General features: G+C 42.7%; 2 protein-coding genes across 2 annotated transcripts; one reads left to right on the top strand and one right to left on the bottom strand.

Annotated features, from left to right (window-relative positions):
• Positions 1-40,607: 40,607 nt before the first annotated feature.
• LOC126235171 (ankyrin repeat and protein kinase domain-containing protein 1-like) lies at positions 40,608-69,691 on the bottom strand. The gene is made up of 2 exons (XM_049943903.1): positions 69,566-69,691; positions 40,608-41,819 (listed from the first exon to the last, which is right to left on the bottom strand). Exon 2 carries the CDS (start codon positions 41,802-41,804, stop codon positions 40,608-40,610), a length of 1,197 nt encoding a protein of 398 aa, XP_049799860.1. The 5' UTR covers positions 41,805-41,819; positions 69,566-69,691.
• LOC126235170 (uncharacterized) lies at positions 47,246-121,116 on the top strand. Its single transcript, XM_049943902.1, has 5 exons — positions 47,246-47,251; positions 56,882-57,056; positions 57,426-57,562; positions 60,990-61,484; positions 121,075-121,116. The coding sequence occupies exons 1-5, from the start codon at positions 47,246-47,248 to the stop codon at positions 121,114-121,116; spliced, it is 855 nt and encodes a 284-aa protein (XP_049799859.1).
• The last annotated feature ends 23,063 nt before the right edge of the window (positions 121,117-144,179 follow it).

Below are 144,179 nucleotides of genomic sequence, written 5' to 3'. Positions count from 1 at the left end.
GCTGCTGCGGCGGGGATGGAGCCTCTCCGTCGTTTTTAGGCATTCGGCTAACATACAATACAATACAATACCATTTAGGTTCCTTTCAGAGTATACTGATATAATAGCTCCATTGAATTGTATTGTATTGTATGTTAACTGGGGACCTAGAAACGATGGAGAGGCTCCGTCCCCGCCGCAGCCGCAGTGGTCCACAACCCCACGACGACTATCGCAGTCCACTTCACCCCTCCGCCGCCCCACACCGAACCCAGGGTTATTGTGCGGTTCGGCCCCCGTTGGACCCCCCAGGAACGTCTCACACCAGACGACTGTAACCAGTATGTTTGCGTGGTAGAGTAATGGTGGTGTACGCGTACGTGGAGAACTTGTTTGCCCAGCAATCGCCGACATAGTGTAACTGAGGCGGAATTAGGAGAACCATCCCGCATTCGCCGAGGAAGATGAAAAACCGCCTAAAAACCACCCACAGACTGGCCGGTTCACCGGACCTCGACACAAATCCGCCGGGCGGATTCGTGCCGGGGACCAGGAGCTCCTTCCTACCCGGAAAGCCGTGCGTTAGATCGCCACGGCCAACCTAATAGCACCATAATTAACAATCATATACAACCGTTCGTTCAACGAAAGATCCCCACCCAAAGATTGGAAAATTGCACACGTCAGACCAATATTCTAGAAAGGTAGTAGGAGCAACCCACTAAATTATAGTCCAATATCATTAACGTCGATATTCAGCGAGATTCTGGAACATATATTGTGTTCGAACATTGTGAATTACCTCGAAGAAAACGGTCTATTGAAACACAGTCAACACGGATTTAGATACATCGTTCTTGTGAAACACAGCTAGCTCATTACTCACACAGTGTTGAGTGCTATTGACAAGAGATTTCAAATTGATTCGGTATATCTAGATTTCCAGAAGTCATTTGACACTGTACCACACAAGCGGCTTGTGGTGAAATTGCATGCTTATGGAATATCGCCTCAGTTATGTGAGTGGATTCATAATTTCCTGTCAGGGAGGTCACAGTTGGTAGTAACTGACAAAGTCATCGAGTAAAACAGAAGTCATTTCTGGCGTTCACCAAGGTAGCGTTGCAGACCCTTTGCTGTTCCTTACCTACACTCATGCTCCTAAATTATGGATAATGGTGATACATGGTGAAACAACGCTCTGGTGGGCGGTTTACGGGTTTAAATCGCCTTGGAGTATGACCAAGCGGTGCATTTGACCTGCGGTCGTTGCACGGTGGCGCTGGGAGCAGTAAACATACGCAGAGGTGTGTTGGTGCATGTCAGAGTACGGTGCAGGGAGTAAGTGTGCACACGTTTTCAGACGTGCTAATGGTGACTGTGTGTTGAAAATGGCTCAAAAAACACATATTGATGACGTTATGAGTGTTAGAATACTAGGGTGACAGGAGGCCGGTCAAACACAGCAGGTCGTAGCACGGGCCTTCCGTGTGCCACAAAGTGTGATCTCAAGATTATGGCAACGACTCCAGTAGACAGGAAACGTGTCCAGGCGCTACAGTACGGGACGTCAACAGTGTACAACACCACAAGAAGACCGATATCTCACCATCAGTTATCGCAGACGGCCATGGAGTACTGCAGGTAGCCTTGCTCGGGACCTTACTGCAGCCACTGGAACAGTTGTCTCCAGAGACACAGTCTACAGACGACTGAACAGACATGGTTTATTCTCCCGGAGACCTGCAAGGCGCATTCCACTGACCCCTGGTCACATGAGAGCCTGTAAAGCCTGGTGTCAAAAAAACAGTACATGGTCATTGGAACAGTGGTCCCAGGTTATGTTCGCAGACGAGTCCAGGTATAGTCTGAACAGTGATTCTCGCCAAGTTTTCATCTGGCGTGAACCAAGAACCAGATACCAACCCCTTAATGTCCTTGAAAGGGACCCGTATGGAGGTCGTGGTTTGATGGTTTGGGGTGGGATAGTGATTGGTGCACGTACAGCCTGCATGTCTTTGACAGAGGAACTGTAACAGGTCAGGTGTATCGGGACGTCATTTTGCACCAATATTCCGCCTTTTCAGGGGTGCAGTGGGTCCCACCTTCATCCTGATGGATGGCAGCGCACGGCCCCACCGAGCTGCCATCGTGGAGGAGTACCTTGAAACAGAAGATAACAAGCGAATGCAGTGGTCTGCCTTTTCTCCAGACCTAAACCCCATAAAGCACGTCTGGGATACTCTCAGTCTACGTATCGCTGCACGTCTTCAAACCCCTACGGCACTTCAGGATCTCCGATAGGCACTGGTGCAAGAATGGGAGGCTATACCCCAGTAGCTGCTCGACCACCTGATTCAGAGTATGCCAACCCATTGTGCGGACTATGTACGTGTGTATGGTGATCATATCCCATAAAGATGTGGGGTACATGCACAGGGAACAGTGGAGTTTTCTAGCACATGTGTTCCGGTACGGTTTTCTCAACTTATCACCAATATCGCGGACTTACAGATCTGTGTCGTGTGTGTTCTCTATGTGCCCATGCTATTAGCGCCGGTATTGTGTAGTGCCACGTTGTGTGGCATCACATTCTGCGGTTATTCTTAATTTACAAGCATGAGTGTATATAAACGATTTAGGAGGCAATTTGAGCAACCGTCTAAGGTTGTTTGCAGATGATGCTGTCGTTTATCTACTGGTATAGTCATCAGAAGATCGAAACAAATTGCAAAACGATTTAGAAAAGATATTAGTATGGTGTAAAAATTGGCAATTGACCTTAAATAACGAAAAGTGTGAGGTTATCCACACGAGTTCTTAAAGAAATCGGTTAAACTTCGGTTACGCGATAAATCAGTCGAATCTAAAGGCTGTAAATTCAACTAAATACCCAGGAATTACAATTACGAACAACTTAATTTGGAAGCATGACATAGAAAATGTTCTGCTTTTTATTGGCAGAAGACTTATAACATGTAACAGATCTACTAAAGAGACTGCCTAAACGACGATTGTCAGTCCTCTTTTAGAATGCTGGTGCGCGCTGTGGGATCCTTAGCAGATAGAATTGACGGAGTACATCGATAAAGTTTAAAGAAATGCAGCACGTTTTGTATTATCGCAAAATAGGGGAGAATTCGCCACTGAAATGATACAGAATAAGGGGTGGACATCATTGAAACAAAGGCGTTTTTCGTAGCGGAGGAATCTTCTCACGAAATTTCAATCACCAACATTCCCCCCGAATCCGAAAATATTTTGTGGACGTCGACCTGCATAGGGAGAAACGGCCACATGATAAAATAAGGGAAGTCAGAGCTCGTACGGAAAGGTATGTGTGTTCGTTTTTTCCGCGCGATGTACGAGATTGGGATAATAGAGAAGTATTCTCGAGGTGCTTCGATGGACCCTCTGCCCACTTGAATGTGAGTAGAGGAGTATCCATAAAGATACAGATAACGAAAGCACCTCCGACTTGGACCCTTACGACGATTGTTGCGGGGTGTTTGCTGTCAGTCTGATGGAGGATAAAACGTGATTAATCTGGAAAGACCACCTATCGCCACTCAGTGGACGTCCTGCTGTGGTACTGGCGTGCGGATTCCAGCCTTCGTCGTCGAAGAACAGCAGCCATCATGGTTGCATGAACCAGGCGCCTGCTGCGCTAGCTCACACGCAGCAACTTCCGCTGAACGGCCGTTGAGGAGACATTGTGGCAGCCTCTTGGTTAATCTGGGCGGTCAATTGCTCAACAGTTGCACGTCTATTCGCCCGTTCACATTTCTGCAGTTGTTTGTCACCCCTGTCATCTACTGCCCGTGGTGCACCACGGTTGCCTTCTCGCCAATTTTCGATAGCGTCATTCTGCCACGCACGGCATACTTTAACCATGGTAGCACACAAACAGTTTACCGACTTAGCCGTTGTGGAAATGCTTCCACCCTTGGCCCAAAAGCCAGTGATCATGTCCTTTTGGATGTCAGATAAATCGCTCCGATTCCCCAAGATTACAACTATTGCACTGTTTTCCGCGTCCCCCGAATCGTTTTCACACCCTCCATTGCTAGTGCTGCCACCTGCCGTCTGTGAATTATTGTTGCACACTGGCGCCGAACATAGGCGGTTGCCATTTTAATGTGACCGGTCCGTGTTTGAAATATTTCACTGAATGAATGTATGTGGTTTTTCTATACAATACAACAGACATACTACAGTCGACTCATACTTCTTATTTTATACTTCTCTTTTTGGAAAATTAATATGTATTAGCCTTAATAGAGGGACCAACATCAGCAGCTGCTCCGTATACAGCTCCAATGCAATCTACTGAAGGACCATCTACAGTTCTTCCAGAGAAACTGCAATGTCTTCAGATTTTCCACTACATTTACGAAGCACGAAAGCGCGTAGGGCTCTGTCATAGCTGAAGGTCAACGGCAATGTTTCTTGCCTGGGACTCCAATGATGACATCAAACTTCACTGACACCTCCCCCCTCCTGTTACGACTGTCCATCTGACAAAGGCACGATGCCTGCCACGGCGGCGGGCAGGATATTACTCAGAATAGTCACTGTTGCCTGCGATATTTCGATAACTGCAGCTTTATTGGGACACGAATGTCTAAGCATTTCAGCAAAGTGCCTTCCAGGTACCAATGACTGTCGCTTGGTTTCCGAGGCCTAAGTTCATTATTTGTAGCATCGTACCCACTGTCGACCCTGATCATCTGGCTTGGAGCAGAAGGGAAGGAGTAAACCAGAGGTTCAGACGATTCTTCGTTGATATCAGATGCAAATTTCTCGACCTCCGGTACAGGATGGAGAATTATAGGGCTCTCTTTAAAGTGGATACTTGGTTAGCGAGTTACGTGTAGTGTGCAGGTCAGAGGAAACCCCCTTGGGATCAGAGACGAACTGCCTGCCAATATCGATGATACATAAGCCACAATGTTCCCAGAAAAAGCTCGTCCTCGCAGATGGGATGCTGAAAAGATTAATATTAGTAAACTGCAGGAGCGTCCAAGGAAAGGTCCCAGAACTAGTATACCTTATTGAACGTTGTAGCAGCCATGTATTATTAGGAACACAAATTTGGTTGAAACCGGAAGTGAACAGCAACGAAATTCTAAGTTCGGATTAGAATATTTGCCGTAAGGATAAGTTAGTCGCCAGTAGTGACGATGTAGTTATTTCAGAAAAGAATTCGATTATATTTAACGGTGTTATCACGGATTCCGAGTATGAATTAATCTGGGTGAAGTTAAGCATCAAAGGTCGGTCAAAAATGGTAATCGAAGCTTTTATAGACCGCGTGTTTCAAGAGCTGCAGTTTTAGAGCGCTTCAGAGAAAACCTTCGGAGTACCGTTAGTAACTTTCCTCCTCATGCCGTTGCAATAGGGGCAGTCTTCAACGTGCTTAGGCGTAGACTGAGAGAATCATGCTATCAAAACTGGTACCAGAGACAGGGATTCGCGTGACATTATTCTGAATGTCGTGTCCGAAAATTACTTCGAGAAGGTAATTAGAGGACCAGCCCGAGAAGGTAACGTCTTAGATCTCCTAGCAAAAAACAGACCCGAAATTATCGAAACAGTTATCATAGAAGAGGATATCAGTGATCATAAGGCTGCATCAGCAACAGCGACTACGGGTATTACAAGGAATGTTAAGAAACGTAGCAAAATATTTTTGCTTAGCAAGAGTGACACGACACAAATAATCAGTGCTGAGGACAAAGATGTGAAGCTCAAATGGAAAAAAAAAACTTCAAAAGCATTTTTCAATATGACTTAGACTAGTATGTTCCGAGAAAGGTCTTACGGAATATGGAAGACCCACCGTGGTTTAACAGCCATTTTAGAAAAGTACGACGTACACAAAGAGAGTGTAGTCACAGATTCAGGAGAAGTTAAAAACTAGCAAACAAACAGAAAACTGAACAAAGCGAAAATGAGTGTATGGAGAACAATGAGAGAAGCGTTCAATGACTTTGAAAGTAAAATCTTCTCAACTGAACTAAAAACTCTAAATAGTTTTGGTCTTCGTTAAATTAGAAGCTGTTCGAAATGATCTATTTAGTCAATCAGTAATCATACAGGCACCGAAACGGAAGATAACACAGGGAAGGCCGAAATACTGAATTCGGTCTTCGAAACCGTTTCACTGAGGAAGGTAGTAATACGGTTCCTCCTTTCAATCATATTCCGATCGTCGAAGTGGCAGATATTGAGAAACCGATCACAGAATAGAAAAGCAACTACAATCGTTTAATAGCGGAAAGGCATCAGGACCAGTTGAGATACCCGTAGGAATCTACAGAGATTATGCGAAAGAACTAGTCCACTTTCTAGCAGCACGTTATCGTAGTTCCCTGGAGCAACGATAGGTACCTAATGACTGCAAAAAAGCGCAGGTAATTCCCTTTTCAAGAACGGACATAGGACAGATACACATAATTATAGGCCTCTATGGCTGGCGTCAATCTGTTATAGAATTATGGAACATGTTTTACGCTCGAGAATTATGGAATTTTTGGAGAACGAAGATCTCATCCATAAAAATCAACATAGATTCCGCGAAGAGAGATCTTAGCTCGCTCTGTTCCTCCGTGAGATCCATAGTGCTGTAGTCAACTGTGCTCAGTTTCATACCGTGTTCCTTGCCTTCAGGAAGACATTTGATACAGTCCCACACTGCCGTTTAGTGAAAAAAAATTAGATCTTTGGGATTATCGGACCAGATTTGCGACTGGAATCAAGACTTCCTTGCAGATAGAATCAATACGTCGCTCTTCATAGAACAAAACCGACAGATGTAAAGATAATTTCGGGAGTCCCCAAAGGAAGTGTGATACGACCGTTACTGTTCGTAGTGCATACAAATGATCTAGTTAAACACGTCGAAAGCTCTTCAAGGCTGTTCGCAGATGATGCAATTATTTATAAGAAAGTAGCAACGCAAGGATACACTATCGATTGGCAAAATAACCTACTGACGATTGACCAATGGTGCAGGCTTTGGCAGTTGACCCTGAACGTAAGTAACTGTAGCACATAGGAAGAGAAATACACTACTGTACAACTACACTATTAACGGCAAATTACTGGAAACGGTATCTACAATAAAAATCTACGTGTAACAATGCAGAGCGGCCTTACGTGGAATGACCACATTAAACCAATAGTAGGAATAACAAATGCCACACTGATTCACAGGAAGCATCTTAAGGAAATGTGGCTCACCCACGAATAAAGTGGCTTAAAGAAGCATGTTTGGCCGATTCTTTAGTATTGCTCATCAATCTGGGACCCTTAACAGGTAGGACTATTAGAAGAGATAGAGAAGATCCAGCGAAGAACGCGTGTTTCGGCAAAGAATCGTTTGGGCGGCACAAGAGCGTTACAGAGATGCTCAACAGACTTCAGGGGGACATCGTACAAAAGAGGCGTTGTACATCACGGAAAGGTTTACTATCGAAGTGTCGATAGAGGACTTTCCGCGAAGAGTCGGAGAACATGTTACTTCCCCCTCCCCGCATCCCCCACCCCCCATGTACATCTAGCGAAATAACCACGAGGAGAAAATTCAAGAAGTTGGAGCTGATACAGAGGCTTACCGACAATCTTCCATCCCATGCACCATTCGCGAGTCAAACATTGAAGGGGGTAAGAGTTAGTGGCACCAGAAGTGCCCTCCGCCACACACCATCAGGTGACTTGCAGAGTAATCATGTAGATGTTGATGTAGTTGTAGCCGTAGCGGTACAACCCAAAACGTTATTCGGGTATTATTATACGAACTGATTGAGACCGTTCGTTTCTCATTACTCTCTAGCAACAGCACAAAAACACTACGCACTATGAAGGAATTATGTGAATGGGACGCAAATTGGTTGATGTGATGTATATGTACAGATAAACAAATGATTACGATTTCACATAAATTGCATCATTTATTCAAGAGGAAGACCCGAGCTGGCCCTGTCCACAACGCTCCACACATTCACAGTCGGGGAGACATTTGGTGACCATGCTGACCAACATATGATTTGACAAGGACGAGGACAAACTGGATGAATTCCCGGCGTGTGGGGGCGATCATTATAGTGCTGAAAAGTAAGCCCAGGATAGTTGTCACGAAGGGCAACAAAATTGAGCGTAGAATATCGTCGATGTACGGCTGTGCTGAAATGGTGCCGCGGATGACTAACAAAGGGGTTCCGCTACCAAAAAAAAAAAAAAAAAAAAAAAAAAAAAAAAAATTGTCGGTTGATTATTCCTGGTTGTCGGGCCAAATGGTAGGCGACAGGCAGGATGGTAACCCGCCACTGTCCGGGGTGTCTCCAGACACGTATTTCGTGGCCACTGGGCACAATCTGCATCCCTGCAGACAATTCCACTCCAGTCAATGAGATTCCAGGCCCAAGACGTATCTGGAGACGTTCCAGACAGCAATGGGATATCAACCTGTCTGGCGCCCGCCATACGGCCCGACAACCAGGAATGATGGTCTAGGGTGCTATTTCTTTCCATAGTATTGGTTGTCATCTGCAGGACCCTCGTAGCACAACGGTACGTCGACGATATTCTACGTTCCGTTTTCTTGCCCTCTATGGGGTGCCACATTGGACTTACATTTCAACAAGGTAATGCGATCCCACACACAACGAGAGTTACTACTGCTTGAGTCCGTGCTTGCCAAACCCTACCTTGGCCACCAAGGTCACTCGAGCTCTCCCCAACTGAGAATGTCTGAGGCATTAACAACACGGCCCTCCAGCCATTTTGGGATTTTGACGATCTAACACGCCAATTGGACAGAATTCTGCAAAACATCCCTCAGGAGGACATCCAACAACTCTGTCAATCATTTCCTAGCCGAATAACTGCTTGGATAAGGGCAAGAGGTGGACCAACACATTATTGACTTGATGAATTTGTGAAGCTCTTTCTCCCGAATAAATCACAAAATTTTTCTTAAATTGTAATCATTTGTTTATCTGTACCTGTACATGGCATTTTCCGGTTTCCGTCCCCTATAAATAATTCCTTCGTGGTGAGACTTTGACTGTCTTAGATTCTACACATATCAAAAAAAGTTTTGCATCACCTCGGTTCCGAGAGTTACGCAACCTGTACAGAAAATTGGAATAAAGATCAACATAAACATCATTTACGCCCTTTTTATTGCTCATGAAAACCCAACATTGCATGTTGTACAGCGAGACCTTCGGAAGCCTTGGTCCAGGCTGCTGTACACACCGGTACCTCCAATATCTAGTAGCACATCCTCTTGCACTGATGCACGCCTGTATTCGCCGCAGCATACTATCCACAAGTTCATCAACGCACTGTTGGCTAGATTGTCCCATTCCTCAACGGCGATTCGGTGTAGATCTCTCAGAGGGATTGGTGGGTCGCATCGTCCATAAAAAGCCCTTTTCAGTCCATCCCAGGCATGTTCGATAAGGTACATGTCTGGAAAACATGCTGGCCATTCTAGTCGAGTGTTGTCGTTATCCTGAAGCAAGTCATTCACAAGATGTGCACGATGAGGGCACGAATTGTCGTCCACGAAGGTGAATGCCTCGCCAGTATGCTGCCGATATGGTTGCACTGTCGGTCGGAAGATGACAGTCTCGTATCGTACAGCCGGTAAGGCGCCTACCATGACCACCAGCGGCGTTCGTCGGCCGCACATAATGCCACCCCAAAACAGCAGGGAACTTCCACCTTGCTGCACTCGCTGGACAGTGTGTCTAAAGCGTTCAGCCTGACTAGGTTGCTTCCAAACACGTCTCTGACGATTGTCTGGTTGGAGGCATATGCCATACTCATCGATGAAGAGAGCGTGATGTCAATACTGAGCGGTCCACTCGGCATGTTGTAGGGCCCATCTGTGCCGCGCTGCATGGTGTCGTGGTTGCAAAGATGGGCCTCGCCATGGACGTCGGGAGTGAGGTTGCGCATCATGTAGCCTACTGCGCACAGTTTGAGTCATAACACGACGTTCTGTGTCTTCACGAAAAGCAATATGGTAGCGTTGCTGTCAGTGTTCCTCCGAGCCATAATCCCTAGGTAGCGGTCAACCACTGCAGTAGTAGCCATTGGATGGCCTGAGTGAGGCATGTCATCGACAGTTCCTGTCTCTCTGTATCTCCTTCATGTCCGAACAACATCGCTTTTTTTTGCCATTGGATGGCCTGAGCGAGGCATGTCATCGACAGTTCCTGTCTCTCTGTATCTCCTTCATGTCCGAACAACATCGCTTTTTTTTTTGCCATTGGATGGCCTGAGCGAGGCATGTCATCGACAGTTCCTGTCTCTCTGTATCTCCTTCATGTCCGAACAACATCGCTTTGTTTCACTCAGAGACGCCTGGACACTTCCCTTGTTGAGAGCCCTTCCTGGTACAAAGAAACAATACGGACGCCATCGAATAGCGGCATTGACCGTCTAGACATGGTTGAACTACAGACAACACGAGCCGTGTACCTCCTTCCTGGTGGAATGACTGGAACTGATCGGCTGTCGGGCGCCCTCCGTCTAATAGGCGCTACTCATGCATGGTTGTTAACGTATTTGGGCGGGCTTAGTGACATCTCTGGAAAGTCAAAGTGGCTGTGTCTGTGGTACAATATCCACAGTCAACGTCAATCTTCAGTTCTGGGAACCGGGGTGATGCAAAACTTTTTTTGATGTGTGTGTATATTCTCTAATAAACGGCAAGATATTTTTCCTCTTTTATTGGCGTCTCGTGAGAGTAAGCAATTTTGAGTCGACTAGAATGAAGCGTGTTTCATTTGACTTTATCTGGAAAGGAAATTACGTATTTTAGATTAAAATAAGCCACCAATAAACATTTTTAAAATGTAGAAATGTTTATTACCCTTCTAGTATAGGAAGAAGTGCTGCAATCATGTATTTGAAACATGATGAGATGGCATGATTGCACGCTACTTGCTCCAGGTCAAATGTCACATTACAATGTAGTGGGTCCTATCTGTCTGTTTGCAGTAATACTGACTGATCTGCATTGTATATTGTTCTAACCGCCTGTACAGTCACTTTGCTGTGACGCTTTGTCATTAGTCTACATTACCCAAATATTTAGATGCTACTAAATCGCTTCGATGTCCCTAATGATGTCTTTAATATTATGGTTGTGAAAAAAATATACCTGTCGTTGCGCAATTTTTTGAACTGCATAATCATTTTGACTGCGTAATTTTTGTGACTTTTTGTATAGACTTCCTGATGTTAACAGAATGAGAGTTACAATTTGTCTTCCTGACAAATAACTTTTTATAGCATCATTATAGAGTATGGACATCGTATTTATTAAACAATTTCGCTTTCGCAGCTATTATTGTACATGATGATCTCTATTAAATCCAAAAATTTTCTTGCTCATGGGCCCGCACCGCGTGAGAATCGTAGAATGGCGTATTACATAAATTCTCCCAAGTTTCTGCTGCTTTTTTATTGACACTTTGTTATTTCGTTATTTGTGTGTCACGAGCTCGCTTAGGAATTTCTGACATTTTCAGGTGATTCTGCAATGAAGATGTAATTTCTCGTAAATATGTACAGTAAAAGCATTTTCCTTATGTCTATAGCCAAATATGTTATATGGTTTACTTGTTTCACGCGATTTGACGTTATTACATATTGCACCCTGCAGCGTCTTTTGCAGTCCTACTGGTCACCTTTATAATAAAGTTGACGTAGCACTTACGTATGTTTGATAGTTTTCTCCGGTGATGTTTCTATGTTAACAATTAATTTTACTCGCGGAGAATCAGTGCTAATAAGTACATTACAAAGATAGTAGAGCTATAATTTTTCGTTTCATGTACAACGATATTTGTGTTGAGTATTCTATTGTCTTTTACCTGTCGTGAAGTGTTGAAAAATTATATTTTTCCATTAAGGGTGTCAATAAAGTTTCCTAGATTTTCTTCATTCTTCGGACTCCTCCTCCCCCCCGTGAACCATGGACCTTGCCATTGGTGGGCAGACTTGCGTACCTCAGCGATGCAGATAGCCGTACCGTAGGTGCAACCCAAAACAGAGGGGTGTCTCTAGAGGGGCCAGACAAATGTGTGGTTCCGGAAGAGGGGCAGCAGCCTTTTCAGTAGTTGCAAGTGCAAGAATCTGGAAGACCGACTGAACTAGCCCTGTAACATCAACCAAAAACGCATTGCTGTGCTGGCACTACGAACGGCTGAAAGCAACGGGAAATTACAGCCAAAAATTTTTCCCGAGAGTTTCCAGCTTTACTGAATGGTTAAATGATGAGGGCGTCCTCTTGGGTAAAATATTACGGACGTACAATGGTACCCAATTCGGATCTCCGGGTGGGGACTACTCAAAAAATGGTTCAAATGGCTCTGAGCACTATGGGACTTAACATCTGAGGTCATCAGTCCCCTATAACTTGGAACTACTAGGGACAACACACACATCCATGCCCGAGGCAAGATTCGAACCTACGACCGTAGCAGTCGCGCGGTTCCGAACCGAAGCGCCTAGAACCGCTCGGCCACCGCGGCCGGCAGGGAGTACTCAGGAGGACGTCGTTATAGGACGGCCGAAGCAGAGAGAATACAAAATGTAGACTAGCGATGGCCAGGAAAGTGTTTCTGAAGAAGAGAAATTTATTAAAATCAAGTATAGATTTGTCAGGAAGTCTGTTCTGAAAGTACAGCATTTGTATGGAGGGTAGCCATGTATGGATGTGAAACATGGACGATACACAGTTTAGACAAGAAGAAAATAGAAAGTTTTGAAGTGTGGTGCTGCAGAAGAAGACTGAAGATTAGATCGGTAGATTGCTTAGCAAATGAAGTGGTACTGAATAGAATTGGGGACAAGAGGAATTTGTGGCACAACTTGACTAGAAGAAGGGATCGGTTGATAGGACACGTTGTGTGGCATCAAGGGATCACCAATTTAGTACTGGAGGGAAGCATGGAGGGTAAAAATCATTGAGGGAGACCAAGAGATGAACACAAAAAGCAGATTCAGTAGGATGTAGGATTCAGTAGTTAATTGGAGATTAAGAGGCTTGCACAGGATAGAGTAGCATGGAGAGCTGCATCAAACCAGTCTTTGGACTGAATACCATAACAACGACGACTTCGGGGTAATCTGTCATCATATTTTGTTTACTTGATGACAGACGTTTAACTCCGAAATTTGTTACGTAAAGAAGTAAACAGTGACTGGTAAGATTAAACGCGTTGTTATATTCGTTATTAATAGTCACGGTAAAGCATAAACAAAAATTTTCGCATTTCAAATGAAGTCCGTAAGCAAGGAGCTGTTTAGCTGATACCAAGTAGTGATATTATTTTGAGAAAATTGACCAATGAATTTCATTACGAAATCGTTGCTGAAGACTGAGGCAACTGCTTTTTTACTGACGCACGCGATACGCATCAGTGTTACTGCAGGTTGCAAGTTTTTTTTCTGTGATAATGGCTTGTTTAGCTATTTTAACGCTCCTTGAATCATGTTACGTGACATCTCACTATGCTGTACGCGTATTAAGTTCAACAAGTTTTCTGCTTTCAGTTGGAAAGAATGCTCATACGAAGTATATCACTTTGTACCTATGTAATGATTACTGGTTAGTAATAATGAATACTTGGATACGTACAAGTACGTTGGTGGGAAATGTATGATTACACTTACTTCTACGGCCATGGTTTGAAAACGACGTGATGGTCCGAAACTAATCACCACGAAGAAATGACTTATAGCAACTGTGACGGATATTAAATGAAAGAAAAGGAAATATCTAACATGATGTTTTCAAATAGACACATTTTCTTAGTGAAAATTGGTCTACACGCTGACAATTTGCTCCATGTGCTTTCGGTAACGAATAGTTTGAGATAGGAAACCAATGGAGGGAGAAACTGTATGTTACATGATTTGAACTGAGAACAAGATAGGCAATACAGTCACTATGGCATATCCAGAGCCTCGAAAAAATATATCGTCATCAACATAGCTGAGAAAAATATACTTATTATTTGCTACTTTTACATGGTACAGAAGACGCGCATCTTTTCGTATCACCTGAACACAAATTCACACTGGCATGAGTAGCGTTGGACTTCACAGATACCAACAATAATTCTCCGACTCAAAATTTCCGAATATTCTGAACGAAGAAGTAGTAGAACAGCGACTGCTAGTCTGCAGTATGGTTCTGTAAGAGACACTGAACTCAGATTGCATTCCTCCTGACTGCTTCGTATTTTTACAAATAATTAGTGTACTCACATCGTTGCAGTCGTGTTGCTGTTCTGAAACTAATGTCGTACCGTAAATCGTGCATCTTTGTGAGAGATACTTTTCGATAAGATACCACAGCTTAAGATAGCAGTCATTGAGCTGTTTTATCACTACCTGGAAGTAAACTGCTGTGGCAGCTAGATGTTTGGCTCTACTTTAAAGAAGATTATAACCAATGCAATGCCTCTTTCAAAGCAATACGTTATAACCCTTTTTTTTAAATTATATGCAGCATGACAAAAAATGGTTCAAATGGCTCTGAGCACTAAGGGACTTAACTGCTGAGGTCATCAGTCCCCTAGAACTTAGAACTACTTGAACCTGACTAACCTAAGGACATCACACACATCCATGCCCGAGGCAGGGTTCGAACCTGCGACCGTAGCGATCGCGCGGTTTCAGACTGTAGCGCCTAGAACCGCTCGGCCACTCCAGCCGGCACCACACCTGTGAGATTGAACTCGTATTCGTAAAGGTCGGAGATCAAATACCCGTAAAGCCATCAAGACTTAGATTCCGCGGCTTCTTAATGAGCGCAACACACACGTGAAGTCATCACTGAATGCTTCAACTTCACAAGCTGTTGATATCTCTTCAGTCAATCCAATAAATCAGCCATGACTACTCTGTACGTATCACACTCTCGGAAGTCAATACCGGAACATTCTCCTAATACCAGGGATATTCTTAGCTGTAACATTAACTCTGCTCTCTGTACTGGAATACGAGGGTAGTTTGAAAAGTGTGAGAAATGTGATAGAAAGAAACGACTTACCTCAGCGCAACTTTTATTTTTCAGTGCAGTTCCCTATACACTAGTGCACTCGCTCCAGCGATGTTCCAATGCCAAAATTACATTCGTCCAGACTTGCAAAATATCTGTCAACTTCGGCTGTCAGTTCGTCGTTTGAAGAAGTCTATCCACCGATCAATATTTTGAGACAGGGGAAGGAATGGAAGTTAATATAGACAAATCAGGAAAATAAGGCGGGTGTAACAATAAATCATGTTTTAGTTAATTTACTTTTGCGATGGCAACGACGTTTGTGTATGGACTCGTGTTGTCTCGATGACAGATGAGTTTCCTCCTTATCACACCTGGCCTGTTTTGCAAATATTTTGCTGCTGTTGGTCAATGAAATTAGCACAGTATTGTCCCATAGCTTTGTGACCAGTGGGAAGACAATCTAACAGCAAAGTCTCTTTCCCATTCTAAAAAACTGACGCCAAGACGTTTCGGCAGACCGTTCAAATGGTTCAAATGGCTCTGAGCACTATGCGACTTAACTTCTGAGGTCATCAGTCGCCTAGAACTTAGAACTACTTAAACCTAACTAACCTAAGGACATTACACACATCCATGCCCGAGGCAGGATTCAAACCTGCGACCGTAGCAGGCACGCGGTTCCAGACTGAAGCGCCTAGAACCGCACGGCCACACCGGCCGGCCTCGGCCGACCGTAGTGCCTCCTCTTTCTTTAGCGGTAGTAAATCAACAATTTTCCACAGCTTTGATTGTTGATTTAGCTCTGTAGTAAAGTAGTGGGCTCCAGCTTTCATCTGTGGTCACAAACCGCCACAAAAAACATTATGTTGGTTGCTCTGAAAACGGATCAAGCATTTTCATTGTGATGCGTTTCTGATCCTGCGTTAAAGGTATGGGGCCCTAGGCTAGTAGATAATTTTCTCATATCCAGTTCCACTGTCGAAATAAGATGTGCCCGTTCAGATGACATCCGTACGGATTCAGTAATTTCTCGTACTTTCAATCAGCAATCCTCCATAGCCGTTCTATGCACTTCCGCTGTAATTTCTGGGGTAGTGGCACAATTTGGCCGACCACTACGCTGATCATCATTTAAACTCGCTTCTCCAAATGGCTCTGAGCACTATGGGACTCAACTGCTGTGGTCATAAGTCCCCTAGAACTTAGAACTACTTAAACCTAACTAACCTAAGGACAGCACACAACACCCAGCCATCACGAGGCAGAGAAAATCCCTGACCCCGCCGGGAATCGAACCCGGGAACCCGGGCGCGGGAAGCGAGAACGCTACCGCACGACCACGAGATGCGGGCTTCGCTTCTCCACTCGGCTACAGTTGAATATGAAGGAGCAAGTCCCCCTCCCCAGTGTTTTCTGAAAATCAGTATGAATTTCTTTTGCTTTCATACCTTTCTTTACGAAGTACTTAATCACTGCTCGAATCCTGTTTTTTTTTTTTTTTTTTTTTCATCTTCACAAATCACTACACGGGAACAACAACAGAGAAAGCTCAGTACCAGAGTTCTCTACCCAGAGCACTGACTTTTAAACTGTTTATACATAAAGGATAACCTATTATCATGTGAGAATCTCGTTGCAATAAAACTGACATCTGGTGATGATTCCATGAACTTTTAAAACTACTCTTGTTAGTCATAAGTTGTTCAAAAGTATGGTGTGTAGCTGTACAGACAGAGGCAACAAACCATCGAATATTGGAGTGACATTAATTGTGTAGAAAATAATTCCGTCACTGGAACACCAGACTTACTTCCGTCATAAGTTGAACAACAGTATTTGTAACACTGCTGTCTCCTGTGGCTGCATAAAAATCAACAAACAGTTGGAGGCTCTGCAGCTCGTTCGCAGTTAGACTTAACTTCCAGTGATATGTGGCGAAAGTGAGACGCTAGTTTCCTTTTCTCTGGATGCTTACACATTAGTTCGTCCCTACGTATCCGAATAAGCTCTTATTGGACAAGAATGAGGAATAAAATACAAGGTGGCCTTTTCAAAGCGACCATCCCGGCATTTGCCTTCAGCAATTTTATGATACGGCAGGACCTCTCCATCCGATCGGCTGGAGGTTGTGTTCAAGTACGCTCCACACTAAATGCGAGTCTACTGTCATTACGACAGCCACCTGTCGGTGCTTCATCTGAACTGCCGAGATGGCGGGCGATGCTGTTACTGTGATCAGTCACCCATTTACATTTTCAATAAGCACACGCTCACAGAATTGACAGTGACAAAACCTTACCACGTCGTACAACACTTCGTCACAGTTAGAATTAGAGATATGCTACTAATTTCTTATAGTTTTTCCCTTGTTTATGTTTTTCTCAAGATATCTTGTAGTTTAATTACATTAACATGTGACATAGTGCAACACTTATAAGATGTCAGCACATTTGAGCCCTTTATAGGCTTATTCCTTTATTACAGAGTACCATTTCCTGCACAGCGGTCACTGTTTTCTCTCTTCCGAAAGATGTTTTGCATTTGACATGAAATTGAAATGCAAAATTCATTTGCCATCAGGAGATGGGATGCGTTGCCTCAGTAAATCATTTCCATGTTACATACAGTACATCAGTTTCAGTTATTTCAAGTCTGATTTTTAAAGAAAAGTGACACTGGATCAGGGGATTCATATGAGGATTTATTATAATAAATACGGTTAAACCTTTCTTGTTTTTGCTAGTCTCTTGAACCTCTAATATTAGCGACAATTTCATGTATAATTTTCAGGAGAATAAGGATGGATGATGTTCCGTGTTCTCTATTAATTCCAACACGATTATAAAGATTTACTATTTACAAACATTTACTCTTAAAGTCTCTATTTATGTTTTTGTCCCTCATTCCACAGTAATATCTAAAAACATAACATCAAAATAATTGAAATAACTCCTGACTTAATTCTACCACCTACAATACCAATATGTAAAGGCGCTGCAGTCTGGAACCGCAAGACCGCTACGGTCGCAGGTTCGAATCCTGCCTCGGGCATGGATGTTTGTGATGTCCTTAGGTTAGTTAGGTTTAACTAGTTCTAAGTTCTAGGGGACTAATGACCTCAGCAGTTGAGTCCCGTAGTGCTCAGAGCCATTTGAACCAATATGACATCCGATTTATCAGAAAGATAGACTTATGTTTCTGAATTTTGTAATTTTCATCCTTCTTCGAGGAAATGTTTCACCTGAGGACAATGAGAAGTGTGTTTGGTTCTTATCCCAAATATTGTTAGTGTTCCCGACTCACGATATCCAGCACGGAGAGGAAAAACAATTCTTGGTGTTGTGTACGAGGTTCCTACAATATCAGTTCTATTTTTATAATTATTATAATGTTTTACGTAATACATAAATAAATGTAAATAGATCACAGGCACAATTTGCACTCGGCCAAAAATATCACGGTCGGAGATCCCTTAGTTACTTTCTTACTTTCTTCTCATTCTATTACAGATTTGCATACCACAAGACTTTCATCACAAGAGCTGACTCCCTGCTGATGATGAATGAATCACTCGTTCCTTTTTTGACCTAGCCATCCAATATTTTGCCGAAAAGTTTAGAAACATTGTGGCAAAGCTATATCTGAATTCTTCAATTGTTCGCTTAGGTAGACTGGCCGCACCATGGGTCTGTATAAGGGCATGGAAGTAGGAGAAACGTATTGACGAGGATACAAAAACTACCGTCGAAGGGACGGGGAACGGAATGGACAACTATAAAGCTGACAACAATCAATCTCCGAGAGCGCTATCAGTGTCACTAACAACACACATGATTAGAAATGTCAGAATGCACCTATGGACTTGCAAAAACAGAGATACTAGAGATTCTGAAAATAGAAAACAAATGCGTTGACGGGTACTGAACTGACGAAGGCACCATCCGGGAAAAATTCGTAGAAAATGGATGCAGTACAAAACCACTTCTACACTATTTCGCACTTCAAAATTATCATTGCCAAAGTACAAAACGACAAAAGTGCCTTCTTAGAAACCAAAATGACAAGCAGCAATGGATATGAGGATTGAAATGCAAAAGTCTGTTCCGAAAATATAAAAATCGTGCCAAACCAGTGTTGTATGTCAAAGAATTTCATGAGCTGCAAAAGCGGCTGGATAGCAAAACATTGCATCCTGGGCAGACGACCCACCTGATCCATCGATCTCGGCCTAACTTCGATTGTACAGTTATAAGTTATAATTTGACGCAGAATGATACAGACGATGAAGAAACCTGTGTAACAGAAAGAAGTGCTAAACGACCATTGATACAAACTGGAATTAAGCGCTAGAAATTTAGATCTTGACTGACAAATCGTTTCTTATACGAACGTCGGACACTCAATATTTTTTTATTATCACCTCGTCCAAATTTGCGGATATTCTCAAAAACTAATGACGTCGCTGTTGCATTTCTACAGGAAGTACACTGGTGTGCAGAACTTACGGACGAAAGTAACTTTCGCAAGACATGTCCATGCCAAGTAACAGAGTTCAATGAAAGTTGGACCAAACATAGAAAAAGGCGAGAGATGGGAACACATAATGCGTACAGGAATATTGTCGAACTTGATTGTTTTGGTGGTCCATGTGTTACGAAGAGGGGCGGCATAATGTTGCATGGGCGTAACGACTTCCAAATCTTTAAAAACGATACACCCGCCAGTCAACGTTATTCTGCACCGTGCTCCTTCCCCACGTGCGTCTTTTCAGGGCTGCATTCGGCCCTGACCTCATTTTGACGGATGACTATGCGCACTGCGCAGGTGGAGGAGCTCTTGGAACCTGACCATATTCGCTGAATGGACTGGCCTGCCCACTCTATCCGCTTATATCCTATCGGGCACGAGTCTTGTGTGTTGGGGAGACGTATGTCAGAAAGTCCAGATGCATCAACGATGATCCAGTAGTTGTCAACAGCGTTGGTGGAGAAATGGAACGCCCTACCGCAACAGATCCTTACCAACCTCACGGCCAGCACGGGGACACGTTGTAGAGCATGCTTTGCGGTATATTGTGATCACCCACCCTATTCCAAATCATGTCCCATCTTTTGGAATGTCCAGGGGACCACTGAGTTCAGTGCAATTATTGTCTTTGAATAAAAGTCTCATTTCTATTCGTGTCACTGCACACTTCTTTCTGTTATTATCGATGGCTGCAATTCTTTCTATGTATGGTCCGTGTTTCATCGAGGTATCTTACTTGACAGAAACAAATCATACAAAAGTTACTCTTGTCCACATTTCCCTTACAGTCGCATGTAACATTTATAATAATGTGGGAGAAAATGGACCCGACTGTGCAGCCTTAACGAAGAGAGGACTGACAATGAGTCAACTAGAATTTCACCCACGCGGTCTGGTGATAAAAGAAGTCATCAATGATGTTACTCTAGTAAACGTGTACGTCCCTTCAGGATCGAACAAGAAGAAAGAGACTTCACAAACTTTTTTTTGAAAGCTCTCACATACTATTTAAGAAATTCCCATAATCGACTGACACTTAGGGCGACTTTAATTGTGTGCAATGAAGCTGGATGTTAAGATTTTCGTATATATATATATATATATATATATATATATATATATATATATATATATATATATATATATAAAGATGATGAGACTTACCAAACAAAAGCGCTGGCAGGTCGATAGACACACAAACAAACACAAACATACACACAAAATTCTAGCTTTCGCAACCAACGGTTGCCTCGTCAGGAAAGAGGGAAGGAGAGGGAAAGACGAAAGGATTTGGGTTTTAGGGAGAGGGTAAGGAGTCATTCCAATCCCGGGAGCGGAAAGACTTACCTTAGGGGGAAAAAAGGACGGGTATACACTCGCACACACACACATATCCATCCGCATATACACAGACACAAGCAGACATTTGTAAAGGCAAAACCCAAATCCTTTCGTCTTTCCCTCTCCTTCCCTCTTTCCTGACGAGGCAACCGTTGGTTGCGAAAGCTAGAATTTTGTGTGTGTGTTTGTGTTTGTTTGTGTGTCTATCGACCTGCCAGCGCTTTTGTTTGGTAAGTCTCATCATCTTTCTTTTTAGATATATTTTTCCACGTGGAATGTTTCCCTCTGTTATATATATATATATATATATATATATATATATATATATATATATATATATATATATATATACGAAAATCTTAACATCCAGCATCCAGACGACTCATCACACCTATATAAGCTCAAATGCAACATTCCGGCCGGATAGGTTAAATATTTCGAAGAAAATATCTCGATCATATTCTTAAGCCCATTTATTAAAAGGGCATCCTCGCAGTCAGCGATAGTCCAGCAATGCAGCACTGCTAGTGCTACCGTTCCGATAAAACAACTTTATCAGAATTGCACGGTGTTTCTCAGCAGTAGCAACTGCGTTTCGTACAGAAAACTTCAGTGTTCTTAACCCTTTACGCTAACAGTCATTTTACAAAAGAAATCACCACAATTCACCAAGTGACAAACAACATATAGACGTCAAAATGGGAAACATTTCACATTCTGACTGCTTACAGAGCGATATTTTCATATGGTGACAGAAAGTGGAACTATTATTTTTTCAGCACACTCTGCAAGTGAATCGATTAATGAACATACCTATGATGTTTCGGCGTACTGCGATGTATACGATCCGCACTGCAGGACTCGGAACATAATCACTGAAGTATAACCATCCAGTACATACATGACGCTCACCTAATCACAAAAAGCATTATCGGTTAACAATATAAAACCACAAAAAGTTTGCATTCTTCTAATGTTTATTGTAATAGAAGTAAGTGTTCTAACGAAAAATTTAATTTCCAAACTCCACTCATCAAGAGGATGTTAACATTACATTTTATTTCTTTTTAAATTTTTTCCACTTTGCAAGGTATTATTAGCCTTTGTGGAAGAGAAAAACATTTTAATTTATTCGCTATGAAGAAGTGTAACTATATTTTATTTCAAGACACAGTTGTATATTTATCAAGAAGGATTTTAACTTTATCTGGATATGTCACATTTAACTTAATTAACGAAAAAGTACTCCTTTTCCCTAATAATCCCATATATAAAGGCAAACAGATACTTAAAAAGAAAAGAAGTGACAGTACACAATAGATACTTTTTCTTTTTGGAAAATACACTCCTGGAAATTGAAATAAGAACACCGTGAATTCATTGTCCCAGGAAGGGGAAACTTTATTGACACATTCCTGGGGTCAGATACATCACATGATCACACTGACAGAACCACAGGCAAATAGACACAGGCAACAGAGCATGCACAATGTCGGCACTAGTACAGTGTATATCCATCTTTCGCAGCAATGCAGGCTGCTATTCTCCCATGGAGACGATCGTAGAGATGCTGGATGTAGTCCTGTGGAACAGCTTGCCATGCCATTTCCACCTGGCGCCTCAGTTGGACCAGCGTTCGTGCTGGACGTGCAGACCGCGTGAGACGACGCTTCATCCAGTCCCAAACATGCTCAATGGGGGACAGATCCGGAGATCTTGCTGGCCAGGGTAGTTGACTTACACCTTCTAGAGCACGTTGGGTGGCACGGGATACATGCGGACGTGCATTGTCCTGTTGGAACAGCAAGTTCCCTTGCCGGTCTAGGAATGGTAGAACGATGGGTTCGATGACGGTTTGGATGTACCGTGCACTATTCAGTGTCCCCTCGACGATCACCAGTGGTGTACGGCCAGTGTAGGAGATCGCTCCCCACACCATGATGCCGGGTGTTGGCCCTGTGTGCCTCGGTCGTATGCAGTCCTGATTGTGGCGCTCACCTGCACGGCGCCAAACACGCATACGACCATCATTGGCACCCAGGCAGAAGCGACTCTCATCGCTGAAGACGACACGTCTCCATTCGTCCCTCCATTCACGCCTGTCGCGACACCACTGGAGGCGGGCTGCACGATGTTGGGGCGTGAGCGGAAGACGGCCTAACGGTGTGCGGGACCGTAGCCCAGCTTCATGGAGACGGTTGCGAATGGTCCTCGCCGATACCCCAGGAGCAACAGTGTCCCTAATTTGCTGGGAAGTGGCGGTGCGGTCCCCTACGGCACTGCGTAGGATCCTACGGTCTTGGCGTGCATCCGTGCGTCGCTGCGGTCCGGTCCCAGGTCGACGGGCACGTGCACCTTCCGCCGACCACTGGCGACAACATCGATGTACTGTGGAGACCTCACGCCCCACGTGTTGAGCAATTCGGCGGTACGTCCACCCGGCCTCCCGCATGCCCACTATACGCCCTCGCTCAAAGTCCGTCAACTGCACATACGGTTCACGTCCACGCTGTCGCGGCATGCTACCAGTGTTAAAGACTGCGATGGAGCTCCGTATGCCACGGCAAACTGGCTGACACTGACGGCGGCGGTGCACAAATACTGCGCAGCTAGCGCCATTCGACGGCCAACACCGCGGTTCCTGGTGTGTCCGCTGTGCCGTGCGTGTGATCATTGCTTGTACAGCCCTCTCGCAGTGTCCGGAGCAAGTATGGTGGGTCTGACACACCGGTGTCAATGTGTTCTTTTTTCCATTTCCAGGAGTGTATCTCTGAGATTTTTTCCGATGAAGGCACAACTATAAAGTGAAGGGAAAGCCTAGAGGGGGTGACACACAGCCCCGAACGAAAATAAAAAAACAGCTCAACACGTAGCACGGTAGCTTTCAAAACCGCGGTATGGTTCTGACCTGGATATAATCTGCGTCGCCGATTCATGAAAGCTGACCTGTACACTGGTTAAAGAGTGTGTGTTTTGTAGGCAGTTTTCCAAGCTCAGTTTGACAAATACTAGGCTCTTTCCCGGTCTCGCAAGGGAAATAAGAAACGCAAATAATTGAAATACGATAACGCGCAGAACAAAGTATAAAAGATTGGCAGACGGATGGTGTACATGACTTCTATATTTTAGTTTAATTGATGACTCGGACGACAAGGAGATATCCCTCCAAAAATAGAAAAGAGAAATTCGTCAAATAAAACAAACTGCAGAACCAGTGCAAAACATAAACGCAAGGAAAGAAAGGCAATCGTAGCGTTGTGGGATTAATAGCTACTTGTAACAAGGTTGATATGAGAGTGATAGTAACACCTTTCCATTCTGTCTCCTGGTGGTGGTGGTGGTGGTGGTGGTATGCATAGGACGCTCAACAGTGAAGTATTCAACTGATGGGAAACGAATGTGGTTTTATTTATTAAAAGTATGCAAGGAATGGTAAAACATGAAAACTAATCCTAAGCCACCCTGGTACAATCTCTCCCATTCACGCTCACTCTTTTACGCAGAAAAACGAAATATGTTCGCTTCAAGGCACTTTGTGATCGAAATACACTGACCATAACTACACAGCATCTAAAATGATTTATCAGGGAATTGTGCCTGCTTGAGCAATTGGAATACATAGGATAAAGCAACCACTCTGGAAATTCTTTAAACTCTCCTACCTAAGACACCACTGGGAACACCAGACACGACAATGAATCTTAAAACACGGACTACATTCGATTCATCGTCTACTCTACTTAAACAGCGGGCGGATCAGTTGATAAGCTGGTTGAAGCTCTCACGGCTTGGTAAAAAAACACAGTCTGTTAAAATGATGTGTACACATACCTGTATACAACAAGCATTGCATACTGCCGGAGGAGGGATCCGCGCGACAGAGGACAGTGGCCTGTCTGGAAGCGCGTGAAGTGTACTTCCTCCAGTCGCAGCGGGATGAAGGAGGAACGCCACGGCCATGTCGCTGGTTTCACAGACCGCACCTCCTCCCACAGACGAATGATCCTCTCCCTCAACAGTGAGGAAACTGCATGTACGTGGGCAGCACATTCAAAAATCGTATTTTCGAAGCAGGCCCTGTTAGCTCCATCATCCGCCACTTCGCTGCACTGGAAGCCCACGTGCCCTGTCCCCCCAGAAAATGACAACTCTTTGTCTCTGTAAGTGGAAAAGGGTGTCGTGCATCGGCTGCGGATACCTTTCTGCTGGATGCAAGTGAAGGATAGCCTGAAGGGCAGTCACTGCCAACGAGGACTTGGGTAGCAGAAAAAGACCACATGTGCTCCAGTTCCCTCAAGGTCGCATGTACTTCAGAGTCATATACTGCCAATGTACCAGGTAGTCGAATGTTGGGAACACATTCAGGAAATAACGCAGCACAGCCAACGGAATTAGCCTGTATAGGCCTATCAGTGCAAAAGATAACACACAGTGCCCAAATGAAATTCTGTAAAACATCGATTCAAAATAATAGCCTGCAGTAAAATACTTTTCTTACACTGATAAATTTAAAATAAGTATGGGTCTTCTTATTGACCAGGGTAGCCTCGATGAAGCACAGAAATATGGCCTGCATTGAGAGGTAATAAGGCCTGTCACACGAAAATCGCGAAAAGCTTCATTGCTTGCGATTTATTTCTGAAGAGTCCCTCCACTGGAACGCGAGAAACGCTATGGAATGTCGGGAACCGTAAAGTGAAGAGTAGGCATATTAAGGTGCGACAAAAACGACTAAAATTAATACAAACACATTTCTCTGAGGACAATTTGTAATCTGTACTATCAGCCCACTCCTCCACCCGTCGCATCGTTAGTTACAACTGTCGAGTGGTCTTTATTATGCTGGAGGAGGTGCAGAGTGTATCAAGGTCGTCCACAAACAATGAAGTAGAGCTGGAGGCTTAACCGTGGACTCACTGATGACAGTGTCAAATAGAGTCACTTCAAACACATCCCTGAGAGATGGCATCACCGACTCGATATAGAAAAAAATGCCCGGAAAGGAAGGACCGAATGAATATTGGTAGCAGTGCCCGAAAGCCCCACTTGTGAAGCTGTCCCAGAATATGATGCTTCCATATAGTGTCGTAGGTCTTCTCAGGATCGAAATAGGTAATAGTCAGGAGTTGACTGTGTAGGAAAGATTGTTGTGTTTCGGCCTCCGGCATGGTAAGGTGAGGGTCGAATGATACCTCCGAAACCCACACTACGAGCGACAAAGTAGGTCCCGATAATGTAGGACCCAAGTCATACGACGGTTGACCATCTAGTCTAGCGTCTTCCCTATGTGGCTACTGAGAGCCACGCTACAGTAACTGAGCTAATTGCGGCCCTTCCCTGGTTTCAGAAGGAGCACTAAAATCGCCTCCTTGCGGGAATCGGAAAAGAGTCCAGTTCACCAAATTATATTAAAAAGCGATAGGAGATTTCCCTTACATCCTGTCTGAAGCACTTTAACGTGCTGTACGGGATTCAATCGGTAACTGGTGCAGTCTTATTGACCCGAGACAATGTACACTCAAGCTCCCACAAAGAACAGCTGTAATTATATTCCTCGGTGTTGGTGGAATGGAAATTCCATCACCTCTCTCCATCAGTGACCGATAGCGGTGGAAAGCTGGATCTAGTCTGTCAGCGGCAGTAACCGAAGTAAAGTGTTCTGCCATTGCCTGTGTGGTGTCCCCAGACATGGACTAGACACACCTCACCCTCAGTACAGCACTGCTCTGACACATTTGCTGCAAATTCTCCTTATGGCTTCCCATTCCTTTAAAGAGCTAGTACGACGATTTACCGAGTCCAGAAACATTTGCCAAGACGTCTTCATCGTCTTTTTGATTGTTTTCGAGCCTTTGTCGCCGCAACCTGAAAAGCTGCGAGATTCGTAGCAGATGGTTGCCATTTGAACCGTCGCAATGACAAACGTCTAACCTCAATTCTGGAGCGACTCTCATCGTTCCAACACGGCACATGTCGCCCCCGAAGTCGGCCTGAGAACTTTTGGGATAGATACATCAGCAGCACAGAGGATCACGCTAGTGATGTAATCCATCCTGTTGTGGACACTATCTCGGTGTTCAAAAACAGCTTACCATTCACGTCTTTCATGAATATACAAGGATGGACTCTATCTGAAGGCTGATTTGAACACCGCAATACTTGCCTTGGCATCTCATCTACATCTATAATCAGAACAACCGTGTGAAGCGCCTGGAAGAGTGTATGTCCCATTTTACTACCTATTAGGCTTCGTTCCATCCAGTCGCACATGGAGTGTGGAAGAATGATTGCTTAAATGTCTCCTGAACGCTGCAGTTAGTCTAACCTTCTCTTGGTGATCCCTACCGGGCGGCTATAGTATATGCTGAAATTCTTCAGTTAGTAATGTCTGTTGAAACTATGTAAGTAGGTTTTCGCAGGTTCAGTTGGAGGGGCATGGGCAGTTATAGGTGACCTACTGCTTGACGTAGTCTCCGAGGAATGGTACACGGCGCTACTTGTCAGGTTTCATATCAATAGCAGTGCCACAGGTTAATAAAGAAAATAAATGACAGAAATAATCACAGGACCGATTGAGGAATGTACCCCGTTACTTTGCGTCTACGGTTTGACACTTACCCATTTAACCATCGCATTATAACTGTTGTAACTGCGACCGGAACGGTCGCGGGGTTGAAGTGACGGAAAGCGTGGCGGGACCCGCAAAGCGGCCCATGAATAGCAACACAATTGGAGAGGACGGACACGACCAACGAGGGACACAACGAACAGCAACAAGATCGAAACAACGGAGTCACAAGGAAACCTAACAACCACGTCCACTCGTACACAGAACAAGAAAGTTAGTAAGCTCTCTAACGCGAGGCTATGTGTCACGTACGCAAGATTAGACAGCTGGCTGAGCTTTCTTTTCTTTTTTTTCTTTATTGAATTTCGATTCCCACCGAAGGGGGCGGGCTGGCAGCAGCTTAGTATGTCGCTCTTCAGCCTACAGGCTTTGTTTTAAAAAAGGAGAAGATAATATATAATAAAAAACACGGTAACATGGCGAAAAAATTGTGGAACTTAAAACAGAGAACAAAGTGATGATGATGCTAATAAAATACATATGGAGCAGACAGGTAAAATAATAGACAGACAATTAAAAAACACGGCGACAGTCTGGTTTCTGTTCGCAAAAGACAATGGACAATGGCTGAGCGAGAGGCAGGCGCTTATATACTCTATCGAGGGAGCCGCTATTGGGTGCTGGAACTACGTGTTCCACTGTGGCGCCCTCACACTAAATGAGGGCCAGGAGGTGCGCGCCACCACAACTTACGGCGCGATGGTGCAGAGACCTCCACTGGTCTTTGACGTCCATGACGTCTGGCGCGGATTCAAATTCCGCGACGCGCGGTACCAGAATAACTACAATATTTCGAAAAAAACTGTTCCACTTAAATATAATACGTTACTCACTGAACTCAACGCAAAACACATTTTTGGCTTTCAGGTAACAGTGCTTACTAATGAGGGACGTACTTTCGTCAATAATATTTCGTATCCTGGTATTTTTATAAAGCTACAAGTTTGGACGTGTGGATAAATACCAGCCAGGTGTCGTGTGGCTCAGTAGAAGCACGCTTAATTCTTTCATGGAGTGGAAGTAACCCACTTATTTCATTATATCACAAGGAAATCACTGTAAATATTGTAAAAATCGAATAGTAAAATTAAATTGAGAAAAGTCTGAATGTGATTTAGTCCTAGCTGGAGGGTTCTTGTCATGCTGCGTGCGAAGCCTGTACAGGACAATATTTAATAAAGAAACAAAAGAATTTTGCTTTACATCCACAACGAGTTCGATAGGTTCAAAAATTTAGTTCGGATTCGACAAGGAAATTGGTCGTGCCAGAACAATACCTGCACTTATCTGAAATTATTTAGGGACCTTGAGGGAAATGAACTCTTCTTTCAAAAGCAGATGAGAAACGTAGCTGCTTGATAAATCACACGAAATGAAAAATTGACGTTTTCTTTTTTCGTTATTAACGGCAGTGCATGTTTCAAAAACTAACTCCAGAAGCAAATGTCGTCATACAAGGAAGAGGAGGAGATTAATGTTTAACGCCCCGGCGACAATGAGACCATTAGAGACGAAGCATAAGCTCGGATTATGGAAGGAAATGGAAGGAAATCAGCCGTGCTCTTTCAGAGGAACCATCCCGACATTTGTCTGAAACGATTTAGGAAATCTAAATCAGAATGGCCGGACGCGTGTTTGAACCGTCGTCCTCCCCAATGCGAGTGCAGTGTGCTAACCACTGCGCCACCCCGCTCGCTCACTCTACAGAAGAACGTTGTTACAGCAATGAAGTAGGACAAGTCAACATCTGCACGGCCTGGTAAAAAAAGTGAAGGACCCAGAAGACAGACGTGGAGGTAAATGTAACTTCGTACACGTACACATTATCGGCGCGTATGTAAGTAATTAGAGTTGTACTTCTCTGTGTCAGGCAGAACGGCCTGAAGTGTGCATTAGTGTTCGTGTTTGGTGGTATTACCAGGCCTAGTATGGTATATAACAGACGTTAGCAGCATCAGATGTCGAGTGATCACTGTAAGGGACAGGGAAATGCCGCATACTAGCGTGATAAAGCATCAGCAGCAGCTGACAGTGTTTGAGAGGGTCCTCACTATGGGTCTCCATTTGGCCGGCTATTCAAATAGTGCAACATCCCGACTAGGCGGCATTCGATTGCGACAGTGGCCTGATGCTGGAATGCATGGAGTGTTTAGAGGCAGAATCGCCGTGTTGTAAAACAAGCACGTCGCATCCCCTTCGCATTGTGTCTGCTGTCCGAGAACAAGTAATTGTCTCCCTGTAACATTCTATGTCATTCCGCAACAGTGGTCGGAGACTAGCAGCAGCGGGACAATGAATTTACCGCCCCATACGTTGGCTGTTGTTTCCAGTGCAATATGAACGGCTGCGTATGGAGTGGGTGCCGCGACCGTGAAGCATGGACTGCTAAATGAATGGCATCGCATTGTGTTCAGAGATAAATCGTGGTTCCCACTACCTCGGATGACTGTCGGCGAATATGGCGGCGACCTGGGGAGAGGCCCCATTCTTCCAATGTTTTGGAGAGGCCAACGGCGTTACTCCTGCCAGCATGGTGTGGGAAGCCTCAGGGACGATTTCAGGTCACGGCTGGTAGTGGTTGAGGGAACTCTGACGGCACAATAGGCCGCCTCCGAGATGTCTTGCCATGAAGGGCAACAAAACAGGGCGTAGAATATATATATATTGGTAAAGTAGAAGTTGAGTCCTCCAGTACAGAAACTTTGTCTCAAAATTTTTTAAAGTTTTGGAAACGTATTCACCCTTGTAGGCAATAACTGCATTACATTTATCAGATTATGCTACAAAGTCTTCATTTTGCTTTAATTTAGCAATAATATTTTAAATCTTTATTCTGAGGAAACTGAACATAAAAACTCAATTTTACTGAAAATATTACGAACATTATAGGATAGTCTAACCTGATGTAAATTTTCCATTTTTATATAATCGAGACCAATTTTAAGATCTACAATGAGGTTTCATACTATATTTGGGTTTGTAACATTTGCCGTTACGCCGGACGGTGTGGCCTTGCGGTTCTAGGCGCTACAGTCAGGAACCGCGTGACCGCTACGGTCGCAGGTTCGAATCCTGCCTCTGGCATGGATGTGTGTGATGTCCTTAGGTTAGTTAGGTTTAAGTAGTTCTAAGTTCTAGGGGACTGATGACCACAGCAGTTAAGTCCCATAGTGCTCAGAGCCATTTGAACCAGCCCATTTGCCGTTACATTATACAGGATGTACCTAAAGTCCGGGAACACTTTCAATTGTTTATTGCACAAGAACCAAACATTGTACTGATATCATGCTTATGTCATTTTGAAGAAAAAATCCTGAAAGTTTTTTTGCACGTATACCGCCACAGCGTAGTTTTTTAATTTGCCGATAGCCAGTGCTAGTCGGAAACATGGCGGCCGTGCTACAAAAGGGGACAGCTGTTTCATGAAATGGTCTGCCCGATCGTCGTATCTCACTCCCTGTGACTTTTTCTGTGGGCACACATTAAAGACCTGGTGTACGTACCGCCTCTACTACGTGATGTAGCAGAGATCGGGAGAGAACACGGGAAGCGACTGCCACAGTCGAAAATGCCATGCTGAGACGGGTATGGCAAGAATTCGATTACCCTATTGACGTCTGACGGGTCACTCATGCTTCGCATATCGAATAATTGTAAAAATCTTTCAGAGTTTCTCTTCAAAATGCAATATGTATGACATCTGTACAATGGTTAGTCCTCGTGTAATAAATAATTGAAATTGCTCCCGTTCTTTACGTATACTCTGTACTTGAGCCCTTCTTCAAGAGATTATTTTCCTCTTCAGTAAAATTTATTTGATTCTTACTTAACATTCGACTGAAAAATTAGTGATTAGATTTTTGAAAGCCAACATCATTACAACACCTTGCTACGGGAATAACGCTTTTGAGTTAAGCTTATTTCTTTTCATGCCTTTATTCCACGTATTCCATTTCAACGTTATAAAGTGATAAGTATCTGTGTTGAAATACGTTTAAAACATTAGAAATGACTTTCCTTCTGAATAACATACCTTTAGTGGTGCTGAAACTTGGTCAAGGTTTTTACAGTAAAGTTATGCAAGAACTAAATAATTTTCACTGTTTCCCTCACCATTCTGTAAATAGAATAAATCATTGTTAACTAACACATTTTAAGCTCCTTCGATGTAACATAGCAACATAATTAGATTAGGAGACCGCTTGATTATATAATCATTTACACTAAATTTAAATCCAGCGCCCTTTTGGTGTTATACTCTATATCAAATATATCTGTTATCATCTGGCGACAGTGAGATGGCATATTTCCGGTTGGGTTAGTTGGGACACGATAGCTGTACTTGATCTAGGCTGCATGATTGCCACAAAAGATTGTTTTCTTTCTCTACTGGCGTTCTACGGATCGGAGCGTGGAATGTCAGATCCCTTAATCGGGCAGGTAGGTTAGAAAATTTGAAAAGGGTAATGGATAGGTTAAAGTTAGATATAGTGGGAATTAGTGAAGTTCGGTGGCAGGAGGAACAAGACTTTTGCTCAGGTGATTACAGGGTTATAAATACAAAATCAAATAGGGGTAATGCAGGAGTAGGTTTAATAATGAATAAAAAAAATAGGAGTGCGGGTTACCTACTACAAACAGCATAGTGAACGCATTATTGTGGCCAAGATAGACACAAAGCCCATGCCTACTACAGTAGTACAAGTTTATATGACAACTAGCTCTGCAGATGATGAAGAAATAGATGAAATGTATGACGAGATAAAAGAAATTATTCAGGTAGTGAAGGGAGACGAAAATTTAAGTCATGGGTGACTGGAATTCGCCAGTAGGAAAAGGGAGAGAAGGAAACATAGTAGGTGAATATGGATTGGGGGGAAGAAATGAAAGAGGAAGCCGCCTTGTAGAATTTTGCACAGAGCATAACTTAATCATAGTTATCACTTGGTTCAAGAATCATAAAAGAAGATTGTATACCTGGAAGAATCCTGGATATACTAAAAGGTATCAGATAGATTATATAATGGTAAGACAGAGATTTAAGAACCAGGTTTTAAATTGTAAGACATTTCCAGGGGCAGATGTGGATTCTGACCACAATCTATTGGTTATGAACTGCAGATTGAAACTGAAGAAACTGCAAAAAGGCGGGAATTTAAGGAGATGGGACCTGGATAAACTGAAAGAACCAGGGGTTGTAGAGAGTTTCAGGGAGAGCATAAGGGAACAATTGACAGGAATGGGGGAAAGAAATACAGTAGAAGAAGAATGAGTAGCTCTGAGAGATGAAGTAGTGAAGGCAGCAGAGGATCAAGTAGGTAAAAAGACGAGCGCTAATAGAAATCCTGGGATAACAGAAGAAATATTGAATTAAATTGATGAAAGGAGAAAATACAAAAATGCAGTAAATGAAGCAGGCAAAAAGGAATACAAACGTCTCAAAAATGATATCGACAGGAAGTGCAAAATGGCTAAGCAGGGATGGCTAGAGGATAAATGTAAGGATGTAGAGGCTTGTCTCACTAGGGGTAAGATAGATACCGCCTACAGGAAAATTAAAGAGACCTTTGGAGAGAAGAGAACCACTTGTATGAATATCAAGAGCTCAGATGGGAACCCAGTTCTAAGCAAAGAAGGGAAGGCAGAAAGGTGGAAGGAGTATATAGAGGGTTTATACAAGGGCGATGTACTTGAGGACAATATTATGGAAATGGAAGAGGATGTAGATGTAGACGAAATGGGAGATAAGATACTGCGTGAAGAGTTTGACAGAGCACTGAAAGACCTGAGTCGAAACAAGGCCCCTGGAGTAGACAACATTCCATTAGAACTACTGATGGCCTTGGGAGAGCCAGTCATGACAAAACTCTACCATCTGGTGAGCAAGATGTATGAGACAGGCGAAATACCCACAGACTTAAAGAAGAATATAATAATTCCAATCCCAAAGAAAGCAGGTGTTGACAGATGTGAAAATTACCGAACTATCAGTTTAATAAGTCACAGCTGCAAAATACTAACGCGAATTCTTTACAGACGAATGGAAAAACTGGTAGAAGCGGACCTCGGGGAAGATCAGTTTGGATTCCGTAGAAATGTTGGAACACGTGAGGCAATACTGACCTTACGACTTACCTTAGAAGAAAGATTAAGAAAAGGCAAACCTACGTTTCTAGCATTTGTAGACTTAGAGAAAGCTTTTGACAATATTAACTGGAATACTCTCTTTCAAATTCTGAAGGTGGCAGGGGTAAAATACAGGGAGCGAAAGGCTATTTACAATTTGTACAGAAACCAGGTGGTAGTTATAAGAGTCGAGGGGCATGAAAGGGAAGCAGTGGTTGGGAAAGGAGTAAGACAGGGTTGTAGCCTCTCCCCGATGTTATTCAATCTGTATATTGAGCAAGCAGTAAAGGAAACAAAAGAAAAATTCGGAGTAGGTATTACAATTCATGGAGAAGAAGTAAAAACTTTGAGGTTCGCCGATGACATTGTGATTCTGTCAGAGACAGCAAAGGACTTGGAAGAACAGTTGAACGGAATGGACAGTGTCTTGAAAGGAGGATATAAGATGAACATCAACAAAAGCAAAACGAGGATAATGGAATGTATTCAAATTAAGTCGGGTGATGCTGAGGGAATTAGATTAGGAAATGAGACACTTAAAGTAGTAAAGGAGTTTTGCTATTTAGGGAGTAAAATAACTGATGATGGTCGAAGTAGAGAGGATATAAAATGTAGACTGGCAATGGCAAGGAAAGCGTTTCTCAAGAAGAGAAATTTGTTAACATCGAGTATAGATTTAAGTGTCAGGAAGTCGTTTCTGAAAGTATTTGTATGGAGTGTAGCCATGTATGGAAGTGAAACATGGACAATAACTAGTTTGGACAAGAAGAGAATAGAAGCTTTCGAAATGTGGTGCTACAGAAGAATGCTGAAGGTAAGGTGGGTAGATCACGTAACTAATGAGGAGGTATTGAATAGGATTGGGGAGAAGAGAAGTTTGTGGCACAACTTGACTAGAAGAAGGGATCGGTTGGTAGGACATGTTTTGAGGCATCAAGGGATCACAAATTTAGCACTGGAGGGCAGCGTGGAGGGTAAAAATCATAGAGGGAGACCAAGAGATGAATACACTAAGCAGATTCAGAGGGATGTAGGTTGCAGTAGGTACTGGGAGATGAAGAAGCTTGCACAGGATAGATTAGCATGGAGAGCTGCATCAAACCAGTCTCAGTACTGAAGACCACAACAACAACAACAATAAACAACGTACGGTGTTCTTCCCTTAACAGTAGTCCTGCATGTTCTTTCCGTATAGTATCATACGGATCTGGCACTGACAAAATCATACCATTTCAGACCATGTAAATACAATCTCACCCAAAGCTACACGGCATATAAGTCAACAACTGCTCATGGAAAGCTGTTAGAGCAGATGTACCAGGACTGATTCTCACCTCTTTGTCCCATTTCTGGACTGGGCGTGGAATGGCAGGCGTCATCTCTTCTCTGTATTCATTGTAGTCATTCCTTAAGGTATACGATGGAGCATGCAATATTCGGTTCTTAATTTACATCTCCAGCTGTTCAGCGCGAGCCACTTTATGGTGTGTGGAGGAGAGTACTTCTGTAACGGGTATTACACCCGCTTCGTACGTCCCTACTTCATGCGCTGGAAGAACGACTGGCGGTAATCCTCCATGTGACCTGTACTTTCTCTGGCTTTTTTGTCGTATTGGGTACGTATGTGGGAGGCAGTTTTCCAGCTTCTGTGGTGTCTGCCACTGCAGTCTGCTGCGCATCTCTGCAATCTTCTCGCACTTACAAAAACATAAGCGACGAAATGTGACGTTCTGCGTTAAATCTTAACTATCTCTTCTATTAATACAACCTGGCACTTATTGTTAACACCCGGAAAGAAAGTTCATTTCATTCTATGATTTTACTTTCAGTTTTAGACAAATCTACACGTAATATTTTGCTTTCGAATCTATGGTACGTTTCTCGGATAGCTATTGTTACGCTCGTTTTGAATTTGATTTCCTTACTACGACTAGAACCATTTTCTCATATTTTAGCGAACAGAAACGGATGTCATCAGCTGCTGGTCGCAGCAAAACTGCGATGGTACTGAAAAAAGCAGCAGAAAGCTTACGAACTTCTTGCCACTTCATGTGTACCCACTCACACTTCAGCCTTCAGAGTACCGAGCCATCGTTGCTTACTTATTCCTTATACCTATACAGAAGTTCTGATGCTTCGACCCTGTGTTAATCGCCTTCAGCCGGCCGCTGTGGTCGAGCGGTTCTAGGCGCTTCAGTCCGGAACCGCGCTGCTGCTACGGTCACAGGTTCGAATCCTGCCTCGGGCATGGATGTGTGTGTGATGTCCTTAGGTTAGTTAGGTTTAAGTAGTTCTAAGTCTAGGGGACTGATGACCTCAGATGTTAAGTCCCATAGTGCTTAGAGCCATTTGAACCATTTAATCGCTTTCATAATACAAACTTACCATTCAAGTTTACAACCTGTTGTATCAATGAAAGAAACTGTAATATTATAAGAAGCGATCAAAATGTTTCTGTTTGAGGACGTTGCTGCAACATATATACAATATACCGCGATTCCGATGCGGGAAGATAAGGACCGACACGTACAGTAGGCAAGAGACGAGTGCGGGATTGGTGTCTTTCTAATGTGAGAGCGGTAGATGTGGAAACGTGAATTATTACCAAATGGGGCCCAACAAGACCAACGTGCTGTTATTTTTGTCTTAGCTGCGAAGGATAAACACCGGTATACATCCACCGGAAAATGAAGGAATGTGTACGATGCAGCATATCTGTAGAAAACCACCGTTGCGAAGCGATGCCCCAAAATCCATACTGCTAGTGATTCGGCACAAGACGACGGTCGATCTGGGAGGCCAGCCTCATCCGTTATGGGCAATAACAATTAATACTAAGTTAGAGCCCTATTGCCCTAATCTCTCTCCATGCGATTATGAATGATTGCCTCAATACTTACGGCAATTTTGCCTCATTGGCATACCGATTCTGCAGTCTACGTCTTTCGAACGGAAATTTTTTGATCCCCCATTATAAGTCTCATTCACGATTTTTATGTTCTTTTCTTCTTTTGATCTTTAGGCTCGTATTTATCGCTAACTCTATCTTTAATGCTCGAACTGTGTTATATCTTTTTGGTCTGTACGAAGTAATTACAATAAAACGTATGTTTAGCACAAATAAGTATTACGAACCATAGCAGTGGAGGGAAAGTGGCTACTCGGAAGCGAAAGAAGAACAGAGGTAGGTTAAATTTAAATCTTCCGTGTACTGCAATGTCACTGGTTCGGTGAGTGTTGTTTGAGATCTTCCATAATGTGCTAAAAGCTTATTTCTTGCAGAGCGAGGTATATCGCTGATAAGTTATTGTCTCTTGTTGATGCATTTGTAATATAAATAAAGTTTTGTTTGTGTTCAAAATTTGAATGCATGTATTTATGTTTATAGACAATGGGCGGAGGCTGAGGAGGAGGGAGTGTGGTCCCACTTTTGAGATGTTCAGCAAATGTGTTCTACGTGCTTTTTCCTACAACTCTGCGCCGACCTAAGTACTTTATTCTGAACTTTCTGCATATCTGCTCCACACATACCGATTCTAAGTCTTTATAACTGAGTTACCGTACTTCTGCTCCAAGAAAAAAGGAAAGGGATGTTACCGGAGACTTTTCTGAAATATAGTACAAGAAATCATCAACATGTTACCATTAGATTTTATTTACTGCTGTTTCATCCTTCTTTGCCCCTTGTGGTTTGTCATGGGCACAATTATACAACTGTTCTTCGGCCAAGTTTTTTAAAAGTAATTGCACCATATGTTAAAAATTTGAAATATTGGTATTAATACCATACAATGGAATAAAAGTAATTCTTATTTTGTAATTTACATGCAATATGTGGTGATTTGGTTTATGTATGCATTACATAACATGATTCAAATGCAAGATGAGAACAATGTTGATTTTTGTGTCAACGTAGGGTTGAGGACTTGCACCATAGGCGTAGCGAGTCGGAAGAGAGGAAGTATGCGTCTGAATAAACTGTAAGATGTGTACAGTAATAGTGATGTGTGCGTTTCGTATGAAAATACGGACAGTAAGAAGGATTTGACAGAGAAGGGGGTGAGATAATTTAAGCTAACGTCTAAACACAAGCCTTATGAACGGAAGGGATGGAAACAAGACCAGCTGCACAGAAAGAAACACACTGCTTTTTATGTGATACGATGTGTTGAGGCCAATACGAATTTAATACTCCTGAAGCAGCTGTTAGTTGCATTCAACTGCGGTAGGGTGTGGATTGTGGAGGTATGGAATTGCCGGTATATCTTGTTAAGTGTTAAATTATTTTTCTGGATTATTATTAAGTTGTAAGCGGCTCAAATATTCCATTCATCACCAGAGAGAAGCTTCAAATCGAAAAAAAAAAACAGCCGTGAAAGTCTGAAATGAGACATTTATTTACTCCAGAAGGTAGACAATCGCATATAATATGCATCACATGTTAACCTATTTGTCATCAGGATTCTCATTATCGACATTTACAAGTGATGAAGTGAGTGGTATTGCTCAATTGATGATCTACTGACGAAATTGCTCCAAGAAAGTGTAGATGTAGGGCACAGACAGGGAGGATGCTATGCTGCGGTTAAATGTGTGATGTACAGGGAGTATCTGAAGGGATAGTCAATATTCAGGGATATGACAGGGGCGCTCATTTGAAGCACATAACTTCATATGGGCATATGCCCTATTCTGGATCGTTTCTGAGGTAGGACACATTTAATGTACACTTATTTTTGGGCTAGTGCCACGCACGTATGTGCCTTACTCCCCCAGCAACACACTTAATAATCATTGATGGTCGGAGGAAAACCCATCTGCTACAGTGGTAACCCAATTCCAAGTGCGTTTTTCGATCAATGTTAGGCGCGACATGATCGGTAACATATTCATAGATCCGGTCATTCTACAGGAGCGAATGACGGAACAGAATTACTTACATATCTTTTTCTTTTTAACTCGTTTGTTATACAACTCGAGAAGGTATCTTTGGGTACGCGGACTGCGATGTATTTTCAGCATGACAAAGTCTCCCCACATTTTACCAGATGTTTGCGGGAACATCTACACCAATCGGTGGATTGGTCGTGGTAGTACAATTAACTGGCCACCAAGATCGCCAGATCTCATGCCATTAGATTTTTGTTCGTGGGGCTGGATAAGGTATGTAGTGTACAAACGACACATGAATATACCAGATAAGTGCTTGGTTGGATCATGGACACAACCGGCCTAGTTAGGCGAAGTACAGATGCACTCAGACAAACAAAACAACATGTTCTTTCAAAAGTGCACAAATGCATTTGAGATATTTGAATATTTATTGTGAATTTTACAATACGATGTGTACGATAATCCTTAACGTTGAATTAGTTACAAACACATGTTTTTCAGTTGTTGTTTTGTAAAACGCATGTTTTATATTTACTGATTCTTGTACGAGCGTAAAACTGACAACGTACTGAATAGTATAGGAAATAAATAACGACGTACATTAAATGGGTTCTACCTTTCGGAAACAAGATGGAATAGAGCGTATGTCAATATTAATGTCTTTTTTTCTTTTATTTCTTTCTTTTTTTGTGCTTGAAATGATCGCTTCTGTCACATCCCTGAATACTGATCAATCATCCTGGGACACCTCGTATACGGAAAGAGCATAAGTTACAAGACGTAAAGTGCCATGGACATAAACGAGATCCGAGTTGAGAAAGACTATTTTGATAGCGGCTGGAGTGGGCAATGATTTGAGGAGACAAGGTACGAAAAGATGAGAGGAGATAAAAAGTGGGACGACCGGGAATGTACGAGGCCAACAAGAACAGGAGGAAACTAATGTCGTAAGATGGGTATATATCAGAAAAGTTTCGAGGTGCGAATAGAAGTTGCGTTGTGAGTGGATGCGAAGAGTTTGTACGTCATGGATTGAGAGGATTTCTGGTGTTGGTGCTGCAACATGCCACGAATGCTATTTAATTGGAAGCGGTGGGATTGCTGGGTAATATTTAGGTAGGAGGAAAATTTTCGAAGAGGGAAAGGTTCGATTTATAATAATCAGTGTGATAAAGTTTTCGCACAGCTACGAGGAGCGTTCAGTAAGTAATACAGTACTTTTTTTTCTCGGCCAATTTCTGTTGACAAACTGCAGAATTTGTTGTGGGACATCGTGAGGTTTTGCCGCTTCAGCCCCTAGAGTTTCATGAAGTTCCAGTTGGTAACGGCACAACGCGTAGACATCAAAATAGTGTTTGTGAAGGAGGTGCGTTCCAAGCACCAAACTGTCTGTCAGTTCCTCTTGGCAGAAAACTACAGAACCATAGATATTCATAGGCGCTTAAAGAATGTCTACGGAGACATCGCAATGAACAAAAGCACGGTAAGTCGTTGGGCGAGACGTCTGTCATCGTCGCAATAAGATCGCGAAAACCAGTTCCTCACGCCGCCTGGCCGCACACAGCTGTGACTCCTGCAATGTTGGTCTTCAGTGTGTTCGTCGGCACAAAAATGCAAACGAACTCCTTCTTCTCCACAAGACCGCAAGTCCTCACACAAGTCTACACACCTGAGAGGAGCCCACACAAGTTCATTGGTCTGTTTTTCGTCATCCATCCCACAGCCAAGATCTCCCACCTTCTGACTTGAGCCAATAAGGGATGGACTCCGCAGGAAGCAGTGCGTGGATGACAGGGAAGTTATTGATGCAGCAAGACGTTGACTGCGACGTCGACCTGTAGAATGGTACCTTGCTGGCGTACAGTCCGTCTCAGTAAGGTGGCGTAGGGCGTCGCATTGATCGGAGACTATGTTGAAAAATAGGGTTTTGTGGCCAAAGGAGTGGGGAATAATATGGTGTATGGAATCCTGAATAAAGCCAACCTGCTTTCAGAAAGAGAATGTACTGCATTACTTACTGAACGCCCCTAGTACATAACAACTGCGAGAAGGTGCCATTCAATCACCAACTTCGTTCTAAGACACATCTACGAGTCCCTCTGTACGCAGGATCACATCGGCAGCGTTCGGCGCTTTATCGACGGCGTAAGGAACGCGGTTGTCAGCGCGGTCCAGCAGGGCGCTGATGAGCCCGTTGTAGCCGACCAGCCTGGCCACCTGGGCGGCGGTCCTGCCGGCGGCGTCAGTGGCGTCGGTCCTGGCGCCGGCGGCGACGAGTGCGGCCACGGCATCGGCGCAGCCCCTGGCGGCGGCGCGCAGCAGCGGCGTGTCGCCCTCGGCGTCGCGCGCCTCCACGTCGGCGCCCGCGGCCAGCAGCACGCGCGCCACCTCGAGGTTGCCCACGCGCACCGCATAGTGCAGCGGCGTCGAGCCGCTCGAGTCGGCGGCGTCCACGTCTGCGCCGGCCTCCACCAGCGCCTCCGCCGACCCCGGGCAGCCCGCGGCAGCCACGGCATGCAGCGGGGTGTCGCCGTTAGCGTCGCGGGCGTTCGGGTCGACGCCGGCAGTCAGCACCGTCCTCACAGCCGTGCCACTGCCCTTGATCGCCACGCAGTGTAAGTCACTCCATGCGCCGCCCCAGCTGGAAGTCTGCTTCAGAGCGAGGCGCACGCCCTCCACGTTGCAACTCTCCGCTGACAAGAGCAGCTGCAACTTGACCAGATAGCGCGACACGCCCCTGTCGTACAGCGCCTTCAGAATACCTATGTGGCCAGCTTCGCTAGCGAAGTGCACCGCCGTGTTTCCTTCAGAGTCCCGAACCTCTGGGTCAAACCCGGCATCCAGCAGCAGCCGGAAGGCGTGGATACTGCCACTGGCGGCGGCGACGTGGAGCGGCGTGCGCCCGAGGCCGTCTCTCTCCTCGCAGTCGGCGCCCGCGTCCAGCAGCAGACGCACTGCAGCGTCTCTCCTGTTCGCGGCTGCCAAGTGCAGCGGCGTCGATCCCTTCCCGTCTAGACTCGCCGATGACAATCTCGGGTCCAGTGACAGTGCCAGCCGCAGCAGCCGCAGGTAACCGCCCGTGCAGAAGACGTGCATTAAGGCGACTGCCGTCTCCAAATCGGACAGCTTCCTCCTCGTGGTTATGAGCTCCTTTGCTGACAACCCGTTTTCCAACATTCTCTCTATCCATTCCCACGCATTTGTCTCCTCTGCAAAACGTACAGGAGACCACTCTAAGACATCTTCCAGTCTCCACTTTTGTGCTGAGGTCATTTTTGCGACGCTATCCTGAAACATCAACAAAATTACTGTAGATGGTGTCCGGGCTAGAGGTGAACAAAAGCATTGCTTATATTTCAGCAACTATTAAGGTTTATAACTTTATTTGTCCAACATTGTACACAGGAGCCCAAACATTTTTATGCACGCTGGTACAATTCAATGTCGACACAGTCTGTACCTCGACAGGTACTGTAACGGTACTCCACTTCTCGCCACATGCTTATAACCACGACAGGTTTTATGGGCTCTTGCGGCGTAGATCCTCTCAAATATACCATATCTCAAACCCTTGGTGTGTAAACAATGTCCTCCTTGCACTAAAATCCAGAAATCCAATGGAGTGAGATCAGGAGACCGAGGGGGCCAGGTAATGGGACCCATCACCTCCGATTCAATGGTCAGGAAATGCCTCATGCTGAAATGTGGTAACATCCCCATGATAGTGAGGTGGGGCATCATCCTACTGCAAAATTATGACTGAAGGCATCTGTGGAACTGTGTGGTTCGCCAACATAAAAATGTAAAGTCGTATGGCATGAGTGGCTGGGAGACTCCCGAGGGCTGGTTCAGCCGCATAACTAAAGAGGTTTTCTCTATCTTTCACGTCCGCAGGCACGTTTCCTTCGCGAAATATGAGAGCTGGATTCGTAAGTGCATTTGTGAAGTGACGATGACTGTAATATGTGTGTGCGTGTGTGTGTGTGTGTGTGTGTGTGTGTGTGTGTGTAGTGTAGTGTACTGTCATGCTCGTGTTGGTGCTGATGAAAGAAGGGAATATTCAGAAGAGCACCAAGGAGGTTGCCGAGCTTAACCCATCCGAAGGACGGATAACTGTCAGCAGTGTTGCATACCTTCACTTTCTGAGACACTGAGGAGAGATTTGGAACTGAATCCACAACATTTGGCGCAAATACTGGTGATCAGGGACCGCACACCACCACCCCTCCTCTCCCCTCTACTGTAAAGGCAATGTGGAAAACGTGAACAGCACGCGGTGTACCTGGACGGTCACCCAGCCAAGTACTGTCCACATCCGACTGTGCTTAACTTCGGTGATATAAAGGGAACCGGTGTACCCACCTAGGTACGGCCATTGACCTCGCCAACATGTCGAAGTACATGTGCCTTGTTACGAACGCGTAGGCACCACACGACTCAACGTAGTCGTTAAATGGTCAGGATCACGTCTTAGAGATTGTCTCTGTCTATTGCGTATTTACACAACAACATACATTGTTGCGTTTTTTCGTTATAAGGATCCGTCAGTGCATTCCTCCAGCGGGCCACTCTGTTTTTCTCACGTGTTCAGGAATGATGATTTCTTGTCTCTGCCCGAAGCTATTTGTCAAAACTCAAATAACAAAATAGATTTAGAGAAGTTGTCGTTGACGCTGTATAACCGTTGGCTGATAAATTACAAGTGTAAAGTGCAGCAGACAATTCATTTACACAGGGTAAGATGTACTTTGCTTTCGAGAGGTATCTCAAGCGTACATGAGAAAGGGAAAAACGGATTTAGTAAATGAGGAAATTAAAGAAACCTTTTAGAAACGAGAGGTTGCTATATTAATTTCAAGATATCAGTTGGTGAGCAAGTTCGAGCTAAGAAGGATGGAAGGAATATACAGAAGGACTACACAAAGGAAGCAATCTTGAAGACAATATTACGAACAGGTGAGGCGAAATAGATGAAAATGAATCACTGATTTGGATGAGTCTTGTTGTAGAGGGACTTGTCCTGAGTACCTGTCTAACGGCTTCTCATGTAACGGCCCCTTGTTTCCTAGAAATTCGATGTTGACGTTTTATGCTTGTCGCCTATTCCATGTTACGACCAAGCGAGCTTAGTGGGGCGCAAACATTCAAGACTACCAGGCTGCTGCTACGGATTGAAATATTTCCCATGTATTTGTATTTCAATTTCGTCGCCCAGAACATCATTAACTAGTTCTTGTCATGCAAAATTATTCAAAAATATCTCACTCAAATGTATTCCACTTGACTAACCCTATGGTATTTACTTTCACAGACAGGTTAAACATTTTCACCAAAAATATTCATATGCTCACGCCTAGCTCAAGAGTGATAGAGAAATCGCTTCGAGGGAAGAATCCATGAAATATATTGTTTAATTCTGCCTCAGTTTAGTGCATCTACTTTCATAGGAGTTATCAAATATGCGTAGTTTGCGTCGAAATGGATCGAAGAAAGAACAATCTTTTCCTCTCCAAGCGAAATGTGTCTTTCGCTATCACTTCTGAAAAATCCATGCACCTGCGAGGCAGTGGCTTAAATTAAATGTGCGTGTTACTCTATACGAAATTGTGTTTCGGGTGCTTCTACGACAAATATCATCCGGTATTCTCTTCTAGCACAGCAAGCGATGCAAGCTAAAACGAGTAAGGCCATTCTGTAATCCTATCTGCAACATACGGAATGCGCATTTTAAGAAAATTTGCATAATTATTAATTTATTAATGAGATTAATACCGCGAAAATGACTATTTTTGTATAACTTTGCGTGACATATACTGTTTTATGGTATTCTATAGGCTGAAAATGAAAAAAGTACACCGGATGGATCTGAAATCGTGTCGCGAGCATGGTAAGCATTTACGCAAGCCGCTGCGCTAGTCTCGCTTGATAGAATCTTCATTCCAATAGCAGACACGCGCATGGAACTTCAACATCGATTTTTGTAGGAAATTATGGGCCGTCGCACGAAAATCCGCTAGAAACGTACTCAGGGCAGATCCCTCTACAGCACACCTAACAGTCATCAAAATCCGTGATTAACAGGTCTGATGGCCCTCTTGCCAATCGAAACAAGGTATTTGGAGCAAATAACTTTCTCTCAGAATTATCGATACCGTTGGAAGAACATACCATGACATTATTACTCCACCTGAAATAGAAGATTACCGAACCCATAGTTTAATAAATCATATTCGCAAAATACTGAAACGAACTATTTACAGAATAATGGCAAAACTAGTAGAAATCTACCTCGGAAAATATCAGTATTGGTTCCGGAGATATGTAGAGACGCGCTTGGTTAACTAATCCTACGACTTGCCTTAGAAGGTAAACTAAAGAAAGGCCTACCTACGTTTATAGCATTTGCAGATCCTAAACTCCTTTCTCAAGCAGACATTCCAAGTATCGGCAAAGTTAGTCATCGTTATCGTCACTCACCCATGGAAACCGGAAGGATGTTAGCTGGAAACGGCTTTAATACAAATCACTGGCAGATCAATGTTATGATGGGAACAACTTAAGATACCACGCGTGTCGACCAAACTACCTGGCTGAACTCCCAGATGTGGTCGGTTGTTAACCGAATAAAAACCAGGACTGGAAGGTATGCCGACTCTTTGCACAAGTGGCCGAAAATAACTTCTCCAAGTTGTGCTTGAGCCACTGAAAAGCACACTGTTGGCCACGTAACCCAAGAATGTCCTAGGAGAGCTTTGGCTGGCGATTCGACAAAGTTTCTGGGGTGACTAAAGGATCAAAAAACTATATTCGTTGCTTGGATATTAGTTTGCAGTTAGAGACAATTGTAATACAATTTTTTGTGAAGTAGCCATACCCTAAATAAAAATAAATTTGCATTTGCAGTTTAGTGGAAGCTTTAATCAAAGTTCACTGTAATACACTCATTGAAATTCTGACGGTAGCTGGGATAAAATACACAGAGCGATAAAATACAGAGAGCGAAAGATTATCTCCAACTTGTATAGAAAACCAACTGCAGTTATAAGTCGAGGGGCATGAAACGGGAGCAGCAGTTGAGAAGGGTGTGAGACAGAGCTGTAGCGTACCGTCGTTATTCAGTCTATACATTCAGCAAACAGTAAAAGGAAATCGAAGACAAATTTGGAAAGGGAGAGGAAATAATACTTTAATGTTTGGCAATGACATCGTAGCTGTCGGAGACGGAGAAATACTTGGGAGATCAGCTGAACGGAATGTCAAATAGCTTGAAAATAAAATAAAACAATGATGACGCATTGTAGCCGATTGAACCCAGATGATGCAAAGGGAATCATATAATCAAACGAGGCACTAAACTTAGTAAATGGGTAGTATCTAGGCAGGAAAGTACACACTAAGACAAAAAAAGGCACACTATGAAGGAATTATCCGAATGGGATGGAAATCAGTAGATGTGATGTACATGTACTGACTACAATTTCAGAAAAATTTAATTAATTATTCAAGAGGGAGAACTTCACAACTTGAGCAACTCAGTAACGAGCTAGTCCACCTCTGGTACTTATGCATTGATCGACATAGTTGTTTGATGGCCTCCTGAGAAATATCGCTCCAAATGTTGTTAGATACTCAAAATCCCGAGACGGCTGGAGGGCCGTGCCCATAATGCACCAACTGTTCGCAACTGGGAAGAGATCCGGCGACCTTGCTGACCAAGGTAGGATTTGGCAAGCACGAAGACAAGCAGTAGAAACTCCTCTGGGCGGCAAGAAGGTCGCTGGATCTCTCCTCAAGTCAGAGCGTTTGGGGCATTACGGACAGAGTCCTCCAACCATCTTGGAATTTTGAAGATCTAACGCCTCAATTGGACACAATTTGGGGCGATATCCCTCAGGACGACACCCAACAATTCTCAATCAATGCCAAGTCTAACAACTTCTAGAGTAAGGGCCAGAGACGGACCAAAGTGTTATTGGCTTGTTCAGATTATGAAGCTCTTTCTCTTGAACTATTCACTCATTGTTTCTGAAATTCTAATCACATGTTTGTCTGTTCAAGTAAATCACATCTACCGCTTTCCGTCCTATGCGGATAATTCCTACGTAATGTGTCTTTTCTTTTTTCCATGTTTTTCTCCTTCCAGTGTAGTCGACGATGGCTGAAGCAGGGGGGGGGGGGTATTAAATTAAGATTCGTATTAACAACAGAAGCGTTGATGGACAAGAGAAATTTGTTAACATCGAATACAAACGTAAGTTAGTGGAAGTCTTTTCTGAAGGTATTTGTCTAAAATGTAGCCTTCTACAGAGTTCAAACAAGAAGAGAATAGAAGTTCTGTATGTACAGAGGAATCCTGCGGATTAGATGCGTAGATCGGATAACTTATGAGAAAATACTAAATGGAACTAGGGGAAAAATAAATGTACGGCACATCTTGGCTAAAATAAGGGATAAAATGATAAGACATATTTTGACGCATTAGGGACTAGTTAATTTAGTGATGGGGGATGTGTAAGTGACTGAAATTGTAGAGGGAGGCCAAGATGTAAGCAGGTTGAAGTGGATGTAAACTGTTGTAGTAATACAGAGATTAACAGGGTTCCGCAGGACAGAGCAGCATGGAGGAGCGCATGACACCACTCTATTGACTGACGATCACACAAACAGAATAAGCAACACCAACACCAATAATAGCTGCTTAGAGTGTGTACCACATGGAGGTAAGCGTTGAAAAGCATCTGAGAAAGTTGGAAATAAATAAGTCACCAGTTCAGGTTGGAGTCCCAGTTCAGTTTTACAGAGAATACTCTTGGGCTTGGCTTCATACTTAGCTTGCATTTGTGTTGTGGAAAGAGTCTAGAAAAACGCAGCTGACTACCTTACATAGGAAATAAGTAAAAGAAAGTATCCGCAGAATTACAGACCAATATCCTCAATGTCAGTATGTTGCGGAATTCATAACCAAATTCTGAGTTCGAATACAGATAAATATCACTGAGAGAGAAAAGTTTCTATTCGCAAATCAGCACGGATTTAGAAAGCAACACTCGTGTGAAATTCAGCTTACCCTTTTACGCACGATATCTTTCGAACTACGGATAAAGGAAAACAAGCGATTCCATAATCCCAGATTTCTCGAAAGCGTTTATCACAACGCCACATTGCAGACGAAGGTCTAAGAATACGGAAAAAGTTCGCAAATATTTGAGTGGCTTGAAGGGTTTAATAAACAGAACCTATTACGTTGCTGTAAGTGGCCAGCGTTCGTCAGAGAGAAAGGAGTTGTCAGGAGTGCTCCAGGGAAGTGTGATGGGATCGCTCTTGTTCTCGATATATGTCGGATAGGGTGAGCAGCAATCTGCATTGTTTCCTTATGACGCAGCGGTGTACGGGAAAGTATGGTCTTTTAGAGACTGCAGGAAAATACGGGACGGCTTGGACAGAATTTCTAATTGGTGTGATAAATGCAGCTTGTTATAAATATGGAAATACATAAATTAATGCAGAGGAGTGGGAAAAGCAATATTATAATGTTCAAACACAGTATCAGTTGAGTGCTGCTTCACACAGGTCCGTCGATGAAATGCCTGCATGTAACGTTGAAAAGTAAAATGAAATGGAACGAGCAAGTAATGTCGATTGTAGGAAGACGAGTAGTCGACTCGGTATACTGAAAGAATTTTAGGGAAGTGTAAGTCATCCATTCCTGAGTACAGCTCGAGTGTTTGGGATGCAAGATCAGAATGAAGGGGAATTTTTTTTAGATCTTGTAGCTACAAACTGGCCTGACCTCGTCGACGGTGTGAGTACAGACACAGGGAAACCATGTCGTCATCGTAGCAAAAATGGTTACTGGAGTTAATAAATCAGTCAAGAATGCTTGGAGAGTATTTTTTCTAGAAAGAACAGAGAAGCGGTTGCTAGCATCCCACTTACTGTTAGACAATGAATGGAGACCAAGTAGTTTCAGTATAGTGGAAGTATGTGCAAAGTGCAGACGGAGTCTAAATCGTGCTCTGGAAAAGTATGTGCTGTTAAGTGGATTAAGGACGGGAAAGATCAACCATTGCTTAATAATAAAGTTCAGAAAATACCGAGGAAGCAAAGACAGCTGCACTGTCACTTCAAAATAAAGAACGCAAATGACGACAGCCCACAGTTACCACAGATTCGGGTGTCAGTAAAAAGATCGAAGCGCTAAGCATACAAAAACACCATCGTCATTTCTTAGCAAAGGATCTAGCCGAGAACAAGAGAAAATTATGACCCTACGTAAAATCGCTAAGCCGTTCAAAGGCTTCTATCAAATGATTCGAATGGCTCTGAGCACTATGGGACTTAAATTCCGAGGTCATCAGCCCCTAGAACTTAGAACTACTTAAACCTGACTAACCTAAGGACATCACACACATACATGCCCGAGGCAGGATTCAAACCTGCGACCGTAGTGGTCGCACGGTTCCAGACTGTAGCTCTTAGAACCGCTCGGCCACTCCGGCCGGCGAAGGCTTCTATCCATTCACTCGTTGTCAAATACTGTGTGGCAATAAAAGATAACAAAGGGAAAGATGAAGTTTTCAATTTCGCATTTAAGTAACCTTCCACGCAGAAGAATCGTACAATCACACCATCCTCTGACCATCTCAAAGGTTCCCTTTTAGATGACGTATTAATAGCCATCTCTGGCGCAGAGAAGCAACTGAATGAAAGCAAATACGCCACCAGGTCCAGACAGATTCCCAATTCAGTTTACAAAGAGCATTCGACGGCTTTGGCTCCTTACTTAGACTGCATTTATCGCGAATATATCTCCCAGCGCAAAGTGGCAAACGACCGGAAAAAGGCGCAGGTGACACCTGTATGGTATAAGAAAGGTAAGAGAAAGGATCCGAAAAATTACAAACCAATATCCTTAATATCGATTTGCTGATGAATCCTTGAACATATTCTCAGTTCGAACATAAAGTTTTCTGAGCCAAAAAAGCTTCTGTCCACGAATCACCACGGTTTTAGAAGCATCGCTTGTGGGAAACTCAGTTTGCCTTTTTATCACATGATATCCTGCGAATTAAGGATGGAGGGCAACAAGAAGATTTCCGAAATCGAAGGTACGAACATACGGAAGAGGTTCCCAGATATGTGAGTGGCTCGAGGATAGGAGCGCTGTTATTGTCTACTCAAGGTGAACGACCTAAAACTTTCACTGCAAATATTGCTGACACGGAAAGTGCTATTCATGGGCGGTTTTCACAGGGCTCCTACTGTTAGCCAATCAACAGATGCAACAATACTTAAAAAGTGTATTTTTTGTGAAAACATACACATTTTAAAATGAAACAATGCCTATTGACAACAACAAACTAGAAGTAGGATAATGTAGAATGTCAATGATGTTTGTTGCACGATTATAGTGCTAGTCGTTTACGAGATATCGTATTTAAAAGAGTGCCCAAATGGACACTTGTGTGTGCCATATATCATATAGCTAGAAGGAATAATGGTCCAAAAACAGTGAAACGTTGTAAAAACTACTGCACTGTATTCAGAAAAGTTATTAAAAAGTTCAGAAGTATGTGTATTATGTCTCACATTAGCACCTCTAATAATAAAATTAAAACATTTTGGAATAGTGGCAAAAGGGAAACAGGGCAACCAAGAGCTGAGGAAGACTGTATTTCTATCAAAAAAATGGCTCTGAGCACTATGGGACTCAACTGCTGAGGTCATTAGTCCCCTAGAACTTAGAACTAGTTAAACCTAACTAACCTAAGGACATCACACACATCCATGCCCGAGGCAGGATTCGAACCTGCGACCGTAGCGGCCTCGCGGTTCCAGACTGCAGCGCCAGAACCGCGCGGCCACTTCGGCCGGCTGTGTATTTCTATCAAACTCAGTGTAAAGTTTGCTAACAAAAAGTCAGAAATAGAAAATATTTTTACTAACCATTTTTAAGTGTTGTAAAGAAAGTAGGATAAAGCTATTCATTACAAAATGCAAAGCAATATATGGAAGAGGCAATACCTACGCACTTGGATAAAACTGAAATTCAACCTACCTCTTCCACTGAAATTAGGATAATAATAAATGCGGTCAAACGTAAAAGCTCACATGGAACTGATAGCATCGCCAACAGAGTACTAAAAGCTTGGCCCCAATAGACAAGTAGGATCCTGAGCCACGTATGTAGTAGGTCACTGAAATGGGGCCCACCCAAGATCACTTTGGCAAACATTTATCGAAGGAACTCAGGATATTCACAGTACCTTAACAATACATATAGTTGCTTATGGAATTTGTTATTAATAACACATCTCAGTTCAATAATAATAGCGAAGTGCATAGCTACAACACTGCAAGAAAGGATGATATTTACTATTCTGGGTTAAATCTGACTTTGGCACAAAAAGGGGTCAATTATGCTGCCACAAAAATCTTTGGTTATTTTCTAAGTAGCATTGAAAGTCTGACAGATAGCCAACCAACATTTAAAAGAATTAAAACAATTACAAGAATTTCTGAATGACAACTCCTTCCACTCAATAGCTGAATTTTTAGATATAACGTAGTAACTGTAAAAAAATATGAAATTAAAAAATAAAATAAAGTGTACTGTGTAAAGAAAACTTATGTAAACTGACATGTTCGACATCATTATGAAATGTCATATTCATGATCTAAGGAACAAGTACGAGGTGTGGCTAGAAAAAAACCGGACTAGTACTGGTGAAACAATAAAACGAATGCAATAAGGCTGAAAGTCGCGTGGCCTGTCACGTTACTCTCGCTCCGCCTACTGCTCGAGTTTCATCTGCCTCCTGCACTCAGTCTGCCCGTGGCGTCTGTTTTAAGTAGTTGACGTTTTGTCTGTGCGTCGGAAAATGTTGAGTGTACAGAAAGAACAGCGTGTTAACATCAAATTTTGTTTCAAACTAGGAAAATCTGCAAGTGAAACGTTTGTAATGTTACAACAAGTGTACGGCGATGATTGTTTATCGCGAACACAAGTGTTTGAGTGGTTTAAACAATTTAAAGATGGCCGCGAAGACACCAGTGATGACACTCGCACTGGCAGACCATTGTCAGCAAAAACTGATGCAAACATTGAAAAAATCGGTAAACTTGTTCGACAAGATCGCCGTTTAACAATCAGAGCAGTGTATGAGTTAACAGGAGTTGACAAGGAAAGTGTTAGGCAGATTCTTCATGAAAGTTTCAACATGAACAAAGTGTGTTCAAAACTGGTTCCAAAGTGTCTCACAATTGAACAGAAGGAACGCCGAAGAATGATTTGTTCTGACATCCTGGAAAACATTGAAAGTGATCCCACCTTCTTACAAAATGTTATTACTTGCGATGAATCGTGGTTTTTTACTTACGATCCCGAAACTAAACGCCAATCGATGCATTGGAAAACTCCTGGTTCTCCACGACAAAAAAAAGCACGAATGTCAAAATCGAAATTCAAGGCAATGATGATTGTTTTTTTTTTTTTTGACATCAAAGGGATTGTGCACATTGATTGGGTACCAGAGGGACAAACAGTGAATCAGCATTACTAGATTAGCGTCCTGGCTACCCTACGTGAGCGAGTACGGAGAAAACGGAACGATTTGTGGAGAAAAAAGTCATGGATCATTCACCAAGACAATGCCCCAGCTCACAGTGCGTTGTCAGTGAAGACGTTTTTGGCAAAACACAACATTCCCATCTTAGATCATCCACCCTACTCACCTGATTTGGCCCCCTGTGACTTTTTTCTTTTCCCTAAAGTCAAGTCAGCTTTGAAAGGAACTAGATTTGAGACTGTTGAAGCAGTAAAAGAAAAAGCGACGGAAGTAATGTATGGACTTACCGAAAATGATCTGCAGCATTGCTATGAACAGTGGAAAATTCGTATGGAGCGGTGTAGAGACCGAGGAGGAGAGTACATTGAAGGAGATAACATGAAATTGTAAGTAATTGTAAATAAATGTTTTTTCCAGCATCGGTCCGGTTTTTTTCTAGCCGCACCTCGTATTAACGGAATGTAATTCAACCTACGTAGTTGCAAATAACGATGTTGTTATGTTTGCTGACAATGTGCTTGTGTGTTCCTTGAGTACATTGCGATACCAGTCAGTTAATGTGTGACAGTCCAAGCAGTAAGTTGTTAGTGGACGATGGAATTTGCAAATACAGAAAAAGTCGACATGCTCATGGTGTATGGTGAGTGCAAGAAGAACGCACCTCGTTCTAGTACGGTGTGTACGGCAAAATATCCCAATAGACATAAAACATGTCGGCAATTATTTTGTAACACCTAGACAACGTAACAGAAGGAAACAAATGGCGACAGAACAAGGGAGAATTTATGTTCTTGCTGCTGCTGTTGTTGCAGTTGATCCGCACGTTAGCTACCGCGCAATTGAACGAAGAAGTGCCATGAGTCAGGCAAGTGTCCTACGCATTCTTCATCGACATGGATTCCACCGCTATCGCATCTCTCTCCCTCAAGAGCTGCATGGAAACCATTATGAGAATCGTGTTAACTTCTTCACATGGTCATTACAACGGAATACTCCAGATGTGTCATGTATCTTGTTTAGTGATGAAACCAGGTCAGGCCAGGTAAACAGCCGAAACAGGCACTATTTGTCTGTTGACAATCCCCGTTGTATTCCTCAGGTGGTATGCAAACGTGTGTTGCAGGAGAGTGAACCATCACCTCCGCGACCCGTTTTTCACAGACGGAATATTGAACGCGCACAAGTATCGGAGCCTGCTAATAGACCATTTTCCATGGATGCTAGAAAACGTTCCTCTGCAGACTAGGATGAACTTGTGCTACCAACATGATGGCTATCCAGCCGCTGTCTACAATGACATACCAACTGCATCCGATGATATGCAACGATGCAGCCTTTTCGAACACCGCTGACATGCTAGCATGTGTGCAGTAGTCGTTTCATACTAGAATGGAAATGTGTATTGCTGCTGCCGGTAGACATTTTGAACTTAACCTATGATGGTCAACTGTCCCGTTACTGATCATAATCCACGTAACTATTGTGTGCTCTTGCGTTGTTCTTTAGTATATGCGATCACAGGTCTTGTACAAGTGTCGATGTGGAAATTTTTTCAAATACGATATCTCGTAAATGACTCGCACTAGAATCCTGGAACAAACACCACGGACATTCTAATTTATCCTATTTTTAGTTGTTACTATCTTAAATTGCATATTTTCAGAAAAAATACTCTTCCTAAGTATTACTGTAATCTGTTGACTTGGTAACAGTATGAGCCCCTGACTAGCAACCCATTTTTTGAAAACCGCACAGCAATAGTAATTACCATTTCCGCAAGTTTTAGGTTATTCACCCGGTATGCATAAATGATCTGACGGACATGCTGAGCAGCAATCTGGGGCTGTTTGCTGATGGTGCTGTAGTCAATGGGAGGATATCGTCGTCGTTAGACTGTAGGTAGATACAAAACGACTTACACAAAAATTCTACTTGGTGTGATGAAAGGCAGCTGGTTGTAAATGTAGTAATATATAAGGTAATGGAAAAACATTTCCATAATGTTCTAATACAGCATTATTTTTTTACTACTTGACACAGAAAGGTCGATTAAATACCTAGGCATATTGTTGCACAGCGATATAAATGGAACGAGCATGGAAGGATTGCAGTGGGGCAGGCGAACGCTCGACTTCGTTTTATTGGGACAGGTTTAGAAAAATGATGTTCATCTGCAAAGGACACCGGTTATAGAACACTAGTGCGACCCATTTGTAAATACTGCTCGAGCGTTTGGGATCCCCACCAGGTCGGATTAAAGGGAAGACATCGAAGCAATTCAGAGTCGTGATGCCATACTTGTTACCGGTAAGTTCGGTCAACACGCGAGTACTTTAATTTCGAATGGGAGCCCCTGAAAGGAAGACAAAGTTCTTTTCGCCAAACACTATTGATATAGAATAAATAACCGGCATTTGCTACAGATTGCAGAATGATTGTACTGCCACTACCGTGCTTCACACGTAAGAACCATGAAGGCAATGTAAGAGAAATCAGGGCTCATACGGAAGCATATAGACAGTCCTATTTCGCCAGCTCCATTTTCGAGTGGGACGGAAAGTGAATGACTAGCAATGGTACATAACGCCCTCCGCCATACACCGAGTGGTTGCTTGCGTAGTATGTAGATGCAGAAGTACCTCCTGCGCTATGTGTCATTTCCTGGATATAAGCGAAATATGCATTTTCGATAACTACTTTGCCAATCATTATTTTAATTCGTCATTTTTTTATGCGCTGGAAAAGAAAGGAACATTCACTTTAGCAGGGTGCCCACACACACCACACAAAACTTGACAAAATTCCTATACACTGTTGCTCCTACAAACTATTGGATAGCCGGCCGGAGTGGCTGAGCGGTTCTAGGCGCTACAGTCTGGAACCGCGCGACCGCTCCGCTCGCATGTTCGAATCCTGCCTCGGGCATGGATGTGTGTGATGTCCTTAGGTTAGTTAGGTTTAAGTAGTTCTAAGTTCTAGGGGACTGATGACCTCAGAAGTTAAGTCCCATAGTGCTCAGAGCCATTTGAACCATTTTGAACTAATGAATAGTCGGCAATATAATGTCTATTGATGGTTTTCAGCTGCTGTACAGTACACAATTGTATCCGTAGTTGTAGAACAACTAAAATAATTGTGAGGTGTACATAGTCCTTTTCACTGAGGAAAACTCGCGCGAGACCTAGTTGCATTAGGGGAACCACTAGACACCAAACTGGGCATGGTCTGTTAGAAATCGTTGTTATTATTGATATCCAAGTCATACAAGTTGTGTAATTTGGCGGGAAATAACCCGAAACTCTAGCAGTAATAACGAAAACAAAACATTTACGTGCTGCTGCACACCATTCATATTTTACGCCTCAATATGGAGATGTTCATAAAGACGTCCAATAACTACAGACCATACTAGTTAGCATGATTATGACGTCAGACGAATCCTTAATCAGCATTTGGCAGGTCAGACGCTCTAGACTGATCACAATAGGTAAAATTTTCTCATCAATGTAAATTGACTGAGTTACAACCCGTTAAACGTAGTAACATGTAACTAAGTTTGCACTACACATGGTTATTGTCGTTGTTGTGGTCTTTTGTCCGACTTGTGTGATGCACCTCTCCATGCTATTTAATCCTGTGCAAGCCTCTTCATCTCCAAAAAATTATTGCAGCCTGTATCTTTTCGATCTCTTGATCTCCCTCTCCAATTTTTGACCCTCACACATCCCTCCAGTATTAAACTGGTGATCCCTTGATGCCTCAGAACATGCCCTACCCACCAATACCTTCTTTTAGTCAAGTTGTGCCACAAATTTCTTTTCTTTCTAATTCTATTCAGTAACTTCTCAGTAGCTACATGATCTACAAATCTAATCTTCAGCATTCTCCTGTAGCACCACATTTCAAAAGCTTCTATTCTCTCCGTGTCTAAGCTATTTATCGTCCATGTTTCACTTCCATACATGGCTACATTCCAAAGAAGTGTCTTCACAAAAGAGTTCCTAACACTTAAACCTATACTCCGTGTTAAAAAATTTCTCTTCTAACATCTGAACGTGGTTTATGAGGCCAGAAAAAGTCAAGCCATGAAGTACACGCAATCAACAAAGTAACGTAAGAATCCACTTAATTTTACATGTTATATCCTAGCCAGTAATGCCACCCGAGCTCGCTGCCAAAAGGTTGGCAGCATCAAAGTCCGGACGCCGTCCGCATAAGCAGCGCCAGCGAGAGAGGAAATCGCCGCAAGTCTGCGCGCGCCACCGCTGTCTTCTGGTTTCTTAAGCGCTGGAGTCGCGAGCGCTAGGACAGTTCTGTATCCGCCGCTCAGTTGTATACTCGCCACCGAATTGTGTACTTGCTAGTCAGTTGTGTGTTCATCGCAGCAGAGTTGTTGTGTGTCGTCAGCCGACGCTGACCTAGCCGCTCCGACTCGAACTAGACAGATTTCTGTAGACACGGAGTTCACTACTGTGTTTCTGTATCTTCGTTAATAAAGATAAGTACCGACTTTTATTTAATCAGAGTGTTTGGGTTTTCATCTTTCTGTTCACTGTTCCAGCGGACCGGACGGCCCGCTATTAAAAGTGTGGCGGTGACTTCGTAAGCCGTTTCTACAGCGAATTGTTTGTCGCTACGAACGCCGCCACAAAACTGGCGACTCGTGTGCAGGGCTGGTTCAACTTGTTTCTGGTTATACTAATTATGGCGATAAAATTTTGGGGGCTGGTTTAATTTGTGTTCACTATGTCTGCCGAATTACAACAGTTGATCTTGTTACAGAGTCAGCAAATACAAAGCCTGGTGGAAGCAATCTCCAAACAAGCGGCTAATCCTCCACCACAAAAGGAACAAGCACAGGCAGCACCACCTTTCCGTGCTTTTGATGCTTCAAGAGAAGAATGGCGAGAATATTTCGCGCAGTTGCAGGCGCACATGACAGTCTACAAAATCACGGGTACTGAGCGGCAGCTTTATTTAATTTCCACTGCAAGCGTGGAAGTCTATCGACTACTTTGTAAGTTGTTCCTGGATTCCAAGCCGGAAGCTTTAGACTATGACGTTGTTGTTAACAAGCTGGCTGAGTATTTCGAGTCGCGAGTTCATGTGGCAGCAGCCAGATTCAAGTTCTTCCGATTAAAGAAACTGCCACATCAATCTAATACACAGTGGTTAACAGATTTACGGGGCCTCACCCGTCAGTGCCGATTTAATTGTGTCTGTGGAGCTTCCTACAGTGATGTCATGTTACGAGACGCTATTACTCAAAACATTGCAGATTCTCGTATTCGTGCTGCTATCTTAAAGTTGCCTGACCCGTCATTAGAGACTGTGATGAACATCATTGAAGCCCAAGATACTTTTGACTATGCTGAGTGTGAGTTAGATCAGCCATGTATTTCTCAAATTGCCTGTGCTAAGCAAGTTATGTCACGCCCGCGGCCCCACCGGCAGAGTCAGACTGTAAACACTAGCCGGCCGCGTCATGTTAAACACATTCGTCAGCCGCGTGTGCAAAATGATAGAGTTAAGTCTTGCCCTAAGTGTGTTCTTGCTCATCCTCGTGAACGTTGCCCGTTAAGAAACGCGGTTTGTCACTTTTGTCAAAGGAAAGGACACATCCAGACTGTTTGTTTGCGTAAACGCAAGAACAATTCTAGTGCTGCCCAGCCCATGGATATTCATGTTCTTCACAGCCAGCCCGCCCAGAAGGTCGCGTTTAAAGACTCTTCCACGGTTCGTGTGGGTAATAAACTTGTTCGCAATAAACCACCCACCCAGCCCTCTGCTATGCGACCCAAGCGTAATTCAAACGCTGTAAAAAGTAATGTACAGACTGCAAGTGAAGCGGGAGTTGTTGTTCCACCCGCCCAACCCACGAGTTGTCGTAAGCAGCGCACACGCGCTAAACGCGCTGATTTTGTGTCTTCCGCTTCCACTGCACCGATCCAGAGACAGTGTAATAAACTATTTGTGAAGCTACGCATCCAGGATAAGACCTTCAATTTTCAATTAGACACTGGTGCGTCTGTGACTCTCATAAATAGTGCTACGTATGCGGCTATCGGCCGCCCTAAACTTTCAGCGGCAAAACATTCTTTGGCTACTTATAGTGGAGAACAAATTCCTGTGTTAGGTGTATGTAGCGTGCCAGCCACATTCCGTGGCAATATAAAAACAGTTTCATTCACAGTGCTCCGCGCTACAGACAGTGTAAACATTTTCGGATTAGACTGTTTTGACTTGTTTGGCCTATCTATCCAAGACAATGTGTTGCAAATTAATCCTGTTGTTGTTCCTCAAGACGGCTTAACCGATTTGTGTAACCAATACAGTGACATATTTAAAGACGAACTAGGTTGTGCTGCGAACTTTGCCGCTCATATTACGTTAAAAGATAATGCTCAGCCTCGATTTTTTCGTGCTCGTCCAGTGCCTCACGCCCTCCGGGCACCTGTAGCAGATGAACTTCGTCATTGGCAAAACAACGGTGTTATTCAACCCGTTTCAGCGAGCCAGTGGGCTTCTCCCTTAGTTATTATAAAGAAACCGTCTGGCAGGTTACGTTTGTGTGCTGATTTTAAGTCGACAGTTAATCCTCAGACTGTCATTGATTCTTTTCCTTTGCCGAGACCGGACGAGCTGATGGATAAGTTAGGGGAAGCTCGTTTCTTTTCCAAAATTGATCTCCGTGAAGCATATTTGCAATTGCCCCTCGACGAGCAATCACAACAGTATTTTGTCATAAACACGTCGTTGGGGTTGTTCCGTTTTCTGCGTTTGCCTTTTGGTTGTGCGTCAGCTCCAGCTGTTTTTCAGCGTTTTTTGTCACAACTTCTGGCTAATGTGCCATCGTGTTGCAACTATTTAGACGATATTGTTGTGTCCGGTCAGACGCCTGCTAAACATTTCCGTAATTTGGAGTGTTTGTTTACAGTGTTGTCTCAGGCAGGCCTACGTTGCAACATCGATAAATGTTCATTTTTCCTTACGGAGATGGAGTATCTGGGACATGTTATTAATGCTCAAGGCATTCATCCCTCCCAGTCACATTTAGCAGCTATTCGTGATTTGCCCGCCCCTCGCAATCTGCATGAATTGCAAGCAGTTCTTGGCAAATTGACATATTATATTAGGTTTATACCGAATGCATCACAGATTGCTGCACTGTTGCATCGTCTCCGCCGTAAGAATGTTCCGTTTGTGTGGTCAGCTGATTGCCAATCAGCCTTTCAGCAGCTTAAAGAGGCTTTATTGAATGATCGTTGTCTGGTCCATTACGACCCTAACAAGCCTCTGGTGTTAGCTTGTGATGCCTCTTCTTTCGGCCTCGGTGCTGTGTTGTCCCACCGAGTCGGTAACACCGAACGTCCTATTGCGTTCGCATTTAAATTGCTAAACAAAGCTCAGTGTAATTATAGCCAATTGGACAAGGAAGCGTTGGCTATTGTGTTCGGTGTCACAAAATTCCATCACTACCTCTATGGTAGACCATTCTATTTAGTAACAGATCACAAGCCCCTGACGTCCCTGTTTCATCCGTCTAAACCAGTTCCTCAGCGGACAGCTCAGAGACTACAACGTTGGGCTCTTTTGTTATCACAATACCAGTATGAGATACTGTATCGCCCTACAGCTCAGCATGCAAACGCTGACGCGCTTTCTAGATTGCCGATTGCTGCGGATGATGTCTTCGATTCCTCTGACGACTCTTGCCATCAGATTGACGCCGATGAGCATCAATCCCTCCGGGATTTTCCGATTGATTATCGTCAGGTGGCACGTGAGACAGCTACGGATCCTCATCTGAGTTTACTATTACGTTTTGTTCAACGTGGTTGGCCGTCCAAGGCAAAGGACATATCGGATCCTGTGGTTCGTCGCTATTATCCGCAACGTCATCTGTTGGCTGTTTCGCACGGAGTTTTGTTGTTACGCACCGAGAATGACCAGCTTCGTGTAGTGGTTCCCCAAGTGCTTCAATCCAAGGTCCTCGACTTGTTGCATCAAGGTCATTGGGGAGTGGTCCGCACCAAGCAGCTTGCCCGCCGTCATTGTACATGGATCGGCATTGATAAGCAGATTACGCAGATGTCTACAGATTGTTCGACGTGTGCCGAACACCAAGCTGCTCCGCCTCAACGCTATTTTGAGTGGGCACGCCCTGCCGGTCCCTGGCAGCGAGTACATATTGATTTCGCTGGTCCATATTGGAATTCTCGTTGGCTCATCGTGATAGATGCATTTAGTAATTTTCCGTTTGTTGTGCCCATGCAGTCTACAACGTCTGCACAAACTATACAGGCGTTGACTTCATTTTTTTGTCTTGAGAGTCTTCCGGAAGTTTTAGTGTCTGACAATGGTCCACAATTTACCACTGCTGAATTTGAAAGTTTTTGTTCCGCCAATGGCATTCGCCATGTTCTTACTCCGCCGTTCCACTCTCAATCGAATGGTGCAGCGGAACGTTTCGTACGCACATTCAAGGATCATATGGACCGCCTTCGTGCTACGCACTCTCGTCAGCAGGCCCTCATCACGTTCCTGTCGTCGTACCGGACCACGCCACGCGACGGCCCTTCGCCTGCGGAGCTTCTCCACGGCCGTCGTCATCGCACCCTACTACGGTTGTTGCACACCCCGGATCGACCCGCCGCTTCTGAGCATCGCACGCGTTTTCAGCGCAACGACGCCGTTTTTTTTCAGAGTTTATCACGGTCGCCGTCGTTGGGAACGTGGTACCGTGATAAGTGTCCAGGGTCGCGGTTTTTATACTGTTCAAGGTGCTACTGGGGTGCACAGGAGGCATCAGAACCAGTTGCGCCGCGCTGGCCGCCCGGATTCTGCCGCTCGTTCTTTGTCCACGGATTTGGTCCGCGGCTGGTTCCAGCCGCGCCTTCCGACTTCGCTGCCGCCCCCAGGGCAGCAGCAGCAGCCGTCGCCGCTACCACGCCGACAGCCCGTCCCGTTGATGCCTCCCGCGGAGCTTCATCCGGGAGCGCCCCAGGTGGTCGCTCCGGCGCCTGCGGTCCCTCTTCAGTCGCCACCGCCTTCGGAGCTGATGGACGTCGACCCCTCAGCCGGGCCACCTTCCCAAGCGGTGGCTGTGCAGCCTGTCCTGCAGCCGCTTTACTTGGGCACCCCCAAGGAGTCTGACACCGCAGCGCCTTGTCCGGCGCCCACTCAGCAGCCGTCGACGCAGCGTCAGGAGACGCTGCCTCTCTTCGTGGGTCCCGACGCCCCGTCGCGTCCAGTACCAGAAGCTGCGCCCGTGGTCACAGGCGTGCACCCTGACCTCGGTTTTCAGTCGGTGTTTCCCGAGGCCCCGCGCAGCCAATGCTGGGGTGCGGACCGGGGACTGCCACCGACAACAGTCTCCGTCCCGGTCTCTTCTGCTACGCCTGCGGCCAGACCCCTCCCCCGCCGTCGACGCTCGCCACGTCATTATTCAACGACGGTGCGGCGATTTGGGGGGGAGGAGTGTTATATCCTAGCCAGTAATGCCACCCGAGCTCGCTGCCAAAAGGTTGGCAGCATCAAAGTCCGGACGCCGTCCGCATAAGCAGCGCCAGCGAGAGAGGAAATCGCCGCAAGTCTGCGCGCGCCACCGCTGGCTTCTGGTTTCTTAAGCGCTGGAGTCGCGAGCGCTAGGACAGTTCTGTATCCGCCGCTCAGTTGTATACTCGCCACCGAATTGTGTACTTGCTAGTCAGTTGTGTGTTCATCGCAGCAGAGTTGTTGTGTGTCGTCAGCCGACGCTGACCTAGCCGCTCCGACTCGAACTAGACAGATTTCTGTAGACACGGAGTTCACTACTGTGTTTCTGTATCTTCGTTAATAAAGATAAGTACCGACTTTTATTTAATCAGAGTGTTTGGGTTTTCATCTTTCTGTTCACTGTTCCAGCGGACCGGACGGCCCGCTATTAAAAGTGTGGCGGTGACTTCGTAAGCCGTTTCTACAGCGAATTGTTTGTCGCTACTAACGCCGCCACAAAATTACAGAACAGGAGTGACCCATGAGGTCTTCAGCTTCCATGTGAAAGCTCGTGGATTACTGCTAAGATTATTGAATTCAGGTGGTACCTTATTGAAAATGGATGCAGCGGTATACTGGACACCTTTCTGCACGAGAGTTACGGAAGTCCGATCAAAATGCAGATCGGATTTCTGCAGAATATTAACTGAGTGAAAGCTGCTTATTATTGGGAATAAGCTAATATTGTTAACAGGAAATGACAGTAACTAATATACATATTGAGAGGCCAGTGTCAAAAAAAATAAAAAAGAAATAAAAAAGAAACAGACTAGTAAACAGGGATCACAAGAGGTTCGCGAACGTCCACCACTTCATTCCCGAACCGTCAGTTTCTGAGCCAAAAATATCCTTTTACAATGGGAAAAGTTACCCCAAAATATAATACCATAGACATAAGCGAATGAAAATAAGCAAAGTAGACGATCACTTACTTCAGATACCGTTCGAATAACAAAGAAATGCAGCATGAAGTCTTTGAACGAGATCATGAACGTGGGCATTCCACGACCGTTTACTATCTGTCTGGACACCTATATATCTAAGCTGTTCAGCTTCACTAATCACATGCCCATCCTCGGTTTTGTTGAATTGTGTTAGAAACTGTAAAAACTGAGACTTAATGTGATTTAGCGATAGTATATTTTCTACAAGGCATGAACTTGGATCATGAACTGCACCATTTGAAACCGAGCCAATGTAGCACACAATATGCTTTACTACCATCTGTCATCAGCAGAAAAAGACATTTTAGTGCTACCCACAATACTAGAGGGCATATCATTTATACACACATAAAAAAATGTTTCGCTTCACCGCGGTTCCGAGAGTTCCAGAACCTGTACAGAAAATTGGAATAGAGATCAACATAAACATCATTTTCGCCCTTTTTATTGCCCATGAAAACCACTAATTGCATGTTGTACCACCATATAGCGAGACCTTCAGAGGTTGAGGTCCAGACTGCTGTACACATCGGCACCTCTGACACCCAGTAGAACGTCCTCTTGCACTAATGCATGCCTGTATTCGTCGTGGCATACTATCCACAAGTACATTAACGCACTGTTGGTCCAGATTGTTCCACTCCTCAACGGCGATTCAGCGTAGATCCCTCAAGTGGTTGGTGGGTCACGTCGTAGATAAACTGCCCTATTCAAATGGTTCAAATGGCTCTGAGCACTATGGGACTCAACATCTGAGGTCATCAATCCCCTAGAACTTAGAACTACTTAAACTTAACTAACCTAAGTACATCACACACATCCATGCCAGAGGCAGGATTTGAACCTGCGACTGTAGCGGTCGCGCGGATCCAGACTGAAGCGCCTTGAGCCGCTCGGCCACACTGGCCGGCAAACTGCCCTTTTCAATCTATCCCAGGCATGTTCGATAGGGTTCATGTCTGGAGAACATGCTGGCCACTCTAGTCGATCTATGTCGTTATCCTGAAAGAAGTCATTCATAAGATGTGCACGATGTGGGCGCGAATTGTCGTCCATGAAGACGAATGCCTCGACAATATGATGCCGATATGGTTGCACTATCGGTCAGAGGATGGCATTCACGTATCGTACAGCAGTGCCGGCGCCTTCCTTGACTGCCAGCGGCGTACGTTGGCCTCACATAATGCCACCCCAAAACAGCAGGGACCTTGCTGCACTCACTGGACAGTGTGTCTAAGGCATTCAGCCTGACCGGGTTACCTCTAGTTGAAGGCATATGCGACACTCATATGTGAAGAAAACGTGAGTCAATCCTGAACGGTCCATCCAGCATGTTGTTGGACCCTCTGTAACGCGCTGCATGGTGTCGTGGTTGCAAAGATGCAACTCGCCATGGACGTCAGGGGTGAAGCTGCGCATCATGCAGCCTAAGGCACACAGTTTGAGCCGTAACATGACGTCCTGCGGCTGCGCGAAAAGCATTATTCAACAGGGTGGCGTCGCTGTCAGGAGTCCTCCGAGCCATAATGAGTAGGTAGCAGTCATCCACTGCAATAGTAGCCCTTGGGAGGGCTGAACGAGGCATGTCATCGACAGTTCCTGTCTCTCCGTCTCACTCCATGTTCGAACAACATCGCTTTGGTTCACTCGGAGACGCCTGCACACTTCACTTGTTGAGAGCCCTTCTTGGCACAAAGTAAAAATGCGAACCGCGGTATTGACTGCCTAGTCATGGTTAAATTACAGACAATGCGAGTCATGTACCTCCTTCCTTGTGGAATGACTGGAACCGATCGGTTGTCGGACTCCCTCCGTCTAATAGGCGCTGCTCAAGCATTGTTGTTTACATCTTTGAGCGGGTTTAGTGACATCTCTGAACAGTCAACGTCTATCTTCAGGAGTTCAGGGAAATGGGATGACGCAATTTTTTTTGGTGTGTGTATAAATAAGGAACAGGAGTAGCCTCAACACTGATCCCTGGGTTAGCCCCCTTTGACCATACCCCATTCAGGCCCCACATCACAATCCTTCTCAACAATGTGAATAACGATCTTTTGCTGTCTGTCGTTAAAGTAAGAGGTGAACCAATTGTGAGCTATTCCCCATATTCTGCAATGGTCCAACTTCTGAAGCAGTATTTTGTTATTATCACAGTCAAACGCTGTAGTTAAATCAAAATATATGCCCAGCGATCTAAACCTTTCGTTTAACCCGTGTCCGCAGCTCGTGGTCGTGCGGTAGCGTTCTCGCTTCCCGCGCCCGGGTTCCCGGGTTCGATTCCCGGCGGAGTCAGGTATTTTCTCTGCCTCGTGATGACTGGGTGTTGTGTGCTGTCCGTAGGTTAGTTAGGTTTAAGTAGTTCTAAGTTCTAGGGGACTGATGACCATGGATGTTAAGTCCCATAGTGCTTAGAGCCATTTGAACCATTTTGTTTAACCCGTCCAGTACCTCACATAGATAAGAGTATGTAAAATTTTCAGTTTTTAAACGACTTCTAAAGCCGAACTGTACATTTGATAGCAAATTATGTGATATAAAATGATCAATTTTGCTTACAGCCTTTTCAGTAAATTTAACGAACACTGATGGCATAGAAATAGGTCTAAAATTGTCTAAATTATCCCTTTATCCATCTTTATATAGAGGCTTTACTACTGACTACTTTAATCGTTCCGGAAACTGGCCATTTCTAAATGAAAAATTACAAATATGGCGAAGTACAGGGCTAACATGTGGAACACAGTACTTTAGTATTCTGCTAGGCACTCCATCATATCCATGAGATTTCTTAGTCTTCAGTGATTTAATCATTGACTCAGTCTCCTCCTCCTCTGTACCTCAGAGTAGTATTTTGGGCATCAATCTCGGAAAGACATTTGTGAAGAGAGTTATGTGATTCCCCGCAGAAACTAAATTTTTATTTAATTCACCAGCAAAGCTCAGAAAATGATTGATAAATACTGTACATATATCTGATTTATCAGTAACAGAAATATTTTTACCGCGAACTGACTGTATCGTCGACCTTGGGCTGCTGACCAAACACCTCCTTCTCAACTGACCATATGGTTTTAATTTTATCCTGTGAATTAGCTATTCTATTTACGTACCACATACTCTTTGCCTTCCTAACAACGTTTTTAAGCACCTTACAATACTGTTTGTAATGTGCTACTATAGCTTGATTGTGACTACTTTAACGCTTTGATATAATTCCCATTTTGTTCTACATGAAATCCTTATCCCATTAGCAATCCACCCAGGCAGCCTTTTACTGTTAGTGCCCAGCTTAGAAAGTTCTAATGGAAAGAAACTCTCGAAGAGCTTAAGAAAATGTCTTAAGGAAAGTATTATATTTATCATCTATGTTACCGGCACCATAAACGTCCTGACACTCTTGTTCCTCGATGAGGTTTAAAAAGCTCTCTGTTGCCGTTGGATTAACTTTCTTACATAGTTTGTAATTATATGTGATATCTGTTTGAGTACAAAAGTCTTTTAGTATTAGAATTTGGGCATCATGGTCTGAAAGGCCATTCACCCTTTTACTAACAGAATGCCCATCTAGTAATGAAGAATGAATAAAAATATTGTCTATGGCTGTCTTACTGTTCCCCTGCACGCTAGTTGGAAAAAATACAGTCTGCACCAGATCATATGAATTTAAGAGATCTATAAACATTGTTTTTCTTGCACAATCATAAACAAAATTATTATTGAAGTCACCACATATAATTAATTTCCGGTGCTTCCTATAAATTGAATCAAGAACCCTCTCTAACTTGAGCAGTACTGCTCTGATGTCAGAGTTAGGGGCCCTATAAGCAGTAACAATTAGAAGTTTAGTTTCACTAAATTCAACTGCCCCTGTACAACATTCAAAAATTTGTTCATTGCAGTGCCGTGATACGTCTATGGACTCAAATGGAATACTGTTTTTTACGTACATGGCCACTCCCCCACCCTGCAAGTACCTCCTTGAAAAATAGCCAACTAATCTGTATCCTGGTAAAGAAAGCCGCTGAATTGTAAAATTATTTAAGTGGTGCTCTGATATACCAGTAATTTCACAGTCAAAATCTATAATCAGTTCACCAACTTTATCTCTAATACCTCTTACATTTGATGAAATACGCTAATTCCTCCTCTACTTGGAAACACGACGTCCTCTGAAGGTGATTCCTTAGTTGGAGGGACTTTCTTTAAGCAGGTATACCTATCAGGTGACTTCAATTTAAAAAGGTGCAGCTTTAACACCAACTACTACAGGAACTTTTCCATGAGTCATCCCACCACCATCACCTACTAAACTGTCACCTATAAGCTTTGTCAGCCTCCCCTTCCTATACCAACTGAGGTGCAGATCATGCCTAGTGAAATCTGATATACTGTTAGACTCAACTGGCACCACTGCAATGTGACCCGTGCCTTATACCATCAGTGCCTTTTCCAGCCCCATGTTAACGCATCTAGCAGCGGCCTTAAGATGAGGCCGATCATGAAGCTGAAACAGTTGCACGGTATGCACATTAGCGCCACCAGTTTGAGTAGCTATCTTTACCAGGTCACCACCTACATCATATTTCCCGTCCCTATCAAGACTGCTCCCTGCTCCACACACTATCACTACCTGATCATCCTCCGTAAAATTCCTACAGAACTCCCCCATGCTGTCAGTCACCTGAGCCAACCCTGCACTAGGCTTCACAGTGCTGGTAACCTGGGGCTCACTTCCCAACACTTCTTGCAACTGCTGGCCCACACCTCTACCGTGGGAACTACCTAGCAGCAGAACCTTCTTCTTTCTGTTTCACTTTGCAACTGACTTAGGTCTCCTAACTGCTGAGGACTGCTGCATGTTTCCTACACCTACAACTACAAGTGGCTCCTCTCCACTCAACTCTGACAGTTGGTCAAATCTATTGCATATGCGCAAAGTACGACTATATGAACACCTCCTCCTCCTAGCCGCCTTCTTGCCATAATTTTACAGTTACCAAAAAAAAAAAGTAAACGTCTACGTTACGTAAGTTCAGGTACATCAATAGAGCTATTTATAGAACTAGAAATAGCATCTAGAAATTCTGTCTCTCCTACTAAGAGAGCAACAACTTTTATTAATACTACTAAACCACAACTAACACCAGTACCAACAAAACTTCACAAAAATTTACTAGCTAAAACAAAAAATTCTAGTGGAGACTGGAACACTCAACGAAGTTAAAACAGTGGATGAAACTTTTACTGAAATATTTCACTAAAACCAACAGGAAACGTCAGCTGAAAACTAAAGCACGAATTTTCTAAGCGACTTCAACGCACAGAGCGAACGTTTCCAGAAGTTTATTAAATCGTTATTTCACCACAAACAACACGAAACACCGTTGAAAACTATTACACTTAATAACGGCATAACAGTGCACAAACAACTTTGTCAGCACTTAGATTTATAACCTCTACAGCTGCAACCGCACGGCGCGAAGTATAAACACACTGCCTGACGTAAGCACACTCACAATTTATGATTGACACACGGCAGTGGTGTGGAGCATCTCAACCACTGCTTCCCTTTCACACCGCTCAACTCTTGTAACTGTCGTCCGGTTTCTGTACAAGATGTAAATAACCTACCTCAGATGTCTTGTATCTTATATGCTTCCTTATTTCTTTTCTATGTTTAACTAACTCATAATTTTCCCTCTTTTGCCCTTAATTTTTGTTGCGCACTTTGCTATAACTATTAGATATTCATCCCCCCCTCCTCCCCCAACAAATAATGGGCTTTATAACCTATCACAGAACTACGAGTTGTGCTTTTCTTAGTGCATACCTCTGAAACACATATTCACACACTTCTTACGTTGTTTTTACCTCGCGAAAACGGGGCAAATTATATTTCACTACCCGCTGCCAGGTTACTGTTTAGGCCATTCGTGTTTCTGTCGTTTAGTGTTTTCATTTCTTTGTGAAATTAAAACTCGGTATTCTACGCCACCACCGGAAAACTTTTAAAGAATTTGTTGTGGCGGTTTCTGTTTCTTCTTATATTCGCGCTATAATAATCATTGACCTTACTTGTCTTTATGAGCACATTAGCAGCTCAAGAGCACAAGTGTCTCTGTAGCTCATATAGCTCATTATTAGCGACTATTGGTCGAATACTGTATAGTGAAAAAATATTAATGTACGTCTTGGCCGGAGGTCTTTCCTATCCTTTTGTCGGCAGAGCAGCACTGGATCTTCCGCTACGAGTTAGATACATTGTGTAACTCCAAGTAATAACTGTGAGACAGTTGCTGCTCTTATTTACTTGTTTCGTCATTTATGGTTTTTGGGATTTCCTGTCATAGTTCTTAACATTATTTTCTGCCTAACGTTTCGTTCCATGTTACGGTAGACACTGTCGGATGCTACAGAGATAACTGTTCAAATCCTATGATGCTTAACAGGTAATGGTTACTTGCAAGATTTTACCGCAGTGCACCTTATGTACTTCTATTTATTTATATACTTCTGTTTATTTAAATAAGGGATTCCAGAATTCGATAACTAGAATAATAGTGAACTACTTGTTAAGTTGTTAGTTTAAAAATCTAAGGAATTTAAACAAATAAATGTATGTTTCAATGTCATTTATGACAGCACTCAGAGTCGATTTAAAACTGAACTATTTTTATATTTCAGCAATATTGACAAAGTCAAGTCACTCTTAATCCGTATATTCCTTAGCAAAATTATCTTTTCATGCTATTGATAATGAATTTGCAGTCTCTATTTCGCCAGTTACAGTTGTACATGCAGACATACTCTTGCGTCAAAATGTGTATATAGATGTTTGACTTAACCTGCATTAATTGGCCGAATTTTTAAAGTTGTCTCGCAGAGCACTGCAGAGGTACAAATTTGTCTGATTATTGTAGTATCACTACCTAGGCAGAGAGACATATTAGCTCTCCGGACGAAGTAAGGAACAGATTATACTTACTGTGTGCAAAGGTAATTCTCTTCTAATACGCCTCTGCGATCCCGCAACCAACACGCACAACTCTTTCTTTAAAACATCAGCAACAACTGAAAACTAAATACGTAATTAATTCGGCGGCCTCGTAAGTAGACTGCTGAGGTTTGTTGCGACCGTCAGCTTAAATAGAAGTGTTTGATAAGATAAGTGAGTGCAGATAGCGTTATGTTTGCTACACGTAATCTTTATTGCCACTGCGTCGCTGTTTTATTGATTTACAGTTACTATTTCCCCTTGCTTATTCGTAATGGGTTGTCATAAATAGCGTTAAACGGTCTGTTTCATATTAAGACAGTACAAAATCGTTCAAATGGCTCTGAGCACTATGGGACTTAACCTCTGAGGTCATCAGTCCCCTAGAACTTAGAATTACTTAAACCTAACTAACCTAAGGACATCACACACATCCATGCCCGAGGCAGGATTCGAACCTGCGACCGGAGCGGTCGCGCGGTTCCAGACTGTAGCGCCTAGAAACGCTCGGCCACCCAGGCCGGCTAAGACAGTACATCTCATGAAATAAATCAAAACAGCTTCATTGTGGGACACAATCATATTTTATTGCTTGAGGAACAAGCAGAAATTAATGAAGAGCGTTATGTTGATTCGGAGTGCCTAAAGGATATCTAAAAAATAATACTAAATTTCCCACTTAACCTCAGTATTAGTAACATCAAAACCAACAAACACTTCAAAATAACTCAGTAATTACCCACATTAACATTTACATGTCCTGTTTCATATATGAATCGGAAGAATCTGTAGAAACAGACTTCATGTAGTAATCGAAAGAAGCTGTAGAATAAAGTTTCAGTACAATGTTCCCTCAAACAACAATATGGTTTGAACAGATGTGTTGGCCTGGAGCCTGATACGAAAAATATTAAAAGTTGGATTAACATTTGAAGAAATTCTACGAAAAGTCACGGAGTGGACAAAGAATTCACTTCCAGCAAAACTATTCGCCTTTCTTATTAAATAGCTGACGATTTGGATGGAAACTGCGACAACTGATTTACAATGCTTTTAGAAATTTTCACTTGCTAATAGTGTCCAATTACAATGTTTTAAAAGCTGTAAACCACCAGGTTGCACTTTCCATGCACATCATTCGCTTTTTAATAACAGCGGCAGTGTTCAGCATCCAGAAGACAAACTTTATTTCTATATGATTAATGGTTTCTATTGAAACCACCGTTTCTGTGTCCAAGCATGGAATATACGCAAATTCGTACTAATCGAACGAATGTTCAAGACACAGCAGGCATACAGTCTTAAGCTGCATGACTATTGATTGATATGTAAGACAAGAAGTGTATCATGGTATGAAAACTAGTAAAAGCAGATATCTGGTGCGTATAAGAGAGTACTTATCCTTCGATATTGTCTAGCATCCTATTGGTATTGCTATTACCAAAACTATTTTGAGAACTGTTGAAAATTATCTCTTCATCATGTATTTGCGCTCCCATCATAGTGGTGTTTCGTACTTAATGTAACAGCATTCGGTGTTCAAACCATTTAATTAGCTTGACACCACCACAGAATTTAAAATATAAACTAAAGCACAAATTTGTTAATAATGATTTGTCTTAGCTGATACTCTTGATTTTACAGCTTCGAGTTTTCTGAAACTGTTGCAACAACTCAAGAACAAAATATTTTTGTTGTAAGCATATTTTGACTCTGAAAACGTCTTCAAAAACATATTGTCAATGAGGTAAATTCGGGACTGTGAGGAGCCAGGGAAAATAGTTTACACTGCCGCTCAACTTGTAGCTGAATAGCTTATTTTATCCTAAACGGTTTGTTTAAGGCCATTAAAATTAATGATTCCATTAGCATTAAAGGCGAAATCAAGTGAAACGACATCACGTTCATTGGTAGAGATAATAATTTAGCTAGCTGTTAGAACTTTCTAGGTCTACGGACTACGTACTTCCACACAAGTAATGTGCGTCGCGTCTTCTGGTCAATGTTTACATCTAGCGAAGTACTTTGCACACATTGTGGTTTTCATTATACAGGATGAATATTAAGAAAACATACGAACTGCATCTGTAAAGGAGGCAAAAATGTCCTACAAAAATGTGTCCGGAAATGGACAGTGTACGTACGACAACAAATCACCCTGGAACACTTAGAGCCTCATCGCAGCCGCGTTACATCATATATTTAAACTACCCTCCAAGGGATTGCAGGTGATAAGGATAATAGCGGTTGTAATGCTGGGTACACGTAATCATACTTTGTCTTACACCATGTGGGCCGACCGAGGTGGCCGAGCGGTTCTAGGAGCTTCAGTCTGGAACCGCGCAACCGCTACGGTCGCTGGTTCGAATCCTGCCTCGGGCATGGATGTGTGTGATGTCCTTAGGTTAGTTAGGTTTAAGTAGTTCTAAGTTCTAGGGGACTGATGACCTCAGATGTTTAGTCCCATAGTGCTCAGAGCCATTTGAACCATTTTTGAACACCATGTGGCTTGTACCAGAGTTCGCCCCAATACCCTGTAGAACCCGGTCCTCCAAATCTGGTGCACGCATAGTTCGGCACCTCCCTGCACGTTCGTCTATCTAAAAGGACCCATGATCACACAAACGCCCAAAAAGGGCTTGAAATGTTGCGTGATGTGGCGGTGTCTGTGGGTGTACTTGTTTTGGTATAGCCATACTGCCTCTCGACTGTTTCCACACACAAACACCATCCCGGCTTGCTTCTGACATGAACACCGGACCATTCTGCTGCTTACAGTACTCTTCGTCAATCACACAGCATGCAACACACAAGGAATACAAGGCATGTGGTCAGAGGAACTGCCATTCATCAGCATCGTCTAAAGTGGCAACGACGCATTTCCGGACACACGTCCATAGGACCTGTTTTCCTCCATTTCCAGCCAGGAATCCGTCCCTGCAGTTTGTTGGTTTTATTAATGTTCACCCTGTATCGTATACATGTAGGCATTCTACAATCTCTTTTCAAGAAAACTTCCTGACAGTGCATTCTTCTTTCTTCAGTGAACCAATACCTGTTATTTAGACTGTTTCAGTTTCAGTTTCGAAAGCTACAGATATTATGCAGTAATAATATTAATTGCAAATTCAGCATGTGTTGTCAGATTTGATTAACACTGGAACTGCATTTGACGTATTCTATTATTACTTAAAAATAAGAAGTACTTCTTTTGTTATAGTTCTGCTCCTGTAACTCTTTAATTTCAATTTTCTCTAAAGAGCAAGGTAGTAGATGCAAAATAAGCTATTACATAGTAACGGTATGCAAACAGTTCAGTATACGGTGTTCCGATCCGCCGACTTCAGGGGTCGTAATCCGACAGAGTGACTGAGATATTTGGTTTGAGAGAGAGGGGTGAATCACGCCGTGGAGTGCAGGAGTCAGCAACACGTCCTTATATTTAGAAATACGTAGACCACATTCAGGAATTTCTTCTTCGCCAGAAGATGATGGGTACGAAACTTATCGAAACGTTGCGACAAGACGACGGCACCACTCGACTGATAACCCGAGAAGAATTCATCAGCCATCAGTAGAATACGCCGTGAAAGACTGCAGTCGCATACACATTCAGGGGGTGTCACGGCATGATGCTGTGTAGTATCCGTAACTTGGAATTTTGAGGGCTTATCAGTTGATCAACAACAAAGGCCTGCACAGTAGTTGTTTTCATTAATACTTTCTTGTCACACAGTTCCATATCATGTGCTCCAAACCAAATATTTAAGAGCAAAGCGATTATCACGCTACAGAGAGCGATTCTAACCTAAAACGAGAGCGTGTCAGGCCACGACAACAGTTGGTAGAAATTCACATAGGAGAACTCCAATAGAAAGGAAGCTGGCGTGCAACGCCCGTTGCCTATCGTACACTCTTGAAGTTTTAATACAGCAACAGTTACCTCCTATATTTTTGGTAAAAATAAATATGCTCTGGGTCTATGGCGATTAAGCTACATATCTTACAAACTCTATAGCACAGTGTTGTGCAGCTTGACCCTTGCGCTACACGTTTAGTGTGCTTGGTTGCTGCGCGGAGTGGCCGCGTGGCTTGAGACACCATGTCACGGACTGCTTGACCCCTTCCACCAGAGGGTCGAGTCCTCTCTCAAGCATGTGTGTGTGTGTTTTGCTGTTACCATAAGTTAGTTTAAGTAGTGTGTAAGTCTGGGGACCGATGACCTCAGCAAGTTCGGTCCCTTAGGAATTTACACAGATTTGAACATTGTGCTTGGTTGTAACTATTCATTTAATACTTCATTTCCAGTTGGCAGTATCAAACCTTCACAGGTGCCAATTTATTTACTTTTATACTTAGATAATAAAATATATTGGTAATTCTGACACTAACCATGCAGAACAATGTATGACGATATTATGGGCAGTCCAATAAAAATGGCAAAATGATTTGTGCGACGGAAAGTTATTATCTTGAAAGTGAGATGTCAACTTGGTTCAAGTAGTCACGTTGGTTTCATCCAAATCCTTTAAGTGATCATCCAGTTCCGAAAGTCGTTACCCACGTTGTCACGAAAAACTGCAGCATTTTAGGACGCTACGTCTTTATGCTGCGGTTTAGTTTGTAAAGTCGCTCTAGTACACCAAGTACTGTGCAGTTCCTGTTTCTGTTATTACATGACAATTGATAAGAAAAGGCTACTTGCAGCTAAAACAGAACAGAGTGACAATTTTCCCTGGACTACAGAACATGGGCCTCATTCTTGGAAAGACAGAATATTTTTCTTCCATTTCACGCAACGGCTTATCCTCTTTTTCTTCGCGGAATTCGGAGACCCAGTGGTTTACTCGAGCATGTAACTCTTCTGCCAGCGACGAAAGATAGTTCAGACACTTGTGTACGGATTCCAGATTTATAACAAGTGTTCACCATCATCAACCAATCGACATTCATGTCAGATAAAGGAATTCGTAAGACTTCTCTATGCATTACGGTGTGCACCTAAGCATATATCCATGTTGCGCCTGTAAATTTTGTAATGTAATCTGCCAACCTTCTATTGTGTCCTTTTCACAATTTTTTCTTATCTGTTAGAAACAAGAAAAACGCTTGAAATACCTAACATTCATTTGCCCGACAACATGTTTGTCCACATCCATTTAATTTTCACTACAGTCAGAGCTATGCATTTCATTCCATCCTGTTTTCTGATCCTCTTATTATTTTCGTTTCTCTCCTGCTGCTTGAGTCATCAGTCTACTGACCTATTTCATGCGGCTCACCACGAGTTTCTCTCTAGCGCCAACCTGTTCATCTCAAGAGTGGCACCTACTCCTAATGTCCTCAATTATTTGTTGGACACATTCCAATCTCTGTCTTCCCCTGTATTTTTTACTCTCTACTGCTCCCTTTAGTTCAGGAATTCACTCTTATGCTTGTGATAGTTCGCTTTGTATGTTCTATTTGCTTCGTTCATCATGTTATTTTACTTCCAAGATAGTAGTATTTCTTCGTATACTTCGTGGTCACCAATTGTGATGTTAAGTTTAGCGCTAATTTCCTTTCGACTACTTCCCATTACTTTCATCTTTTTACGATTTATTCTCAGTCCGTATTTCGTACTTACTAGACAGTTCGTTCCATTCAATAGACCCTGTAATTCTTTTTCACTTTCGCTGACAATAACAATATTATCTGCAATTCCTATCGTAAACAACCTTTCATCTTGAATTTTAATCCCATTTTTGAAACTGTCTCAGTTTTTCATTGTTTCTTCGATGCATAAATTGCGGGGTAGCGGTGAAAGACTGCATCCCTACTTTACACAATTTTTAACTCGAACAATTTTTTCTTGGTTCTTCTACAGATTGTGTATCACCCGTCTTTCCTTATAGCTTTCCCGTATTTTTCTCAGAATTTCAAACATGTTGCGTTATTTTACATTGTCGAACGCTTTACCCAGGTCGACAGATACTCTGAAGAAGCCTTGATTTTTCTTAAATATTGCATTGGACAGGCACAAGTGGAAGAGGCTCATAGAATAGGCGTATGGTCGATAAGGCCCTTGCCACATGTAAAGTAAAGTAAAAGTAAATAGCTTCCACTATCAGTAGCAATGTCAGAACTGTCTATAGAGTGCCGTTATCTCCCGAAAGCCAAGTTGACGGCCATCTAACAAATCCTCAATTCAGTTTTCTATTCTTCTGTACGTTATTATGGCCAGATACTTGATTACATAAGCTGTTAAAATTATTATGCAATATTTCTCGCATTTTCGATCTTCAGGATTTGAGGATGATATTTTTCCGAAGTCTGACGATATGTCTCCAGATTCATACATTCTGCAACCCAAGATGAATATAGTTTGATTGCCACTGCTCCTACTGATTTGAGAAATTCCAAAGGAATGTCATATATCCCTTCTGCCTTATTTGATCCCAGGTCTTCCAAAGCTCTATTAAACTCTGATTCTAATCTCCTTTATATCTTCCATGTCTACGCCAGTTTCTTTCCCTGTCACCTCATCAAGACAACTCGTGGCCCGCGCAGAGGCCTTCAGTGTCGAGAAGAGGGTCATACCTAGGAACACGAATGTTTTTCGGTCGGTACTTCGTTCTAGTTACTGATTTTAGAATCATACGAAGGAATGCGCACGAGAGACCACCATAAGCAGTTTTCGCCATTTCGTACGATTTCTATAAAACGTAGATAGTTAAGCAATACTTCATCGGTCGTGAACCACCTTGTACCTTGAAACAGATGTAGGTCTGTTACCACAGAACAAGTGATAATTTCAAACGGACTCGGATTCCTTTATGCCTTAACAATTTTACCTATCTTGAAAATGGAAATTTGTGTTAGTTTCCAATAACTTTAGCTTCAAAATGCATTTAACTTTTAACTGTGGTTTTGATAATACTTCACTTTAATTCGCTAACTGCTTATTGGTTTGTTGTAACAGGTATACGATTAAATATAGTGCTGAGAAGATTTCCTCTATTGCAACGCTTTTAAATTTGAATAGAATATTTCTCCCTGGGTACCTAACAACGTTGTACCTTCAAGTGTTTTTTCACATTTGGAAAAATCTTAAGTTTTCGGAGTAATTTTTGTAATTTCAGAAAACCAATATCATAAGTAAAGCGAAGGTTGCCGAAGTAAATTATGTTCAACTGACGTGTCCTGCTTCATAATTTCCTGTGTTTAAGGATCAAGAGACTTTGTCTAGGACCGTTAACAATCGTTTTGTTGCATGGAAGCTCCGTGACTGATTGATTTCAGTTCTCAGTTTCTAACTAACCCGATGGAATTTACCTATAATGTATACATTTTCGATACACCACCACGACTTGAATGGATGCCTTTTTTCTAGAGGGTTGGTCGTACAGATTTTACTGAAACAGACAAGTTATTTTTCGATATCCACAAATCCCCAATCACTGTTTCTTTCTATAAATTCGTTCACGACTCGAAAATAATCCGTCACGCAATAGCCTTTTCTACAGCCATCTTCATCATTCGTCCGGTTGAAATCCTAAGTTTCTTTTTTCACATGCGTGATGATAATTTATAATAAGGTTTTCTATGTTAGTCACTTTTTTACGAATAACTCAAATACACCACCTATTCACGTTGGCGAACGAGATGTAATGAATTACAGAACCTTCCTGAGAGCGGATAGAATAGCAGCAGCACGTATAAGTTGCGGAATCGTTCAAGAAATGCCAGCGCAATTGGGCTTAACACACAGTGTTTACTGGAGACAGGTTTCTCGTTTTGTCATAGATCAATAGTGAGCTAACCAGACTATTTCACCTTATTCGTTTTCATTTCTGTGGTTTAGCTGGCACGTTTACTAAGTGATGTCACATCAATCATCGTAAGAGTGCACGCAGGCGTATGGTGATTCTGTTGTTCTCCTACACACGTCAGAAGTAAAGTAATTGCCAGGTTTATCAGATTACGGCCTACTTCGCTTGTCCACAAGGTGACCTTTCCTCCATCGACGCTTTCCAGCGATAGTAACTATGGGGGAAGCAAGTGTGTGTGTGTGTGTGTGTGTGTGTGTGTGTGTGTGTGTGTGTCTGTGTGTGTGTGAGGGGAGGAGGTGGGAGAGGTAATCGATAAACGCAGCCCGGAAGCCTGGCTTAGTCACTACTGATCGATAGATATTTCTGTAAATGGACCTGATAGCACACAATCCTTACTTCAGAAAATTACTGTGAAAATTTAACATAAGAACGAAATCTTTGCTGACGGCATGGTTATATAGAACATTTACGGACTTCTTGCCCTGTCAGTTCAGGGTAAGACCTCGAGCTTTCGACGATTATCTCCATCGTCCTCGCCAGGAGCAACTGACTGTCATAACGGCCGCTTGAGTAACCATATACAAGTACAGCCCAAAGACGGCGTCTGAGTGGTCGGTACTTACGTAATGCTGTAGCAGATGGTGTCAATGTCTGAACCGGTGGCGCCACCGCTTCCGTAGTAGCGTAAACACTGAGACGATTATCTCTGCCTCTTCTCTGCATCGATGATGATGATGATGATGTTTGGTTTGTGGGGCGCTTAACAGCGCCCGTACAAAATCCCAATTTTTACACAATCCATTATTTTTCACAGTCCAATATAGCCACTGTCACGAATGATGATGATGGTGAAATGATGAGGACAACTCAAACACCCAGTCCCCGGGCACAGAAAATCCCCAACCCGGCCGGGAATCGAAACCGGGTCCCCGTGATCCAAAGGCAGCAACGCTAGCCACTAGAACACGAGCTGATGACCTCTGCTCCGAGAACTCGCTTCCACGCACCGCTGAGATTATATCTGCTGTCATCGTCGAAGTTCTTCTCCCACACCTGCAGATTTCTCCAATTCTCGATTTTAAATATGCCGTTAATGTCCTGCAAAGCGATCGGAAACGGTACGGATGGACTGAATGATATAATTACTTCCTCATTCACAAGGTATATTATAAATCCTAGAGATCCTGAGGATCAGATTGTGCTTAACAGGGCGTAGCATTACCTTTATCTTCTTAGCAAATCTCTTCCGCCTTTACAGATTTCTGTCCATTTTGATGGATCTATCGTCGTATACAGGAAGGAATACAGTCAGTGGCTAATCATGATAATGTTCAACATTTTCACGTTTCCTTTCTCGGAGAATGCTGACTACATATCACGTGAACCGTAGACGATATTCCTGAACACGTAATTCAGACTATTAGTTTCGGTATCCAAGAGTCCTCGTCGGAAACAGTTTTTGCTCTTAGCACCAATATGTTTACAACTGCTCTCTTCTGGACTGGATGATGAAAACTTTGGACGGTAAAACGTAAATCCATGTGCGTCGGCTTGAGGTACGCTGAGTTGTCGAGACGATATTTTTGTCAGCCCTGATGTTTTCTCACTATTTACAAACGTTCCTGTGCAGGAGGGGTTGGCTTGGGTTCTTTGGGGGAAAAGACCAAACGGCGAGGTCACCGGTCTCATAGGATTAGGGAAGGGCGGAGAAGGAAGTCGGCCGCGCCCTTTCAAAGGAACCATCCCAGCATTTGCCTGGAGCGATTTAGGGAAATGACGGAAAACCTAAATCAGGATGACCGGACGCGGGATTGAACCATCGTCCTGCTGAATGCAAGTCCAGTGTGCTAAGCAATGCGCCACCTCGCTCGCTCCTGTGCAGGACATATTGAAACTATAGACAGAGCATTTTTCTCCAAAAACGATGAACACCAGCTACTTCTTCTGTGGCCGTAAATTTTATGAAATGACGGATGGAATGGCTTTGGGTTCTCCGTTGTCTCCAACAGTGGCCAACGTTTTTATAACCATTCAGAGAAGCGTGCATTGAATTTTGCTCCATTTCGTCCATCTTCATTTTATCGTTATGTTGACTACATGTTTATGGTCTAGACACACGGCGTCGCATCCAAACATCCAGTTCATTGTCGAGACTGAGAAAGAAGGAATGCTACTATTTTTAGATGTTTTGGTACAACGAAAGCCGGATGGATGCCTCGGCCACTCAGTGTACCGCAAGTCAATACACACTGATTTATGTCTTAGGGCCCAGAATTTTCACCATCCAGGCCAGAAGAGAGCAATTGTAGATACATTCGTAGACAGAGAAAAAACTGTTTCTCGCGAAGATCACTTGGATTCCGAAATTAACCATCTGAAGTACGGTTTCCGAAAGAACGGTTATGGTTCACGTGATATGAAGCAAGCGTTCTCCAAGAAAGGGAAACGTGCAAACGTTTAACATTCACGTGATGAGCCACCGACTACATTCCTTCCTTTCTGCGGCACTCCATCCAGGAAAATAGGCAGAATCCTGGGAAGATGAGGTCTAAGACCCTATTTTCTGACTTTCCAAGAAGATGAAGGAGATCCTACGCCCTGTTATAGACAGTCTCATCCTCAGGATCCCTGGGATTTACAACATCATAAATCCCATGTGAGTGCAGAATCAGTTACATCGGTCAGACCATCCGCGCCATTTCTGACCGCTGTGCAGAACATCAAGAATTATTAAAAATCGAGAACTGGAGAAATCTGCCGCTGTTGAGCACAGCCTCACAAACACATATAAAATACTGTTTGATGAAATGAAAGTTTTGTTCCAGAGTCCTACATAATGGGATTCTGTAATTGAAAAGGCTGTAGAAAAGTGCGAGACGAACTTCAACCGCGACAGCTGATATAATCTTAGGAGTGCATGGAAGAGCACTCTCGATGCAGAGAAGGAGCAGAGACATTCGTCGCAACGTTTATGCTGGTAAGGGAGGGGTGGCGCCACCAGCGCAGACGTTGACACCATCTCGGGCAGCGTTACGTAATTACTGATCAATCAGAAACCGTGTATGAGCTACATAACGCCACCTTAACAGCAGGCATGACAATTAATTGCTGCTGACGATGACGATAAGGTAATCCTCGAAATGTGAATGAACGTAGAAGTGATGCAAAATAAATAAATAAATAAAAGTATTGTCGTAAGTTATTTACCTTCGTTATTTACATTACATACCTTGAACAATGTTTTAACAACGTAAGCATAATATGCTCACGGGACAAAATGTTAGTCACCTTCTTATGAGAACACACTGGTTATTTTAGAGCACTGTAGATGGTACCTGGTAGTCCCCTGACCGTCCATCGCTACGATACGCTGTTGGTCTGTAATATTTGCCAGTATGATAATCGGTATCAGAGCAGTAAGACTGGCCGACATGGAGACGTGATAGAATGGTAGAAGGGAGCTATCGAGTTTGCATGTGCCTACGACCACAACCTGAATAAAGTTGCGCGATTTGTTGCTGTAGCAATTTGGAGTGTCCAACGTCTCTACAGGGTATGCTGTAGAAGTCACAGCCACGTAAAACAGCGAAAACAGTGGTCGCAAGAAGGTCTTAACCGACCGGAAATGAGACTCATGCTTCGTCAACGGCAAATGGTTTCAATCTCATAGGAGGTGCTGCTTTCCTTAAGTGTATGTCTATCTCAACGACTTCCCGAGCGAAACACCTCGAAAAGAACTGTATTCAGTGAATACTTGGAGTCGGTACCTCGCAAAATAAATAAATATATATATAAATAAATAACAACTAAAAAAATATAAAAAATTTTTAAAAAATGCTTGCAGCGGAGCGGTACAGGGAGCTCCACTTCTTCATTGGGCCAAATAACACAGACATCTGACAGTAGCTGTCTGAAAATGTGTAGTGTGGTCCGACGAGTCGAGATTTAGCCTCTTTTCAAATTATGCAAGGCTCAAGCGCACCGATGGTATGATGACGAGCTTAATTCGCAGTGTGTGAAGAATGCAGTTCACATCAGAGGTACTTCTGTGAGGTTTTGGAACTTTTCTCGTACCGTGGCTTGTATCCACTCATTCATCTAACAGTGAACATGAACCATGATGTTTATTTCAACCTTGTCGGCGACCAAATGATGCCGTTTCTTCTCTTCGATGAGCACTCCTTTCTTCCAAGAGGATAACAGCTTTGTCTGGGCTGCAGGCATGCATTCCTGGACTGACGAGCGCTCGAGCATCCCGTCACTCATCGACGACACCTCTAAATCAGCCGATCTTGATACCATAGAAAATGCGGCTAAATACAGAAGTCGGGATTCCCGCAACTTGTTAACTCAGCAGGATCAAATCGCCAATGATTGATTTACGCTAGACATGGAAGGTGAGAAAAGGTATTAGCGTGAAGTCACTTGGGGGTACCAGATTTTTTGTCCGAACGCGTAAATGACCTATTTGTTTTCCCGGCGAGTTGAATTAAGATAACGTCCTCAGATTACCATCTACGTGAGTTTGTGAAAATTTTAGGATGTTTTGGGAGTGGCAGGAGGGTCACGTCGGCATAATCGCTCAGGATCCACCTCTCTTGCAGTTTGGATGTCTCTGATGGCATCCTTAAAGAAATACGTCAGGGTTGATGATATCTTGAGCCCACTTTAGGGAACTTTACAAGGTACTCAAAATTTATTTGAAGTCTCGTTGAATTCTCTCTATAGCATTAAAGGTAATTGTACTTCGTTGACGTACATCGTATTTGCGTTACTAATGATGCTGATGAAACAGCATGAAAGCTGGAGAGAGTGAGAAAGAGGGAGCTTCTTTGGAGAGGTAAAAATGCTTTTTTAAATGAAGTGTTAGGAGTGTATTGCTGTGCTTTTTGGTGTCTACGTAATAAGGCGTATGATTCTATTCATTATTAGACGCACAGTATGTTAGAAAAATATAACATCCTTATCATCAAGACAGAAATAACAATTTAATTGGCGCTGTATTTAATACTGAAATCAGAAAAGTTGCCTTTCAAAAGATATTACAAAGGCACTCAGTAAGTAATGCAACACTTTTTTTTCCCGGCCAGTTTCCGTTGAGGAAATGCGGAATTTATCGTAGGACCCTTGCCATCGGTGGGATGGCTTGAAGCCACAGTGATACAGAGAGCCTTACTGTAGGTTCAGCCACAACAGAAGAGTGTCTGTTGTCTGTTGAGAGACCAAACGAACGTGTGGTTCCTGAAGGGGGGCAGCAACCTCTTCAATGGTTGCAACTGCAACAGTCTGGATGATTGACTGATCTGGCATTGTAACATCAACCAATACGGCCTTACTGTGCTGGTACTGTGAACGGCTGAAAGCAAGGGGACACTACAGCCGTAGTTTTTCCCGAGTGAATGCAGCTCTACTGGATGGTTAAACGGTGACCGCATTATACTGAGTAAAATTATTGCGGTGGTAAAACAGTCTGCCGGTCGAGGTGGCCAAGCGGTTCTAGTCGCTACAGTCTGGAACCGCGCGACCGCTACGGTCGCAGGTTCGAATCCTGCCTCGGGCATGGCTGTGTGTGATGTCCTTAGGTTAGTTAGGTTTAAGTAGTTCTAAGTTCTAGGGGACTTATGACCTCAGAAGTTAAGTCCCATAGTGCTCAGAGCCATTTGAACCATTTTAAAACAGTCTCCAATTCAGCTCGCGGACTGGCGAATACCCAGGAGGATATCGACATTAGGAGAAACAAAGCTGGCGTTCTACGGATCAATGTGTGGAATGTTAGAGCCCGTAATCGCGCAGGTAGTTAGAAAATTTAAGAAGGGAAATGGATGGATTCACGTTAGAAACATTAGGAATTAATAAAGTTGGGTGGCAGGAGGAGAAGGACTTCTGGTCAGATGAATACAGGCTTTTAAATACAAAATCAAATTGGGGTAATACAAGAGTAGGTTTAATATGACAAGAATCTAATCGAGATCGGGGAATGGAATTCGATAGTAGGAAAAGGCAGATAAGGAAAAATAGTAGGTAAATGTGGACTGGGAGAACGGAATGAGAGAGGAAGCCACCTGGGCGAATTTTGCACACAGCATAACTTAATCGTCGCAAACAATTGATTTAAGAATCATGAAAGAAGGTTGTATACCTGAAAGAGACCTAGAGACACAGGAAGGTTTCAATTTCATTATATGATGGTAAGACAGAGATTTCAGAACAAGATTTTAAATTACAAGGCATTGCCAAGAGCAGATGTGGACTCTGACCGCAGTGTATTGGTTATGAACTGTAGTCCAGAGACTGGTTTGATGCTGCTCCCCATGCTAATCTATCCTCTGTACGCCTCATCATCCTTATATAACTACTTCGTCCTACATGTTTCTGAATATGCTTACTGTATTCATATATTAGTCTCCCTTTATGATTTTTATTCCCCCACACTTCTCTCCAAAACTCATCCAATATTAAATTCGTGAGTCTGTGATGTCTCAGAATGTGCCCTACCAACCTATCCCATCTTCTGGTCAGATTTTGCAATAACTTTATTTTCTCATCGGTTCCATTCAGTATCTCCTCTTTAGTTACGTGATCTACCAATACAATCCTCAGAATTCTTCTGTAGCAATACATTTCCAAAAGCTTCTGTTTCCTTCTTGTCTAAACAGTTTAAGGTTCGTGTTTCCATACATGGCTGCACTCCAGACAAATACTTTCTGAAAAGAGTCTCTAGCGTTTAAATCCACGTTCGATGTTATCAAATTTCTCTTTTTCAGAAAGACTTTCTTTTGCCGTTGCCAGTCTATTTTTATATCCTTTCTACTTCGGCCATCATTAGCTATTTTTGCTGCCCAAATACCAAAACTCATCTACCACTTTGTCTCATTTCCTAATCTACTTACCTCAGCATCACTTAATTTAATTCGACTACATTACATTATACTTGTCTTGCTTTTGTAGATGTTCATCTTATATCCTCCTTTCGAGACAGTGTCCATTCCGTTTAACTGCTCTTCCAAGTCCGTTGCTGTCTCTGACAGAATTACAGTGTCATCGGCACAACTAAATAATTTTTACTTCTTCTCCCTGAGCTTTAATTCTTCCAATTTTTTTCCTTTACTGCTTACTGAGTATACAGATTGAACAGCAACGGAGGTAGGGTATAACCCTGTCTCTCTCTCATCTCAACCACTGCTTCCCTTTCATGCCCCTCGGCCTTACAACTGCCATATGGTTTCTGTACAAGTTGTAAATAGTCCTTCGCTTCCATTTATTTTACCCCTGCTACCTTTATAATTTCAAAGAGAGTATTCCAGTCAACATTTTCAAAAGTTTTCTCTAAGTCTACAAATGCTATAAACGTAGGTTTGCCTTTCCTTAACCTATCCTCTATTGTAAGTCGTAGCGTCAGTATCGCTTCGCATGTTCCTTCATTTCTTCGAGGTCCAAATTGATCTTCCCCAAGATTGGCTTCTACTAGTTTTTCCATTATTCTGTGAAGAACTCGTATTACTATTTTGCAATCATAACTTACTGTACTGACTTACTGTACTTCGGTAATTTTCACACCTGTCAGTACCTACTTTCTTTGGAATTAGAATTATTCCATTCTTCTTAAAGTCTGACAATATTTCGATTGTCTCATATACCCTTCACGCCAAATAGAATAATTTTGTCATAGCTGGATCTCCCAAGGCTATCAGTAGTCCTAACGGAATGTTGTCTACTCCTGGGGCCTTGTTTCGACTTAGGTCTTTCAATGCTCTGTCAAATTATTTTCGAAGTATCACATCTCTCATCTCATACTCATTGAAGCCCTCTCCCCTTTCTGTAATATTACTTTCAAGTTCTTCTCCCTAGTATGGAGGACACTAGATTCGCATTCGGGAGGACGACGATTCAAACCCGCGTCCTTCCATCATGATTTAGGTTTTCCGCGATTTTCCTTAAACTGCTTCACGCAACTACCGGGCTCGTTCCTTTGAAAGGGTACGGCCGATTTCCTTTCCCATCCTTCCCTAATCTGATATTGTGTTCCGTCACTAATGACATCGTTGTCGGCGGGACATTAAACACTAATCTTCTCCTCTTCCTGCTACTGCTCCTTGTACGGAGCCTCTATGTACTCCTTTCACCTTTCAGATTTCCCTTCTTTGGTTAGGACTGGTTTTCCATCTGAGTTCGCGATATTCATACAGCTGTTTCTTTTTTCTCCAAACACCTCTTTAATTTTCCTGTAGGCGGGATCTGTCTTTGCCCTAGTGAAATCTGCTTCTAAGTCCTTATATTTATCGTCCAGCCATTCCTCCTTAACCACTTTGCACTTCCTATCAATCTCATTTTTTAGACCTTTGCATTCCCTTTCACCTTAATCATTTGCTGCATTTTTAAATTTTCTCGTTTCATCAATTAAATTCACAAAATCTTGTGTTATCAATGGTTTCTGCCGGACATGGTCATTTTACCTGCTGCATTCACTGTTTCCTCTCTTAAAGCTACCCATTCGTTTCCTATTGAGTTCGTTTCCCCTGTTATGGTGATTCGTTGCCTAATGAAACTTTCATCAAATTCTGGTTCTTTCAATTCATCCATGTTCCATCTCCTTAATTTCCTACCTTTTTGCAATTTCTTCAGATACACCACAGCAACCATAACCTCATTGTCTGACATCGTGGAATATATCCAGTTCAGCACCTATAGTTTCATGGAGTACCGATATATGACGAATATATACATAGCTTTCTAAATGGTGTCTGTAACGGATGTGTGTTCCAAGCACAGAGCTGTCACTGAGTTTCTTTTCGCAGAAAACCAGAGCATCGCAGATATTCGTAGGCGCTTGCAAAATGCCTACTGAGATCTGTCAGTGAACAAAAGCACGCGAGTCGTTGGGCAAGGCGTCTGTCATCATCGCAACAAAGCGCGCAGGTCTAACCGATCTCCAGCGCGCCAGCCGGCAACACGCATTTGAGACTCTTGCAATGTTCGAACGTGCGGACACTCTCGTTGAAGTGATCTGTGGATCACAATCAAACACCTCGGTGCTCAACTGGATATCTCTGGTGGTAGTGCTGACACGTTCGACCATCAGTTCGGATACTCAAAGTGTGTGCCCGCTGGGTTCCTCGCTGCCTAACTGATGACACTAGGGCAACAAAGGACCATTTGTGCGACACTACTTGCGCGGTACGAGGCTGATCGTGACAATTTTTTCTCGAACATCGTCACAGTCGATGAAACTTGGGTTCGCCAATTCGAACGGGAAACAAAAAAATGGCTCTGAGCACTATGGGACTCAACTGCTGTGGTCATTAGTCCCCTAGAACTTAGAACTACTTAAACCTAACTAACCTAAGGACATCACACACACCCATGCCCGAGGCAGGATTCGAACCTGCGACCGTAGCAGCAGCGCGGCTCCGGACTGGAGCGCCTAGAACCGCACGGCCACCGCAGCCGGCGAACGGGAAACATAACGGTAATCCGCGCAGTAGCACCACACCACGTCTACTCCGAAGAAAAACTTCAAAGCTGCACCCTCAACCAGTAAAGTCAACGGTCTTCTGGGAGAATGAACGGATTATTCTGTTGGATGTCCTCCCTCATGTTGCAACGATCAACTCTGAGAGTATAATCTTACCTTCAGGAAACTGAAGGAACGACTTCAGCGTGTTCGTCATTACAAGAATGCAAACGAACTTCTTGTTTCGTATGACAACGTAAGGCTTCACACAAGTCTGCGAACCCGACAGCAGCTCACGAAACTTCATTCGACTGTTCTTCCTAATTCACCCTACAGCCCGTGTCTCGAACCTTCCGACTTCCATCTGTTTGGCCCAGTGAAGAATGCTCTCCGCGGGAAGCAGTACGTGGATGCACCAAGACGTTGGCTCTGTATTCGCCGAGTAGAGTGACACCATGCGGGCCTAAAGGTCCTCCCCGCAAGATGGCGTAAGGCCGTCCCACTGAATGGAGATTATGTCGAAACAATATTGTTTTGTAGCCGAAAGAGTGGGAAGTGATATTTTGTATTGGAATCCTGAATAAAACGAACCTGTATTCAGAAAAAATGTGTTATATTATTTATTAAACGCCCCTCGTACCTTAAAGAAACTTGCTACTAAGGTCGCGACACTAGTTAATCGTATGTGTTTGAAACGCATTTGTTCATCCAAGTACTACCATCTTTATCGTTCCGATCATAAAATCAGTTATCTTCAGTTGACAGTTATCTGACGTTCAGTAAAATTAAAAGTGTACTTGAAACATTATCTTACAACTTGAGGCAACTGATATAGGACAACCACGAAAGTAAAAATGGTACGGATCGGTAAAGAATCGTTGCGAAATGTGTTGCAAGTATACGACAAGCAGATGTATTCTTTTTAACAAAGTTAAACAATGCTATTAGTCTTACAAAAATCTCGACTGAGGGGAAATCTTGTAATGATATTCGAGAATAATTTATAAGAACTTTAAGTAGGAAAACACCGAGTAACCCGGTTTCCACCATTAATTAAATAAGCTTCCTGCACATTTTCGAGCATTCTTGCCTCGCCCTGTGCTTACAATTTTCAATGTAATCCAATTGAATGTTGCACAAATACTGATTTCAAAAACATTATTAACAAGGGAATGCTATCTCAGATAATATAAGGGAAGTGACTTTCAGTTTTCACCCTGCTAAGACTCAACTGAACATTGAAACTTGAAGGTGTTGGCTGGATAACCAATTGTCAGCCTGATGATACGCGCTTGCTATTCGTGCGGCTTCCATGGATAGCATTTTTCCTTCAGTGTGGCCCCGACGATACCGTGTGTGTGTGTGTAGTGTGTGTGTGTGTGTGTGTAGTGTGTGTGTGTGTGTGTGTGTCACATCGTAATTGTGTAATTCACAAGTGTAATGGTCTTCGACGGCGTGACAGATATGCTGCTGCAGGCTTTTGTATAGCTGCCAAAGTTTTGTACAAATAATCCCATAATATTTCTCAACTGTTCAACTGAATGGCACCCTTACCAGAGTAGAACTAACGGAGGATACTGAACCTACACAAATAAGGACATAGTGAGTGGCCACAGTTTTTTTTTCTTTTTTCCCCACAGGAAAGCGACGGGGAAAAACCTGATCTAGCAGACGCTTGAAGGTAAATGCCAAACGTCTCACGATAACCTATTTACAAAGTTTCCAGAAGCTGTAAAAAGTGAGGAATCTGGGATTATATTACAGTAAACTACTATCTTAGTTATGATAATGTTTGGTAGTTTAGTGATGGAATTGAGTATTGTGATACTATTTCGTTGATTGTCTCAATACCTAACAGTTACAGTGTGGTTAAAACGCATGATCTCAATATATAGCAAATACTGAGGATCAACTGTCAGACATATTTAGTTACAAATAAAGGCCTACCACATAAAAGGTAACGTACTACCATTATTGAAAACTGTATTTAGGTGCTGCAAACTGCAGTACTAGATGCTGTTGTGAGTCACAGCAAGTTTTTGTTCTGGGCGATCGGTTTTCTAAATGTTATCCATTACATACCGAAATAGGGAGCAATTATCAACAGTAATTCATCAAATTTGATATAAGAAACCATGAGTAATAAAATATAAGATTATATCGTGAAGAAAATTGAAAAAATGGAATGACTTCACCCAGCTTCGTGTTTATTTCGGACAGATTCAGGGTACAATCAAATGCACCGCGCCTGTCAATTGGTCCCGCCCCATACCTCGGCGGCGAGCCGTCAATTGGCTACCGCTAGCGTCTGCCATTTATTTATTTATTTATTTTTTATTTATTTATTTATTGTTCCGTGGGACCACATTTAGTAGAAGTCTCCATGGTCATGGAACGAGTCAATACATGAAATTATAACACGATTGTAGAAACAGATAAAATGAAATATAAGAAACATATTCAGGCGACAAGTCGTTAGTTTAAATAAAGAAAATCAAGAATGTAACACTGGAATTTGCTTAATTTTTTAGCTCTTCCAGGAGCTCCTCGACAGAATAGAAGGAGTGAGCCATGAGGAAACTCTTCAGTTTAGACTTAAAAGTGTTTGGGCTACCGCTAAGGTTTTTAAGTTCTTGTGGTAGCTTATTGAAAATGGATGCAGCAGAATACTACACTCCTTTCTGCACAAGAGTCAAGGAAGTGCATTCCACATGCAGATTTGATTTCTGCCTAGTATTAACTGAGTGAAAGCTGCTAACTCTTGGGAATAAGCTAATATTGCTAACAACAAACGACATTAAAGAAAATACATACTGTGAGGGCAATGTCAAAATTCCCAGACTATTGAATAGGGGTCGACAAGAGGTTTTCGAACTTACACCATACATAGCTCGGACAGCCCGTTTTTGAGCCAAAAATACCGTTTTTTAATCAGAAGAATTACCCCAAAAAATAATACCATATGACATAAGCGTATGAAAATATGCCAAGTATACTACTTTTCGTGTTGAAATGTCACTTATTTCAGATACTGTTCTAATGGTAAATAAAGCGGCATTTAGTTTCTGAACAAGATCCTGAACATGGGCTTTCCACAACAGCTTACTATCTATCCGTACGCCTAGGAACTTGAACTGTTCCGTCTCGCTTATAACATGCCCATTCTGTCTGATTAAAATGTCAGTTCTTGTTGAATTGTGAGTTAGAAACTGTAAAAACTGAGTCTTACTGTGATTTAGCATCAAATTATTTTCCACAAGCCACGAACTTATATCATGAACTACATTATTTGATAATGTTTCAATATTACACACAAGATCCATCACTACCAAGGTGGTGTCATCAGCAAACAGAATTATTTTTGAATCACCTGTAATACTAGAAGGCATATCATTTATATAAATAAGAAACAGCAGTGGCCCCAGCACCGACCCTTGGGGAATGCCCCATTGGGACTGAACATCATTACCACTCTCAATATTGCGGAGGATTACCTTCTGCTTTCTGTTCTTAAAGTAGGAGGCGAACCAATTGTAAGCTACTCCCCTTACTCCATAATGTTCCAACTTCTGCAGTAATATTTTGTGGTCAACACAGTCAAAAGCCTTCGTTAAATCAAAGAAAACACCTAACGTTCGCAACCTTTTATTTAATCCGTCCAAAACCTCACAGAGAAAACAGACTATAGCATTTTCAGTTGTTAAGCCATTTCTAAAACCAAACTGTACATTTGACAGCAAATTATGTGAATTTAAATGCTGCAGTAACCTTGTATATACAACCCTCTCGATAACTTTAGCAAACACCGATGGCATAGAAATAGGTCTATAATTGTCAACATTATCCCTGTCTCCCTTTTTATAAAGTGGCTTCACTACCGAGTACTTTAATCGGTCAGGAAACCGACCACTACTAAAGGAAAAGTTACAGATATGGCTAAGTATTGGGCTAACATACACAGAACAATACTTCAGTATTCTGCTAGATACCCCGTCATATCCATGAGAGTTCTTGGTCTTTAGTGATTTAATTATTAACTCAATCTCCCTCTTGTCAGTATACTCAATCAATTTCCAGATGGGAAAGCCAAATCCGAAAACGCTTGCCACTGGCGTTGCCGCGTTCCACGCCGCCACGCTGCTATGGGAACTGGGCTTATTGGTAATGCGACCGTTCGCAATAAGCGGGAAATCCGGGTTTGACTTCCGGTCCGGCATAATTTTCCATTATCGTAATTCCACTATACGTCTGATGGCTGTCCATATTTGCAGCTGCAAATACAGTTCATATATTTTAGAATGTCACATTTTACCTTCAATGTACACAGCCTGGAGAAGAAGCGTTGCTGTTGCCAGTATTAAACTATGAGCTGTAGCGTGGTCTACAGGGAAAGCTGTGCATGTGCAATGTCGCAGACAAAAAGTAATAAGGTACCCAGACTGAAATGTTGAGGGTTGGCTGTTCATTTTTAAAACCAAACTACAATAATCAGAAGCACGACATTCTGTCTGAGTCGCTTATGTCAAAATTACTGTTACAGTTTCGAAACATTTTCGGATACTATCAAAGATCCTATAGGGCATTAATACCCAATGTCATGCCCTTTAGAATTAATAATTATTTAAAGACATAAATTTTTTATAAAGATATTTACACATACAATATTTCCAATTTGGTAAGAATGGAGGAATATCATTCAAGTATTAATGCCCTATATACGAGATCTGATAGTAGCTGAAAATGTTACGAAATTAAGTAAATAACAAGTAATTTTGACATAAGCGACTCAATAAACGAATGTATTGGTTCTTATTATTATAGTCTGTTTATAAAAATGTACGGCAAACCCCCAACATTTCAATCGGGGTAACGAGTTACAACTTGTTTGCAACACAACGTATGCGAGACTTACCCCGTGGGCCACGCTGCGGCTTACTGTTACTTTAATTGCGGCCACAGCAATGCATTATATCCAGGCTGACTACACAATGGAGGTAAAATGTGACATTATTCTAAAACTTTTTTCTCTATCACTTCTCATAAATGGTTCTTTCGCAGAACGTCTTTACAAATTATTAATTCAATATCCATTACGTTCCTGCTTCTTACGTTTTCACCGTGTTCTTTTCTAGGCTTCAGGGTGGCAGTAGCCCAATTTTTTATTTATGGACGTTGGCACATTTTCGTGTTAGAAATTTTAAATGCCTTGATGAGAACGTTGGGAATGTTGTTTTTCCGGCTTTTAAACAGATCTCTTTTATGGATTGACTGTAAGTACACATAAACCTAATCGCTCTTATTTTCCATTACCTGCCGCTGCCAGAATTCTAATAAGTTGTTTTACACGGCCGCAGGTTTGCTTAACGCGTGGAAGAGTGTCACGGAGATGTTGAAAGAAGTAAACTGATAAAAGCCTGACGATAGACGCAGACTAGCTGGTACATAAAGGTGATTTTGATTTCTTGTGGTTGAACGGCCTGATGTAAGTCTTTCAATTAGACACCCATTCAGCGATTCACGCGTCCCTAACATGTCCCAATGAAAACCCACGTAGTAAGTTTCAAGAAAAAACTTCAAGGGATGAATGTGGGACAAAACTCCAATCACCTACGTATTGCTCATTTACGCACTCTTACGGACTATAAAGATAACACTAGACTAATTGAGGCATGCACGAAACGTTTATGGAATCATTCTCACCGGACTCCCTACATGAACCGAATGGGAAAAAAGGCCTAAGAATTGTAGAGTGGCAAGTTAGGGTTGGGTTGGGTTGTTTGGGGGAAGAGACCAAACAGCGAGGTCATCGGCCTCATCGGATTAGGGAAGGACGGGAAGGAAGTCGGCCGTGCCCTTTCAAAGGAACCATCCCGGCATTTGCCTGAAGTGATTTAGGGAAATCACGGAAAATCTAAATCAGGATGGCTGGACGCGGGGTTGAACCGTCGTCCTCCTGAATGCGACTCCAGTGTCCTAAGAGTGGCAAGTACCTCTGCAAGGGCTTCATAGTGGTTTGCAGAGTATGAATGTACATGAAGATGTATGCGTAAATATCTCCACATAGCAAGAAATGCCTGTTATTTTTTAGAGAAATAAGTAGATTTAATTCCACATGTAGTGATGTTATAGGTTACTGTAACAGTTATGCAAAGATAGATTCGATCACTAAAATGTGACTGTGGCATAACTGAAAAATATAAATGTAACACAGCTGTAATATCACAACTCTACTCAGCTACAATTCATTCGCTGAACACAAGTTTTCAGTTAAATTTTCTTTCTATGTGAGCATAGTTAGTTCAGCAGTACACAATTATTATCCCTTAGTTCTTCTTTGCCAGAGCACAGAAACAGTTAAGTAGCAGAAATGTATTGAAGTAAGATTGTTATTTCCCTTCACCATGTGCATTATCCTCAAGCAAAACGGCAAATTTCAAGGGCCTACCCCAAGCACCACCTCCTCCCCTCCTTCTCCAGAGCGAAAAAACTTTGCAAACTGAACCCAAATCCTGCCCCGCCAGACACAGACATATGAATATATTATCAGTTTAAAAAAAGAACATGAAATAGATATTGACTAGCTGAGGGATGAAACCTCCAACCGTTTAGACATTGCTTGCGAAACTAACGTATGTTACCCCCACTAGCTCATGTTCTGGGTATGCTTTTCCATATGTTCCTTCAGCTACGCATTTCTTTAACTGTTGGAAATGAAATAAGACAGCTAACAAAACTTCAGAAGCTACGGATGATTTTCCGTTAACGATAAAATGTCCAAAACAAAGAATATTTTTATGGCACAGCATATCAGTTTACCTGTTTGAATGGAATACGACTACTTTTTAAATCTGCATAAACAAAACTATTCCATAAGTAAAGTTAACGTGTGAAAAACTATACTGGCGCCACGAGATGACTTCTGCCAAACAGGTAGGCGGCACGGTGACATGTGAGCATGCACACAATACGAGTAGCCCAGTTCTAATGGCAAACATCTGCCGTCTCACTGTTTAGTTAAGTGGGCAGTGTTGGTAGTTCAGCATGTATTGTCGGTGTCTGCTGACTTGGCTAAAAGCAGCTGAAACTTCTCCTAGAGTTCCTTACAGAGTAGTATATTCCAGCACAACCACTAAGTTTGATTCATATCAACGCCAACTCTTTTCCAGCTAGAGAATGTTCATCTTGCATTCATAATGTGCTCTGTCGTTCCTTTATGTCATCATCTGGTTGAGACATAAGTATGATTGCACCTTATTTGATAAAAAAGGCTGTTCGACTTAACGATGCACATTCTCTTGGATTCACATCATCAGGCAATATTACAGTAAGTGGACAAAACTCACTTTCAGTCAGAACATTTGAATTTACACCACTGGTCACTGAAATTGCAACACCATGACAGAAAACACCAAACTTTTACTTGATAGAGGACAAGTTACTCTCTCACCTATTTTGTGCATACAGAAAATTATTAAATATTTCATTACAACCTGACACACCTTGAGCGAGACTCTATAAAGTTAACAGCCTGAGCAGAAGTTGATGGAGCCTGGTAGAGCGCTAAAAGCATGAGGTATTTTTATGGTTCTTAGCTCATAGAAATGGCTTGTTGGGAGTTGAAAGCAATTGGTGCCGAGCCCATCCCTATGTAAATCATGTGGGATAGACCCACAGCCATACAGGGCAGACAGAGCAGCCCCTTGTCAAGAAAGGACTCCAGCAGGACAATGCCACGCTACCTACCATGGCGCCAGCAGAAGCCTGGGCTGGGGTGACAGTCTAGAGGAATGTGTCTACACAGTGGAATCATAAACTGGGCATTGTTTGCAGAGCCACACGTAATAAAAATTCAAAATTTTCATGTTCGCCAATAGTGCAAATAGGCCAGTGAACCACTTCCCCTGGCTGCCTCGGTTGTATAAAAAAATCCTGCGGCTGAGAAACGTTTGGAGATAGAATATTTATTACACCTCATAGGTAGGACTAACAAGCTCCAAGGCACAGGCGATTTAGATAGACCTGTTCACTTGTTGCTGTGGGAAAAGACACGACTTCGGAAAAAATCATCTTCCACCTCTGTGAAAACTTAAAATAGCCAGTAATTGGCAGTTTCTTTTTCTTCAGACATGCAGGTTTCTTAACTCTTGCCCTGGTTCGAGATGAGTTTGTGCTGTCGTATGGGAGGGGAGATTTAGCGCCTCTAGAGCTCTATGACTGGCTCCAAGATGGGGTGAAGGCGGTGTCATTCATGCACTTTGTGGGAAAACGGAATTTTCTTCTAGAGAGGTGCGAAGCACTCGGGTGCGGGACTTGGGTCTGGTAAGCACTTCTGGTCGAAGCTCTGGCATGTGTGGTTGGTAGTTGGGACTTGTCCTGAGCCGGCCGAGGTGGCGGTGCAGTTAAAGGCGCTGCAGTCTGGAACCGCAAGACCGCTACGGTCGCAGGTTCGAATCCTGCCTCGGGCATGGATGTTTGTGATGTCCTTAGGTTAGTTAGGTTTAACTAGTTCTAAGTTCTAGGGGACTAATGACCTCAGCAGTTGAGTCCCATAGTGCTCAGAGCCATTTGAGCCACTTGTCCTGAGACTGACTTCACCTGTGAGTAGTTTAGACTGAGAAGCCTGTGGTGAAGTTCTTTCTGTACCGACAGTGTGACTTCAAACGTCTCAGACTACTCGTTTGCTGAGGGCAAATTTATTAGTTTTTAGTTTACCAGTCTTGACATTTGGTATCCTTGTGTGCTGTGTCATATAAGTGAGCCAAATTGATCCTTGGTATCACCAACGAACAGGTGTGTCACACGCTGAAATCTACCATGATTTCAGGGCTCTGGTAGAGAGTAAATTGCGATCTGTCTGCCTGATCGCTAGACCAAGAGATTTTTGCATTTCTTTCATGGCCACGATCGATTCAAAGGTACCGCCTCCACGTCTCACCCCCTGCACACGTCTCGCCAGCTGCAAGTTACATTGCCGCATGAAGCAAACAGGGTAACATATTGCCACTCTGGAATTGTCAGGGCATACAGATCTTAATCGCCACTTGCTCTCAGCTGCATGTATGTAGAGAAAATTCAGTAGATTTGATCAATCAAAGTCTGCCCAGCGTCAGATCAGTTCAGATTGCGTTACCCACATTTTTAGGGTCAGAGTACTTGACTCACTCCACTAGTTAAACTGTCTCTGCCACCAAGGATCCTTGTCCAGTGTAGTCTTAAATCACCTGTTAGTTGTTTACAGTATTCAATCAGTAGCTTGTTTAACATAATTTACGTCTGTTTTTGGAAAAATAAATGTTGTTAGTACACTAACTTTTGCCTACACAATCAATCATTTAAATAGTCCCATTGGGGTTGCCTTTTATACTTTTTGTGTATATTCACTATAGCAGATTCAACATATGATTAAATTTTTAGGTGTTTTGGGCGTGCACAGGATGCATGTTTAGAACACAGAGCGGCTACCTCTGGCAGCTACGACTCTAACGTGCTTGTCATTGAGCCCAACTCTCCATAGGTGACATACAGGGTGTAACGGGTACAAGTTCAGATATTTCTGTTGGTGATTAAGGACAGCGTACTGGACAGTATTACATCAGTATTTACGTTATTTGCAGACTAATAATTATATCTATTGTAAGTCATATGTGTTTAGGTTGTTAGTACATCCAAGTTGTGTGGAAAGAGCAAGCCTTTTTCTCCTGGGCAGCAAGTCAAGTGTAGAAGTGCGGACGCGTGGACGCAAAACGGCTAGACTATACCGACAGGTGTAGTGTAGTTAGTGATGCAGGTACGACCATGCAGAAAACATCCAGACCGTAGAGTTTGTGGCATTTTAGTGAGAAGCTTGTTTATTGCAGAGAAAAAAACAATCAACACATTGACGTGTATACATATTAAGATACCGCTGTAAAAGTAACTACAATTATATACATTACATCCTGTAAATGGATATGCCACTGCAATCAATTTCAACTCTATGCCACAATTAAATAATCCCAGTGACGGGCGAATGGTGGTGCAGCCGTCTCTCGGTAAACCACGAGCAAATGCTTGGAAAACGTGCTCACCAGGGGTTAAGTCCACCACATTCAGAGTTGGGATAAATCATGGCAGCACGGGCAACATGCCGTCTTGCATTATCTTGCAGGAAGATAACATCACAGAGGGCTCGAATATCGAGCACAGCCATCGGCCTTAAGATGTCCTTGGGCTCTCTGCTGCCGCATTAAAGGAAAATACATGTAGACCTGTCTTGCTGTAAAACAACCCATTTCGTTCCTCAGTTTACTGACGTGGGTGTACGATCATGCACGGCTGAGCGCAGTGTCTGTCTTCTTGCGCACTAGTCGTCTGAGATCCTGTATCCGAACCCATCGATTTCATATTCGCATGACTGTTGAGACTTCCCGACCAAAGCGAGCAGCAATATCGCGGAACGATAAACTGCGGTGTCGCTAGCTCACGATTCTGCCAGTATCGAATACCAACAGGTGCGTGTGGACATACGAGGCGCAACACACAGACAACAATCAAGTGAGATTTCAGAATGAAAAATCCGCTACGAAATCTATCTGTATTCTGGGTGTCTCGAATGGTTGTTAAGGGTATTTTCACTGGTGTTTCAGCAAATATTTGCAATTTCGTTTTTGCTTTGTGTGTCTGGAGTCAGCCCACACAATTACCGTTCGTCAGGTCTTTCATGCAACGCCCTGTGTCGAACAGGAAGTGTCGATTTGTTTCCTATTACAAACATAACTATTTTCGAACCGTAATTTAACTTGCCCATTCAGGGACAGTGAAACACGATGAATAAAACAGCAATCCAATAGCGACTCAGTAGTCTTGCGGTAGCAGTCAAAGCAAGCCAGGGCTGTGCTGTCGCTGCTGGAGTAATGGTTAATCGTAGTGATTTACTGTTCCTGTAAATACATATCGATAAGACAAATGTCACGCTAGATTAATCTGGGACCTCTCTATCGACTGGGCATGTGAAACTCCGCTTCAAAAATAATTTTATTTGAACGGGAAATAAATCGACGCTTTCAGTCGACATTGGGTGCCGCATGAAAGACGTGATGAGCAGTATTTTTTTGGACTGACTCCGGCTACACAATGCAAAAACACAAATTTCAAATATCTGCTGAAACACCAGAGAAAATGCGTTTGACGAATCTGAGGACACACACCCTGCATACAGAATGGGGATGGTTTTACACCTGTCCATTTTGTGCGGTTCTGCTAAAATTCTAATCAATTACATATCCATGCATGTAGTACACTTTTTGCCAATATGAAGGTTCCGAATGCCATCTTCGTACTGACGAAATTTTTATAGTTAACACTATACTTTTTTTAAAAAAACTCGTAAATAGTTAAAAACGTTTTGTTCGCAACAGAAAGAACCAACGAATTGATAGTCGCCGTTACACATTCGTTCCTTTCAAATCTCTGTGGCCTAATTTTCTCCCAACAGTATTGCGTCGACTACCCCCTTCCACCTTCACCTGCGACGGCAGTTGGCAAACCAATCGGCAGGCGGAGAGAGCCCTTTTGCAGCACCGTCTTTCATTTTGCCCGAACGGAAAGCCCCTTATGACTTTTAGGCTGCACAAATTTTCTAACTTTGGAACTTCGCAAGTTTCCTTGCCACTTCTGTCACACAAACTAGGATATGGCTGTTACTGACTACCGACGGAGGCTCAAACTGGCAATTCACTGAATCTGTGAAATATTTTCAAGTTTTTATTGCGGGGCGAACTAAACTTACCGTCACACAGCATCTGAATACAGCCATAACAGAATAAATTGTGATATTTTCTCTCATGGTGACAGTACAGAAGCAAATCCTGAGATAACTGAGCTGCAGGGTCTAAAGAAATCCCATGTGAATTTTATCAGACTAAGTGGTATAAAAATTAAAAAGAAACTAACACATTTTGCTTACTTTCGTTCCATACTGTCTCAGGGGGTTATTCTTTGGGGTAACTCATCAAAACAAGCTAAAGTTTTCCGAATTCAAAAACATGTAATAAGAATTGTCTGTGCTCTGAATTTAACGTCCTGCAGTGTCCCGTTTTAGGAACTAGAAATACTAACCACTGCTTCCCGATATATTTATTCCTGAATGGAAAGTGCCTTTCAAAAATCTCTTTTTTCAAACCAGCAGCTCAATTCACGGAATCAATATCAGAAATAATAATTTCCACGAAGATCTGAAGTCACCTGCTTTGGTTCAGAAAAATTTCCATTACTCAGGAATACACATTTTCAGTTATTGACAAAAGCCATAAAAAGTCTACCTACTAATAAAGCTTACTTTGAGAAGTCCCATGACTCTATTGGTGAGCAACTCCTACCCCATTAATGAGTTTATTAGCAGAAACAAATGTTTTGTACAGGATACTAATAAGATCAAATAATGTGAAGATAGTGCAATCTGACTTATGTACAAATTCAGTGCATTAATGAGATCGCTATATTTAAATGTTGTAAATTTTTTTTCTTTCTGATAATGGACGTCTAAAATAGCCTAAGAAATAATGTATGATGCTCAGTGTATTGATCAACAAAAAATTTATTACCTGACTTCTGTATTAAATGAGTGTAGTAATGTGACCACTGTAAATAAGTGTTGCTAAATTATTTTTCTGTTTGGTGATGAAGGCTAAAATAGCTTGGGTAATATTACATACATCTCAATGTATTGAACATTCATACGTTATGCAACAAGTCTATATCCATTTGAATTAAAATGTGTTTAAAATCTTTTGACTTATTCCACATCCACGCTGACCACTTCACTTGTGATCTGTGGATGTTACATTAGCATTTGTTTTTCTTTGTAAATATTTGTTTTGTAGTCTCGTTTCCTGACGTGTTCTACATCCCCGCGGACCTCCTAATTAAGGATCGACTGGAATGGACAGTACACCTGATCTAATCTAATCTGCTACTGGCGATAGCTCAGAATAGGAACACTAAAAAGTATTTCCGTACTAAATAGTGAAGAACGTTTTCTAATAGACATGCTGTAAACAGTGTAAATCTTTGTTTGATGTAGTACGAGTTAGGACCCCACTGCAACGCCATCGCCTTTAGCAACTGTGAACGAGATGCCAGCATTTCTTGCCAGCGTATTACGAGGATAAGTTACTAAACAACAAGAATTTAATATCTCGCGGTTCTAGGCGCGCTGTCAGGAACCGTACGACTGCTACGGTCGCAGGTTCGAATCCTGCCTCGGGCATGGATGTATGTGATGTCCTTAGGTTAGTTAGGTTTAAGTAGTTCTAAGTTCTAGGGGACTGATGACCACAGCAGTTGAGTCCCATAGTGCTCAGAGCCATTTGAACCATTTTTTTTAATTTAATTTCTTCGAAGGAATTAAGGAAATGGTTGATGCCGTATTTTTCGATACACTCAACGTGCTTTTACCACACTTGGTTTATACACATATCAAAAAAAGTTTAGCATCACCTCAGTTCCGAGAGTTCCGGAACCTGTACAAAAAATTGGAACATAGATCAACATAAACATCATTTCCGCCCTTTTTATTGCTCATGAAAATCACGCATTGCATGTTTTACCACCATACAGCGAGACCTTCTGAGGTGGTGGTCCAAATTGTTGTACACACTGGTACCTCTAACACCGAGTATCACGTCTTCTTGCACTGATGGATGCCTGTATTCGTCGTGGCATACTATCCGCAAGTTCATAAAAGCACTGTTGGTACAGATCATCCCACTCCTCAAGTGCGATTCGGCGTAGATACCTCAGTGTGGTTGGTGGCTCACGAAGTTCATATAAACAGCCCTTTTCGAAAAATGGTTCAAATGGCTCTAAGCACTATGGGACTTAACATCTGAGTTCATCAGTCCCCTAACCTTAGAACTACTTAAACCTAACTAACCTAAGGACATCACACACATCCACGCCCGAGGCAGGGTTCGAAACTGCGACCGCAGCAGCTGCGCGGTTTCGGACTGAAGCGCCCAGAACCACTCGGCCACAGTGGCCGGCTCCTTTTCAATCTATCCCAGGCATGTTCCATAGGATTCATGTCTGGAGAACATGCTGGCCACTCTAGTCGAGCGATGTCATCCTGAAGGAAGTCATTCACAAGATGTGCACGATGGGGGTGCGAATTGTCGCCAATCAAGACGAATTCCTCACTAAAATGCTGCCAATATGGTTGCACTATAGGTCGGAGGAAGGCATTCACGTATCGTACAGCCGTTACAGCTCCTCCCATGACCACCAGCGGCATACGTCGGACCCATAAAATGCCACCTCAAAACAGCAGGGAACCTCCACCTTGCTGCACTCGCTGGACAGTGTGTCTAAGGCGTTCAGCCTGACCGGATTGCCTCCAAACACGTCTCTGACGATTGTCTGGTTGAAGGCATATGCGACACTCATCGGTGAAGAGGACGTGATGCAAATTCTGAGTGGTCAATTCGGCTTGTTGTTGGGCCCATCTCTACCGTGCTGCATGGTGTCGTGGTTGCAAAGATGGACCTCGCCATGGAAGTCTGGAGTGAAGTTGCGTATCATGCATCCTATTGCGCACAGTTTGAGTCGTAACACGACATCCTGTGGCTGCACGAAAAGCATTATCCAACACGGTGGCGTTGCTGTCCGGGTTCCTCCGAGCCATAATCCGTAGGTAGCTGTCATCCACTGCAGTAATAACCGTTGGGCGGCCTGAGCGAGGCATGTCATCGACAGTTCCTGTCTCTCTGTATCTCCTTCATGTCCAAACAACATCGTTTTGTTTCACTCCGAGACGCCTGGACACTTCCCTCGTTGAGAGCCCTTTCTGGCACAAAGCAACAATGCGGACGCGATCGAACCGCGGTATTGACCGTCTAGGCACGGTTGAACTACAGACAACACGAGCCGTTTACCTCCTTCCTGGTGGAATGACTGGAACTCATCGGCTGTCTGACCCCTTCCGTCTAATAGGCGCTGCTGAGGCATAGTTGCATACATCTTTGGGCGGGTTTAGTGACATCTCTGAACAGTCAACGGGACTGTATCTGTGATACAATATCCACACTCAACTTTTGTCTTCAGGAGTTCTGGGAACTAGGGTGATGCAAAACTTTTTTTGATGTGTTATGTCCACAAGTTTCCGGATGCCCTAAAAAAATGAACTGTTAAGCGTGGATCGTAACCATCTCCACAGTATCTGCATTACCTGGAGAATTCCAGTAAAGTGTAGCTCTTCTATAAAGAAGGCTGCGACAGAATACACATGTGACACATTCTTGGGTACTGCTTAGTGTTTTGGGTTCGTGCAAGACCGGTTTGAAGGACGACAATGTGTCAGAATTCAGATGCGTGTTCCTACATTCGTTGCCGGTAGATTTGATCAACAAGCGAGTACTATTACGGAAATGACCCTTAAATTGAAATGAGGGTCCCTGGTGGAAGACGACGTTCGTTTCGAGAAACACTGTTGACATTGTGTACGGTGATTCTAGTGCCACCAACATACATCTCGAGTAAGAACCGTGAAGGATGGAGAAGAGATATCAAGACTCGCACGGAAATACAAAGACAATCGTTTCTCCCTCTCTTCATTTGCGAGTAGAACAGGAAATGGAATAACTAGCAGTGAGACAAGGGATCCTCTGCCATGCACCTTATGGTGACTTGCAGAGTATGCATACAGACGGAAATCTTGTCATCTGCAAGCTTCACCACACAAATATTCTTTAAGAAGTCCCAAAAATTGAAAATATCATAACATTAAGTCTGTGATGCGTACTGGATGTTCCAACACGATCAGTTTAAGTCACATGAGAGCTTTTTTGTCACGGGGCAGCCGTATTTGAGAGAGAATCACGGGGTTTGTCTTAGGACAGGCTTCAATCGCCTTTCCGCGCGGGATTAGCCTAGCGGTCTTAGGCGCTGCATACATGGACTGTGCGGCTGGTCCCGGCGGAGGTTCGAGTCCTCCATCGGGCATGGGTGTGTGTGTGTGTGTTTGTCCTTAGGATACTTAAGGTTAAGTAGTGCGTAAGCATAGGGACTGATGACCATAGCAGTTAAGTCCCATAATATTTCACACACATTTGAACATTTTTGTTTTCAATCGCCTTGCAAAAAACTCACCATAGCGAGAACTTTTTGCTTTTCTACTGAAGCACTTCAATGTAGGGACCATGACATCGAAAAGGATCACCCGCATTCTTTCAAAGTGGGCGTTTGTATTTTTGACTACGTATATTGACTAGAGACAAGTGCTTCCACTCCATACATTGCGCCTTACTCTCTCGTTCCTGCCCTCAGGACTCTTCTCCTGTGCCAGTTGCATAGGGAAGATTATATTTCCCGACGATATACAACGATTCAAGTGCTCCTGATTGTGTGATCATTGAAGGCCGGGTTCGGTAGCCTCCCCATACAGCCAACATCATTATTGTTACCTTTGCGCTTTCTTGTTAAATACCTACTGTTGATCCAGCAACTCAAAACTTTGTTGTCCATTAGAGTTGTACGAGGTGCATTCAAGTTCTAAGGCCTCCGATTTTTTTTCTCCGGACTGGAAAGAGATAGAAACATGCACATTGTTTTAAAATGAGGCCGCGTTCATTGTCAAATGGTTCAAATGGCTCTGAGCACTATGGGACTCAACTGCTGTGGTCATAAGTCCCCTAGAACTTAGAACTACTTAAACCTAACTAGCCTAAGGACATCACACACATCCATGCCCGAGGCAGGATTCGAACCTGCGACCGTAGCAGTCGCACGGTTCCGGACTGCGCGCCTAGAACCACGAGACCACTGCGGCCGCCGTTCATTGTCAATACGTCCCAGAGATGGCAGCACCGTACGGCAGATGGAATTTTACCACCATCGGCGAGAATTAGAATTGTTTTAAATACTTAAAATGGCGACGTTTTCCTTACTTGAACAGCGTGCAATCATTCGTTTTCTGAATTTGCGTGGTGTGAAACCAATTGAAATTCATCGACAATTGAAGGAGACATGTGGTGATGGAGTTATGGATGTGTCGAAAGTGCGATCGTGGGTGCGACAGTTTAATGACGGCAGAACATCGTGTGACAACAAACCGAAACAACCTCGGGCTCGCACAAGCCGGTCTGACGACATGATCGAGAAAGTGGAGAGAATTGTTTTGGGGGATCGCCGAATGACTGTTGAACAGATCACCTCCAGAGTTGGCATTTCTGTGGGTTCTGTGCACACAATCCTGCATGACGACCTGAAAATGCGAAAAGTGTCATCCAGGTGGGTGCCACGAATGCTGACGGACGACCACATGGCTGCCCGTGTGGCATGTTGCCAAGCAATGTTGACGCGCAACGACAGCATGAATGGGACTTTCTTTTCGTCGGTTGTGACAATGGATGAGACGTGGATGCCATTTTTCAATCCAGAAACAAAGCGCCAGTCAGCTCAATGGAAGCACACAGATTCACTGCCACCAAAAAAATTTCGGGTAACCGCCAGTGCTGAAAAAATGATGGTGTCCATGTTCTGGGACAGCGAGGGCGTAATCCTTACCCATAGCGTTCCAAACGGCACTACGGTAATAGGTGCATCCTACGAAAATGTTTTGAAGAACAAATTCCTTCCTGCACTGCAACAAAAACGTCCGGGAAGCGCTGCGCGTGTGCTGTTTCACCAAGACAACGCACCCGCACATCGAGCTAACGTTACGCAACAGTTTCTTCGTGATAACAACTTTTAAGTGATTCCTCATGCTCCCTACTCACCTGACCTGGCTCCTAGGGACTTTTGGCTTTTTCCAACAATGAAAGACACTCTCCGTGGCGGCACATTCACCAGCCGTGCTGCTATTGCCTCAACGATTTTCCAGTGGTCAAAACAGACTCCTAAAGAAGCCTTCGCCGCTGCCATGGAATCATGGCGTCAGCGTTGTGAAAAATGTGTACGTCTGCAGGGCGATTACGTCGAGAAGTAACGCCAGTTTCATCGATTTCGGGTGAGTAGTTAATTAGAAAAAAAATCTGAGGCCTTAGAACTTGAATGCACCTCGTAATAACGTCCTATTGCTTTATGACTTGCCCTTACACAGACGACGCAAACACATTCAAAGCTAGCAGGACGCTATACTCGAGTGTGTTAGCGGCAGTGGCAATCCTCTGCGTTGTCTACCAGTAAAGAGTGAGTGAGTGAAATATATATATATATATATATATATATATATATATATATATATATATATATATATGTGTGTGTGTGTGTGTGTGTGTGTGTGTGTGTGTGTGTATGTGTGTGTGTTTGAGAGAGAAAGGCTTGGTGGGGGGGGGCTTACTTCATGAATGGTGCGGAGACCGTTGTTCTGCATTAATACCGTTGGTTGCAAAAAGATGGAATGGAATCCTGTGCCGACATATAGCGAACTTCGCTTAAACCCGTAGGTACACAGACAGTACCTTCGAATGTCAATGTTGAGCGTGCCGAGTTAAACGTGCTGCTGAATGCTCTGAAACTATGCGACTTGTGCATGCGGTACGTGTGCCTCAGCGTGGTACACGTGATAGCAGCGCGCTCTGGCAGCAGCGGTCGGCTGTGTCTGACTTGCAAATCACACTTTACAAAATGAAGGGACGTAGAATTCCTACGTTAGCTCTACAAAAACGCAAATTTCCTACCTTGTCCATATGCTGTCATGTTGTTTTGTACGTTGTATACATAAATAAGAACTTTTGCATCCATGAACATGTCATAAGGCGAAAGGAAAGTACTAACGCGGCTCCCATTGAAAATAGTGAGACACAGACTTACAAGAGTTCTCCACATAAGATAAAAAGTATTTCATCATTCTCACTTTTTAGTAAAATCCCAACGCAATTCTTACTTAATCACTGTTCCTATTCGGCAGCAGAATCTTTACATGCGAAATACAAGACATGAAAGAAAGTGCAAAATATCTTACTGCAAGTAGTGCAATGTTGATAAAGCAAATCAAACAAACTCATTCCTCAGAAAAAGCGCACTTATATTTCCATAACATCGAATATTACATAATACTCTTCTATTAAACTAATAAGTATCAGAATATATTAGTAAAAAAAAAGGAAAAGAAAGAAAATTGGACCCAGTGACACACGAAGAGGCACCACATCACCAGCGAGGTCGCAATTCAGCGACTCCACTCATTACGCTATTCTGATCGTCAGTGATAGTAAACCGTACTTTGAAACTTACCGTCTTCTTAGGGCCTTAACTGTAGATATGTTGTCCCAGGCGGGTATTATTTGTAACAATAAGACTAGCACTGAACAACGACAACGGCGCAGGTGAAGAAAGTAGGCATGAATATTACGATAGAAGCCACGTCTGTACAGTCTCTTACGACTGTAAGATGATACTTCAACGCATCTCACTTCCACTTTATTTTCTTTATCCTGTTTGGAGTTTTCTTTTACCGATGCTTGCTAATGTTTTTAAATGTGCTGTAGTGACAGTAACGTATTACCATAAAACGCACAATTATAGAATATCTGGCAGTTTCGATGAACTGTTCAAAAATGGTTCAAATGGCTCTGAGCACTATGGGACTTAACATCTGAGGTCATCAGTCCCCTAGAACTTAGAACTACTTAAACCTAACTAACCTAAGGACATCACACACATCCATGCCCGAGGCAGCATTCGAACCTGCGACCGTAGCGGTTGCGCGGCTCCAGTCTGAAGCGCCTAGAACCGCTCGGCCACACCGGCCGGCCGACGAACTGTTCCTGGAATTAATTTACCGAGATTTATCACCTGGCTAGCGCTATATATTTTAGTCTATTTGTTTACTACATTTCTCGTACTAGGCAGCCAAATCCGTTGTTCACTTATTTGGTTACCTTCTTTTCTCCGCAACCCAGTTTCGATATGAAAACAGTTATTGTGTATCCTTTGCGTAGTACATCAAAGTGAGGCAAATGCGCACTCTTCGTGCCTTGTTAATTATAAGGAGTCAACTTAAGTTTTATGCTCCATGTTAAAGTTCAGAGTCGATGTTTCGGATCAGGTGAGTGTTTTCTTTTTGTTTAAATTAGTGCCTGTACTTTTTTCTGTTGACAACACTGATGAAGAACTAATGAACACTGCTTTCCCAAGACCACGAAGGAAAGTAAATGCGTCTGTAACGATGGGAACCTGGTTTGCAAACCATATATGCCTTTTTAAAACGCATTTAGTCAATTGGAAACGTTCAATTCAGCACGAAAATATAGCATTCCACCGCTTCACAAATATCCCACTGATCTAATTAGCACCCCACGGACATAAGGATTCCTGCCTTATTGTAGACATTACCAGCGCTCAGTCACACTGATAGCGATAATATCTGCAATCCTGACACGAAAGGTCTTGCATTTCTCGCCGGCTGTCGAAGATGACGACTGGTTTGCCGAAATGTCGTAATGTTGAACAATTCGACTCGAAAACAGGAAGGTTTTTGTCAGGAGTATATGTCTGAAGTCTATATTTACCCCTGCCGTGTTACTGGCTGAGGCACGACACAAATTAAATAAAATTTGGTCGTTATATTAGTCAGGAGTTAACAGGTTAAACTTAGACATAAAAGAGTTTTGAGAACCGTACTGTGTCATAACGTACGAAACTATACTGGTTACACAGGCCTACTGACCCAGAAGAAAGTCAGTATAACCGCGACCGAAACGTTGGTTCCTCCAGTATAGTTTTTCACATCACGTCGCTCAGAAAACTCTTATGTCAACTGACTCTGCCTGCGCAATGAAATTAAACTTAATTATTCTTTTTACTTGCTTACGCCTATTTCCACATTTCATGCAGATAAGTGGTGACGATACGTGAGCCTCTGATCACGGAGAAAATAATGATATTGTGTTCGAAGGAACTGATACATCAAAACACAAAGGTCATTATTTTTATCAATGGGTAAAGTTGAAAATTAGTACCCGACTGGGATTCGAACCCGGGTCTCCTACTAACTTCGCAGATGGGCTGACCACCACACAATCCAGACACAGTGGTCACCACAGCTACACAGACTACCATATCGTGTCTCCCGTCAGATCAAAATTCTCAACTTATTCCCTTGCCCATTGTCATTATCCAAGGTATTTCGCCGATTCTCGTAAAAGTTTGAGCGTAGTATGCGTCCACACAGAAAGGATCATTGGTCGTCCTCGCCGTAATTATATGCGTGGTGTCCGTTCTTTCAGAAAAGTTGAGAATTTGGCTCTGAAGAGAGGTGTGCTAGAGCAGACGTGCAGATTATGATGACGACGTGTCCAGATGGCGCAGTGGTCAGTGCATCTGCCCAGTAAGCAGGAGACCCAGGTTCGAGTTCTGGTCCAGCACAAATTTTCTACTTTCTTCATTGATATAAATCAATGCCAGCTGGCAGCTAATGTCATAAGTCCTTTGTGTCTTCATTCATAGTGGCTGCAGGATCAAAATGGTGTCTGTTCTTTTGGACATCTGTGTAAGAACAGCACCACATAAAACTATGTCTCATTTGCTCGTGATTATATTTGGGTGCTTCAAAAAAATCTGGAACATGATTTCAACCCAAAATTTTCTAACAGATGCAAATGTCTTAAGTTTTATCTGGAGTTATAGAATTACAAAAATTACTATGTGTCAGTATCCAACAGGTACAATATTTCGGCAAGCTACCATGTCGCCATTAGATGTGCTGACGAAGTGATTGACTAGGGGCTGGCGCAGAGCTACCCTCGTTCCTCCGATCTTTCATTTGGTGTGCCGTCCGCACCCACTGTGGGTGAGCGTCCAACATCTCCTTCTCACCTTCACTCGCCAACACGTAGCTCCGTCCGAGGTTTGCGCCTTGGGACATACGCTGACGGCGTCAGCGCTCTTGCTCCTCCTCCCCCTGAAGTTAATTCGTAAATATGATATACTTTCTTTTCGACGATGCTTACAACGAGCAGGAGGAAGCAGTAACCACGAGGGGTTTACTTTCACCAGCTGTCGCTAAAATGTATTATGAACATTTCGAAGAGGAAGCCTGGTAATTAGTCCAAAGGAAACCTATCGGTTTTTACCATACGTCGAGAACTTCTTCGTCATGGACACATGGAAGAGAAAAGTTGAATAACTTCCTCGTACATCTCATCACTGTACACCAGAACATCAATTTTATCCTTGGAAATCGAAGCAGATTCAGTGTTCCTCTTTATGGATGTCCTGGTGAAACCATAGCAGACTGCACGTTGATTGACAGTGTTTACCGTAAGACGCAAACCGATATGTACTTAAAACGCCGGCAGCTGATACCACGTGGCGTAGAAAACGCAGTGCTCAAAACATCAGCATATATGATTCATACCTTCTCTGGCAATTAGTATGAACCAAGAATCTGAAGAAGACGGTGTTTCGACAGTGCGAATTCGGAGAGCCCTCCATCCTACACCGATTGTACAACAGGCGGAAACAGTAGGGGAACCTCAAGAGGATTTGGCTATTGTGTTTATTCCATTTCGTGGTACATTAACCGGTAAAATAGGAAAATTTCTTCCGAAACAGCAAGTGAAGATTGCCTCCTGCCCACCAGCTGAAACACGGACGCTGCCGGGTAGTATCAAGGACGAACTCGGATGACGGGAGCCCGGGGCTAGCAGATCATTTGCAAATGTTAATATATACATATATTAGACGTGATAGTGGCTACATCCTGGGAGCAAGAACTTACCGTGATTAAGAAGAAGGGCATATCCCACAAAGAACTGACTTCGGAAGGAGCGACGTGTCAGCGAGAGGAGGAGAAAGACGAGGAGGAGGGAGGGAGGGGGTGTTAGGAAGAGGTATTGGTTAGGGAAGAGGGGAGGAGAGGAGGTAGGAGAAACAAGACCTGCCTGAGCCAGCAGGTAATCAATCGATCAACACAGCTGATGATGGCAACGTGATCGTTTGCCGAAATATTACGTCCGTTGGACACTGACATCCGGCCGGTCACCCGTGAACTATTCCGCCATGAATTCGGGGAATTTGGAAGAATCATTTTCTTAAATACTATTAAAAACCTAAATTGAAATGATCACTAGGATTAGCAACCGTCCTATATAACAATGGATATCCTGTATTTCGTGATTAAAGCAACCACTTCATACAGACCCTTTACGGACACTAAAATCCCACATTTAATTCCGCTGATTTAACCTACTCGTATAACTCATTTTTAAAAAATACAGGGTGACAATTATTGAATTATATAAAAAAAACGTAAACTAGTTACGAACTACGGCGTACACACACTTTATTCAACATGTAGACGTCACTACAGATATTCGGATTTAGGTATGAGTTGTCCAATATGCCTGCCATCACTGGCGATGATGGGAATAGCGAAATACTGCATGAACCTCTGAAGTGCCGGAACATCGACGCTGTCGATAACCTCTTGAATGGCTGTTTTCAGCTCAGCAATGGTTTTGGGGTTTTGCTGTACACCAGCCCCACAAAAAGAAGTCGCATGTGCTCAGATCCGGAGAATGCGACGGCCAATCGATACCACGCCAGTGGCCTCTGGTTACCCCATAGCCAGAATGCGGTCCCCAAAATGCTCCTCCAGGACATCAAACACTATCCTGCTTCGATGGGGTCAGCTCCGTCTTGCACGAACCACATCTTGTCGAAATCAGGGTCACTTATCACTTTGGATAATGGAGATGAAATCATCTTCCAAAACTTTCACGCACTGTTCGGTAGTCACCGTGCCATCAAAAAATATCGCACCGATTATTCCGTGACTGGACACTGCACACCACACAATCGCCCATTGAGGGTGAAGAGACTTCACGGTCGCGAAATGCGGATTCGCAGTACCCCAAATGTGGCAATTTTGCTTATTGACGAACCCATCCAAATGAAAGTGGACTTCGTCGCTAAACCAAACCATATTCACATCAAAGTCCAGTTCGTCAGTTCTTTGGACATTATTGCTGACGAAACACAACCACAGTTCCATGGCCTTGGGACTTAATGTATGATGGGTTAGAATTTTGCATGAAAGAGATGCAGGTCTTCAATAACAACTTGTCACTGTGTTTCCCAGTTGATTCCATCAGTTCTGCAGTTAGTCTGATCGATATCCTGGGGCTGGTTTGAAACACAACGCGTGTCCTCTCGATGTTATCAGGCGTTTTCATCCTCTTTGAACGATCGACATTTCCGACACTGTCATTACGAAAACTACCCGTTCTCTCAAACTTGCGAATCAAATTCTTGATTGTTGTCAAATTCTTGATTGTTGTCTTCAGCTTGAACTCGGTCGCAAACTTTCTTTGAGATCGCACAGTAGGTCTTCACAAGCGCTATACACTCAGGCACGCTGTACCATGACATTTTCACATGCAAATGACCGACGACAAGGTGCGTGCGCATGCGCACACTGAGTCCCATCATGCCCCGCAACCAACCGTGCAATTTCAACGTTCTTATGCAAACCGTTTAACGACGATTTTATTCATATAGTTCAGTAATTGTCACCCTGCACATCATAGTTATGCCTATATGCCGACGATCTACATACTGACGTATGAATTTATCTTATAACACGTTGGTCGCTAGTTGTTAATTTTTAGACAATGCTTTTAATTTGAATCTGCCTTATTTAAACTGTAGCCTAAGTCAATTGTGAAAGTAACTTAATATATTTTATGTATTTCTAAACAACACTTTTAAAGTTGAAAAGTTGTGACAACAATGAACAATATTTTATTTACACTGGTGAGCGAAAACATTATGACCACCTGCTTAATAGCTTGGTTGTCCGTCTTTGGAAAGAAATACATCACTGATTCTGCGTATCAGGGCTACTACAGGTTTTTGGTATATTTGTGGAGGTATGTGGCATTTGATGTCTACGCACAGGTCATGTAATTCGCATAAATAAAGGGCCCCTGATATGCGAACGCAATGATGGCGCCCGTTAGCAACCGAGATGTGTTCCATAGAATTGGTATCAGGTGAATTTGGTCGCCAAGGCATAGACGTTAAGTTCACTATAATGCCCCTGATACTGCTGAAAGATGACATCGCCGTCAGGGAAGCTATCAGGCATGAACGGATGCAACTGGTTCGCAACTGTCAGCGTATCTTCGATTATTACCATAGGTCCCATGCAAGTGCAAGAGAATGTCTCCCATAGCATTATACTGCTCCCACCAGCCTGCGTCCGTGGCGCGCTGTACGTTTCGAGCTGTCGTTCACCTCGATGACGGCGTTTGTGGAGACTACCATCCACCTAGTGTAGCACAACTGTGACACATCCGAAGAGCCGACACGTTTCCATTGATCCACGGTCGAATTACGGCGGTCCCGTGTCCACTGCAATAGTAACTGACGATGTCGTTGGGTCAACATGTGAATACGTAAGGGTGGTCAGCTGCAGAGCTCCATGTTCAACACTGTTCGATGAACGGTTTGCTCTGAAGCAAGAACGTACGTATCAGGACGTACTGTGTGTGATTTGTAAATGTTTCACCTCAGCAACTCACGGAAGTAAAGCAAATGTGAGGCATCACATTTCTACGAGGAATCATACAAATACACTCCTGGAAATTGAAATAAGAACACCGTGAATTCATTGTCCCAGGAAGGGGAAACTTTATTGACACATTCCTGGGGTCAGATACATCACATTATCACACTGACAGAACCACAGGCAAATAGACACAGGCAACAGAGCATGCACAATGTCGGCACTAGTACAGTGTATATCCACCTTTCGCAGCAATGCAGGCTGCTATTCTCCCATGGAGACGATCGTAGAGATGCTGGATGTAGTCCTGTGGAACGGCTTGCCATGCCATTTCCACCTGGCGCCTCAGTTGGACCAGCGTTCGTGCTGGACGTGCAGACCGCGTGAGACGACGCTTCATCCAGTCCCAAACATGCTCAATGGGGGACAGATCCGGAGATCTTGCTGGCCAGGGTAGTTGACTTACACCTTCTAGAGCACGTTGGGTGGCACGGGATACATGCGGACGTGCATTGTCCTGTTGGAACAGCAAGTTCCCTTGCCGGTCTAGGAATGGTAGAACGATGGGTTCGATGACGGTTTGGATGTACCGTGCACTATTCAGTGTCCCCTCGACGATCACCAGTGGTGTACGGCCGGTGTAGGAGATCGCTCCCCACACCATGATGCCGGGTGTTGGCCCTGTGTGCCTCGGTCGTATGCAGTCCTGATTGTGGCGCTCACCTGCACGGCGCCAAACACGCATACGACCATCATTGGCACCAAGGCAGAAGCGACTCTCATCGCTGAAGACGACACGTCTCCATTCGTCCCTCCATTCACGCCTGTCGCGACACCACTGGAGGCGGGCTGCACGATGTTGGGGCGTGAGCGGAAGACGACCTAACGGTGTGCGGGACCGTAGCCCAGCTTCATGGAGACGGTTGCGAATGGTCCTCGCCGATACCCCAGGAGCAACAGTGTCCCTAATTTGCTGGGAAGTGGCGGTGCGGTCCCCTACGGCACTGCGTAGGATCCTACGGTCTTGGCGTGCATCCGTGCGTCGCTGCGGTCCGGTCCCAGGTCGACGGGCACGTGCACCTTCCGCCGACCACTGGCGACAACATCGATGTACTGTGGAGACCTCACGCCCCACGTGTTGAGCAATTCGGCGGTACGTCCACCCGGCCTCCCGCATGCCCACTATACGCCCTCGCTCAAAGTCCGTCAACTGCACATACGGTTCACGTCCACGCTGTCGCGGCATGCTACCAGTGTTAAAGACTGCGATGGAGCTCCGTATGCCACGGCAAACTGGCTGACACTGACGGCGGCGGTGCACAAATACTGCGCAGCTAGCGCCATTCGACGGCCAACACCGCGGTTCCTGGTGTGTCCGCTGTGCCGTGCGTGTGATCATTGCTTGTACAGCCCTCTCGCAGTGTCCGGAGCAAGTATGGTGGGTCTGACACACCGGTGTCAATGTGTTCTTTTTTCCATTTCCAGGAGTGTAGATTCGCGGTAGCAGCCGGCCGCGGTGGCCGAGCGGTTCTAGGCGCTTCAGTCCGGAACCGTGCGACTGCTACGGTCGCAGGTTCGAGTCCTGCCTCCGGCATAGATGTGTGTGATGTCGTTAGGTTAGTTAGATTTAAGTACTTCTAAGTTCTAGGGGACTGATAACCTCAGATGTTAAGTCACATAGTGCTCAGAGCCATTTTGATTTTACGGTAGCATCGACTTCAAAGCCTATTTCTACATCCATCACTAAACAAGGTACTCACGAACAAGTGCTCATTGCTGCTGCAGAACTGACAACAGCTTCTAAAATTGTCAAGCATCATCAATCCTTCAGTTCTCTTGACAGTACCGTAAAACTGTATGCCGCAATGTATCCTGACTCCAAAGTCGCCCCAAATAGTCTACAGCCAGGACCAAAGCTACAGCAATTGTTAAAAACATAACATTTGAAACTTCTTAGTGTTTGCTTATTTTTATCAGTTCAAACACCGACCTACAGAATTTTCCCTGACAAAAAATGGTTCAAATGGCTCTGAGCACTATGGGACTCAACTGCCGAGGTCATTAGTCCCCTAGAACTTAGAACTAGTTAAACCTAACTAACCTAAGAACATCACAAACATCCATGCCCGAGGCAGGATTCGAACCTGCGACCGTAGCGGTCTTGCGGTTCCAGACTGCAGCGCCTTTAACCGCACGGCCACTTCGGCCGGCTCCCTGACAAAGAAAACTCAAACTTGACCTATTCATTTATTACCCACAATATACAAGCCCAATGCAATCTGACTGCTATACAAGACAACATGGCTTCAAATAATTAACACAAAAGAATGGCTCTGAACTGGAAGAAATCCTAAAAATAACCTGTACTTATCCCACAGAAAATCTTCATAACACGAACTACAGCAATTACAGCAAGCAGCAACTACAGCCAGCTAAATAAAAGGATTCTAACTGTTGTAAGCTCTAACTACTAGGAGGCATATAGTTATCAAAAGAAAGATTTTACCTTATTTATGTAACATCCAGTTCCAAAAATTATATGGTCGTCAATAATTCCACTACCCAAACATTACCAACTACATCCATCCTCATTTTACAATGCATGCCCCACCAACAGTGAGTCTCCACGAAGGACACATGTCCAAGCCGTCCACTCGCTAACTGCTAATTTGCTAGTCCGTGCAACGAGTCTCTTACCGAGGGCGCAGAGCGCTGTCAACAATATTAATACAGTCTGTAGCGCTGCCAACATACAAACATATAAACAGGCTACATACACATTCTCGCACCACACTCCGTCCAAATGCATAAAATAATTGCAAGAAGTTTTATTTCACGGCATAGACATTTACGCATTGAACCACAAGGCTGAAAACATGTTTCCTTTCTTGTTCGGTACTCCACTGAAACTAACGGAATCCAGCAGACGCTGTTGAAGTTCGAATCACTGGATAACGTAATGTCGGAGACAACTGTAAAGTTTTGACTAGACATTTTAAGATAATTGTAAATTCCATTACATAAATTAATCGCTTTTTGTGGAGGAAATACTGATATCTACTTCGGAGGGCTTTATCGACGCAGCCAGCGGAAGTTTCTCGCCAAATTAAAGAAGAAGGAGTTAAAAGTGTAGAAGAAACTGGATGCCCTGCCCGTATTCTCCACAACTCTGTATCAAGCGTTGCTGGAGTCTACACCGAAATAATGGTTGTGTAAATATTTGATTATTTTTCAACATCTACAGCTACATCTACATACATACTCCGCAATCCACCATACGGTGCGTGGCGGAGGGTACCTCGTACCACAACTAGCATCTTCTCTCCCTGTTCCACTCCCAAACAGAACGAGGGAAAAATGACTGCCTATATGCCTCTGTACGAGCCCTAATCTCTCTTATCTTTGTGGTCTTTCCGCGAAGTATAAGTTGGCGGCAGTAAAATTGTACTGCAGTCAGCCTCAAATGCTGGTTCTCTAAATTTCCTCAGTAGCGATTCACGAAAAGAACGCCTCCTTTCGTCCAGACACTCCAACCCGAGTTCCTGCAGCATTTCCTTAACACTCGCGTGATGATCAAATCTACCAGTAACAAATATAGCAGCCCGCCTCTGAATTGCTTCTATGTCCTCCCTCAATCCGACCTGATACGGATCCCAAACGCTCCAGCAGTACTCAAGGATAGGTCGTCTTAGTGTTTTATAAGCGGTCTCCTTTACAGATGAACCACATCTTCCCAGAATTCTACCAATGAACCGAAGACGACTATCCGCCTTCCCCACAACTGCCATTACATGCTTGTCCCACTTCATATCGCTCTGCAGTGTTACGCCCAAATATTTAATCGACGTGACTGTGTCAAGCGCTACACTACTAATCCAGTATTCAAACATTACGGGATTCTTTTTCCTATTCATCTGCATTAATTTACATTTATCTATATTTAGAGTTAGCTGCCATTCTTTACACAATTACAAATCCTGTCCAAGTCATCTTCTGTCCTCCTACAGTCATTCAAAGACGACACCTTCCCGTACACCACAGCATCATCAGCAAACAGCCGCACATTGCTATCCACCCTATCCAAGAGATCATTTATGTAGATAGAAAAGAACAGCGGACCTACCACAATTCCCTGGGGCACTCCAGATGATACCCTCACCTCCGATGAACACTCACCATCGAGGACAACGTACTGGGTTCTATTACTTAAGAAGTAATACACGTAAGGACAGAGAAGCTAAGAGTGTTTGGCTTGTACGTGGATGTCAATCATCAGGCTTTTCTACCCCACTCAAAACCAAGACGGCTGTCATTAACGCCCGCAGTTGAGAGAAATCTTTAACTTCGGATTTCAATGAAACAATTTTTTGATGCCGAAGACCGACCGCCTAAAATACTTTCAGATATTTTCAATAGTCCGATCAGTGGAATTCACTTCATGTTTCTGCAGTCAAACTTGGCTGTTTGTAAAAAAAACAAAAAAAGAATATAAAAAGCGTGGAGATGAATAAAGTCTCGATCATTAAAATAAGAAATATATTAATCGATACTCAAAGCTGTTTCAGTGAAACGAAGACAGCCAGTTTTATTGGCATGCAAACCAAGTTGAATTTGAACTAGTTAAAGAATGAAAATCCTAACCAAGAAATAATTAATTTGATTTTGAAACTTAAGGAAGAGACTATGACTTTCTATACCACAGCATTTGATTACTTAGAGAAATGGGCTATTTCTTTTAATAAATATCAAGTATTCGATTGGACGGCGCTATCTGAAACCCAAGATTGGGTGATGATTGAAAACACTATTATATCCCTGACTAGAAATGGTGTAAAGATTTCAGGCGACAGTTGTTTTCAGGAACATATATATCGTAAGAGCTTTTTAGAGACTAAGCATGACTCTGAAGAATGTAAATCTAAACACTCCGCCGGCCGCGGTGGCCGTGCGGTTCTCGGCGCTGCTGTTCCGAACCGCGGGATTGCTACGGTCGCAGGTTCGAATCCTGCCTCGGGCACGGATGTGTGTGATGTCCTTAGGTTAGTTAGGTTTAACTAGTACTAAGTTCTAGTGGACTCATGACCTAAGATGTTAAGTCCCATAGTGCGCAGAGCCATTTGAACCAATTTTTTTTTCTAAACACTCCCGGAAAGAAAGTTGGATTTACTTTCTTAAAGAAACCAAAAATCCTGAACGCAAATGTAAACTACTGAAATTATGAATATGTTTTCTATTCCCGCACACAACGCTACTGTAGAAAGAGTATTTTCGCTGATGTCGACCCAGTGGACTGATGAAAGAAATCGACTGATGCCAGAGGCTGTGGAATCAGTCTTACAATTCCAGTTTAACTACAAGCTGACTTGAGTTGACTTGCATGGAGTTTTATAAATACGTAAAAGGGAAAAAAGTTGTGCTGGGAAAGGTGAAATCTTCCGAGAAATATGGTGTACCAACTACTTCTGTCGCAACAAGTTCCATGTATTTGCGTTCTAAATAACGAGTAATTATATTAATAAATTTTTTACTTCATTTCTACATCCCCATCTCAGTATCCGACGAGTCTCCACCTAGGTACGGCGAACCTAGTACTAGCTCGGTTTACATCTACTGGAAACACTGATTTGGCAAGTCAAGTGAAAGCGTTAGCGTGCGCAAAGAACAAAAATGTCCCTGTACTCGATGTCACTGCAGCATTGATAGTCATCAAGGCAGCTTTTAAGTGTGAATTTAAAGGAGAAATTAGGTGACTACGTTTCTTGTTTCCTTGAAAATTTTTTCTACAGCAAAAAGTAAAGGACATAGTTAGACGAAGGAAGATCCCCACAATATTTCGTCGATAAGCGACGATATTGGTGTTTCTGGAAGTAAGTCTGTCATTTACTAGAACGACACTGGATTGCCGGCAACGTATCAATTTAAACTTCTAAAATTAATCTAACTTCATTAATTAGTAGTAAAAGCTTTTTGTATATTTTTACACCCACACATCGTGGTCAGCACTTCTTTCGTTAAGAGACGGTAGAAAACACAAGCTCCCTTGTGACCTTGTCACTGTTGTATATCAAACAGAAGCACATATGACTTACTGGATCTACTATGCCTCTATTGCGCCACAACACTTACGGAACCTCGCAACGGAGCAGGATGAGCACATAAGATAAGCAGACACTCGTTTCGATAGCGCGACGTCCATATTCCTCTCCCCCCACTCTCTCCCTCTCTCTCTCTCTCTCTGTCTGTGTGCTTGTGCGTGTGTGTGTGTAACTGGTTATCTCGACAGGCTTGTAAAAATGAATTGAGTTCTACAGGCTCCAAGATAAGATCATCAAACGTTCGGCAAATGGCTTGCTGTGAGCGAGAAGCTCTGCTGTGAGGGGCAAGATACACGACCGATATGAATTTTTCATTGTGGTTGCTGAAGTAGAGGAGAATCAAACCACTCACAGCTTCAGTCTAAGGGTAATGAAACACATTAACACAGCTGACATTCTAAATGAATTATAATGGTGTAGAGTGAGTCTGTCAATCTCCAGCGAAAAGCCGCAGCAGTGAAACAGAATGGACCACAGGGAGACTCGATCCTGGAACTTCGCATTTCGTGGCCGACGCGTTTAACAAAATCTTGAATACGTTGGCGGACCAACTCAAAGTTTCAAATGTTGGGAGTTTCTCTACTACCGTTTGCAGCCCTGAAGGAGAGCTCTCGCATACCTTGCTCCCTGCCACCCCTAACAGAAAAGTGATTTTTTAGCGTGAATTAGACTGCAGGAGAGGGTGCACAGTTTTAAGCCAAATGGAAGATTTAATATAGCGAAAGTCTGTAGGAAAGGTAGAAAGTCATTCTCAAAACAGGAGTTGGGCTGTGGTTGGAGCTTTCTCCGCGCAGGGATGCTAATCCAGTTACGCACGCAGGAAAACTTTCGGAATTTGGAAGAGTAGAAGATACATAATAACTGAAGTAGTAACTCAGGCTATGAGTGTGCCACGACCAGGGTGACCAACTTAGTGATTCTGCCGCTAGATCTGTCCTTTTTTAATTCAATCTCGCGACAAGATTTTTAGTTTTGCGGTAGGTCACATTTATGAAGATTTTAAAAGTGTTTTAGCTACTAATCTGGAGTTTTCTTAAAGAATGGCAGTAAACTGTAAGTTTCAGTTTGACATGAAATGTGAGACAATTGTCGCAATGATTAGATGTAACTTTTGTCATTCCTCGTTAGCAGCCATAAAATATCAGTGTTACTGATACACCGCAGAGTAAATATTGATTAAAATCATCGCGTAAATGTTTCCCATATACCGGTATTTCTATATATAGTTGTGCGATATCCCAAATTTCCCCTGGGATTCCACACCCTAGTGCTTACTGTGGTGTCGAAGTAACAATAACAAAATCAATTCAGTCCTCGATCACGCTATTAAGAAGCTTGTCAGTGATAGTCATTTTCACTTAAATTCATTGAAATGGGTAAGACGCAGTATCTGCAAAGATTTCTAGCAGAGTGGCTAAAAGCGTAAGCTATAAAAATTGGTTACGCAGAATGGACTTAAGTGCAGTTATCTGCTAAATTAAGTGATTTAACGAAACATATGAACGCTAACGAGTTAAAAAAGGGAAGCACCTATACATGATCCGTATCAATTGTTATCATTCAAACCAGTGAACATTGAAACAAAACGAGTGGAAGCACAAATTCCGTTATTCACTGCAAAGCACTGTTCTTTCAGAGTAACTAACCACATGTGCGAATTCTGTAGATCGTGTTTTTCATATAGCAGGGGTGCCAGTGAAATAAAGATACTCAGAAAAAAATGCCGTGCTATCGTTTGCAGTGTCATAGGGCCATTGTTTGATGAACAGTTGCCAAAAGATATTGGTGATAGGGGTTACAGCCTACTGATTGATGTAAGTAACGATTGTTCAGTTACAAAATTATTGGGTACAGCCATCGGGTACTAATGAGAAACAAAGAAATGCGTTGTTGCAATCTACTTGCAGGTAATACAACTGCTGATGCACTGCTGATGGTCTGACCTCAGCCATAAAGACTTGTATAAAGGACAGAGGTTTATATTATGCGGAATTAATAGGTGTTGGGACTGACAATGCATCGGTGATGACTGGTATCAACAATGGTGCGTACGCCAAGCTGAAAACTGAATTACCTCACTTGCAGCTAATTATATGCTAGTGTCATTCGCTACAGCTAGCAGTTTCCCATGCTACTGCAGAATACCCTCCTAGAAACTTAGATTTTATAAACAGAGAAACATACAACTGGTTCTCCCATTAGTCAGGTGGGCAAGTCGCATACAAGCAACTGTATGAAGCAATTAGCGGCCGGTGTGGCCGAGCGGTTCTAGGCGCTTCAGTCTGGAACCGAACGACCTGTTACGGTCGCAGGCTCGAATCCTGCCTCGGGCATGGATGTGTGTGATGTCATTAGGTTAGTTAGGTTTTAGTAGTTCTAAGTTCTAGGGGACTGGTGACCTTAGATGTTAAGTCCCATAGTGCTCAGAGCCATTTGAAGCATTTTTGAAGCAATTAGTGAAGGAAAACTACCTTTGAAAGTTGTGAATGTCAGTTTTACTCGTTGGCTGTCCATTTCTATAGCAGTGAACAGAATACTTCAATAATGGTTTGAGCTGAAAACTCATTTTACTGTAGTAGTGAGCATTGTTGTACCGCAGAGGTTTTATACCAGGTGTATGCAGACTGTAGTAATTATGCATTTTATGTTTTTTTCAGGCAGATACTAAAGCAAGTTCAGACGGTAAACAAACACTCTGAAAGTGAAAATCAACATTCCACAAAACTTCCGGATTATATACTGCTGCTTATTGAGTCTCATTGTACGAGAATTATGCTTCCAAGCAAAAGATTAGATTTTATACGGGACAAACATCGGTTATGAATTTGAAACGTAGATGTCTAGGATATACGTCAAATGTGTCTTAAATTCATTCAGCTACATCAGCGTCTTCCCGAGAACACAGAAGTTTTGCAGGAAATGGTCCTATTTTGACTGACGGATGTCACAGACCTGTTAAACTATCTGTAATTGAAGCAGCAAAACTGCTTACAGACTATAAGGACATACTAACAGCTGTAGACTTGCAGTGGGATAATTTATGCAATGTACGGTGGCATTATGTGAATGACTGTGTTACATTTTCGGTAGAAGTTTACCGTCATAGAGACTCCAGAGGAGAAAATCCTTTCCATGAACTGGCATGTATCGCCTTACATGTGCTGTCACTCCCACATTCTAACGCAGATGTTGAACATGTGTTGAGTTTTGTAAATAACATGAAATCAAAAGAGAAGAACAAAACGAAAGTTAGGACACTCCATTATACAGTGAAGCGTCAAAGTAACTGGTGTAGTCATGCGTATTCAAATACAGAAATATGTAAACAGGCGGAATACGGTGCTGCGGTCGGCAACGCCTATATAAGACAAGTGTCTGGCGCAGTTGTCAAATCGGTTACTGCTGCTACAATGGCAGATTATCAAGATGTAAGTGAATTTTGACGTAGTGTTTAGTCGGCGCACGAGCGTTGGGAAACAGCATCTCCGAGGTAGCGATGAAGTGGGAATTTTTCCGTACGAACATTTCACGAGTGTACCGTGAATTTCAGGAAACTGGTAAAGCGGCAAATCTCCGACATCGCTGTCGCCGGAAAAAGATCCTACAAGAACGGGACCAACGACGACTAAAGAGGATCGTTCAACGTGACAGAAGTGCAACCCTTCCGCAAATTCTGCAGATTTCAATGCTGGGCCATCTTCAAACGATTCAACGAAACATCATAGATATGGGCTTTCGGAGCCGAAGGTCCACTTTTGTACCCTTGATGACTGCACGACACAAAGATTTACGCATCGCCTGGGCCCGTCAACACTGACACTGGACTGCTGATGACTGAAACATGTTGTATCGAGCGGATGGGCGTGTACGGGTATGGAGAAAACCTCATGAATCCATGGACCCTGCACGTCAGCAAGGGACTGTTCAAGCTGGTGCAGGCTCTGTAACGGTGTGCGACGTGTGCAGTTGGATTGATATGGAACCCCTGATACGTCTAGATACGACTCTGACAGGTGACAAGTACGTAAGCATCTTGTCTGATCACCTGCGTTCATTCATGTTCATTGTGCATTCCGACGGACTTGGGCAATTTAAGCAGGACAGTGCGACACCCACATGTCCAGAATTGCTACAGAGTGGCTCCAGGAACACTCTTCTGAGTTTAAAGACTTCCGTTGGCTACCAAACACCCCAGACATGAACATAATTGAGCATATCTCGGATGCCTTGCAACGTGCTGTTCACAAGACATCTCGACCCTCTTGTACTCTTACAGATTTGTGGACAGCCCTGAGGATTCATGTGTCAATTCCGTCCAGCACTACTTCAGACATTAGTTAAGTCCATGCCATGTCGAGTAGCGGCACTTTCGCATCTCGCAGGGGTCCTATACGATATTAGGCAGGTGTGCCAGTTTATTTGTCTCTTCCGTGTATATTGTGTGTCAAATATGGACTAAAAAGTGAAGGCAGAGGTTGCAGTTCGTACAAACTGCCGAAAGAGTTGTTGCAAAAGATAGGTATTATGCAGTGCTACTCTAAACCACCAACTTCAGCTTCAGCAGCACTTCAACTTCCTTCTTTGAAGAGGAGGTAAAGAGCGAAGAGGAGGAAATATAAAAGAGCACGAGATGGCGATGATCGAAGTACCTATGTTTAATTTTAAGTTAGTTAAGCATAAGCAGTTTTTTTGAAGGCATTTAATTTCTGCTTATTTAATTCAGTGCCAGTATATTGCACATTTTTTCGTGTTTTATAACATATTTCAGCCATAATTTTTCGTTTTTTATGATATGCACGGTACAGTCTTCGTTTTCCCCCCTATGGCGGATAATGGTGTCTTACTTTAAAGAGGTTTGTCGTCTTTTTGGCAGCTGCGTGTTCTTAGATCCTCTTTACTCGAAACCCCTATTTTCCATGTCTCTCCCGTTAATTTCATTTTATCTATCGACTTCAGTAATCCTCTTTTCCTAAAGCTTTTTTTGGTTGTATAAGATTGTATCACATTTATGGGTTTACGTTATATATGTCTATATCGTTCGTTTTGTGTTACATTTCTTTGTTTTTTTAATTTCTCATGTAAGAACGAGTTACTGGTGTTGGATTACGCTTACGTGATGTAACTCCAAGGTACATGTTCGCTGTGCTACACTTCTTTGCTTTCATATGTTCGCTGTGCATTATTTTTGGCTTAGATATGACGACATTGGTCAGAGCCGATGTGTTGTATCCTATTCTTAAGTACTTCCCCCCATAATTTATTGCATGTCGGGAATCTAGGGATTTGTTATGTTCAATCTGGGAACAATTGAAGGTCTTGTGTTGGTCATCCTGGTCACGAGTCTGCTCACCTGATTGAGCCGATCTTGCCCCCATTATTTCTAATATTAAATCGAGTTTCAGAGCAAAATTGTTTTTGTACACTCAAAGCTGTATTTGTCATTTCCCTGAATAAATATTTGAACTCAGTTGTTGTGAATCTGAGATTGTCACTTTAATCCCTACAAAGCTTTACCGTAAACAATAAGTTCGCTCTTTTTGAACATTGTTGTTTGTACCGATAGCTCCTTCATGATCATTGCTTCTGGCGCTATCCAGTATAATTTTAGAGCTTGTGGGAGTACATTCAATTACTTGTCTTGTGTGTGATCGATTACTCTTAATACAATACGGCTAAAACACAAAGTACGTACAGTTTAACTGTGACTGTGAAGAGCAGTATTTTTTTGTCGAATTTAGAGGAAAACTCGTGTTTTTATTATGTAACAGTAGTTGTCTGTTACCAAGAAACGTGATATAGAACGTCATTTTTTAACCAGTCACGCACACTGTAATTGTGACTTTCCTATCAATTCTGAATTACGAAAACGTCAAGTTAGTGACTTAAAATCTAAATTAACATTACAGCAAAGTGTGTTTTTAAAGCCAGCTCAACAAAATAGTTATTACACCAGGACCTCCGATTGTGTGAATATTTTCCGCTTTAGTTTGATGAAAGCACTGATATTCCCGATATTGGAGAGTTGCGTTTATTTATTAGAAATGTCTTTCATGATTTTATGGTTACGGAAAAGTTTGTAAAAGTGCTGCCTCTTCATGAACGTGCTAGAGAGTAAGACATATTTACTGCATTCCTTAAATTTGCGAAAGATAGCAACTTTCACTCTCTAAACTTGTAGCCATAACAACAGATACTCTCCAACAACTGGAAAGAAGAATGAATTTCTTTCTCTTTGTGATGTAGATTATTCATTTCCAAAATTTCTTTCTTAGTTCTGGGAAGCTTTATGTACAAATATTTCGAAGTCTGACCATGACATAAAAATTGTAACTCGTGCAGTAAATGACATCCGATCCACATCACCCTTTGTTCAAAAAATCTTTTGGGTGTATCAGGTTCTGACAACGGTGACATAATGCTTCATACAGACATAAGGTGGCTTGGTACGGGGAAAACGCTGGATAAGATAAGAGATTTTGTGAAAACATCGTTTCAATATTGTCAAGAACTTGAAGAAATACCATTTCTCGTAGATTAAGGCTTCTTGACTGATATAACTTTAAAATTAAATACAGGTAAGCTAAACCTCCAATTCCAAGGTGAAAATCGCAACAGTTCAGCCTTAATAGGTACAGTAAACGCTTTTCGAAGGAAACTTAAATTATGGATTATACATTGAAAAATAAATTCTCTGTCACTCTTTCCCACTTTGAATTCAGTTAATGTTAACCGTAAATGTCGACGAATGTGATTATCTGCTTTTTGCCAAGCATCTTGAAATGTGTCACAGAATTTAGTAACAGTTTTAGCAAATTTTCAACATTTGAACAAGACACAATATTTATCAATAATTTATTTGTTTCAGTTGACATTATTGAACTTTGAGGTAGGTTATGTGAGATCTTTGTAAATTGTAATTTTGAAGAATTAAAAACCAAGATTTTATATCTGCAAGAAGATATATATCCCATGATCGTTACTGCTGTTTCTAAAACTTATCCTTGTTTGGAAAATTTCAAATTTGAAGTATGAGCATTATCAGCAATAAATATCGTCCCAATCCGACAATCTCACATCTAGATGACTCGTTAAGGACAGCTTGTTCCAGGTACGCACTAATTTTTTCTGAACTTACAGAAAACATGTAGTGCCAAACTACACATTAATTATTTAGGTTGTAGTTCTAAGTAATTTAATTATAATTCTTTGAAATAACTCTTACAGCTTTACACGTTTGTAGTAGTAGTGGTAGTTATCAATTTGTATGTTATAAAAATGTACTTAACAGTTTATATGTTAAACAAATGGACAGCGTGCGTGCCGATAATACTCTGAATAGAGTCCCGGTACGATAGAGTCACATGGAGTGGTGGCCCTCCATCCCTCATCCAAAAATACAGTTCTCGTTTCTACCTGAAGGCGTGCTTTCGGACGTGTAAGGGCGGGGAAGTTTCGTCAACTAGACATTTTTAAAACATTTCAGAACATTCCAGAACATTCGAGAGTATTCTTGAACATTCGAGACTATTCTTGAACATTCGAGACTATTCTTGAACATTCGAGACTATTCTTGAACATTCGAGATTATTCTTGAACATTCGAGATTATTCTTGAACATTCGAGAGTATTCTTGAACATTCGAGAATATTCGACAGCATTCCACAACATTCCGGAATGTTCTACAATGATCCGTGATGTTCCGGAATGTTCGGAAATAGCCTGGAACATTCGGGGAGATCCCAGAATGTTCTGGAACACCCCTAAACATCACAGAACATCACAGATGAATGTGAACATTCCAGAACACCCCAAAATGTTGTGGAACGTATGGACTATTGGAAACCTTTTTGGTATGTTCTGGAATTCACCAATGGTGGGGCTACTCATTAGTGAGGGCGTATAAAGAAAGACCCTTCGTGGGCTCGAACGTCGTCAAGGATGAAGGGAGGAACCGAAAAAGTAGTGCAGTGAGTGAATAAAACAAACAATGAAGTGTAAGCAGTCAAAGTGATACAGAGACTGAATATAAATCGAAAATAAAGGGTGAAAAGTGTGTGAAGTGTACTTAGTGTATTTGTTAGGAAAAAGTTGATTTGATTTATATTTTCGACGATGCCCAAATGTAAAAGAGGAGGAGATCTTGCCAGTTCTGAAGCAAAACGTCGGAAGAATAGCGAAAAAACTAAACAGACGAAGAGCGCGAAGCACGTTTAAGTTCCCAGTGAACGGGAATGAGCACTGTGAGAAGCACAGAAACCGAAGAGCAACGAATTTTTACATTACATGGCTAGGGAAACTACTTCGATCAACACTAACGGACTTGAAATTCATCATGCTTTCTCCATCCAAGGACAAATCTATCACAACATGGGATCATCACTACCACTACCCAACGAAGACCACAAATTCCTGCAAGTATATTTCATCGGAAATGAAGAAACACAAGTTTATCAACGATGCAAAAATATCAGTGGATTGAGACGAGCAGTAGTCAAAGATGTACAGAGGATCTTACACAAATACAAGCAACTGATTCTCATAGTAAGAACAGCACTAGGTCGAATGATTCCTGATGACTACAAAGTTATAATTCGAGCCGACAGAAGACCACCTTGAGAACACGAACGTCAATTTAATATACCTCAGATTGACAAAATCGTCGTCATAATTCTGGACAATGAAAATATAAGCCGTAGCATAATTGTACAACAAAAAAGAGGAGGACTACAAAGCAATACAGAGAGACACCGTTCATATGATGCCCTCCAATGTCCATTAATATTTCTGCAAGGAGAAGACGGATATCATTTTAATGTGAAACAAATCCAAACTGAAACAAGAGGAAACAGAAATGTCACTTCGAAGGATTTCTACGCTAACCGCTTAATGAACAGAAACAACATTCTCAACACTCGTCGTTTATTCCAATAATCCCGGCTAGATACGTATGCAAAAACAGAAGCGCAATGAATGCTTTACATAAGACTGAGTCAGGAGAACATAGGCACAGACGAATGACGGAAACGTTGACGACATTCGAACAATGGTAATTTTACGCAAAAAAGTCAGAGAAACATGCATGAATACACTCAAGATGCAGTGACTTACATAAGAAAGTATTGACGACCTGACCTTTTCATAACACTCAAATGCAACTCGTCGTGGCCAGAAATCAAAGAACAACTAAGATAAGGACAAGCCGCTATGCGTCGTAATGACATAATAGCCCGAGTTTCCCGACAAAACAGATTATATTTATTTAAGTCATCACAAAATACCACCTCTTTGGAACCGCTAGATGCTGGATGTACACAATCTAATGGCAAAAACGAGGAATGCGTCATTCATACAATCTTATATGGTTACATGACAGAATCCAACCCACGGATATCGACAAAATCATCCAAGCTTAATTTCCCAGTCTACAAGAAGATCGGGAACCGTATGACATAGAAGCGAAACACCCTGATTCAAGGACCATGCGGACCATTAAACCTCAATCCGCCATGTATGAGGGATGGGAAATGTACACACACAAAAAAAAAAAGCGTACTCGGATGACACACAAACTGAAGTTGATAGCTATATCAAATACAGTAGACGATCACCCCAAAACGGTGGCTTCATAGCAAAAATACGAGGCAGCGACGAACTGGAAATAGACAATCAGTGGCTAGTACCACAGAACACACTACTTTTCTAAAAATTCCAAGCACACATAGAAGTAGAATACAGTGAAATCCATCAAGTGTCTGTAAGAACGTGGACAAATACAGTAACATACCCTGAACAACAAAACAGAAACGACTAGATCATCCTGTACCAAATGGGAAGATACGTCAACAGTAATCAACCAGCGAGGCGGATTTTCGGTTTTCCCTTACACGAACGCGAACCAACTGTGCAACATCCAGCATTACATTCGGAGAATGGACAGAGAATTTACTTCACACAAGACAACGCAAGGGAAATTGCAAGCGAACCACCTCAGAACACAATATTAACAGCTTATTATCAACTGTGTCAAATGGATCTATTCGCGAAAATATTACTGTTGTCAAAGTCCCTAACTATTATAAGTGGAAAACAACAAGAAAAATGTTTAACGACGAAAACAAGGAATTCAAGTAGACCATTCAGGTTGGTTCAAATGGCTCTGAGCACTATGGGACTCAACATCTATGGTCATCAGTCCCCTAGAACTTAGCACTACTTAAACCTAACTAACCTAAGGACAGCACACAACACCCAGACCATTCAGGAATCATGAAAACTGGCACACTAGGTGGAGTATACACCGCACACCAGAACAACGCCGAATGTTTCTATCTCCGGATGTTGCTACACGAAAGACGAGGACCAACAAGTTTCACAAATCTCAAGACTGTTGACGGTTACCTATGCCAGACGTACAGGGAAGCATCCCAACGCGTAGGACTGAGGAAAAACAACAACCACTGAGTATTAACACTACAAGAAGCATCACTCACAGCCTCAGCTGAACAAATGAGAGTCTTAGCACAATTCTAACAAAATGTAACCCGTCGAATCCAAAACAGCTATGGGCCTCCTTCAAAGACAGTATGAGTGATGACATACTGTACCAAATCTGACAAGCTCATCCTGAACTGACCATCGAATTCAACGACGACATTTCCAATGAAACACTCATTCGTCTAGAAGATAAATGTTCAGCAATTAACAACCAGACCTTAGTACAACTTTGGATACAAGCACCACAAAAAGATGTTATCAGTAAGTCAAACGTCGAAATTACAAAGGAGAACAGCTACATCAATGAAGTGCTTCAATACATTGCTCACAACGAACCATTCCTCAATGACAATCAAAAGGAAATTTACGCCATTATGGACCGGATCTGTAATTCTGTCAGAGACAGCAAAGGACTTGGAAGAGCAGTTGAACGGAATGGACAGTGTCTTGAAAGGAGGGTATAAGATGAACATCAACAAAAGCAAAACGAGGATAATAGAATGTAGTCCAATTAAGTCGGGTGATGCTGAGGGAATTAGATTAGGAAATGAGACACTTAAAGTAGTAAAGGAGTTTTGCTATTTGGGGAGCAAAATAACTGATGATGGTCGAAGTAGAGAGGATATAAAATGTAGACTGGCAATGGCAAGGAAAGCGATTCTGAAGAAGAAAAATTTGTTAACATCGAGTATAGATTTAAGTATCAGGAAGTCGTTTCTGAAAGTATTTGTATGGAGTGTAGCCATGTATGGAAGTGAAACGTGGACGATAAATAGCTTAGACAAGAAGAGAATAGAAGCTTTCGAAATGTGGTGCTACAGAAGAATGTTGAAGATTAGATGGGTAGATCAAATAACTAATGACGAGCTACTGAATGGGATTTGGGAGAAGAGGAGTTTGTGGCAAAACTTGACTAGAAGAAGGGATCGGTTGGTAGGACATGTTCTGAGGCATCAAGGGATCACCAATTTAGTATTGGAGGGCAGCGTGGAGGGAAAAAATCGTAGAGGGAGACCAAGAGATGAATACACTAAGCAGATTCAGAAGGATGTAGGCTGAAGTAGGTACTGGGAGATGAAGAAGCTTGCACAGGATAGAGTAGCATGGAGAGCTGCATCAAACCAGTCTCAGGACTGAAGACCACAACAACAATGGACCGGATCGACAACACTGGCGGAATTATTTACTTGTGAGCACCAGGCGGCAATGCTGGCATCATCCGGCATTGCAGCCGCACTTATTGAAGGAGGACAGACTGACCAGTTCCGCCCAACAACTACGGTTGAATAAAGTCGAAGAACAATTTATTGTATGTAAAATCTCAAGAGCATCTGGACGGGGTGAATTTCTAAAGCTAGCTAAAATTATCGTCTGGGACGAATGCACAATGGCACATTAAAAAAATCACTCGAAGCCATCGACAGAACATTACAAGTCTTGCAAGGAAACATTGAAGTGATGGGAGGAGCTCTACTCATACATTGAGGAGATTTTCGACAAATACTTCCAGTTATCCCCAACTCAGTACCAGCAGACGAGATCGATGAAAGCTTAAAACACATCTCTGTCCACACATACAAATACTGCGACTAACAAAAAATATGAGAGTTGAACCAGCGAAAGACGGAACAGCACATTTTGCTCAACAACTTTTACAGCTAGGCGAGGGCGTATATCTTAGTGAGCAGACATCGGCCTCGTTGAACTCAACAGTGATTTCTGCAACATAACCAATGCTGAAAACGAACTCTTCTACCAAATTTTTCCAAATATTGGTCACAACTATATCAATCCAGACTGGCTATATGAAAAGGTAGTTTTGGCAACTACAAATAATACTGTCGATGATATCAACTTAAATATTCAAAACATTCAAAAGAAGATTCCCGCTTAAGAGAGATTACACAAATTGATCGACACGATGGTAAACGTCGAAGGAAGTGTGAACTTCCCTACAGAATTTCTAAACTCTTCTCTTATACCAGGAATACTACTGCACTGCCTTCGATTTAAAATTGGATCTTAACTCATCAAAACTGTGTAATGGAAGATGGATGATAGTCAAAGAGCTATTGAATAACATCATCGAAGCCGAACTTATGACTGAAAAGTACAAACGACCCACACCATTTATCCCCAGAATATCAATGATCTCTGAACTGCCATTTCAATTTAAGAGATTGTAATTTCCAATCAAATTAGCCTGTAGTTTTACAATTAAAAAAACATAAGGACAAATTTTAAAATATTACAGCATCAACCTCAAAGACTCCTGTTTCTCTCACGGTCAACTACGTGTATACGTGTACGTGTATACGTAGCTTGTTCTCGAGTTGAAAATTCGAAAAATTTGTACATATATATCCCGGATAACAAAATGAAAAATGTTTATAAACAAGTATTGTAAATAGTTACAATATGTTTTCAATAAAAATTTTTGCCAATTAATACTTTTAGTTCATCCTTTTATTCCAACTACCACACAGTCTCATATAACATCCCTGAGCGAAGCCGGATACCACAGCTGGTACTAAAATAGCGATTGCGATGGCGGCGGCGAGTTAAACGTGCCCGAGAACATCAGAAAGTTGGACAGCACTGCCACAGAATATACGAACTTTGGCTTATATCATCAAGCGTTGCGAAAAACCGGAACTGTGACTATGGAATAGGAAAACAGCAAGGAAGAAAAAATTTTAACATCCTGTTTGCGACGAGGTCATCAGAGACGGACGCAAGTTCGGATTGCGGAAGGAAATCGACCCTGTACTTTCATAAGGACCATCCCGGCGTTCACCTTGACCGGTTTTGGGTATTCACAGTGGAGTAGGGAAAAAGTGGCATCCATACAAAGAACATCACAAAATGCATATTATCCAAAATATATATTACTCCGAGACAAGACGTTATTTCCAGAAACGAAACGCACTGCATACCACTGGCAACTAGGTAACCACACGCATTCCGTCATTAGCAAAAAATGGTTCAAATGGCTCTGCGCACTATGGGACTTAACGTCTAAGGTCATCAATCCCCTAGAACTTAGAACTACTTAAACCTAACTAACCTAAAGAGACATCACACACATCCATGCCCGAGGCAGGATTCGAACCTGCGACCGTAGCGGTCGTGCGGTTCCAGACTGTAGCGCCTAGAAACGCTCGGCCACCCTGGCCGGCCGTCATTAGCAGACGAGGAAAAATAACCCTGGCATTATTAACAATATTTAACAGACCACAGAAAGCTAATGCAACGGCTAACAAAATTCGATAAGGAACGTTCTTAACAACGAAAATGACCTATTAAAAGGAAAAATTAAAAAAAAACTAAACTCCAGGTTCTACTAAGCTCTCTATTCCAGTATCCAATAAATTCAGGTTAAAAAAACTTTAAACAGGCAAGAAGAGAACATTTATTTACAAATATAATAAAACTGAAAAAAATATGACATTATCAATTATTACCTTGATTTTCCTTTTCATTATTCAACCAGCAATAAATTGTGAATAAATGCAAATTACGTTTTCCTAAGTCAGCTCGCCACAGGTACGGCAATAAATACGACAAGATGACTACTTTCTGTTAACACAGTTGAAGACAATTATGATGCCAGGGAAGGCAAAACTGGAGACGGTACATTTGGGACTGTAGTATATTATAGAATCAGTTTGTACGGTTACTAACTCGATGCAAACTGGAATTACAGTATTAGTTTTCAACACAAGTCCCTTCCCTTGCCAGACACACTCAGCACCGATCGCAGAGGCTCTAGAACACCCTGGCAAAAAGTTTAGATTGAAATGCTGTCGCCGGCCGGGGTGGCCAAGCGGTTAAAGGCGCTACAGTCTGGAACCGCGCGACCGCTACGGTCGCAGCTTCGAATCCAACCTCGAGCATGGATGTGTGTGATGTCCTTAAGTTAGATAGGTTTAAGTAGTTCTAAGTTCTAGGGGACTGATGACCTTAGAAGTTAAGTCCTATAGTGCTCAGAGCCATTTGAACCATTTTTTTTTTTAACCTGAAATGCTGTCCAAAATTGCCGCCACATTCCACTGAATCAAAATGCTTTCCCTTACAGAGATTAGTTCCGGGAAAAGCATAAACTTTGTTGGGCGAAATAAACTAATATGGGAAGGGGGGGGGTGGCGAGATTGAAAACTTCCACATATAATATCTCTCTTACTTTCTGGCTAGGGAAAATGTATTCCCGGCGAATGCATACTCATTAATTAAAGAAAGCGGTGAGCATGGTCTTCACCATAGACTTTGGTGCGCGCGCTTTTGTCGGGCGACTGTCTTCAGGTGCCGCCACTCGGCTGATTAACAGTTCTTCTACGGATCGTATTCAAAACACTGTGTTTCATCAAACATTAGCGTCTTCTAGCTCTACAGAGTTCTCGGACGCCTGTACAAGCTGCCTCTTTCGCTCAGTTGTCAACGAATGTGGAAGAAACGTTAGGCAGGTCCCTTCCACAGGCTTAAATTTTCATGCTTATACTGCGGTCGGTGCTTTTATCATGACCAAGTTCGCTTGCGATGCTTAAGAAGCTAATTCGTTCGTTACCGTGATGGAGAGCTCCAGCATTTTCGCATCACTTCGGCTGATTAACAGTCTGTTGGTACGAGGTACGTCTTACTTTGACTCCCTCCAATTTTTATGCTTGTATCCATTTGTAAGATTCAGCTTTCACATTAAAACTTTTAGAAGAAAACTTCATTGTTGCAGTGGCAAAGAATCAATACGCGTCATCGCAGATCTCTTCCACTCGAGAAAAACGTTTGTCAACCGTTATAAAAAAGGAAGCTTCAATCTACACAGTTCTAAATTAGTTCCCAGTGACGGAGCCAGTTGTTCCTCGAGCAAAAATTCAGTCTTTGAACGTACTAAACCGACTACATCCTTGTTGGTCGGAGGTGGAACCGGTAGACGCTTGATGGTACATGCACACTACCCTGCGGAAGTCCACTTAGAAAGTTTCTACAACCAACTTTAAGTGACGAATCTGGAAGTATCTTACAATCTCCTATGTATCACTCCCGTAGGTATCGCGAAGATCCGGTTAAACTAATTACTGCACGCACAGAGGCATTTAAGCAATAATTCTTTCCGCGTTCCGTACGTGAACGGAACGGGAGAAAGCCCCTATGACTAACACAGTGGGATGTACCCTCTGCCATGGACTTCACAGTGGTTTGCAGAGTATAATGTAGATGTCTGCAAATAAAGGAATTGTTGATTACTTCCTTTGCACTTTCCAAGGGTTAGAACTGCTGCCAACGACCTCCGATTGCCAACTTGCAAGACTAATATTCGGAACAGTGACACCCGGGTCATAAATAAACGTTCACCTGTCAACGGCATAATCGTTCAAAGCCATTCAAGCCTTTAGTTATATGCATGTCATCTACCCCACAGTTACGCTAATGTCCACAGCGAATCGGTGATGCCCGGGTGGCCGAGCGGTTCTAGGCGCTACAGTTTGGAACCACGCGACCGCTACGGTCGCAGATTCGAATCCTGCCTCGGGCATGGATGTGTGTGATGTCCTTAGGTTACTTAGGTTTAAGTAGTTCTAAGTTCTAGGGGACTGATGACCTCAGAAGTTGAGTCCCATAGTGCTCAGAGCCATTTGAACCATTTTTTGAATCGGTGATGAACGCGTCCTAACAGACAATAATAACAGCACGCGTCAATGGGTAGAGTTTATAGAGCAGTGAACTGTATTGCATTTTATTATAAGCTAAATTGTAAAAGAAACTTAGTACAAACGTATAAGCAAGAATATCATTTTATGGAAGCGGTGTATTATTTACCAGGGACATCCTCATTACAAGTATTTTAGGATGGTAGTTTTGTTGCAAGGGACCTCAACAAGACGTCTCTCAATGCCACCGGATTGACTGCGACCCACGAGTTGAAAAATTCAACAATAGCCCTAAGTGTACACTAACCTCATTAACTACTGGCAGAACCTTTTTGCGTGTTGTCATACAGCTACACTATTACCTCCTCCCTCTCACATTAGCACGCGCACACAGAAAGATGCGATCATATCTACTGGAGTGTGAAGTGCCATTACATCGCCCAATGAGGGACTCTGAAGTAAAGTGAAACTGTGAATGCCACGTATTTTAGTAACAGACAAAACAGAACTGAACAAAAGCGCCCCCCCCCCTCCATGTATTATAAACGAATCTGTGTTTCTTAATTATCACCTTATTCAGTAATTTAAAAAACTGCAAGCAGCTTCAAAGTAAATACACTGACATTTACATTTAAATATTCGAAAGATTAAGTTTTTGTTACTTGTGCCCGTGTATTGTTAAATACATAAATCTAAACCGTCATCAGTGCGTTGTGCGTTCATTATTTACAAGGACAGTTAAACGTGCTTGTTAATCGACACATTCTATACAGTAAAGGGTTACATAGATAACACAGAGTAGGTGATTGGTAAAAATGTAACTCAAACAAATAACACTAAAAACTATAATTTCATATGTCTATTTTTTGGTTTTCTTGAGGACCTTAAGAAAATTAACTTATCCTCATTTTGAATTCAACATCTAACTCGTTACGAAGGGATGCACACTCACTTTACAAAGCAAGTAAATCGAAAGTTGTGGTATATAAAATGGAAAACAAGCATCTTCGCCGTGGCTGATAGTTTGCGTAGCGTTACAGTACAAGATAGCATGAACACGGTATGTGCATTGATCGGTATAAAGACATGAATAAAAAGTGCAGTAGTACCTTTTTACAATTTTAAATATCTACTTTGGAAAACAGTATTGTATTCTAAAGATAAATGGAATGAGGTTGTGTTCTTTTAAACATGCGCACATAGGCTGCAGTCTGCATTTAGCCTTCCTGAGGCTCTAAATTACCTTCACGCAAATGCATGGATAGTCCTCATTACAAGGCTACTGCCGACCGCCTGGTCCATCCATATCAAACTGGACATATAAGTGTATAAATATCTGTACACATTATTAATTATGTACCTTTTTCATTTTCAGACTGCAGTACCATTACAAATACAATATTATTCTAAAAGTGATCCATTGATTAATAAAATCAAAAGTACAAAATCTGTAATAACTCGACACCTGCAATGTGGTCTTTTTTGATACGCAGCCCTACATACACATCAGTCCTAGAGGTGCTGTGCCTGATTTTATTTTTAGCGTAGAAGCGACGTCATCGCAGTAAGTGCGGTGGTACCTTGAACTAACAACTGTAAACAACAGATGGGGATTCGATCAGTCCGTTGGTAGCAAGCCAGTGTTAAATAGCGCGCGTGGGTCGTAATGTGTCAACGTTGTCGTGTCACAAATTGCAGTGGAGCAACAACTCTAAAGTCAAATACTCAAGACAATTTCCAGTGTTTTGAGGAAGAAAAAAGTGTGTGCCATGTTTTTCCGCACATCTTGAGTCCCGAATAAAGACAATGCCGCGTGCTCGGCCGCCAGGATTTTATCGAAATGAAAACGCGGAGGGTTCTGTGCCGGAAAAAATATTCACGGGTGGTGACCATCCGGAACGATAGCTCAGCGTGTTCGGTCAGAGGTTTTAGCTACTCTCTGTAATAAAAAAAAAAAAAAAAAAAAAAAAAAAAACTGAGTGAACGGATCAACGAAGAATCAGAACGGGTATCATCGGACGTCCGCCACGAACATTTTCAACGAACAATATACGACAAAAATGAGATAAAAAAGTGCTCAGCGTGATAGAATGTCAATCACAAGGGCTCAGGTTCGATTCCCGGCTGGGTTGGAGATTTTCTCCGCTCAGGGACTGGGTGTTGTCGTCATCATAATTTCGTCCCCATCGACGCGCAAATCGCCCAAGTGGTGTCAAATCGAAAGAATTGCACCGGGCGAACGGTCTACCCGACGGGAGGCCCTAGTTACACGACATTTTTTTAATGTCTTTTCTGAGTGGTTCACAAGGTGGTACGAACTTTCTGTGCGCTGTACAGAAGTGGAGGGCGGGGATGGGAGGAGGAGGAGAAGGAGGAGACAGACAATGCAGAGCACTCGCAGCACTGAAATCACAATATGTAATTTGGAAATTTGTGGAAAATTCCTATGGGACCGAACTGCTGTGGTCGTCGGTCCCTAGGCTTACACACTGCTTAATCTAACTTACGCTAAGGACAACACACACACCTATGCCCAAGGGAGGACTAGAACCTCTGACGGGGGGAGCCGCGTGAACCGTGGCAAGGCGCCTAAGACCACGCGGCTGCCATGCGCGGCTCGTAATATTAACTTCTCTCTCTCTCTCTCTCTTTAAAATTAATCCAGTCTCGATCGTTTTGGACCGTCGGGGTATGTGGCAAGAAGTTGGTAAAACGAAAAAAACCTGATTACGGTTGAAAGACACTGTCTTCTTTAATACCTTCTACCGACGAAGTTTTGCTAGTGGTCTGTGACCTTGCTGACCATGAGACGGTCCTTGACAGTGCGCAGGCGAGGTAGCAGGTAGCCGCTAGTGACTCTTCTGCTAATTGCGCCCTCCTGCGGGCAGCCGTGAAAGTCCTCTTCGCGAATTCATAAGCACACCTACCATTCTCACGGGTTTTCTGTGGTAGCCACTTTCAGTAATGAGCACCGTGTCATTATTTCAGCAGAATTTCTCTCTAGGTTTCTTCTTGTCTATGCCCGAAGCTTCTGGTCACGGTCCAAAACATGGCTACAATATGACAGGTTACATACAGTTTATCATATTTCGACATTCAGTTCGTGAGAGTATGTACGCTAGCAGATCTTATTTTTAAGAAGAATATTTCTGTGAGCTTCTTGTATAAGCTGCAAACTCGTCTTGTTTTGGGTCTAAACTAATTCCGAGTGAAGGCCTATCTACTAACGCCTAACAAAAGAATACATTGTACATTTACCTGTACATTTATACTCCACATGAAACCTTATAGTTCGTGGGTATTTCTGGCACTACAACCGTTTCCCCATTCCGTCTTCTACTAGCAAATGATGCATGGAGCAAATAAGTGTCGATGAACTCCACGTAAGCTCCAACTTCTCTGATTTCCTTGCAGTTGCCATTTTGTGAGACATATATGAGACGAAGTAGGTCATGCTGTCCATCTCTCCTTCGAATGATCTCTCTCTAAATTTCAGTTGTAAAGTTCCCCTTCCCCGTGATGCACAACTCCCCTCACATAGCATCTACCACTGGAATGTGTTGGGCGTCACTGAAATGCTCCCACATGTAAAGACACGAGTCTAGGCAGATGGGCTAAGTGCCATAAAGTGGACCACTTGGCGGCAGTATGTTAACCCAGCAATGCGCCATGGCATTCACTGGGACTGCTGTCTGTCTTCCGGTCTGTGCTCAGACGGTTACCGAAACAAGGAGGCACTTCAGTATGCAGTGTATGTGACATCAGTAGTCGCAACATTACAACAAACCCACTTTGGCGCATATGAATACTGGCCGTATGATCAGGTTGGCCACTGAATGAAAACGCAAGTCACTGAGTCGTCACCCTCTGCAGTGTCAGGCTCCGCTGCGAGTTTGGTGCAGCTCTGCAATCACCCTGACAGAGCCACCTACCAAGGCGGTCCAGCCACTACCCGAAGCCCTGGGGGCTTAAACAAAGGCCCTCCCAGCTGCTGGCTGGTCCTGGATTCACTCCTTGGAAGTTTGTGCCCATCACTTATTGCGGCCAGGTGGGGCTTAGCACCCTGCACTCTGCAGTGACAACCTACTGAATCAACACCTGACGTAACTTGTCCTATTGCCACTGACTGTGGAGCAATATCAAACAATACCAAAGCTGCACTAAGCGTAACAGTGGCCGGTGTCCTATGACAATACTTCACTGTCCTGGCGTCCAAATGTCACCAGGTAAGGGTTTGAGACTGTAACGAATTAATAAATTGATTCTGCTAACACTGAGTGACTTCTGACATCTATTAATCCAAGCTGGTATGGGTCCCAGGCTGCTGGGCAATACTCAAGAATCAGTCGAATAAGTGTTTTGTAAGCCACTTATTTCATGAATGTGTCAAGTTGCCTCAATATTTTTCCAGTGAATCTCAGCGTGACACCTTGTTTCCATACAATAAGTTTTATGTAGTCATTGTTGATTCAATTCCCCTACGCGAACTGTAATTAAAATTACCTTGTTCACGTGATAGCCGTGTGAGCGATTATTTAAAGCCAGCTCTTGAAATTTTGTAGCTGGGCTTTCTCAGGCCAGTTTACGTCTTTCTTGAGGAATCTGCCAGTTCAGTTTCTTCAGCATCTCTGAATCAAACAAACCTGTGATCATTTGTGCTGCTGTCTTTCTCTGTATAAATTCAATATCCCTTGTTAATCCTATTTAGTGCAAGTAATTCATGCTTGACCAGTATTACAGAATGGGCGGCATGAGCAATTTGTAAGTAATCTCCTTTGTAAACTGATTGCATTTTCCCAGTATTCTACCAATAAACCAAAGTCTATCACCTGCTTTACCCACGTATGAGACTATGTGTTCATTCCACCTCATATCCCTACTGAGTTTCACACCTTTTGTGAAGAGCACAATTTTAGATTTATGAACATTTAAAGCAAGTTGCCAATCTCTGCACCATTGTGAAATCTTATTAAGACCTGACTGAATATTTATGCTGCTTCTTTCAGATAGTAATTCACTATGGATAACTACATCACCTGCATAATGTCTAGGGCTGCTATTAATATTGTCTGAAAGGTCATTAATATACAACATGAACAGCAAGGGTCCCAACACACTTTATTTATTTATTTATTTATTTATCCATCTTAAAGCATTTACATGCAATCGATGTCGTCATGAGTAATGTACAATTTACATATTAAGAAATATAACTATTGTCAGGTATCACACAAAGCTAAAGTATACATTTGAAAAGAACATACATAATAGAGGAATACATTTGATACATAAAGATATCCCACATAACTAAAGTGTGCATTTTAAAGAATGTGCATAATAAAAGAATACATTTCATACATAAGGATTTCTCCACATGTTTAACAGTTAAATGTGGAACTACAGAGACAAAAAAAGCTTAGGAAGAGGTACAAACAGAGTTGCAAGTTGCTTCATACGTCAGCTCTATTTTTGAAGAGTTTTCAAATTCTTTAACACTGTAAAAAGCTTTGTCTTTCAGCCATTTTTTAGTCTTACTTTTAAATATATTAAGAGAGACACAATGTGCCTGCACAGGTAATGTGTTGAAAAGCCTTATTGCCATGTATTCATAACTGGGGCACATCCGAAGTTACTTCTACATCTGATGATGACTCTCCATCCAAGATAACGAGCTGTCCCCTCCCTACCAAAAAGTCCTCTATCCAGCCACAAATTTAATTTGTTACCCCTTATGAATGAACTTTTGACAATAAGCATAGATGTGTTACTGAATCAAACACTTTTCAAAAATCAAGAAATACTGCATCTACGTGACTGTCTTCATCCAAAGCTTTCAATATGCCATTTGAGAAAAGTGCAAGTTGTGTCTCCATGATTGATGTTTTCGTAATCCATAGTGGACGAGGTCATTCTGTTTGAGATAATTTATTATGTTTGAGCTCAGAATATGATGTCAAGGACATTGGACAGCAATTTTGTGGGTCACTTCTACTGCTCTTCAATGAGTGTGACCTGTACTTTCTTCCAACGACTGTACACGCTTTTAAAGTTCGAGAGATCTGTGAAATATTATAGTTAACAAAGGGGCTAATTCAGCCACAAATTCAGTATAAGATCTGATAGGGATTTCCATTGGCTCCTAGATCTTGTTGAGTTTAAGCAATGCCAGCTGTATTGCAACACCATTGAAACTAACACTTATTTCACTGATATTTTCAGTGGTACAAGGATTAAATTGGGGAAATTCCCTAGGATATTACTTACTTTGTACAGGAACATTTGAAATGGACTTAAGCATTTCAGCCTATGCTTTGGCACTCTCAATTTCAATTCCTGTCTCATTCACTATGGCTTGGACACTAACTCTGGTGCCACTAACAGCCTTTACATATGATTAGAGTTTCTCTGGGTTCTGTGAAAGCACACTTGACAGTATTCTGCTAGAGTAGTCACTACGGCTTCATGCATTTCTGTCTGGACAGTCAATTGTATTTCATTCAGAATCTTTCTATCTGTAACCCTATGCTTTGTTTTACACCTATTATGCAGTAGTCTCAGTTTCTTTAAAAGTTTCTTCACAGTGACTGTATACCCTGGAGTGACCCTCCCATTATGAACTATTCTATTGGGAACATATCTATCTAATGTGTAGTCAACTATTCTTTTAAATTTGAGCCATAGTTCCTCTCAGTGCTACTTGTCCTGCACTGAAAGTTTTAAAATCTTCCTCAAGATATGACACTACAGCTTCTTTATCTAGTTTCCTGAACATATACATCTTTCTGCTTGTTTTAGTTGTCCTTTGTACTTTGGTAATCATTGTTGCCACCACTGTGTCATGGTCAATGATGCCAGTTTCGATGTGAACATCCTCAAAGGGGTCAGGTCTATCTGTTGCCATTACATCTAATACATTACCATCACGAGCAATAGCTGTCATAGATAGTCCTATTCCTGATGGCAAGAATAAGGGTAACAAGTTGGCAAATGCCCAAGAAAGTTCCTATTATTCCCCTTGGCAACCCAAGCTTAGTTTCATGATTATCATTTCCAAACTCATTATACCTTTGAACACGGGTGTGGTGTGAAAGAGTGGAGGGCAAGGAAGGGGGCAGGGGAGGGGGCAGGGGAGGGGGGAGGGGCAGTGGGTGGGTACAAACAGAGCAATGGTTGCTGTAGAGATTGGAAAGAATATTTTACAAAAAATATATGATTATGTTTTATAAGTAAATTTAATATACACATACATTGTGTACTGAAAATTCATATTTTATCTAGCAGCTTCATATGTATGTCTTTGCATAAGATACAAATATGTATTTGCTTTTCTGTTTTTCAAGTGCATTTTCATATCATTTTTAATTATATTTTTACTTTACAAAAAAATTGTATTATAGTGCCTCACACAAGTACACTTTTTATAACCTACTATTAGTGTGCAGAAATGCGATTTTCACTCTGCGGCGGAGTGTGTGCTGATATGAAATTTTATGACAGATTAAAACTGTGTGCCTGAGCGAGATTCGAACTGACTGAGCTACCAAAGTGCGACTCACAACCAGTCTACACAGCTTCTGTGAAGTTTGGAAGTTAGGAGATGAGGTACTGGCAGAATTGAAGCTGTGAAGACGGGTCGCGAGTCATGCTTGGGTAGCTCATTTGGTAGAGCATTTGCCCGTGAAGGCAAAGGTCCTGCGTTCAAGTCTCAGTCTGGCACACAGTTTTAATCTGCCAGGAAGTTTCAGTAAACAATTTGCATAAGAACTTATTTCCATTTTCTTGCATTATAGACAAATGGTATTCACTGATTCAAACGAAATTACTTTCTATGAGGAATCGTGTCATCTTTTGTTTGAACAGAAATATGAAGAGGTTCTTAGAAACATTCATTCAGCCTATTCCATAATTGTATTTATAAGATTAAGGGGCCCATGCCAAATAGGACCAAAAAGGATGAATGTATACAAAGAAAGGTAGCACAAATGGTAACATGTTTGTCTGACGTAAGGGAGAGTGTTACAGAAGTGTTCAAAGTTCTAAACTGGCAGACACTTGAACATAGACATCAACTAACTTGTAAAAGCCTACTAATAAAATTTTAAAAATCAAACAATGGAAAATCCAGGATGGAATGTAACAATATAAGAGAAGGAAAGTTGCTACTCACCATATAGCGGAGATGCTGAGTAGCGATAGCCACAATAAAAAGATTCACACAATCATAGCTCTCAGCCATTAAGGCCTTTGTCAGCAGTAGACATACATAAACACACACACACACACTCTGTGCTTGCGTGAATGTGTGTGTGTGTGTGTGTGTGTGTGTGTGTGTGTGTGTGTGTGTGTGTGTGTCTGTGTCTACTGCTGACAAAGGCCTTAATGGCCAAAAGCTATGATTGTGTGAATCTTTTTACTGTGCCTATCGCGACTCAGCATCTCCGCTATATGGTGAGTAGCAACTACCCTTCTCTCATAAAATTTTAAAAATCACTGATAAGTGAATAATCTAGAAATATACTTTAATATGCTATGTATCACTCTTACAGGTACTGTGAAGAAAAGTTAGGACTAATTACAGTGTGCACAGATGTATTTAAGCATTCAACCTTCCCACACTCCATAAGCAAGTGGAAAGGGAAGAAATCCTAAAGTGTGGTGCAACTAGAAGTACCTTTTCCCATGTTCTTCAATGCTTTGCTGGGTATGGATACAGATTTAGAATTGGTAAGTAGTGCAGCAAACCCAATGGTTCATTCAAGTTGTGTTACCCTTAACAAAGATTTTTGTAACATAAACATGTACTTCTTCCTTTTTAATTTTGATTTAGTTAGTTAGTCACATGTTTCATAGATCATTTGAATGATTCTTTTATCAAAATGATATGGAATGAGTCAGTTTACAGGATATGTATACACGATAAAAACATTTCTCTGTCCACAAGTAAAGGGTAGAACGGATGAAGAGTGGAGTTGTTCTGTTCATCTCACTTGAGCTATTATTTTCTTTATCAATTTTTAGATTATGAAGAATTTATTTGCACTGCTTGATTGCACTCAGACTTCTAATGAGTAGATAACATTGTGTTTAGTTTTCAGTATATACTCATCTCTGTTTTGTAATATTGTTGTTGCAAAAATCAGAAGCATGGGCATCCATGAACTGCCATGAAAATCATTCTGCAGAAAGAGTGAATCAGAACAGTTACTAAAAATGTGGATAGTGATGACAAGGTCAGAATTTAAATCACAACCCTCTTTAGTTACCTGACAGCAAGATAATAATGTTACATCGCTGAACTGTTTCATACCTATCAGCAAAGTGAAGTTTTTCTTTGATGAACATCATATTCCATTAATGTTACTGATTTTTGGAGTGGAAAACTTTTTGTTTCAGTCATCAACCCTAAATTTGTTTTGCTGCAGTCTTCTACATTTGAGCACAACTGTTAAATTTCACATCATTGACTGGCTGCCTTATATACTCATACCTAGGATGGTCTCTGCTGTTCTTTCCTTCCAACTTCTCTTCAGTTCTAGTTGTCATCAACAACTCATGCTGAAATAAGAATCCTACCATTCTGCCTCTTCAATTCATTTTATTTGTTGTAAGATCTTTCCTGTGAC

The sequence above is a fragment of the Schistocerca nitens genome, chromosome 2 (assembly GCF_023898315.1).
Source record: "Schistocerca nitens isolate TAMUIC-IGC-003100 chromosome 2, iqSchNite1.1, whole genome shotgun sequence".
Taxonomy (NCBI): Eukaryota; Metazoa; Arthropoda; class Insecta; order Orthoptera; family Acrididae; genus Schistocerca; species Schistocerca nitens.
This window is presented reverse-complemented; position numbering and strand designations above follow the sequence as displayed.

Excerpts from the sequence above, each read along its gene's own strand:
- LOC126235171 (XM_049943903.1), bottom strand. The coding sequence starts at position 41,804 with ATGACCTCAGCACAAAAGTGGAGACTGGAAGATGTCTTAGAGTGGTCT.
- LOC126235170 (XM_049943902.1), top strand. Across the intron at positions 57,057-57,425 it reads GACAGTCTACAAAATCACGG|AGACTGTGATGAACATCATT; the intron begins GTACTGAGCGGC and ends ACCCGTCATTAG. Across the intron at positions 57,563-60,989 it reads CCCACCGGCAGAGTCAGACT|CCGCGCCTTCCGACTTCGCT; the intron begins GTAAACACTAGC and ends GGCTGGTTCCAG.